Raw genomic sequence first — 102,865 nt, 5'->3', positions numbered from 1 at the left:
TACAGGATATACAACATGTACAGTACAGTATATACAACATGTACAGTACAGGATATGCAACATGTACAGTACAGTATATACAACATGTACAGTACAGGATATGCAACATGTACAGTGAAAGATATGCAACATGTACAGTACAGGATATGCAACATGTACAGTACAGGATATGCAACATGTACAGTACAGGATATGCAACATGTACAGTACAGTATATACAACATGTACAGTAAAGTAAATACAAAATGGTTGTATTTATTTGACAGTGTTAAGCATCCATTTGAATGACAGCCTGCAGAAACTTTTTCTATATCTGGTTGTTTTGGGGTACAGTGCTCTGTAGCGCCTACCAGAGGGGAGGAGTTGGAACAGGTTGTGACCAGGGTGTGATGGATCTGATATCGTATATGTATGTGCGTGAGTGTGCGTGCTTTTGTGTATTTTGTGCGGGTCTGTGTCGGGGGTGCGTGTACAGAGTTTCTCGGGGGATCTCATCGGTCTAGATGGAGCGGTGAGACAGAGGAGACAAGCGATGGAGGACAGCAGCAGCTCAGACTCTCAGACCCCAGACTATGACAAGATGGCAGGTAGAAAGACAACATGCCCACACACACACACACACACACACACACACACCGGTGGTCGCTCAGGTTGAAGCCCAGGACGGTGTATGCCTTGGCGAAAGTATTAAGGATGCCCTGGAGGTCTTTAGCACAGTGTGCCACAATGGCATCGTCCTCTGCATATTGGAACTCCAAGATGGTGGTGTGGCTGACTTTCCTCTTGGCCCTAAAACACCTAAGGTCGAAGAGCCTGCCATCTGTTCTGTACAGGATTGGGATCCTCTATGTAAGCTCTTGGCCAATGAGGTGGAGGAGTACGGCAGCAATAAAGATCTTGAACAGGGTGGGTGCGATGATGCAGCGCTGCTTGACCCCCGTCTCCACTGCGAAGGGCTCAGACTCAGAGCCGCCGTTACCAAGCACGGTGGCTGACATGCCGTCATGCAGAAGCCTCAGGATTCACATGTGCTTATCAGGGTGGCTGTGCCTTGATGGCGTGCTTCAGAGCCTGGCGGTCTACCGTATCAGAGGCCTTAGTTGGGTTTGGGTGGGTGTGTGTCCTGGTCGCTGCACCAGCACCTCCGCTGGTCGGTCGGGGCTCCTGTGTGTGTGTAATTTGCTAGCTGAATCACACACACACACATATATATGTACATATATACACACACATGCATACATATACATATAAATACATATATATCAACACAGATATACATATACATATACATATACATATACATACATACATACATACATACATACATACATACATACATACATACATACATACATACATACATACATACATACATACGTATGGGGAGGGGGGGACTGGGGGGAACAGCGTGATCCTCCCACGCGCTATGTCCCCCTGGTGAAACTCCTCACTGTCAGGTGAAAGAAGCGGCTGGCGACTCCACGTGTACTGGAGGAGGCATGTGGTAGCCTGCAGCCCTCCCCGGATCAGAAGAGGGGGTGGAGAGCAGCGAAGAGTGGGGTAATGGGCCAAATACAACTGGGGAAATAGTGACAATTAAAGGAGCAAAGTGGAAGAAAGGGAAATGGTGAGAAGTTTAACAGACAAGAGTTTAACACAGCTCTTTTCACCGGGTTGACGGGACATCTTGGAGGTTTGTCGGACATGCGGACAGTAACCGGGGGCAATGGGGGCCGTTGGGGAAACGCTGCGAACACTTGAACAGGTAACGATAAAGAATGAATGGATTAACACCTCCTTGCTCTTCTCCTCCTGGGCCTGTTCAGCGTTCTCAGTTCCTCCGTTCCTGGAAGTGCTGAAGCACGCCGATGGTCCGGAAGAACCCAAAGCCAACGCCCAACATGTGAGCCAGCCAGCTGACGCCAAACCGAGAGAAACGCGCTGCGGTACGCTGACCCGCTCCGGGCTGACTGACCAAATGTGATGTGTTTCCCCGGTCTCATCTTTCAAATCCCTTCTTTAAAAGCACATTTATGGACAAACCTTTTTATAAATGTCACTTTACTGGTCATCGCTCTCAAGCCCTCGTTATATTCAACTCTCCATTTCCATTTGATTCTGCATTCTATTTTCATATCTTACGTATAGAACACGAATTATTTTATTTGGTTGGGTTCTGCCTGCGTTTCTTTCTTTCGCTTCACTCGCTTGTTTTCATTCTGCTGTAAATTAAACAGTAGTGTCTGGTTTCATAGTGCCCAGAGGAGAGTGTAATGAGAGAGAGAGAGAGATGCTAAGGTTTCTGTGGTCTCTGCAGGGTCAGAGGTCATGGTCAACGACAGGACCCTCAAACCGATGTCGCTCAACACACTGCTGTGTGTCTACCTCTTCCTGTGAGACCACCCATTTTATCCGTCTATCTGTTCACTTTTAATTTCAGCTGGTTTTTCACCCATTTATTTGGTGCTTATTCATGCATGCGTGTGTGTGTGTGTGTGTGTGTGTGTGTGTGTGAGTGTGTGTGTGTCTGTGTGTCTGTCCTGCCCTCCAGTGTGTGTCTCCTGGTGTTGTCTTCCTGTTACATGGCCTTTAAGATCATCTCTCTGGAGCAGAGACTGACCACACTGGGCACCATGAGCGACTTCAACCAGCAAGAGTAAGATAACCACACCACCCTGATATGACTAGTAAATATCATAATATGACTAGTAAATATCATAATATGACTCATAATATCATAATATGATGAGTAAATATCACAATATGACTCATAATATCATAATATGACTAGTAAATATCATAATATGACTAGTAAATATCGCAATATGACTCATAATATCATAATATGATGAGTAAATATCACAATATGACTCATAATATCATAATATGATGAGTAAATATCACAATATGACTCATAATATCCTAATATGACTAGTAAATATCATAATATGACTCATAATATCATAATATGAGTAAATATCACAATATGACTCATAATATCATAATATGATGAGTAGATATCACAATATGACTCATAATATCATAATATGACTAGTAAATATCATAATATGACTCATAATATCATAATATGATGAGTAAATATCACAATATGACTCATAATATCATAATATGACTAGTAAATATCATAATATGACTCATAATATCATAATATGACTAGTAAATATCATAATATGACTCATAATATCATAATGACTAGTAAATATCATAATATGACTCATAATATCATAATATGATGAGTAAATATCACAATATGACTCATAATATCATAATATGACTAGTAGATATCATAATATGACTCATAATATCATAATATGACTAGTAAATATCATAATATGACTAGTAGATATCACAATATGACTCATAATATCATAATATGACTAGTAAATATCATAATATAACTAGTAAATATCATAATGGCTTGTAGATATCATATAACTAGTAAATATCACAATATGACCTGTAAATATCATAATTTGACTAGTGAATATCATATGGCTAGTCAGAATCAGAATCAATTTATTTGGCCATGTGTACACATACAAGGAATTTGACCCTGGTTCCTCCATTGCTCTCCATGTACTTAGACAGAATACACATACAGCTAAAACAAGGACAAAAAGTTAAACATAAACATTTAATTACTATGTAAAGATGTAGATGTACGTATATAAAAACAATATTATAAAAAAGGGTGGCGCAGTGGTTAGCGCAGCTGCCTCACAGCAAGAAGGTCCTGGGTTCGAGCCCTGGAGTAGTCCAACCTTGGGGGCCGTCCTCTGTGTGGAGTTTGCATGTTCTCCCCGTGTCTGCGTCGGTTTCCTCCGGGTGCCCTGGTTTCCTCCCACAGTCCAAAGACATGTAGGTCAGGTGAATCTGCCGTACTAAATTGTCCCTAGGTGTGAATATATGTGTGTATGTGTGTGTGTGTGTGTGTGTGTGGGCCTTGTGATGACCTGGCGGCCTGTCCAGGGTGTCTCCCCACCTGCCGCCCAATGACTGCCAGGATAGGGTCCAGCATCCCTGAGAGCAGGATAAGCGATTTGGATAATGGATGGATTATAAAAAACAAAAAAAATAAAAAATTGTAACAGGAAGACAACAGTGCAGTGGTGCAGCGTGCAAAGATGCTGGGATAAATATGTTAACAAGTTACTATATATACATGAGGTAAGGTGTTCACCTCCAAGTTGATAGGGCCACACCAGAGGGCCAGCTGATCAACCTCCTCCCGTCTATATGCAGACTCATCACCATCCTGGAAAAGGCCAATGATGGTTGTGTCACCCACAAACTTCAGGAGTTTAACAGACGGGTCATCTGAGGTGCAGTCATTTGTGTAGAAGAGAAGAGTAGAGGGGAGAGCACACATCCCTGGGGGGCGCCAGTGCTGATTGTCTGGGTGCTGGATGTGATTTTCCCCAGCCTCACCAGCTGCCTCCTGTCTGTCAGGGAGTTTTTAATCCACTGGCGGATGGGGGCTGGTACAGTGAGCTGGGTGAGTTTGGAGTGGAGGATATCTGGGACGATGGTGTTGAATGCTGAGCTGGTCTACGAATAGGATCCTTGCGTATGTCCCTGGGGAGTCAAGGTGTTGCATCATCCACTGAGTTGTTTGCCCAGTAGGCAAACTGCAGGGGGTCAAGCAGGGGGCCTGTGATGTCCTTCAGGTGGGTCAACACCAGTCTCTGGGAGGATTTCATGACCACAGACGTGAGGGCGATGGGCTAGAAAGTCGTTCAGTCCAGTGATGGGGGGTGTTTTGGGGACCGGGGTGATAGTGGAGTGTCACAAGCAGGAGGGCACTTCACACAGCTCCAGTGAACTGTTGAAGATCCGTGTGAAGATGGGGGAACCCTTGTCTGCACAGACTTTCAGACAGGAAGGTGACACGCCGTCTGGGCCTGGTGCCTTCCTGCTCTTCTGTCGCAGGAAGAGCTGACACAAATCCTCTTCACAGATACAAATACCATAGTTTGACTCGTAAATGTCAAAATATGACTAGTATTACTGGGTGTTACTGAGTGGTACTTATTAAAACAAATGAAATGAGTTGTAGTTCTTCGATTAAAACTACAGGAACCAGACCAGCTGACTGGATCTGTTGTTTGACCTGTCTCATTCAAACACTTGGTGAACTAGGTATTGATCACGGCAAACAGATGCTGAACAATAATGGTGAAAATTTTGAACACAATTGGAATTCTCAAATTAGACAAGATGATGGGATTTTTATCACAATATTTAGAAGATAACTTGTCACATTTAAAGGCTGTCTTCCGACTTGTTGGAGCCATATTGAAAGCTTTGAACTTAGATAAGAAAACCTGCAAGAGAGATATTTTGAGTTAGATTATAACATTTTGACTTATGAAATATTAATATGAAATGTGATAAAATTGTTGGCTTACCTGTGATAGTGTAGCCCAAAGGAGTTTGAGATTGGTCACTTACCTGATGACTGTGTATGACATATATGATGCTCCTCCTGGATTCTGCGTGACTAAGGCGCTGATAGGTAGCCTTTAAGTAGGTGATTGAAATGTTTGTTTGTGGGTTGGATTGAGGAGAGTAACAATTTTCTGACCACATTCCAGGTTATGAAAATATTTTGAATCCAGCGTTCGATCTTGCTTTATTTTCCTCTTGAAAAGTCACCCGGAGTTTGTAGCTTAATAAATTAAGTTGCAGTTGTTTTGAACAGCCTATAACTCAGTGCATGCCTTATTGAAAGTGTATGTCAGCAACTCCCTACCTTCACGAGCCAGTATCAAAAGATCGAAAACTCTTAGTATTTTTTAACTTTAATTGTAATTCTACTGATTGTTTTTGTTAAATTATGACTGGAGAATGTTTTTGTGTTTTTCAGGAGTGAGTATTTGCGACGGACCACTGATTCCAACACAGAGCTTTATTCTGAGCTCACCGTCAACCTGATGAAGCTGGAGAAGGTTGGTGTGTGTTAGCACCTGTCAGTCATGTCTGTCTGTTGCTAATCTAAAGTTAGGCCATAGTAATTTTCATTAAGTTTAATTTTACACAGAATGTGTCTTGCTAACAGCTAACTGTTCATATTGTCTGTATCAAATAAGAGCAAAACTCCAAATGGGAGAAATTTGGTTGTGCACAGACACGATAGCATGCAAAACCATGTACACACGGCGTGTGAAGCCACACTACGTTAGCTTGTGAAACCATGCACTTAGTTAACACATGTTAGCATGTGAAACCATGCATTAAGTTAGCATATGTTAGAATGTGAAACCATGCATTAAGTTAGCATATGTTAGCATGTGAAGCCATGCATTAAGTTAGCATATGTTAGAATGTGAAACCATGCATTAAGTTAGCATATGTTAGCATGTGAAGCCATGCATTAAGTTAGCATATGTTAGAATGTGAAACCATGCATTAAGTTAGCATATGTTAGCATGTGAAACCATGCATTAAGTTAGCATATGTTAGAATGTGAAATCATGTACCAAGTTAGCATGTGTTAGCGTGCGAAACCAGACACACTATGTGTGCAGCTATACCTGAACATCTACAGACAAGTTCCCCCAGAGCGGAGTGAAACCTAAGACCGGGAGAGTTTCTGTTAATCAAACATTTATAGTATGTGATATGCGGAGAGAGGTCAGGATGTCATCAGCAAAGAAAACAGTTCAGTTCCAGAGAGATCTGGAGAGCAATAACATTCCAGACAGACTCTCCACCAGAGTGATTTAAATTCAGCTAGCAGTGAATAAGGTCAGTGTCTTGCTTCTGGGAACTCGGGCAAAACACATGATTGCTGGGGGAACTAGTTAGACCCAGTTCATTATCACTATTTCCGAGCAAGGCTGAAATTTTGAGCTTTTACTGAGATCAACTTTGGTGTGGAATAAAGTATATGGCTCAAAATCCCAGAAAAACAGCATTCCCAACCAGCAACCTCGCATCAGTGAGTTGCATTTTACATGTTAGACAAAAAAAAGAAAATTCGAATCTGTTTTTCAGATCTGTGTATCCAGAGATGACAGCTTTGCATTCTGATGAGCAAATATTACTGCCTAGTCCATTGCACTGTACAGTTGATATCACAAAACTGGCAAAAAGCAACTGGTTGTTGTACAAAACCTGGAAATGCATGAAAATAGCAACACACTCCAATAATTTGCTCTTGCGCTAGTTTTTCATCCATATCACTCTACATGTAGACAGTATATTATACATATTACCACATGTAGACAGTACACTATGCACATAGTGTACACGTGCACTGTGCACACAGAGAGATTATCCCTAATGTAATATTTATCTCTTGCAGGTGCAGAGGAATCTTCAGAGACTTCTAGATGAAGCTGGATGAACATTGAGGCTTGTTCTCTAGCCGTACTGGTTGTGCTGGTTGTACTGGATGCTTTAAACTGGGACACCTCTGTAACGTGTGCTACTGGTGTGAATGAGACTAAAATGGTTTTACTCGCGAACAAAACTATGTAAATGATGTCTGTGGCATGTAGATTAGACAATTCTACTGGGCCACCGTCAGTTGGCTGGTAGATTATCTGCAGTTCTGAATCAGGTCCAGATTGTGTCTTCATGACTTTATTGGTGATAGTTTATGCAACTATGGATACCGAGGTGTCGAGAACTGTGAATATTTGCATTTAAAAGATCCCAATATGTTTCCTATCTATCTGTCTTTCTGTCTAGCTATCTATCTATCTGTGTGTGTGTGTGTGTGTGTGTGTGTGTGTGTGTGTGTGTGTGTGTGTGTGTGTGTGTGTGTGTGTGTGTGTGTGTGTGTGTGTGATGGCCTGGTGGCCTAGCGGCCTATCTAGGGTGTCCCCCCGCCTGCCGCCCAATGACTGCTGGGATAGGCTCCAGCATCCCTGAGAGCAGCTGAAGCGGTTCGGATAATGGATGGATGTTTGTGACGATACTGAATGATTCTCTGATGCCATGAATCGATCTTTCTTAAAATTCATATTTTGGGCTGTGAAATGTAGCCGTATGGCCATATAGCGTATATATGATCGCTCAGTTGGAGTGAAATGAAGAAAATGCACGCGACCCTTGCAGTATCCTCCAGATGGCATGTTGGAATAGAAGAGAACAAAGAGACTGGATCTGATTTCTTTCATGTAATGCTTTTTTTTTATTGTTGCCTGGTGATTTTTTTTTTTTTGAAAGATTTCAACTTTTCATGTTGTCAAGGCATGTAAAAAATGAAAAGAAATGCTAACATACAGCAGAGTCACAATATGTGGAACAGCAACAACCTGGAGTGGAAAATGAACGCTGAACACGTCATTGCAGAAGCTCAACAACGGCTTTACTTTCTTAGGCAGCTTGAAAAATACCGGATCAAACATCAGCTTCTCCTTCTGTTTTACTCAGCCGCTATCGAGTCCATCGTCACATCTTCTATGACAGCATGGTACGGCAGCACGGACAGTCAAACACGGGAAAAACTGCAGCGGATTGTCAACAAGGCATCCAAAATCATAGGCAACCCACTCCCCTCAGTGGAATCTCTACATACTAACCGGACTGTAAAGCGAGCAAAGAAGATCACCTCTGACCCCTCACATCCTGCTCATCCTCTCTGACCCCTCACATCCTGCTCATCATCTCTGACCCCTCACATCCTGCTCATCATCTCTGACCCCTCACATCCTGCTCATCATCTCTGACCCCTCACATCCTGCTCATCATCTCTGACCCCTCACATCCTGCTCATCATCTCTGACCCCTCACATACTGCTCATCATCTCTGACCCCTCACATCCTGCTCATCATCTCTGACCCCTCACATCCTGCTCATCATCTCTGACCCCTCACATACTGCTCATCATCTCTGACCCCTCACATCCTGCTCATCATCTCTGACCCCTCACATCCTGCTCATCATCTCTGACCCCTCACATCCTGCTCATCATCTCTGACCCCTCACATCCTGCTCATCATCTCTGAGCCCTCACATCCTGCTCATCATCTCTGACCCCTCACATCCTGCTCATCATCTCTGACCCCTCACATCCTGCTCATCATCTCTGACCCCTCACATCCTGCTCATCATCTCTGACCCCTCACATACTGCTCATCATCTCTGACCCCTCACATCCTGCTCATCATCTCTGACCCCTCACATACTGCTCATCATCTCTGACCCCTCACATCCTGCTCATCATCTCTGACCCCCCACATAATGCTCATCATCTCTGACCCCTCACATCCTGCTCACCACCTCTTCCAACTCCTTCCCTCAGGGAGGCGCTACAGGTCACCGTCCACTCAGACTAAACGCTTCACAAAGCCCCCCTCCCCCCAGCTATCAGGACTCTGAATTCCTCCTCACACACCCCTGGCATGCATGCTATCATTCACCTAATTGTTGTGTGTAATGTTTGTGTCTGCTATAGTGTGACTGTATTGTCCGTGATATGTGGCATGCCTGCTGTTGTCCACGGATGCATTGTGCTGCAGAGTTTAATGTGTACCGAAAACAAATTCCACCGGCCTTGGTCATGTGGCTAATAAACAATCTATCTAGATAGATAGATAGATAGATAGATAGATAGATAGATAGATAGATAGATAGATAGATAGATAGATAGATAGATAGATAGATAGATAGATAGATAGATAGATAGATAGATAGATAGATAGATAGATTTATTGATTAGCTAGCTAGCTAGCTAGCTATCTGATCAAATCGCCCAAGAATTGTGATCAAATTGAGTGGTGAGGTCCCTGGTAACTAAAACACGCGTACAAATCTTCAATCCAAATTTCTCTGACGCTTTTTCTTCCCAGCTCAGCTGATTCCAAGACTGAATGAGACACAGAACACGTGAACTGCTTCATATTTCAGTTCGCAGACTTTGGGGAAACATAAGAGACAGAAAACGGTTTTCAGTGTAGCAGTCCGGCTCATTACAGTACATCTGGTTTGTTTTCAATAAACCAGTAGAAAAACACATTATTTTTGTCATTCTACAGGTTACAACGAAATTCGTCCTCCACATTTAACCCGTCCTATTGTATAGGAGCAGTGGGCAGCCGCAGCACCTGGGGACCAACTCCAGTTCTTTCCATTGCCTTGCTCAGGGGCAAAGACAGGAGTGTTAACCCTAACATGCATGTCTTTTTGATGGTGGGAGGAAACCGCAGCACCCAGAGGAAACCCACCTCAGACACTGGGAGAAGATGCAAACTCCACACAGAAAGGACCTGGGATAGACCGGGGTTTGAACCCAGGACCTTCTTGTTGTGAGGCAACAGTGCTAACCGCTGGGCCACCATGACGTGACGTATAAGAATTAAAAAAATAATAAACCAGCACCACGAGACCTATGGTGAGCTGTATGTGAGGTTGGACACTAAGGAAGGAGAAAAGAACTTGTATTGATTGGCTAGACAGAGCAGAGAGACCGAGCTGGGACGGATGTGCAGCAGGTTAGGGCGACCGAGGACAGAGATGGAAACGTGCTGATGAGTGAAGAGAGTGTGTTGAGAAGGTGGAAGGAGTACTATGAGGGGCTGATGAATGAAGAAAACGAGAGAGAGAGAAGGTTGGATGATGTGGGGATGGTGAATCAGGAAGTGCGGCGGATTAGCAAGGAGGAAGTGAGGGCAGCTATGAAGAGGATGAAGAGTGGAAAGGCAGTTGGTCCTGATGACATACCTGTGGAGGCATGGAGGTGTTTAGGAGAGATGGCAGTGGGGTTTTCAACTAGATTGGAAAGTGAGAGGATGCCTGAGTGGAGAAGAAGCCTGCTGATGATGTGCAGAACTGCAGCAACTACAGAGGTATAAAGTTGATCAGCCACAGCATGAAGATGTGGGAAAGAGTAATAGAAGCTAGGCTAAGAGGAGAGGTGATGATCAGCGAGCTGCAGTATGGTTTCATGCCATGAGAGAGCATTGTGTGTTATGATGTCGCCGAGTCAGGCATTTTACTGTTTCCTAGTTTAGTCTCCCAGTTCAGTACTGTCACTTATTTTTGGTAGTCATGGTCTTCTGTAGGTTGAGTCAGTCAGCCTTTTGCCTCTATCATTGTCTATTGTCTTTCCTTTTTTTAAATTTCACCTGTCTTGTGTCAGTTCCTGCCCCTGGTTTTGTCCTCGGTCAGCCTTGTGTCCCACTCCTGTTCTACATTCCTTCATTAGCTCCACAGCTCATATACTGTCCTGGTTTCCCAGTTCCCCTGCCAGGTGGTTTTGTGCCTTGTTACGGCGCTCGTTAGCTGATGTTATACGTCTATACTGGGTTTGAAGTCTTTGGAGAGTGAGATGGTTTGGACATGTGTGGAGGAGAGATGCTGGGTATACTGGGAGAAGGATGCTGAATATGGAGCTGCCAGGGAAGAGGAAAAGAGGAAGGCCAAAGAGGAGGTTTATGGATGTGGTGAGGGAGGACATGCAGGTGGCTGGTGTGACAGAGGAAGATGCAGAGCACAGGAAGAGATGGAAAAGGATGATCCGCTGTGGCGCCCCCTAACGGGAGCACCCAGAAAAAAACCTGGCACCCCAAGGTTGCTGTGTCCAACCGGGTCACACCAGGTGCTGTGTCATTGGTAAATAGAGCAGAGAATTTTTTGACATTTCAGATTAATTGACTTGATTGGGACTGACCTTTTACTGATGTGTTTGCCGGTTCTGATGTATCTAGGACCCAATAAGCAGGTTTAAAGTCGCACATTGGAATGTGTTAATTATAAACTGCGGGGATGAAGGATATGTGTGACATTTTGCTTTAAAACGACCTTTTTCCGGTGTGCTAAGGTGTGTATTTGTCATGAAAGGTTTCATAAAGACACAGTAAAGCCGATATAATGGGAATTTCTAATTATATCCCATCTTCATTCAGATCGCTTGCACAGTAAATTTTGTGTCATGTCGGAAATCAGGAATGTTAACTGATACCAAAACCTGACAGTAGATTTCCCAGTGACACTGAACTGGATTTAAACCAACAGACTTTTACATCATTTCAGTTGAGATGAATAATGTATACTATACTAATATATATAGACTGCTAATGAGATTCATTAATTATTCTGTAACTATATTAATTGTACAAAGAGCTATGTATCGGTCTCTTGTCTAATGTAGTCATTTTATTCGCCTCATTGTAAAAATACTTTTTAACATATTTTTTTCTGTAATGTTGCTGAAATTTTTTTCCTCCGTTGTCGATGTCGATTCTTTGCTTTATAACGGTAAACTTTTTTTTCCAACGAGAAGCCATTACTCAATGCAGCAGAATAAACTGTCTAGTGTGTGACATCTCACAAGCCTTTTGTATTTCAGACAGTGTCAAACTCCACTTAACAGACCTGTATCTATACAGTATACAGTAAGAAAACCACACAACCTGACATCAGCCGCTTCTCTGGGGTTGGGTCGTGGTGGCAGCAAGCTAAGTAGGGCACTCCAGACGTCAACGCCCTCCAGCTCCTCCTGGGGGATCTCAAGGCGTTCCCAGGCCAGACTGGACATGTAGTCCCTCCAGCGAGTTCTGGGTCTACCCCGGGGTCTCCTCCCAGCTGGCCACACCCGGTAAACCTCCAAAGGAAGGCGCCCAGGAAGCATCCTAATCAGAGGCCTGAACCACCTCAACTGGCTTCTTTCAGTGTAAAGGAGCAGCGGATCTACTGCGAGCTCCCTCCGGATGTCCGAGCTCCTCACCCTATCTCTAAGGCTGAGCCCAGACACCCTACAGAGGAAACTCATGTCAGCCGCTTGTATCCATGATCCCACCCTTTCAGTCACTACCCAAAGCTCATGACCATAGGTGAGGGTTGGAAGGAAGACTGACTGGTAAACTGAGAGCTTTGCCTTCCGGCTCAGCTCCCTCTTCACCACAACGGTCCGGTACAACGTCCACATCATTACTGCTGATGCTGCACCAATCCACCTGTCAATCTCCCGCTCCATCCTACCCTCACTCGTGAACAAGACCCCGAGATACTTGAACTTCTTCACTTGAGGCAACAACTCACCCCAAAAAACAGCCCAAAAACTTCAAAGCCTTCACAAACCTCATGAAGACTTTAACTCAATACTAAATGTTGATGCCAACAGGGGGAATGCATTGGACCACTGATCTGATGTCAGACAGCTTCTTTTAACAACCACCGCAAATACAGCATTTGTTCCATTGTTTATATTCACACCATCTACTCACAATGCACCACAACTGGTCTCCAAGGAAACCCAACAGTCAACAAATATGACCTAGAAGCACCGGTGACTAAGATTCAACTTATTCATTCAGAACTCTGTGCAGAACTGATTCCATGGTCCTCCTTCAAGGAGAACCATGATTTTCCATGAAGTGTGGAAGTGAAACTAAAAGCTACAATGAGGGTCAAAGGGACAACTTTGACTTTAAACTGGGCACAGTAGAAACCAAAACTCTTGATTTGTGATATCAGACTCAATAAGGTGATTTCAAATGCAAGAACTTTTGAAATTCAACCTTGTGCCCTCGAACCCAAGAAGATGAAAATGTGTTATTTATGATGACAGAGGGATTATAAAATAACCACAAGCTGGTTTATATCTAAACCTACTACTACTACTACTACTACTACTACTATTACTTTTGGCTGCTCCCGTTAGGGGGCGCCACAGTGGGTCATCTGTTTCCATCTCTTCCTGTCCTCTGCATCTTCCTCTGTCAAACCAGCCACCTGCATGTCCTCCCTCACCACATCCATAAACCTCCTCTTTGGCCTTCCTCTTCTCCTCTTCCCTGGCAGCTCCATATTCAGCATCCTTCTCCCAGTATACCCAGCATCTCTCCTCCACACATGTCCAAACCATCTCAATCTTGTCTCTCTTGCTTTGTCTCCAAACCGTCCAACCTGAGCTGTCCCTCTAATATACTCGTTCCTAATCCTGTCCTCCTTCATCACTCCCAATGAAAATCTTAGCATCTTCAACTCTGCCACCTCCAGCTCCGCCTCCTTCAGTGCCACTGTCTCCATATAACATAGCTGGTCTCACTGCCATCTTGTAAACCTTCCCTTTGACTCTTGCTGGTACCCTTCTGTCACAAATCACTCCTGACACTCTTCTCTACCCACTCCACCCTGCCTACACTCTCTTCTTCACCTCTCTTCTGCACTCCCCATTACTTTGGACAATTGACCCCAAGTATTTAAACTCGTCCGCTTTGATCACCTCTACTCCTTGCATCCATTCATTCTGCTGTCCTCCCTCTCATTCACACATACATGTATTCTGTCTTACTCCTACTGACTTTCCTTCCTCTTCTTTCATTCCTCCTCTTCCTTCCTGTGTGGCGTTTGCATGTTCTCCCCGTGTCTGCGGTGGGTTTCCTCCGGGTGCTCCGGTTTCCTCCCACCATCAAAAAGACATGCACGTTAGGGCTAATACTCCTGTCTCTGCCCCTGAGCAAGGCAAAGGAAAGAAGAACTGGAGTTGGTTCCCGGGCGCTGCAGCTGCCCACTGCTCCTATACAATATCATGGTTTAATACAGCAAGCGCACTCATTGTGTCCAAAAAACAACATGTACAGTGACAAAATAAAGTGGCTTTCTTTCTTTCTAAAAATAAATAAATAGATAGACTAGTAAATAAATAAATCCAGTCCACCTTCTCGCTGCAGTTCCTCTATTGACCACGTGGTGGCGGTAGTGCTTGGTGTCTGAGATCCACTTCAGAACCGCGGACAGAGTAACAAGACGGCTGTAATTTGCTTGTTCACATAAACGAGACGTTGGCTGACCGACACATTGTATTCATTTACTTGTTGTTGTTGTTGTTGTTGTTGTTGTTTTCTTCATGCCATTATGTTTAATGATCACGCGGAGGGGACGGCTCTGGGGTACTATGAAGGGCGGATGTTCAGGAAGGCCTCCTGCATTAACTCCTCAACAGATTTCGGTTTCTGTCACATCTTTGTCGTCCCTGGTGAACAGGGGCCCTCTAAACTTTCCCGAATGTTCGTCAGCGCATCATCAGCAGTGACGCCATGTTTTCCGCGTCTCTGTCTGTCAATGCATTTACATGATATGGAGCTAAAAGGGGGGAAATGAGGTCCGTCCCTCCTGCTTTTTCTCCCTGTTAAAGGGTGGTGGTGTTGTTTTAGGGAGTTGTTCCTTATCCGATGAGAGGGTCTAAGGACGGGACGTTGTGCTGCCGTGAAGCCCGCTGAGGCACCTTTGTAATTTGTGATGTTGGGCTATACAAATAAAACTGACTTGACTTCACAAGGAGCTGATTTAATTGAAATGGAAAAATGGCGGCACGGTGGCGCAGTGGTTAGCGCGGGTCGCCTCACAGCAGGAAGGGTCCTGGGTTCGAGCCCCGGGGTAGTCCAACCTTGGGGGTCGTCCTCTGTGTGGAGTTTGCATGGGTGTCTGGGTGGGTTTCCTCCCACAGTCCAAAGACATGTGGGTCAGGTGACTAGGCCGTACTAAATTGTCCCTCGGTATGAAAGTGTGTGTTGGGGGGGGGGGTACTGTGTGATGGCCTGGCGGCCTGTCCAGGGTGTCTCCCCACCTGCCGCCCAATGACTGCTGGGATAGGCTCCAGCATCCCTGCGACCCCGATAAGCGGTTCAGATAACGGATGGAAAAATGGTCAACGATATTCCACGTCCCCTCTCCAGGACGGCTTACCATATGGTTTATTATATGTGTTGCTTGTCGAGGCACAGGGGCTCAGCTGTTATTTATGCGACTCTTCAAGCTTTCTAAACCTGAGTGGGGGAAAAGACATATCGTGTATGTTTGTATTGTGTCGAGGGAATGTATCTGTGAGAGGAGTCTGTGACTGCAGGAATCAAACATCTGACGGAGAAAGTGGCTGTTGTTCTTTATGCTAATGTTACTGCAGGCTGACCCCCCCACCCCCACCCCCACCCCCCTGCACCACCACCATGAATACTCCAGTATGACGGGGAGAGTGAGGCTCATAACAAACAAATGCCCTTGTATTATTCAAAAAGAACCCCCCCCACTCTCCCTCCCTCCCTCCCCTCCCTCCCTGTCTCTCTCTACATAGCCAAGAGTTGGCAAAAGTGATGTGTGCTCCCAGCTGATCTCAAATGGTGTATTGTTCTCTCTCTCTCTCTCTCTCTCTCTCTCTCTCTCTCTCTCTCTCTCTCTCTCTCTCTCTCTCTCTGGGGACATCACAGTGGGGTGGGAACACGGAGAAGAGGAAGAGGAGGAGGAAGACGGGACGGATTGGTGTCCATTACGCACCAATCTTTGGCACGCGTCCTGACGCATCCATCACACTAGCCGGGGACAGCAGCGGACCGGACTGCTGTTTGCGGTCTCCTTCTGCGTCATAATTTAAGGTCACCTGTCTTTAGTGTAGGATCCGTAAGTTGAATGGATGTTTGCATGTTAAAGGTTTTGGGCGTCATGCAGTAGTTTGGAGTCTGGGCTGGTGTCGGTTGGGTACAGGGTTTCTCTTTTGTCTGGTTTTTGGGAGTCGTGGGATCAGCCTCGTTGTTCCAGTCATTATTTATTTCTTCATCTGTCGGTGGACATGTCAGGCTCCCCGGGACAGAAAGCCGCCTCACAGGCTGGCAGCTCCGCTCAAAGCCGCTTCCAGGTGGACCTGGTCTCTGAGGCAGACAGACACACACCTGACCCACAACCTGCCGAGCCATCGACGGGACCAGCTGGGGTGAAAGCCTCTGCTGCATGGTCAGACGAGTCTAAAGGCCGGTTCCGGGTGGTTGGGTTTCTGGATCCAGGCGGGCTGGGGATCGCGGGGGACATCGGCCTCCCGCCAGATGTTTCCCATAATGGAGACACTGTGAGGAGCGACTCCGTCAGCCTCCATTCAACAGGAACCGGTCAGACCCACGTCTCCGACTCCCACTCCAACACATACTACATGAGAACCTTTGGACACAACACCATAGACGCTGTCCCGAACATCGACTTCTACCGGCAGACAGCGACGCCTTTCGGGGAGAAACTCACCCGACCCTCACTGTCAGAGCTTCATGATGAACTGGACAAGGTAAAATAATAACAACAACAACACAACAACAATTGTATCCCTTGTAATGCTCAGTGTCAATACAGTGCCCTTACCTTAGTTCTGTAGTCCTTTGCCCCCTGAACTGGATCCGATAAATTCACCCTGGTTACTAGTAGTGAATGGAGACCATAAGAGTTTAGAAGGACACAGTTTATCTGGAGGAAGAAATCTGCATTAGGCAGGGATAACGCAAATGTGTGTAGACAGGTTGCTATTACTAAAGGTGCGCTCTGCTAACAAGCTTCACACCAGTAGGGAGATGGGCACCTAGAATATCAGCAATCTGGAATACTATCGAATTCAAAAGAGAGCAATCAGATTAGGACGAGCCCTTTCACGCCGGCTCTTATGCCAACTTCGTGGAGCACCTCTTTAGTGAACGTCAAAACATTAAAGGCCCCTATCAATACACTCACAATAGCAAATCATATAAACACTGGCATAAGAAATAAAATTACAAAAGCCAGCGGGTAAAACAAAGACAAAAGAAATTAAACCCCCGTTACAGGCCTGATACAACTCCGATACACGACACTGATGTCCGCATTGTTCCAGTCCCTTGTAGTCGAATGGAACTGCAATGTTTCCTAGTAGCCAACAACCCCAGGCAGCAGTATTGCTGTGCCCCGGACCCGTCCCACACCCGACACTTTCATCCAGCCCACATACCGCATGGATCGATGGCACTAGGGCGGTCCGCTCCTGTTTGCCAGATCTGGGCCAGAACCAAGCCATCGCAGTGCCGCATGTGCCACATATTTGCCAAAGGTGGCCCATATTTGTTTTGTGATATTTGGGCCATATTCACCATTTACCACACGGGCCACTTCAGGGCCACATCCAGATCACATGTTGCCCAGAGCACCGCATCTTCGCCAAAAAAAGGCCCACATTTGATTTGGCATATTTGGGCCATATTTGCTGTTATACATGTGGGCCACTTCTGGCTCAAATCCATTTTGTCAGGGCCAGAAGAGGGCCATCAGTGCCGCATCGTTGCCTGAAGTGGCCCACATCCGGGTGCTGTCTGGGACGCTATTCGGTGGCGTCGCTACCATGTAAATTTACTCAGTGGAACCACGAGTGCTCCGGTTACTCGTGGTGCTATTGGAGCTGCTGGCTGAAAATATTTAACTCTCCAACGGACCAACGATAGCTCAGCTTTGGCGACCAAGTGTCCCATGAGGGCTAACTGTGTTAGCAAGGTGCCCGGGTGGCATAGCGGTCTATTCCGTTGCCTACCAACACGGGATCGCCGGGTCGAATCCCCGTGTTACCTCCGGCTTGGTCGAGCGTCCCTACAGCCACAATTGGCCGTGTCTGAGGGGTGGGAAGCCGGATTTGGGTATGTGTCCTGATCGCTGCACTAGCGCCCCCTCTGGTCAGTCGCGGCGCCCTCGGATCGGCAGAGAGGAGGTGGAGCAGCGAACGGGACGGCTCAAAAAGAGCGGGGTAATTTGCCAAATAGAAATTGGGGAGGGGGAAAAAAAAGCTCTGTTAGCAAGCAGAAAAAAACTACTGTGCCTTCGGCTGGCAAATACAGGACCAATTAGGGACTTTCAGTCACCTAACAAATGTTCTGTTCACACAAGAAGCCTGACCGTTGCCTTGCTACTCATATCCTAGTTGTTGAATTTCAAACGTCAACATAACCGTTTCCTCAGCTCGAGACTTCCGGTCTTCATGGCGGAGTGAGCGGTCGATCCTTTCGCAAGCTCCGAGACCTAATCTCCTCTTTACACCCAGAAAGACTACTTTTGCACAGAAAGACGTCGGTTTACATCAAGTGAGCGACACGGAGCCGGGTTCTCTTGTTGCGACCGAAAAAGACGACGGCTGTACCGGTGGCTAGCTAAGCTAACTAACTGGCTAAGCTAATGTAACCGGTTAGTTTCTTGCCCGGTGCGGGATTCGACACGGGGTGTACTGCACCACAAGGCGACATCGCTAACCGCTCGGCTAAAGGGTCAAAGCCGTTAGCTAGGGGCTAACGTGTCTTATTAGTAGTTTACAGTTGTCACTCTCCCCGGAAGCGCGCCCTCGCGCTTTGTTCTTCCCGCGCTCCGAAGAGACTCCTGAGGATCTGCGCACTTCCGGATCCCACCAATGTAACCGGTTATTTTCTTGCCCGGTGCGGGATTCGATACGGGGTGTCCTGCACCACAAGGCGACGTCACTAACCGCTCGACTAAAGGGTCAGACCCGTTAGCTAGGGGCTAACGTGTCTAATTAGTAGTTTACACTAGGCTAGCTGGCACAAACAAAGCGGCGTGGGACAAAAAAGAAGAAGCGGAAGTAGAAGAAGAAGAAGAAGAAGAAGAAGAGGAAGAGGAAGCAGAATCCCCCAACCTGACGGAGGAGGCTGCAACGGTCAAACTACAACAGAAAACGGTTTTGGACCCGGTGAAAGAACGAAGTGAAGGCGCCGAGGCCACCAAACACCGAAGGATAAGAGATTCGTCTTCCCCGGAGAACCGGGCGAATGATGTGGAGCAGTACACGGAAATGAACGACGGCGCTGTCACCGGGGCTGGAGACTAAAACCCCGGCCTACGCCCGGGCAGCGACGACGAAGAACGGTGGGGGATTCAGGGAGACGGACTCGCGACTCTGTGGAGCACCAGGCGACTTCTTTGTCCCCTGTTGTTTCACCCGTCTCAGTGTAAGGGGCAACACCTACACCGAGGCGCGCCACCCTCTCCCTCGGAAAAACAAGAGTGATAACCCGGCCAGGATGGTAAGGTTTTCGAACCGAAAGCATAAAACCTGCTAAGGCGAGGAAAAGAGCTAAAGAGATCAGCCGTCCGCCTTTAGTCCAGTGTTTCTCAACCGGGGGTCCGCGGACCCCTAGTGGTCCGTGGTGTAATTGCAAGGGGTCCGTGAAAATAAAATATCTTTAAAAAAAAGATCCTATGACATTTATAGAAATAGGATTATTTTACTCAAATGTGACTGAGACCTTTATCTACCTAAACTATAAAGGGTAACAGGACTTTTTTCTCTAATTACATCTGTTTCACAAGTGCAATTTATTGTATTTTAATAAGAGATCTCGCTCCCGTTTGCATTGTTAAAAGTTACTGCACAAAAATTCTGTTGTTACATATATCTGAAAGTTACTGAATACATATTCTGTTTTGTTACATATATCTGAAAGTTACTGCATAAGAATTCTGTTGTGTTAACTATATCTAAGTTACAACTGAAAGCTCTTATTTTTGCCCCCAAAGAGTGAATAAATGCTAGAATGCAATTTAAAATGCAGTTTCTACTGTTTCTATCAAATTGCTACCCCCCTCCCCCAAGATCAGGTGGAGGGGTCCTCAGGGTAGATCAAAAATACGCAGGGGGTCCAGGACCCCAAAAAGGTTGAGAACCACTGCTTTAGTCGAGCGGTTAGCGATGTCTCTTGCGGTGCGGGCGATACGGGTTCGCTTCCCGGCCGCGGCACTTCCTGTGGTTGCGTTGTCCCCCGAATTCGCTACAATATGAAAGAATGCGGACGGAAAGGCACGCTTCCTGAAAAAGCAGAGGGAACTCCTAGCTATGTGGTCGACAGACTATAAAGTCTTTATGAATTTAAACGGAACACCAGAAGAGGCCAAAGTGCGGGTCGTCAGAGGCATTGAGGAATTGGATAAATACCAGTGAGTCCAAAAGAACAACACAACAAGGTAATGAACACTGTTAAAGAGTGACTAAATAAACACACTCCATGCAACCAACCATGACAAGTTCTGAAAGAAGTCGTTCATCTCTGTCTGGAGATAATGATAATCAGCAAACAGCAAAGATTTGCAGAATATGATAAACTGGGATTGAGAACGTTTGAACATACTGAGCATAAATCACAAGATATGGAAAATGATATCGATCCGGAAAATAATTTCTTCAAAAATATCAACAACAGTTGCTGTTATTACACAGATGATCAGTTTTACACTAAGGTTAAATCATCATAAAATATCAATTTTCCACTTTAACAGCAGAAGCCTATATGCCATCTTCCAAAACATCAAAGAATATTTAAGTCAATTAAATAAACCGTTCAATATAATACTAGCTATATCAGACTTGGAGCTAAATGGCTGTGAATTGGCCTATATGAACAGGAAAAACAAAAATGGAGGGGGTGTGGCTTTGTATGTGGATAAAAGCTTCAATTATAAGGTCGTGGAAAGCATGACAACAGTGGTTGATGACGTGCTAGAACGCATTACAGTAGAAATCTGCATGGAAAAAAAGAAAAATGTAATTGTGAGCTGTATATACAGATCACCGGGGTCAAATATTGAAATATTTAAGGACTGGATAGAAGAATTGTATTCAAAATCATCACAAAAGAATATGTTCATATGTGGGGATTTCAATATAGGCTTCCATCCATCCATTATCTGAGCCGCTTATCCTGCTGTCAGGGTCGTGGGGATGCTGGAGCCTATCCCAGCAGTCATTGCGCGGCAGGTGGGAAGACACCCCGGACAGGCCGCTAGGCCATCACACCGGGCCAACATACACACACACATTCGTACCTAGGGACAATTTAGTACGGCCGATTCACCTGACCAACATGTCTTCGGAATGATGCAAACATTGGGCAGAATTTTAGGGAAATGTTCCATAGTTTCTTGGGGGCTAATAATTTTGACCTTAACTATATATATATATATATATCCCCCTCCATCTTGAAGAACATCCGTTAGCGATCACATGTTTTTAAAATTATATCCACTCTTTCGTAAAGCTTCTTGGTATTGGGGGGGGGGGGCTGTTTCACTGAAGATGGCTTCACTAGACGATATAGATGAGTCTCATATTTATGCTCACTGGGATATTTTTCAAGATAGAGGGCGGATGATTGCCTTGTGTATGTATTGCAGTATATTATTGGGCTTCATGTATGGCCCGTATGAACCATTTCTAATGTGTAATGAGATGTCAAGGAAGTCAGTTTGGTTTTTGTTAGCCTCAACTGAAATTTTTAGCCCATGGAACCTGTAAAGGCTGTCCGCTTTCACGTCTGTTGTTTGTGCTAGTCATTGAACCTTTAGCCATAATGCTGAAAACCTGGACACAGCTGCAGGGTGTACGCCAGGGAAATATTGCCCGGTCCCACAGCTTTTCCGTTTTTCATTCTTAGCAACGCCATGTCCTCTTCATTCCTTGGTGGTTAATCTGTCCTTCTTTATTCACATCATTCATTTGATGACTGAAATAATCTCGCCATCTCTGTAAAATTTCTTCATCTTTTGACAGTATTCTTCCATCTGCGTCCTTGATCAGTTTTTTTTTTCAACGTCTTTGTTTGCTCTCTCTATTTGGCATATACTATGTATATCCTCTCCTTCTACTATAGCTAAATATTAAAATATTAAAGATATTACAAATAATTACCATGTGGTTATAGTTGCCTAAGGGGATAAAAGCACTTCATAATAGTAATAGTAATGATAATAATAATAATAGGGCAGCACGGTGACGCAGAGGTTAGCGCAGTCGCCTCACAGCAAGAAGGTCCTGGGTTTGAACCCCAGGGTAGTCCAACCTTGGGGGTCATCCTCTGTGTGGAGTTTGCATGTTCTCCCCGTGTCTGCCTGCATGGATTTCCTCCGGGTGCTCCGGTTTCCTCCCACAGTCCAAAGACATGTAGGTCAGGTGAATCGGACTTACTAAATTGTCCCTAGGTGTGACTGTGTCAGCCCTGTGATGGACTGGCAGCCTGTCCAGGGTGTTTCCCCGCCTTCCGCCCTATGACTGCCGGGATAGGGTCCAGCATCCTGCGATCCTAATTAGGATAAGCGGCTCGGAAAGTGGATGGGTGGATGGTTAATAATGCTAAACTGTTCTGTTCTGGTGAAGCCCGAAAGATTAAAAACTACATCAGTTTATACAACTCTCTATTATAACAAACTTCTTTTTCTCTGCGATAAAGTCTGTTTCTTCTCTGAAGGTTTCATTTACTTATCCTCGGGTCTTTCCCACCATACAAAGTCTGCCTCTATAGGTTACGCCACAGCTGATGACTTTTCAACATCCACACACTCCGGATGTATTTTCACAGCCCAATGAAATTTAAATTCATTACATTCCCAACCCACCCACAGAATGGGCCTCATGACGTCACTGGGAGCATGACCTGCGGATCATACAAGCACACACGCTCACACACAACAATTGTTTTTCTATACTTGTGAGGACCCTCATTGGCCCCCACCCTCCAACCCCCGACTCACACACACACACACACAATGCTGTCTCACAACCCATCTTCCCTGTAATGACCTACTGTAGATTTCGTAAGTATGTAGGTCTTTACAGTAGCGACATGTTATTTGACTTTTCTGGTTTTTTAGCATTTGGATGTAAAATAACATCTTCAATATAATGTTTAAACGCAGTGTCGATACTGGTTTTCTTAGGCTTTCAGCCACATCACAATTTCTCTTATTAGCCAGCTAAATTTGAACATGTGGGATAATTAATTTGGTACTTACTTACATAAAACACACAGGACGTGACACAACCTTATCCAAGTAGAATGTCTATGAAGATCCAAGATTCAAGATTGAATTACAGAATGGATCCACTGAAGGAATTACCGCCATGTTTTCATGGTCTCCCTATTTTACTGCACAGTCAAATTCTTCTTAACCTGTAAGCTGTGGAAATGAGTGGCTGGGTTTTTACATGAGATGATGTGGAGGCTATCGTTGGTATTATTTTAAGCTTCATTAAAACTCATTTTATGCAGCTGCAGCTCTTCAAAAGAGGCGTCAAAGACCACACCCAAATTGCTGTGCCCCGGACCTGTCCCACACCCGACACTTCATCCGGCCCACATACCGTGTGGAATGATGGCACTTGGACGGTCCGCTCCTGTTTGCCAGATCTGGGTCAGAACCAAGCCATAGCAATGCCGCATGTGCCACATATTTGCCAAAGGTGGCCCATATGTGTTTTGTGATATTTGGGCCATATTCACCATTTACCACACGGGCCACTTCAGGGTCACATCCAGATCACATGTTGCCGAGAGCACCGCATCTTTGCCAAAAAAAGCCCACATTTGATTTGGCATATTTGGGCCAAAATTACTATTGTACATGTGGGCCACTTCTGGCTCACATTCATTTTGTCAGGGCCAAAAGAAGGCTGTTAGTGCCGCATCGTTGCCTGAAGTGGCCCACATCCGGATGCTATCTGGGCATCAGTCATTTCTTGCCATTAGTTTGTCAACATGAACAAATTGAGCTGCATGATTTTAACAGATCCAGACGTCAGTCAAGGAAACAATAATGCACCTAGCTGCACTTTGCCATGGCCCTCATCTCAGGACACAACACCTCAGTGTCACATGACATCATTCTAGTCCAGTGGTTCTCAATCAGGTCCTCAGGTACCACCAGTACTTCTGGTTTTCTAATCTACCAGGTAGTTCATTACATTCACCTGTTGTTCCAGTTATTCAGCCTTCAGTCAGGGAGGTTTTACACCTCAACAGCAGGTGAATGTAATGAATCAGGAACAATTTATTTGTCATTTCATCTTATGTACTGGTACGTACACAAAAGAAACGAAATTCCGTTTCCCCCAGCCCACTGCAGTGCAACACAAAAGACAAAAACACATACCCAAAAACCTCCAAAAACAATAGCACCAAAAACACAAAAACAGAGAGAACAAAGCAAAAACAGCCAACAACACAGTCCACCCAGTACAACACAGTCCAAAAACTCCACCGTCCAGAGAACGAACGCCAGCCAGGATGACTGTCGGAACTGCTGGTCTGCATGGGCTAGCAGTTAGCTTAGCCTGCTCCGCTTCCGCGTCCTGTCAGGCCGCCCTCAGTGTTTCCTCTTCAGGCGCAGCTCCAGGCATGGCCGTGGTCTTTGGGCCCATCGGATGTAGCAGACCAGGCTCCCTCAGCCGATCCAACGCTAGCTCTCCAGCCAGACACCTTCCGCATAACTCCGCCGCACTCTACACGATGACACAAAAGCATACGCAGACAAAAACACTGCACGGTCAACGCTAGGCAAGGCCGCCGCCAAACTGCCTCAGTGTGTCTCTTCCTGATGAAGTACTAACACAGAACAGTTTGAATAAGAACATTGACATAATATTTACGTAGGGGGATATTCAGAAGTAATTTAGTTGGAATTTAAATGGTACATTTAAAGCTGAAATCCACTCTCTTTTTTTTTCCTCCATTAATAAATTATGTTCTCCATGTGTATGATGGAGTCAGGCTCCGTAACGCTACCGGTCATATTTACTGTGGCTGGAGACCCTCTCCAGTCTCCGTATACCACTGTTGAGATGTTTTGACTGTACAACAGTGTTCCCATATAGTGTGATGTAGTTTGTAATACACCAGACTGTCTGTGTTAGCTTTGGTCCCAGGATTCATTTTTACAAGGGTGGGAACTGTTAACTGTTGAGCTGACGGCACACCAGCCACAATGGCTGCTACGCCTGGTTTGTAGTCCTGCTACACCTGGTTTGTAGTCTCAGGACATCAGAGTCAACAGGTCTGTTTCTCTCTGTCTCCTACATCCACTACATCACAACACTGTTCACCTGGAAGACTGACTGTCCAATACCACCACCGCATCACCTCCACCTTTCACATGGAGAAAATAAACTTTTTAATGGAGAAAATTCACAGATTGCAGCTTTAAACATGCATGTTCATGTCATTTACTGCATAAACAAGCCTCCACAGGCATCCCTGCTCACTCACTTCCTCTATTTCCTCGTCTGACTCATTTGCATTTCTTGACCCCGATTGTTCAACAGGAGCCATTTGAGGAGGGCTTGGCCAACGGGGAGGAACCCTTGGCCGCAGAGGAGGCAGCTGCCATGGCCGCCAAGGAGGCGAAAGGAGGGAGTGTGAAGTTTGGTTGGGTGAAAGGAGTGCTGGTCAGTGTGATGATGTGGATGGTTGATGCTGTTTGAAATCATTCTTGATGTCTATAAATTCAAAAGTTGACTTCCCAAATACAAAAGAAGTCTGTCCTTCCAGATTTTGTAATTTTGAATTCTAAAAATAATCACCCATATATGTATGTGTGTCTATTTGTTGGTGTGTGTGTGTGTGTGTGTGTGTTGCAGGTCCGCTGCATGCTGAATATTTGGGGAGTGATGCTGTTTATCAGGATGTCCTGGATCGTAGGACAGGCTGGCATTGGTTTGTACAGAACCACACACAACCAAGGACTATAAAGAACCTCATAGAACCATTGAAAACCAGACACAGGTCCCCACAGGGCCACATACTGATCTACAGAGACCCACAGACATCCAGTCACAACAACCTTCATCCACACCACTGAGCTGCAGCTTAATGGCTGGTTTAAGCTAGCCGGCTAATAGCGTTCTGTTCCACCTCACGTGCCTTCTGTTCTAACTTATTGTCACATGGCCGACATGTCTTATTGTGTGACAGGGTTGACAGACACCTGTAAACAGTTCGTTCCTCTTTATTTAGATGGCAGGACAAAAGGTTTTACAATTCCACTGTTACAATCCCACCAAACCTAGGCTACTTTAGAGCTTATGGTGTGGACCCGAGTCCACTTACGCCATTAGTTGTATTGTGTAAATTGTGTAAACACAACATCCATTGCACGTTTTCCGTCTTGGGAGAGAGATCCCTCCTCTGTTGCTCTCCCTGAGGTTTCTTCCTATTTTTTCTCCCTGTTAAAGGTTTTGGTAACACTTTAGTATGGGGAACATAAAAAAACTTAATTACTAGTGAATTAGTAATGATCAAGATGTCACTTTAGTATGGGGAACATATTCTAAGTAACAAAAACTTAATTTACAGTAATTTAACACTATGAACACTTGTAGTTTTGTGTGTTGTTATGTAAGAACAGACCATATTCATTAAGTGTTTGTAAGGGAGAATAACTCTTCTTGTGGTACTACCACCTTATAAAGGCCATACTAAGCAAAGCATATCGAGATGGTACTACTAATAAGCAATACTTCTGAGGTTATAGAGGGAAAACTCATAGTTAATGGCTTACTGGTTGTATAATAAGGCCATGCAGAATAAGGCATTAATGAGTACGTAATAATGACCAATTAAGAGCCAATATGTTGCTAATTTGCATGCTAATAAGCACCTAATTAATGGTGACTACGTTCCCCATACTAAAAAGTTTTTTTTTTTAGGGAGTCTTTCCTTATCCGATGTGAGGGTCTAAGGGCAGGATGTTGTGTTGTTGGAAAGCTCCCTGAGGCACATTTTTTATTTTTGTTTTTTTTTTGTCATAAGTATTTTTTATTCTTATTTTTTCCAAAACACCAGAGTTACAGTGCAAACAAAACAAAATCAAAAAAGAGAAGCAAGCTTGTATTGTGGCCATGATAGGCCACAATACCCCCCCCCACAACACCCCATATGATATACATCTTTTACATATTGCCATCTATTGTTCCGTACCGCTAATAAATGTGAGAAAGCGACCCCACATTTCAGTGAATTTAGATACGGAGTCTCTCACTGTAGCTATCATCAACTCATATGAGGCTGTAGCCATCATGAGTTCGATCCTGTCCTTATAGCACAGTGTGCTTGTATTTTTATATTTCCTTAATATACCCCTGGCTGCGTTAAGGAAGCCTGCAAGGGCTAACCTAAACTGTGCCTTTGTGAGTCCAGCTGGTAGAGCAGATTTGTCTCCAAGAAGGGATAGACATGGCGAGCTCGGCAAGGGCTGATCCAACCACTTCTCAATTGCCCCAACCACTCGTGTCCAAAATAGGGAAACCAGCAGACAGTACCACATGAGATGTACAAAAGTACCCATAGAACTTTTACATAAACTTTTGATTTGTGATATTGGGCTATGCAAATAAACTTGACTCGATTATATTGGGAGAAGGATGCTGAACATGGAGCTGCCAGGGAAGAGGAAACGAAGAAGGCCGAAGAGGAGGTTTATGGATGTGGTGAGGGAGGACATGCAGGTGGCTGGTGTGACAGAGGAAGATGCAGAGGACAGGAAGAGATGGAAACGAATGATCCATTGTGGTGACTCCTAATGGGAGCAGCCGGAAAGAGGAGAAGAGGAAGAGGAGTGGCTTTCCATTTAGCCTCCCGTTCTCGTTCTTGCCTAGCGACCTTAGTAAATAAAATCTGCATGTTCCTTATGTGTTGATGGCATAAAGCAAATAATGTAATCTGGACACGTCTATTGAGAGAAATGTTCTATCGCTCATCTAAGTGACGTCTTTAGTGTCAACCGGCTGCAGGTAGGCGGCACGGTGGCGCAGTGGTCGGCGCGGTCGCCTCACAGCAAGAAAGTCCTGGGTTCGAGTCCCGGGGTAGTCCAACCTTGGGGGTCGTCCCGGGTCGTCCTCTGTGTGGAGTTTGCATGTTCTCCCCGTGTCTGTGTGGGTTTCCTCCGGGGGCTCCGGTTTCCTCCCACAGTCCAAAGACATGTAGGTCAGGTGACTCGGCCGTACTATATTGTCCCTAGGTATGACTGTGTGTGTGTGTGTGTCGGTCCTGTGTGATGGCCTGGCAGCCTGTCCAGGGTGTCTACCCACCTGCCGCCCAGTGACTAATGGGATAGGCTCCAGCATCCCCGCGACCCTGAGAGCAGGATAAGTGGTTCGGATAATGGATGGGTGGGTGCAGGTATAAGTTGAATCAGTTCATCTGGACACAACACTTATCGAGAAAAACAGTTCGTAACTCATCTGAGTGACCTCTGAGACTGACCTTACCTGGATTATTGAGCATACATACAGACAGATAATGTAATGTGAAAAGAGACCCGGGGGGTGGGGGAAATAATTGTACCCGTGTTCAGAACAGCAAAACATACCAAGTGTGAAAACAGCTTTAACTCAACAATCCAAACTCGATGGTCCTGAACACCGTACCGTGACTGCAAACAGAGCTGAAACCTTTTATTCAAATCTGTGCTACACAATTGCTGCCGTGCTCTTTGTGATGTGCCGCAACTGACCCGTTCTGCTTAAAGTTGTTTTTTTCTGTCTGTAACAGGGCTGACAATTGCGATCATTCTGATGGCTACTGTGGTCACCACCATAACAGGCCTGTCTACCTCGGCCATAGCTACCAACGGCTTCGTACGCGGAGGTGAGATAACCGCTGTTAAGTTTGTATGGAAAGGCTTCAAGTTCCAGTTTAGATTTCTATTTTCCAAAAAAAAGTCTATACTTGAATTTTCTAGCTGATATACTTAAGACGTTGAGTAAACTCATCATGTTTTCATTACTTAGGACTTCAAACTTACAGGATTGCTTCCTTATCTACCATGAAGCCCCCCCCCTTTTTTTCTCCCTAATGGTACTTGGCCAATTACCCCGCTCTTCCGAGCCGTCCCGGTCTCTGCTCCACCCCCTCAGCCGATCCTGGGAGGGCTGCAGACTACCACATGCCTCCTCCCATACATGTGGGAGGTGCCCCGACTGACCAGGGGAGGCGCTAGTGCAGCGACCAGGACACATACCCACATCCGGCTTCCCACCCCCGCAGACACGGCCAATTGTGTCTGCAGGGACGGCCGACCAAGCCGGAGGCAACACGGGGATTCGAACCGACGAGCCCCGTGTTGCTAGGCAACGGAGTACTCCGCTACACTACCCGAACGCCTCGTTAGTTGTTGCTTTAAATACACCGGAGATAGAAAGTGTCAAGAAAAGCATGTGCCACCCTGATTTCCTGAGTACTGTAGCCTGAATAGTTTTGTCTCTTCTCGTGTGGGAGAGGAATGCAGTGACAGGGCACTATCGGTACCAACTGGACCCCCTTTGAATTCATGTGTCTATATTTGTGTATTTTGCAGCACGCTGACGCTTGAAATGTAATCATGTATCCCCCCTACATGTGTCGAGACTCATCAGTAAATGAGAAATAAAACAAAATATGAGGAAAAAAAGGGAAATGGCCTTCAGCCTGAGGACCCAGATTTGGGATGTTGACAAGCGTCTGCCCTGATTAAGTGAGACTTAAAACCCACACAAAGTCCAGGGGCTCTTTTTTGGAGATATCCTTGACCCCTGACCTTTCTGCAGCACAGGCCAAGCACAAAGCTATCAAAACAGTACTGAACCACGACATTTTTATGACTGACGTCTGTCTGTCGACCAGGAGGGGCTTACTACCTGATCTCCAGGAGCCTGGGTCCTGAGTTTGGAGGCTCCATAGGGCTCATCTTTGCGTTCGCCAACGCCGTGGCTGTGGCCATGTATGTAGTCGGCTTTGCAGAGACGGTCGTGGAGCTGCTCAATGTGAGACATGTTTTCTTCTTCAGTAAAGTTCAGCATGAAGATGTGTTCTCTCTCTCTCTCTCTCTCTCTCTCTCTCTCAAACTCTTATCTATCTATCTGTCCATCCATCTAAGTTTAGAGGAGTTATTTGGTGGGGTGTATCGATACAGATAGTAGTAGTAGATACAGGTATTGATCTGTGCTATAGAAATTGATGTGGTTGTAACAGGACGTGGACGCCCTGATGACGGATGAGCTTAATGACATCCGGATCGTCGGAACGCTGACTGTTATCCTGCTGCTGGGAATCTCGGTTGCGGGAATGGAGTGGGAGGCCAAGGTAAGACAAAGCAATCAGCACAGACGGTTTGTTATTTTGTCCAAATCCTTACCAAGTGACTCTGGACAGGACCAGACGTACCGTATGTCCCAACACAGTGTGACGCCGTCTTAACGGAGGAGGCATGTGGTAGTCTGCAGCCCTCCCCCGATCGGCAGAGGGGGTGAAGCAGCGACTGGGACGGCTCAGAAGAGTGGGATAATTGGCTGGATACAATTGGGGGGAATAGGGGGGGGGGGGTAAAAAAACAAAGGGAGGAGAAGGCAGGCTAGTAATGCGAGCCTAGCCTATTGCATTCAACGTTTGCGTAAGTTGTTTATAACTTACTCAGAACACTGCTTTGTCCCTTTTTGACCCGCCTGCTAAAACCCGTGATATTTCTTAGTAAGCTCACCCGAACACACCTGATCTGGGGGTCAACCCACAGGACCCGCAGGTTGTGGGTCGACCCGCGCATCACTAACTGTGGAGCTTCTCAGCATTCATTCTGTGTGATGGCATGCATCGCTCTTCTGGCAGACTGCATGGTGCCTCCCGGTGGCATTACAACAGACATACATGCATTGCTTTATCACTTATGGACAAACAGGACTCGAACTTTTCTCACAGTGTACAAACCTGTGTATGGATTTACAGTGCAATTTCTATCCCTTTAAAACATCGAGATACCCTTTAAAGCTGCTATGGTGTGGTTTTCCTGAAGCATAATGACAATAGTTACTGGGTGGTACCGATTAAAACAAAGTAAATGAGTCAGCAACCCCCTCGCATCCATCTATGCCGCCATTATGCAACCATCACAGTAAACTGGTTTCAACTGAAGGAGGGCGATCCATTTCTATTCGAATAAGTTTGTCTCGTTTTGACTTGTTGTTATTCACATCACGCAACACAAGAGGGCGGGATTGAAGTAGAACTACACAGTACCTTTAAATTTAACCAACTTTCTATCCCTCTGTGATTCAGGCTCAGATCGTGCTTCTGGTAATCCTGTTAGGAGCCATTGCCAACTACTTTATAGGAACATTTCTGCCCACGGAGAGTAAGGAGCCCAAGGGATTCTTCGGCTACAGCAGTGAGTCTGGTCCTTCATCACGGACGACTCATCATTCGCCCACCGAAAAAACACCCATCACTTAAACCAGGGGTGGGTAACCGGGGGCCACGGAGAGCCATGTGTATGCAGGTTTTCCTTCCAGCCGGACTCCACACCAGGTGACTTCACTGATACATTCCTCCTCTTCGGTTGAAGGGTTGCTAATCAGTGACCTCACCTGGTGCGGAGTCCGGCTGGAAGGAAAACCTGCATACGCATGGCTCTCCATGGCCCCTGGTTACCCACCCCTGACTTAAACCAAACCGTCTTGGAGGGAAAATGAAGAACCTCTCTAAATCCTGCCTTTTTTTTTAGCTTCTGTTGTTACAACTTCATTGTCTTCCATGAAGTTTAATGCAGTCAAAAGTGGGGTGGGGACAGGAATAGAAAAATACTCCAGTCATTTAGGAATACATCAATCTGTTTTCCAATATCCTCAACAACACCTTGTCACCATTCCCTTTCCTTGAACGCTGTATTTTTATCAAACCAGTGTTAGCTGCTGTACATTACATCCAAGCTGCTCTCTGTTGAGCTTAGTGAGGTGTCGATTGGTGGAACAAATAGTGTTGATTGATTATTAAGCGCTGACTGTTAAGTTGCTGCGTCAGTCATTATTTTTTCATGATTGATTATGAAAGCACTTTCATGTGAGCTTACTCTATTCCCATTTTTATCGCTGATAGTGGCCGATGCTTCCATGTCACAGTCAAACCTTTACAGCCAGGTGATGATGAAATAGATGTGAGACACTCTGGATAAAGTCGTGACATTCATACCATTCCCTGTGTCTTTGTGCTGCTCTCCCCCCTGTCATCTAGCGGCCATTTTCCTAGAGAACATAGGTCCGGACTTCAGGGGTGATGAGACCTTCTTCTCTATGTTCGCCATCTTTTTCCCAGCAGCCACTGGTATCCTGGCAGGAGCCAACATCTCTGGAGACCTCACTGTGAGAAATATCCCGTACAAGACCCTAAAGTTCTGGAAGTCAGTTGGGTATTAATTGATATGAACTGGGTGGCGCAGTGGTTAGCATGGTCACCTCACAGCAAGAAGGTCCCGGGTTCGAGCCCCGAGGTAGTCCAACCTTGGGGGTTGTTCCGGGTCATCCTCTGTGTGGAGTTTGCATGTGCTCCCCATGTCTGTGTGTGTTTCCTCCGGGTGCTCCAGTTTCATGTAGGTCAGGTGAATCAGCCAGACTAAATTGTCCCTAGGTATGAATGTGTGTGTGTGTGTGTCGGCCCTGTGTGATGGCCTGGTGGCCTGTCCAGGGTGTCTCCCCGCCTGCCGCCCAGTGACTGCTGGGATAGGCTCCAGCATCCCTGTGACCCCGACAGCAGGATATGCGGTTTGGATAATGGATGGATGGATGGATGAACTTCACTGAATCGAGAGTTAGTTACGGTGAACTGTGCTGGAGTGATGTGGATTTAATTAACTTGAATCTAACTGAGTTGAGTTGTTAATTGGTTAATCGAATATGATTTTAAGAGGAGACAAAGGAATCGGAGTTAGTTTAAGTGAGTTTAAATGGAGGTGAGCTGAAGTGAACTGAACTGCTGTAATTGGAAAATGAATCGGAGTGATGTGGATTGCATTGAGCTGAGCTGAGCTGTTGTACCCCCTCCTCAGGACCCCCAGTCAGCGATCCCTAAAGGAACTCTTCTGGCCATCCTCATCACAGGGCTGACCTATGTGGCTGTTGCCATTTCTACCGGTAAATATTCTCCTTAACGCTGCTTTCTCTTCTTTAGCTCATATAATGGACAGATGCACAGCATATAAGAATCCACCTTCTAACAGATGTTTGCAGAATCTCTTAAAGCTTTGCCTCCCTTAGTTGCTATTAATAAAGGTTTGATCAAGGTTCAAGGAGAGCTGTGCTAATATTATGTGGTTAATGGGGGGTGGCGTGGCTCAGGAGGTGGAGCGGGTCATCTAGTAATCAGAGGATCGCTGGTTTGATCCCTGGCTCCTGCAAAGAGCGTGCCGAGGTGTCCCTGAGTAAGACACTGAACCATTAACTGCTCCTGATGAGCGGGTTGGTGCCTTGCATGGCAGCCTCCACCCTCAGTGTGTGGATGGGTGAATGTGAGGCATCCACTGTAAAGCTCTTTGAGGGGTCGGTAGACTAGAAACGCGCTATAGAAATGCAGTCCGTTTAGCATTTTAGTTTAAACTTTGACGTAATGTCAACACGTTAAACAGATTAAATCCGAGCCATCTGGCCGCTGTTCCACCCCCTCTGCCGATCCGGGGAGGGCTGCAGACTACCACATGCCTCCTCCCATATATGTGGAGTCACCAGCCGCTTGTTTTCACCTGACAGTGAGGAGTTTCACCAGAGGGACGTAGCACATGGGAGGATCACGCTATTCCCCTCAGTTCCCCCTCCCCCCCGACCGACCGACCGACCAGAGGAGGCGCTAGTGCAGCGACCAGGACACGTGGTGGTCTATTCCGTTGCCTACCAACACGGGGGTCGCCAGTTCGAATCCTCGCGTTACTTCCGGCTTGGTCGGGCGTCCCTCCAGACACAATTGGCCGTGTCTGCGGGTGGGAAGCTGGATGTGGGTACGTGTCCTGGTCGCTGCACTAGCGCCTCCTCTGGTCGGTGTGGACACCTGTTTGGGGGGGAGGGGGAACTGGGGGGAATAGCGTGATCCTCCCATGTGCTACATCCCCCTGGTGAAACTCCTCAGTGTCAGGTGAAAAGAAGCAGCTGGTGACTCCACATGTATCGGAGGAGGCATGTGGTAGTCTGCAGCCCTCCCCGGATTGGCAGAGGGGGTGGAGCAGCAAGCGGGATGGCTCAGAAGAGTGGGGCAATTGGGGAGAAAAAGGGGGGGAACAGCAATGCACTTGGGGTTTTATGGCTCGACTCCTCTCACTCTGCACAGGTATGAAAATAAATCCTGATGTGTCAGAAGTCTCTGAATTCAATATACTAACGTAAGTGCAGATGTTTAAATAATGTACTTTCGTATAGTAGGGCACCCCACTGGCATACCACGTAAGGCCGAGTCCGTACCGCAGCGGCCTGGGTTCGAATCCGGCCCTTGCCCTTTAAGAAGCGGCACTGTGGCGCAGTGGTTAGTGCGGTTGCCTCACAGTAAGAAGGTCCTGGGTTCGAGCCCCGGGGTAGTCCAACCTTGGGGGTCGTCCCGGGTCGTCCTCTGTGTGGAGTTTGCATGTTCTCCCCGTGTCTGTGTGGGTTTCCTCCGGGGGCTCCGGTTTCCTCCCACAGTCCAAAGACATGTAGGTCAGGTGGATCGGATGTACTAAATTGTCCCTAGGTGTGTGTGTGTGTGTGTGTGTGAGTGTGTGTGTGTGAGTGTGTGTGTGTGTGTGTGTGTGTGTTGGCCCTGTGATTGACTGGCGGCTTGTCCAGGGTGTCTCCCCGCCTGCCGCCCAGTGACTGCTGAGAGCAGGATAAGTGGTTTGGATAATGGATGGATGGATAATGGATGGATGGATGGATGGATGGATGGATGGACTTAAGTATAGTAATGAAGTTCTTGTACTTGGTTGTCTTCGGTCTGCCCTCCCGGCAGGTGCCTGCATCGTGAGGGACGCCACCGGCGACCACAACGACACCGTCAGCGACACGGTGAACTGCACCGACGCCGCCTGCACGCTCGGCTACGACTTCTCTATCTGCAAGGAGGGAGGCTGTCAATATGGCCTCATGAATGACTTCCAGGTAAGAGGACCGCTGGACGGAGAACCCTGCCGGTAGACAGAGCAAGGTTCCCTGGCAGGCGAGTTTGTAGATGTGGGGAATTTTGTCGTGGTGTGACGGTCAACACATGCAGCACAGAAGACAAAGGCCATTTTTAAAGTAACTCAGAGTACCTAACATCTCGTCTGTTGGAGACTGTCTACATCCCTAATAACGTTAAGATATCCAGACACCTCAGTTGGGACGTAGGGGATGGGAGTTACAAAGAGGGCAGCAGGGCGGCACAGTGGTTAGAACGGTCGTCTCACAGCAAGAAGGTCCTGGGTTCGAGCCCCGGGGTAGTCCAACCTTGGGGGTCGTCCCAGGTCATCCTGTGTGTGGTGCTTGCATGTTCTCCCCGTGTCTGTGTGGGTTTCCTCCGGGGGCTCCGGTTCCCTCCCACAGTCCAAAGACATGTAGGTCAGGTGACTAGGCCATACGAAAGTGTCCCTAGGTGTGAGTGTGTGTGTGTGTGTGGGCCCTGTGTGATGGACTGGTGGCCTGTCCACGCCTGCCGCCCAATGGCTGCTGGGATAGGCTCCAGCCTTCCCACAACCCTGAGAGCAGGATAAGCAGTTTAGATGATGGATGGATGGAGGGATGGATGGATGGATGGATGGATGGATGGATGGATGGATGGATGGATGGATGGAGGGAGGGAGGGAGGGAGGGATGGATGGATGGAGGGATGGATGGAGGGATGGAGGGATGGATGGATGGATGGATGGATGGAGTTACAAAGAGAAAGCACTGACAATTACAGGGACTGCCTAGTGTTCATCTCGACAACACAATATTCAGATAGTCCTTCTGTCCTCATCTGTCTGTCTGTCACTTCAGCTCATTCTGCTGCCCCTCTAGCCATGGATGTGTCTAAACATAGCTGTGTGTGCGTGCGTGTGTGTGTGTGTGTGTGTGTGTGTGTGTGTGTCAGAGAGTGCTCCGTTAACAAAAGGCAGCAGAAATAATAGTGATTGTTATGTGTGTTTGTGTGTGTCGCAGAGCTCTCCATTTACAAAAGGCAGCAGAGATAATAATGACTGTTGTTGTTCGAATGTGTGTGTGTATGTGTGTGTATGTGTATATCTTGTATGTGCATGTGCGTGTGTATGTGTGTGTGTGTGTGTGTGTCACAGAGCTCTCCGTTAACAAAAGGCAGCAGAGATAATAGTGACTGTTGTTGGAAGTCACAAGGCTCTAGCTGGTTGAATGAGAGTATTGATAACAACCACACACACACACACACACACACACACACACACACACATGCTTGTGCACACACACACACACGTACAAGTCCTACACACAGCTACACACCCAGCTTGTGAGATTGATATTTCTGGTTAAGCAGGAAACTCCTGCACTGCTGTGTGTTGCTCTTCGATAACAGCGGGTTAAGATGTAATTACTAACACGGTGATGCTAATTAAATCAGCACTAACTCTTTCTGTACTGTCTTCTAGTCTGGCCTAAGAGAGCTTGGTTTCAGTTTTAAGTTTATTTGCCATAAATTAAAATTAAGTTTACACATATTCCCAGTATGAAACGCTTGCTTTGCTGGCTCAACACACAAGTTGAAAATAAAAGTTCTCATAAAAGTTCTGAGAGAAATCAAAGTGAAGAACAGGAAACAGTCAGCGCAGGCTTTGACTGTACTTTGTTGGACAGTGTGCCACAGTAGAGTCTGTATAACAGTAAGGTGACATATGCTGGGGTGTTGTAACGTCTCCGTGTAGTCACCTCGTCGTGGTGGAGAAGCTTGCGTGGTCCTGAGATTCCCGAGAGCAATGCCGTCTGGAGCGATGTTCCTGGTAGGGTCACCCATGGCGGTAAGGTCAAGGGGGAGATCCCTGACGAAGAGCAATCCAACCAAGAGCTCAACGGTGGAACAGGCAGAGGATGATGGCTGACTAGGGAAGCATCACAACGGCTGGGAAGGCTGAAGCAGAAATGGGCCCCCAGTCATCTTGGACTCCATGCCACTGGATCCTGACCCAGATCTGTCAAGGACCGCGTGGTGGCTGTCTGTGCACCAGTCTCCCCACATGAAACCAAGTCATGCACAGGCGTTCTCCATGAAGGGAATCCACCTTAACATCCTGGATTAAGTCCTATGGCAATCAGCAAATGGTGACGGGGGCAGGATTGTGAGATCTGGAAGCCCCTGGTAATGAGTCCGCACATCAGGCGGTGGGTGCTAGATTCAGTCGCTGGGCTCTTGGCACGAGGTAGAAAGAGCTCTTCGGTAGCTGCACCCACAACTGAGCAGCACTCTTTAGGATCCACTCTGCTCACCCCACCTGGGGAAGGGGCTGGAAAAGGCGCACTAAAAATAGCCCGACTCAAGCCTCCTGACTGGATTGCCGCGTCCAGAGGGATCACCACATGCGGTCAAAAACATAGAAACATGAACTTTGGAGCCTGGAATGTGCGCACGCCGCACACCGATGGATAGTGCAACCAGTGACGGACCAGAGAGGAGAACCGCAATAATCACTGCTGGCGCTTCCACCCAAGTGTAAAAAAAAAGGTAGGCCGCCCGGCGTAAAGTCCAAGTGAGCGAAAACTGAAAAATTCGTTTGCCGTGCGTAATCTGATGCGCAAAAGTGTGTCTCAATCATAGCGAATGATCGCCAAGAAATTGGTGAGGAGCTGGCAAAACAGCAGCCATACTGTCTGGTGTCATCTTATATGTCTTCTATGTTAGAAACTTGTGTCATGTCCTGATGGGCACCGACCAAATCAGGGCTGACATATTCCAAGAGTCTGGTCTTTCCAGATATGGCCCTTCATCTCTAGGGAGTTAGCATAGCAGCTACCACTTTGGTAGCTCTGATGGGCCTGCTCAGTTCTTTTAAACCTGCAGCATATTGCCGTTTTATGATAATATTGAACAGATTGTGCTCGTTTCACATGTCAAACCACAAGTGTAAACATTTTTTGATGGAGTTTCGTCGGGAGACTTCCCCAGGTCACCAGCATGTAACCCATGAGTTTAACATAATGAATTTGCAAATAAATGCCATTTTATAGGAATGCCAACACCTGAAGTCCCGCCGACCAGAGTAGTGACTGGTTCCTTCAAAATGGAAAAAAAAACCCAACTTGTTCCTCTTATTCAACTTTGGTAATAGGGTGGGCGTCCGAGTAGCGTAGCGGTCTATTCCGTTGCCTACCAACACGGGTTTCAATGGTTCGAATCCCCGTGTTACCTCCGGCTTGGTCAGGTGTCCCTGCAGACACAATTGGCCATATCTGCAGGTGGGAAGCCGATGTGGGTATGTGTCCTGGTCGCTGCACTAGCGCCTCCTCTGGTTGGTCGGGGCACCTGTTCAGGAGGGAGGGGGAACTGGGGGGAATAGCGCGGTCCTCCCACGTGCTACAGCCCCCTGGTGAAACTCCTCACTGTCAGGTGAAAAGAAGCGGTTGGCGACTCCACATGTGTCGGAGGAGGCATGTGGTAGTCTGCAGCCCTCCCCGGATTGGCAGAGGGGGTGGAGCAGTGACCGGGACAGCTCGGAAGAGTGGGGTAATTGGCCAAGTACAACTGGGGAGAAAAGGGGGGGAAACCCCCCCCCCCCAAAAAAAACTTTGGTAATAGGTTTAGCCAGACCCTACATCCGCATTTCCCAAGTCCTGAAATACCCCCCGTCCTGCAGATTTCCATTGTAACCCTGCATGGGTGGGCTTCCCTGTTCTTAATCAACCAGTCAGCACTAAATTATGTCAGATGTGGCACACTTGACATAATTGATTGCTATAATATGATTGAGTAACTACAAGGAAGCCTACTTGTGCAGGTTTAAAGTGAAAATCTGCAGCACCGGGGGTGGGGGGGGGGGGTACTTGAGGACTTGTATGGAAAAAACTGAAGTAGAGTCTGGCTAACGATGACTGTCCTCTAACAACACTGCTGGTTTGTCTGTCCAAGGTCCTACCCAACTAACAACTAAACCGCCTACTGCTGCTGGTATGTATAACCACTGTTTGTTAAGACTCACAACCTGCAACACTGTGAGTGCTCTCAGTTCGGTCTGTGTGTGGGTTTGTGTATGTGTATATGCAGGGGTGTAGCACAAAATTCTGGGCCCTATACATAAGCAGCCTCTGTGTGCCCCTTTCCTCTTTTGTCTCTCACGGATCATTCACATCATTGTAGCTATGATGCTGATAAATGTAGGATATTGCGTGTGTTACAGTACTAGCTAGCTAGCTAACGCCTACTGTGTTCAGGAAGTAGGAGTTAAGAGTTAGCTAGCTAGCTGCTACCTAGCTGTGGTAGGAGGAGTTAGCTAGCCACCTTTCTTTTAAAAGCTCCTAGCTCACCGTTCTTTTGGAAGAAATTAGGCAACAGTTGTTTTCCCTCATTTTGCCTTCTCTCCCTTTCCTTTTTTCCTTTTCTTTTCTGGAACCCAGATTTTGCTTTCTTTGGGAAAGACATGACTGTGTTTGTGCTTGTGCTTGTGCTTGTATTAGCAGTCAGTCACGACAGGACTAGATGAGCTGCAATGAGAGATGCTCGTGAGGGGTGGACTAAATCATTTTGCACCTTTTGTAAGGGGCGAGAGGGGCCTCAGAGAGCCTCCACTATTTTCTTTAAGTCCCTCAACCGATGTATTGAGCCAATTTTAACTGAAGTTATGACACTAATTAGTTAGAAATAAAAATTTGCTAACCAAAACAAACTTTTAATTCCGGGCTTCCCGAGGACCCCCCCCCCTTTCTGGGCCCCGATAGGTCCTTCCCCTTCCCCCCCCCCACTACAACGCTGCCGTGTATATGTATATGCAAGTAAGTGTGTGTGTTTATGTTTCTGTCTCTCAGGTCATGAGTCTGGTATCTGGATTCGGCCCTCTCATCACAGCAGGGATCTTCTCTGCAACGCTCTCCTCAGCTCTGGCGTCACTCGTTAGCGCTCCCAAAGTCTTTCAGGTCAGACATGGAATGTCTCCACTCTGTAGTTTATTCAAATAAAATACCTCATTCTACCATCAGGACAGATTGGAAGTTGGAGTGTCTTCGTCAGCACAAAATATGCTTCTAGATTTAGCACACTCGGTTAATACTATAAAGCACATCATTAATCCATCATGTCTATCAGCGAGTCAATTCATGAAGGAAAAGACGAACATAAATAAATGGATGAATTGATGATATTTGTCAGCCAGGCACTGTAGTAATACATTTTTAAATACATCTGCCTTCATGCTGCCACTGTCCATGAAAGCCAAAGCTTTCTGCTTGCTGTCAGTCTGCTACTGTTAACCATTATTTGTGCCTTGCTCAAGGGAGGAGTGATTGTCAAACCAGCCAATCTGGGGATTCAAACCAGCAGCTTTAAGTGATTGGACTGCTGTAGGTTTAACTTTCCTCGATGCTAAAATAATGAATGAATCAATAGTGGAAGACATGAACAGATGACAGAAGTAATCAAATGAAGGAATGCTGTCAAGTAGTGTTGAAATGATTTGTAGAGTAACTGATGCGTCAATTAACAGAAAATTAATTGATTATAGCTTCGGTAATTGATTAATCATTTTACTCATTTGTAAAGCAAAATTACCAAACATTTGCGGTTACAGATTTGCTGGTTTTACTCTTGATTAATATCATTATAAAACTAGCATTTTAGGTTTTTTGGCTGCTGGTCAGTTTTAAGACACACTGGGCTCTGAGACATGTGATGGTTGTGATGTCATTATTTTTGAGATTTTACAGATGAAATTACTGATCAGTTAATGGAAAAGTGAAAACTGAAAATAAACTGTCAAACGTAGGCTCTGTGTAAGGACAACATCTACCCGGGTCTGGGCGTGTTCGCAAAGGGTTATGGGAAAAACAACGAACCTCTCCGTGGCTACGTCCTGACCTTCTGCATCGGCCTCGCCTTCATCCTCATTGGTAGGCCGCTGTACGCTTCACTCCTGCTCCAGCCAATCACAAACCTTCCCAGCTGATAGTTCACGCTCCAACGTTACAAGCAGCCAAAAAGAGAAGCAATGGGCGTAAAACATCAAAATTAATATGATTATTGTGTTTGAATTGAAGAACTGGGGTGAATATCAAAACTGATCAACTTAACAAGTGTCCTGCGTGTCGTTTGTTTTCAAGGTGATCTGAACATCATCGCTCCCATCATCTCCAACTTCTTCCTGGCCTCCTACGCTCTCATCAACTTCTCCGTTTTCCACGCCTCCCTCGCCAACTCCCCAGGTACAGCTGCAGTACCGATACCGCTGCTGCGTTATCACAAGCTAAAGCTACAATCCTGAGGATTCTCGTTTTCATTTAATTTGCTGACACCAGCGATGAAGTTACGCCTCTTCGTCAAACTCAACACTATCTGCATCCCTCTTCCTCATATGGGCCCAGTGACGAAGATGTAAAACACTATGCGCCCTGTAACTTTCTGGGCAAAGTTCCACCCGACACGACCCGTTCAAACGAGCAACTACAAAAGCGTTCATGATTTGAGTATTTGTGGATTTAACTGTTGTCTTACATACACCAGAGATACATGTATCACGTGTATCAAACGTTTGCTTATGTGCAAATCTTCAGGATTGTAGCTTTAACCAGAATATTTCGACACAATGTAGAAGTCATTTCATTTGCAGAGTATACGTTTTGACGTATCACAAATCTGAATTGATGCATTGCGCTCACTGTCTGATTCATGACTGAATCAAACATAATATATATTTATAAAATATATAAAATTAATGTAAATTGTGAGAGTTGGATTTCTGTGTACCAGACCTACGTATGTGCCATTAACATGGTTCATAATCCCTCTGTTCTTTTTGTACAGCCAATAATAACACAAACACTCATTTGTTCGTTTTACACATTTCCACCCCTCACTGAAAAACACTTTAAACTAAATGAAGCCCCCATTAGGTGGATGTAACATTTCCTCTCTCAACCCATCACGCTGTATTCTGTGCTTTCACCACAGGGTGGCGCCCAAGTTTCACATACTTCAATAAGTGGGTTTCCCTTGCGGGGGCAGTGCTGTGCTGCGTGGTGATGTTTGTGATCAACTGGTGGGCGGCGCTGGTCACCCTGCTCATCGTCCTAGCACTCTACATCTACGTCCGCTACAAGAAACCTGGTGCAGAACCCATCTTAGTGAACCCATCTTAGTGAACCCATCTTAGTGAACCCCACCCTTATAAACAATACAGTGGCATAACAACCAAAAACAATGTTAGCTGTAGTTAATCCTCTCCTCACTCTCATCCTTTCTTTCATTCCAGATGTAAACTGGGGTTCATCGACACAGGCTCTGATCTACAACCAGGCACTGACCCACTGTCTGCACCTGACGGGAGTGGAGGACCATGTCAAGAACTTCAGGTGAGGTCGGCGGTTTGATTCCACCAAACAACAACAGCAGTTTGTTTTTTGGTTTTAGACAACAACAGCAGGACCACATCTCAACGGTACCACTTGCTTCATTACCCACCTAACCCTCTCCTCCTACCCTCTTTTATTCTGCGCCAGAACTGAGATCACGCAGCATTGCCTCGAGCGCACTCAAAACAATTGAGCTACTACCTCACCATATGAGCAACATCGTCTATCCACTCACCTCATCTTGAATATGGACTTCGTCTCACAACCCCCATCAGATGGTAATGTATTCGGACATAATCAGGGTGACCACATACGAAGTTTCCACCGCCTCATGCCAACAGACCCAGCAACAGAAACTAAAAAATTCCCCGCCACCTCTGTGCCTGCCCTCCGTAGTCCAAAAGCCTCCCAGGAAGTGAATGAGTCCAGCAAGCTCCAACTCAGTCTCTTCCATCGTCAGTATCCCGCTCAGTTCATCTCTTCACAGCATTCAATACTACTACAGTTCACCGAATGAGTCATCTGCATTTCCTTCATCAGCAAAGAGAGGACGGGGCAATTCAAGATCAGTTCGTCGCTGTTGTCACAGTTCTCCAACTCCTTCGCTTACGAAGATAACTTCAGCCCCACTACTCGTAGCTGGTCGCAGCGTCTCCACACTCCAGCGAGATCCCCGGCCACCAGCCTTCTCCAGAAATTTCCAACTGGACTGTAGCCACTCTTCAAAAAACACTAAAAGATAAATGAATTCCATTTCATTGATCAGTCAACAAAGTAAAACTTACCAACTCTCTCGTGTCAGTTTGTCATACCCACTGCTCCATCAACACCAGCTCTCTTCTGGGTGACATCATCACGCCCACCCCATCAACACACCGCAACATAAACGCTCCCGTTAAAGGGACAGGACAACCATGTCCTCCAGCTCAGACAGCTGAAAGATTCACACCAAAAGCAAAGACGGAGATCAGCCAGACCTAATAACACCAGGGCTTCGGCAACCACCTCTCATCAATACTTAACACAATCACTCACTTCAGATGGAGCATCCAACACTGGAATTCCAGGGCCCTCCACCTCCCATCAGGCTTTTCAGCACCAGCACCAGCACCCTACATCATCCAGGGCAAATGACACAGCACCTCCTGCCATCCAGCTTCAGCAATTACAACAGCCAGCCTTAGCAAGGGAACCCAGAGCCCCTTTCCGCCTACTTCCAGCTACTGCAACAGCCTGTTTCAGCTGGGGCTCCTGGTACCGGGACGCCAGCGCCCCCAGCTGCCCTCCTCCAGTACCCATATCAGCCTGCCTCAGCCAGGGCTCCTGGCACTGGGTTGCCAGTGCCCCCTGCTGCCCACTTCCAGCAACCACAGCAGCTTGCTTTAGCTGGGGCACCTGGCACCGGGTTCCCAGAACCTTCAGTCTTCCAACTTCACCCGTCCCTGCAGCTCATGTCATCTGGAGCCATTGGCACGGGGATGCTGTAACTACGGTGTTCCATTCCCACCAATGCCGAGCCACATCAAATCTGAACAAGAGCTTCAGCTTTCTATTGCTTGTTGTCAGCAGCCCCACCAGCACCCTTACCTCCAAAGCTAGCGTCATCTGCCCCATATGTCATCTTTCCTGTAACCAATGGCATAGATAAACAAAGCAGGCCCATCGTGCACCAAGGACTTTGCGCCGTGTGCAAGAACTTAACTCTAGAGCACACTGATCTATGACCAAACTGCTCTACATTAACTCTGTGTGTGTGTGTGTGTGTGTGTGTGTGTGTGTGTGTGTGTGTGTAGACCACAGTGTCTGGTGTTGACTGGATATCCAAACGCCCGTCCCGCACTCCTCCATCTGGTTCATTCATTCACCAAGAATGTCGGCCTCTTAGTCTGTGGACACATCAAGACTGTACGTAACACATACACACACACTTCATGGTGAAAAACAGTCGATAACTTAAGAAAAATTCGCCTTTGTCCTTGACTAGGAAGTCAGACTAAATGACATCAAACAGACCTGATTCAACTTGTAATTAACCAGTAAGTTCACTTCTCGACACAAACGACAGCGAAAAACTGGTCAAAAGTCAGCTGTAAAAGAGATGATAGTTAAATCAAGTTCTCCTTCATAAAATGAACCAAACTCTGATGAATCTCATTACATTTCCTCTGATTGTTGGTTTGTTATGATCTTGTTTGGGTCATGGCGGCTGTGTGGCTCCGTCAGCAGTGTCTGGCTTCTGTTCCAGGTGACTCGGAGGCCCAACTTTAAAGAGGTGTCCCAGGACCACGCCCGCTGTCAGCGCTGGCTCCATAAGAAACAGATCAAGGCCTTCTATGCTCCAGTCTTTTCGGACAACCTGAGACACGGTGCCCAGGTCCTCCTGCAGGTAGACCTGCTTCAGCTGCTGGTGTTACTGAAAGCTAAAGCTAACACACCCAGGCTGTCAGTCACCATGTTTCTGTCTATCATTATTCTCTCCAAAACGTTAAACTATACACAGTCCAACACACTATAACTAGTCCCACACACTAACTAGTCCTACACACTTTAACTAGTGATGTGTTCTTTAACTAGTTTTACGTGCTCTAACTTGTCCTACATACCCTGACTGGTCCTATGAACTTTAACTAGCCGGCCCGTGTGTTTTTAGATGTAGAAATTTGGGAAGTGATGAGCCAGTGAGTAATTTACTCTGTTTTAATCAGTACCACTCAGTAATCTCTGCTGATATTTACTAGTTATATAAGGATATTTACTATTCGTATTATATTTAATAGTCACATTATATGTCCATCCATCCATTATCCAAGCCGCTTATCCAAATTCGAGTCGCGGGATGCTGGCACCTATCCAGTCATATTAAATTTACTAGTCGTATGTTATCTACTTGTCATATTGCTATTAACTAGTCATATTATGATGTGTACAAGTCACTATGATATTTACTAGTCATATTGACATGGCCTCTTCAAAGTAACTGTGTGCAGGTTTTCAGCAAGATGTCGCAGACTTTGAACTTTGTTCTGTTGTTCCAGGCTATGGGTCTTGGTCGTCTGAAGCCAAACACACTGGTGATGGGCTTTAAAAACAACTGGAGTGATGGACAGATGAGAGACGTAGAGACCTACATCAACATCATACAGTAAGACTGAGCCCGTGCTTAATACACTGGCAGAGAGACAGACGGAAAGACAAACAGACAGAGAAGCAGAATCATCACATATACTCTCAGACTCACATAGGGTTAAAAATTCATAAGCCAGTGTCTTGATGCATGCTCAATAAGCCAGGTCAAGAAATCCCAGAAAGCAACCAAGACATGGTTGCTTTCAAACCCCAAAATATACTGCACCAGAAATTGGTCCAACCCAAGAATCGGGTCCCCCGGCACAAACAGAGCAATATAGTGTACGCTGTTAAGTACCAGGAGGACACAGAAGAGCTGTGCCGGATTTGGGTATGTGTCCTGATCACTGCACTTGCACCTCCTCTGGTCGGTCGGGATGCCTGTTCGGGGGGGACTGGGGGGAATAGCGCAGTCCTCCCACGTGCTACATCCCCCTGGCGAAACTCCTCACTGTCAAGTGAAAAGAGGCGGCTGGTGACGCCACATGTATCGGAGGAGGCATGTGGTAGTCTGCAGCCCTCCCCGGATCAGAAGAGGGGGTGAAGCAGCAACCGGGACGGCTTGGAAGAGTGGAGTAATTGGATGGATACAATTGGGGAGAAAAATCAAAACAAAAAAAAACTACTGTGAAGTCCGCTAGCTCGGCCAGAGAGCCCAGTGTATTCTCTTCCAGCCATATTGCCGTAAGGCGACACACACTACATTCCCTGTAGTCATGCTGGCTGCTCACCAGGGCTGGGAGCTCATTTGTCTTGTTAGCCAGTGAACTTACACTCCCCATGACAATAGATGGAAGGTAGGGTTTGAACCCTCTATTCCTCTCTCAACTCTCCCTTGCCTTCACACCGGCTCTTTTCCCCCCGGCGGCGTTTCCGTAGCTCAGCTGGTATGTCTATTGGTGGGGCTACTGTCCTCAGCTGATACGAGAGGAGTGTTTCTCTTGCATATACAGTTCAGTACAGTCCGTGACACATAACACTAAACTGTGACTGGCTAAATTGGCCAAAACTGTGAACAAACGTCTAAGACCAAGCTAAGATGAACCAGACCATGAAGGGGAGTAAGGAAATGTAGGGAGCTGCTGTAAGAGAGAGAGAGATAGGTGTATATAAGCCTTACTGGACAGTAGTGCTAGCCAGAGGCCCCTGCAGAATTTTACATTAACAGTACAGATAAGAATGACCCAGTGTGAACAATGCCCTTTCACCCTGTCAAGTCTCACGTGCGCATGCACACACATACATGCACGGGTGACTGATGGACACGCACTCACACAACAAACTACACACTTCAAGCAAAAGCCAAATGAATCTTAAATACCTTTTCAAAAGTCAGCTAAACTTGAATCAATTTATTAGCTGGTTTTAAGTAAATTAACGTTAAACAGAGAGAGAGGGAGAGAGAGAGGATGAGAGAGAAAGAGAGAGGGGTTATCATTAACCTCTCATAGACATTAAAAGTGTAGACTGGAATATAATGGTCCCTTCCTGTGTTCCAGTGACGCCTTTGACCTTCAGTACGGGGTGGTGATCCTCCGACTACAGGATGGACTGGATATCTCACACATCCAGGGACAAGGTGCATGTCTGTCTGTCTGTCTGTCTACCTGTCTGCCTGTATGTCTGTCAGTCTGTCTATCCATCTACATTTCTGTGTTTGTCGATCTTTTTTTTGTCCTTCTGACTGTCCCTCTAGATGAGCTGTTGTCATCCAGTGAGAAGCCAGCAGGGGGCGTTAAGGATGCTGTGGCGTCCAATAGCCTTATTAAAGACTCTGACTCGGACTCCTGTCCATCCAAAACCACCAGCAACCAGAGCAGCCCCCTCATAATGAGAGGTGAGAGAAAATAATCTGTCTATCTTGAACATCCAACAACATAATATTTATCTGCTATCGCTAACTGTAATTCAGTGAACAAACTAGCAGCATGGTCATCAAAATTGTACATGTACCATTTGCTACTTTATCACCACGGACACTGTAACACCAAATAAACAGGTTTACAGCCTAGCAGACAAAACGGTTTTGGTCTCCATAGCTAATTTCCCTGTTCATGACAACTGTACGGGGGTGAATTTTTACATAACTCACCTATTTAAGGCTTAAAGTTACGCACAACTGGGTGTCCGGGTAGTGTAGTGGTCTATTCCATTGCATACCAACACGAGGATCACCGGTTCGAATCCCCGTGTTGCCTCCGGCTTGGTCGGGCGTCCCTACAGACACAATTGGCCATGTCTGCGGGTGGGAAGCCAGATGTGGGCATGTGTCTTGGTCGCTGCACTAGCGCCTCCTCTGGTTGGTCGGGGCACCTGTTCAGGGGGGAGGGAGAACTGGGGGGGAATAGCGTGATCCTCCCATGTGCTGTCCCCCTGGTGAAACTGTCAGGTGAAAAGAGGAGGCTGGCGACTCCACATGTATGGGAGGAGGCATGTGGTAGTCTGCAGCCCTCCCCGGATCAGCAGAGGGGGTGGAGCAGTGACTGGGATGGCTCGGAAGAGTGGTGTAATTTGCCAAGTACAATTGGGGAGAAAAAGGGGGGGGGGAGTAATGCATAACTAAGGGCGTGGCCGCTTTGAGTGAAAGGTGGGTGGCGTCACGGGTGGCTAGCCGCTCAGCCAGACTTGTGAAACTTGTATCTCAGGTGATTGTCCGTGTAAAAGAATAGTTTTTCAGCAAATCTCATAGTTACACTAATATTGTTCATGTGAAGCAGCCCTTTCGAGTCGGTCTTGCTATAAATTTGGAATGCGACTTCGCACGGCAGAGCCAGGTACGGTCAGGTTGCAAGCAAGGTTGTGGGCGAGCATACTGCCCTCGGTTTCTCAGTCAGATCCACCCCTCGCTTCACCCCAACTCCAGCCTCTCTTCCAAATATGGTTACGTCTGGTTTCAACAAACCAAGATGGCGGCAGGAAAATGCCAAAATAAAGGATTCAAACCGGTAGTCCACAAACCACAGAAAGTTGAATCTGTTCACATGGACACGTTTATTGGGAGAAACGTTTCATCACTCATCTAAGTGACTTCTTCAGTCTCAGCTGACTGTCGATATCCCCACCCTTATAACAGCACAGTTGCATAACAACCGAGCCAACGATCGGTTTCATATGCAAATTGTCGTGACCATTAACTAGAGTTACCATGGCCCTGTGTACAGTTCACAGAGGATTGGGGAATAGTTGCAAACACAGCATTGTAAGATGGCAACTTGTACATCGGGGAAACCAAACAGACGCCGGCCAAGAGGATGAAACAACACAGGAGAGCTAACGCGTCAGACCAGGACTCCACAGTCTACACCCATCTACAGGCCAGTGGCCACTCCTTCAAGGATGAGGATGTGCACATCCTTGATAGGGAGGAACGCTGGTTTGAACGGGGAGTCAAAGAGGACATCTATGTGAAGAGGGAATGACCATCCCTAAACCAGGTGGGGGGGCTTAAGAGTACATCTGTCTCCATCTTACAATGCTGTGATTGCAACTATTGTTCCAATCCTCAGTGAATAGTACACAGGGCCATTATAACGCTAGTTAATGGTCACGACAATTTACATATAAAACGGATCATTGGTTCAGTCATTATGCAACTGTGTTGTTTATAAGGACGGGGATACCTGCAGTCAGTTTAGACTGAAGAAGCCTCTTTGACTCCCTGTTCAAACCATCATTCCTGCCCATCAAGGATGTGCACATCCTCATCCTTGACAGAGTGGCCACTGGCCTGTTGATGGATGTTGACCACAGAGTCCTGGCCTGACGAGGTAGCTCTTCTTTGGTGTGCCATCTGCTTCGCCAGCGTCTGTTTGGTTTCCCTGATGTACAATTCACGGCAATCATCCGGGCACTTAACAGCGTACACTATATTGCTGTGTTTGTATTAAAGATCCCATGGCACTTATCGCAAAGAGTAGGGGGTTCCCCGGTGTTGTGGCAAAATTCCCAGCCCGGCTCTCTCCATCTGGCCACCTAATCATCCCCCCATATAATTGGCTCAATGAGCCCTCCCTCTACGCTTCAAGCTGATGTGTGGTGAGCGTTCTGGTGCAAAATGGCTGCCGTGCATCACCCAGGTGGGGCTACACATTGGTGGTGATTGAAGTGAATTACCCCCTTCAATGTGAAGCGCTTTGGGTGTCTAGAAAAGCGCTGTATAAATCTAATGATGATGATGACGACGACGATGATTATTATTATGAGCATGCATCAAGATGGTAGTCCATAAACCAATGAGTGGCATAATGGTGTCTACATCCATTATTTCATACAGTCTATTGGCCTGCTACATATGAACCTAAACACGGCAAGAGCACCACTTAAAGCTTAACTGTAAACAACTGCCTTACACATGCAAAAACAATAACTTGTTGCCGTGGCCGTCTGTGAACACGTTGAAAGAAAACCACAATGCCCACATCGTCCATAATGCTGAGTTTTGTTAGCCAAAACAAGGATAAAGCTCTGTGACCTGGTTAAACTGGTTTTTGGAATATAATGGTGTATGATAGCTTGCATAGTGTCGCCGTCTTTGACATTGACTACATGGCGGCTGTTGGTGAGTTGGGGGAAAATCATTGTTGGTTTCAGAATCCATCCATCCATTATCTTAACTGCTTATCCTGCTCTCAGGGTCACGGGGATGCTGGAGCCTATCCCAGCAGGCCGGGAGATACCCTGGGCCTGAATCAGAAATACTTGATTCATCCCTGAGGGGAAATTGGGTCCTGTTACAGACATTCACGCTCTAGTGAAGAAAAACTAACAAGGTGACAAGAAAATAGAAATAAATAGAAATAAGAAAAACAGAAATAAATAGAAATAGAAGATAGAATAAGAAATAGAAATGAGAATAAAATATGTAAAAATATGTGCACCATGCTCCAGCATATAACACCCTATCTATACTGTATTACTGCAACATGAAACGAACAGATCCCAATCTCCTTTTAGACCATGTCGACAGTACAAAAAAAACATAAAAATACACTGGCCTTGTCCTTTAAAGGAGCTGTGTGTAATTTTACTATAACCTGACCTCTGGTGTTCAAAGATATGAATAACAACAACAAATCATATCGTTTGGATATATGTCCTAGTTTGGATATGTGTTTTCTTGTAGTTTGGATATGTGTTTTTGTCTTTGTGTTGCACTGCTGTGGGCTGGGGGAAACAATATTTCGTTAACCTCAGCCCACAGAAATGGCAAATAGTGTTTCTGACTCCTGATTCCTGAAATCAAAATACCCGACAAACTAATTCAAAATAAAGAGATATTCTGGGGAATTGGGGGGCAGCGAGTCATTGACTTTGTTTCAATCAGTACCACTCAGTGACCCGTACTGATACTGACTAGTTTCAATGTAATGTAATTTACCAGTCATATTATGATATGATATGATATGATATGATATGTGGTGAAGAGGGAGCCGAGCCGGAAGGCAAAGCTCGCAATTGACCAGTCAATCTTCGTTCCAACCCTCACCCATGGTCATGGGCTTTGGGCAGTGACCGAAAGGGTGAGATCGTGGATACAAGTGGCTGAAATGAGTTTCCTCCGTAGGGTGTCTGGGCTCAGCCTTAGAGATAGGGTGAGGAGCTCGCCCATCCGGAGGGAGCTCGGAGTAGAACCGCTGCTCCTTCGTGTCGAAAGGAGCCAGTTGAGGTGGTTCGGGCATCTGATTAGGATGCCTCCTGGGCGCCTTCCTTTGGAGGTTATCCGGGTACGACCAACTGAGGAGACCCCGGGGTAGACCCAGAACTGGCTGGAGGGACTACATGTCCAATCTGGCCTGGGAACACCTCGGGATCCCCCAGGAGGAGCTGGAGGGCGTTGCTGGGGAGAGGGACGTCTGGAGTGCCCTACTTAGCTTGCTGCCACCACGACCCTACCCCAGAGAAGCAGCTGATGATGAATGAATGAATGAATTATGATATTAATAGCCATATTACAATTACTAGTTATAATATATTTACTAGTCATATTATATTTAGTAGTCACAACATGACATTTACTGGTTTTGGTATATACTAGTCATAACAGGATGTTTACTAGTCATATTATGCTTCAGAAGAGCAGAAATATTATACATAGCTCCTTTAAAAAGATAGCCAAATCTGTTTCTTCCTCTAGAGACGAAGACCCCTCTGAGTCTAACTGACCAGCGGCTGCTGGAGACTAGCCAGCAGTTTAAGAAGCGGCAGGGCAAAGGAACCATCGACGTTTGGTGGCTGTTTGATGACGGAGGTGAGATTCAACCACTGTACTGTATGTTCCCTGCATTTACTAAACCAGTTCAAGAATCTACTACTACTACTTTTAGCTGCTCCCATTAGGACAATATAAAGCTCCAGCAGATATCCGCAGACGGTTGTGGAAATGAAAATGGATATCAGGGTACCAAACTAATATTGGGGTCTGCTCATTCTGAAATTTGTCAGTGATTTTGAGTAGTTTGTTACACAACTAGAGCTCTAGAACAAAACGCCTCTGAATGACAGCTGGTTACCACTGAAGTGTCTGGTTCTGATTCATATCAGCATCTTTCTTAAGGTAATTTGGCCTTCTAGTTTTGAACTACTTGTGAGAATAACTTAAGTCCCCCTCAAGTCATGTTGTAAGACATATAAAATGCTCTGCTTGATTTGATAATAAAAATAATATTATGATTATAAACTTTATTTAAAAAGCACCTTTCAAAACAGTTACAAAGCGCTTTAAACTAAAAACAGAACACATTTAAAATACAAGCGATTAAAATGAACTAAATCCATAAAAAAAATAAACGCACTAAGGGAGCAAAACACAAAATCAAAATTATTAACATGAAATTAAAACAAACAAAATCAGGTAAAATAAGCAGGCAGCTCATGTAAAATCAGGATGTGCTGTCCTTTAAAAAAGTGTTTGAAGAAGAGACTTAAAAGAAGACACTGATTGGACAGCCATATTTCCTCAGGCAAGTCGTTCCAGAACCTCGGGCCCCCGATGGCAAAGGCCCTGTTCCCTTTAGTTTTCAGCCTGGACTCTGGAAGAGACGGAAGATCCGAGGATCTCAAACTACGCAAAGGTTCATAAGGGATTAAAAGATGTAAAATATAATCTGGAGCCAGGTCATGAAGAGCCTTAAAGGTGGTTGTGCCTTAGTTCTGGTTAAAAGCCTGGCAGCTGAGTTCTGTACTGTCTGTAGTCCTTTCAAAGTTTTTTGATTAAGACCAGAGAAAAGGTCCGCGGTGGTGTAGCGGTCTAAGCATCGGCTTTGTGTCGATGCAGTTGCCCACTGGGGACGGGGGTTCGCGCCCCGGTCTCGTCAGACCCTACTATGGCCGGACTCGATGAAGCAGCAATAATTGGCAGCGCTGTCTTCGGAAGGGGGGCAGAGTCGGCTTGTGTTCGTCACATGAATGCATCTCTGTGTGTGTGAGGAAGAAGCAGTGGTTCGGCCTGGAGTCGCCTTGTCACGAAAGTGGAGAGGCGTCTCCTTCGAGACTGCCGGCCAGAGAGATGCAGTTGGTGAACGCATGCAGTACGAGGGTGGGTGTTTGAATTAAAATAGGGATCGATTGGCCACTAAATTGGGAGAAAAAGGGAAAAATCAGAAATAAATTTAGAAAAAAAAAGGGGGGGGAAGCCCAGAGAAAAGACTGTTGCAACAATCAGGGTGTGAGGAGGTAAAAGCATGTGCAGCAGTTTCTGCGTCTCTAACATTTAAAATCATTTTATTTTTGCTATATTCCTGAGGTGATAAAAATATGATTGGACCAGCTTATTATGTTGCTTGAAACATAAATTGCTATCAAACAAGACGCCAAGATTTCTTGCAACAGGCTTGATATGTTGCAACAGGTAACCACTAGATGACAGTATTGTTCTGTGATATAATGGGACCCCATAACAAGAATTTCTGCCTTATTAGAATTGAACTGAAGAAAATGTATCAGCATCCAGTTTTTTAAATCAATCAGACAATCCTGCAGAGAACTCAGCATGCTGAGGTCAGTGGGCTTGACAGGGAGGTGCAACTATATGTGTCTTCCACATAACAATGAAAAGAAATACCATGTCTATGGATGACCCACAAGGGAATCATACTGTAGTGAATTCAGGGGGCAGCTGGGAACCGCCGTAGCCAGGATGCAAACCTGGGTCTCCCGAACCATGGGCGACTACATTAACCAGTCGACTAAAGGGTCCGTCCGACCCCTTAGCCAAGGGCTAGTGAATATAGTTATCCGTGGTCATTACAATATAAAGGGAGAAAAAAATTGGTTCTAGAATTGACCCTTGAGGCACACCATACTTGATATGAGAAAACAACATGAAGTTTTTAACAGAGACACAAAACTTCCCATTTGACAAATATGATGAGAACCAGTCTAATGCAATACCAGATATGCCCACCCAGTGCCTCAGTCCCTCTAAAAGAATGCGATGATCAATTCGTCGAAGGCTGAACTTACGTCAAGCAACACAAGAATTGAGCACATGCCTGCATCAGCATTCATTAAAAGGTTGTTAGTGACTTTGAGAAGGGCTCTCTCCGTGCTGTGTTGATGACAGAAACCTGGCTAAAACTTTTCAAAGATACTATTGTTTTCCACAGCAGCAAAAAACTGCTTACAAACAATTTTTTCAAGAATCTTAGAAATAAAAGGTACTTTAGAAATCGGGTGATAATTATTTAGGAGGATAGTATCACGCCCAGGTTTCTTTAGGGCTGGGTGGACACAAGCAGTTTTAAAGTAATCTGGGACACAACCTGTAGACAGCCAGCTGTTCAAAATAGAAAGCAATTAGGGCCCAATACAATCCATTATTTCAAATAAAAACATAGTTGGAATTATTTCAAGAATGCTGGGGGATATTCTCATATGAGATACGATTTCTAGAAGTTCAGGCATAGTAATAGGGGGAAAATAGCTCAAAGTATCCAAGTGCAGGTGGTCAACATCTAAACAGGTAAGACTGGGGGTAATACTAAGCCTTATTGACTCCACCTTTCCAACAAAGTGCAATAAAAACTGCACAATCAGCATCACAATCAGCAGAGGCACAAGGAGATGTTGGGCTTACTAACTGAGTCTTAAATAGAAATCTGGGGTTGTGCTGATGGGCAGAAACAAGTCCAGAAAAGTAGCAAGTTTTTTTACTCTTTCACCATCCTATCATAAAGGAGTAAAACTTTCACTGCCACAAAGTGGACCTGGAAACCTGATTTCTTCCAACTACATTCTGCTTTTCTACATTTCCTTTTACAGCTTTGAATACTATCATTTAACCAGAGCTGTTTTCTAGTCTTTGAGGTAGATCTAGTCTTCAAAGGGGCTATGAAATCTGAGGTTGAGGAACACAGAGAATTAAAAAGAATTAACAAAATCATTGGTGTAGAGGAAGTCAGGAGACACACAGCCATGGGAATTAAACAGTGCACAGAATTTGATACTCATGAATATGTCAAGAGTGTGCTGGAGGTGAAGAGTGTGTTGGACAGTGTGATGAGTATGAAGCTGGAAATCGAAGGTGTGTTGATGAATGTTATCAGCACATATGCTCCGCAAGTTGGGTGTGAGATGGAAGAGAAAGAAGAATTCTGGAGTGAGTTGGATGAAGTGGTGGAGAGGATACCCAAGGAGGAGAGAGTGGTGATTGGAGCGGACTTCAGTGGGCATGTTGGTGAAGGGAACAGAGGTGATGAACAGGTGATGGGTAGGTATGGTGTCAAGGAGAGAAATGTGAAAGGACAGAAGGTGGTAGATTTTGTGAAAAGGATGGAAATGGCTGTGTGAATACATATTTCAAGAAGAGGGAGGAACACAGAGTGACGTACAAGAGTGGAGGAAAGTGCACACAGGTGGACTATATCTTATGTAGAAGGCGCCATCTAAAAGGGATTGGAGACTGCAAGGTGGTGACAGGGGAGAACGTAGCTAGGCAGCATTGGATGGTGGTCTGTAGGATGATCTTGGAGACCAAGAAGAGGACGAGAGTGAAGACACAGCCGAAGATCAAATGGTGGAAGTTGAAGAAGGAAGACTGTTGTGTGGAGTTAAGGGAGGAGTTAAGACAGGCACTGGGTGGTGGTGAAGAGTTACCGGATGGCTGGGCAACCACTGCAGAAATAGTGAGGGAGACAGCTAGGAAGGTACTTGGTGTGTCATCAGGACAGAGGAAGGAAGTCAAGGAGACTTGGTGGTGGGATGAGGAAGTACAGGAAAGTATACAGAGGAAGAGGTTGGCAAAGAGGAAGTGGGATAGTCAGAGAGATGAAGAAAGTAGATGAGTACAAGCAGATGCAGCGTAAAGCAAAGAGAGAGGTGGCAAAGGCAAAGGAAAGTTGTATGACAGGTTAGACACTAAGGAAGGAGAAAAGAACTTGTACCAATTGGCTGGACATAGGGACCGAGCTGGGAAGGATGTGCAGCAGATTAGGGCGATCAAGGACAGAGATGGAAATGTGCTGACAAGCGAGGAGAGTGTGTTGAGAAGGTGGAAGGAGTACTTTGAGAGACTGATGAATGAAGAAAATGAGAGAGAGAGAGAAAGTTGGATGATGTCGGGGTAGTGAATCGCCTGTTTTTGTGATAAATTTTCAAAACTGCTCTTGAAAATGGCTACTGCAAACCCGCGTTTTCTCTGGAAATTTGGCTTGGACGTTACGAGTTTTCCAAATAAACTGCACCCATTTCTCTCTGATTTTTGGATCCTTTGGTAATATGTGAAGGCTCGCTGTTTCTCCTTTTGTAAATTTGCAGCTGAAAACAAGACACGTCTCTGCCATCATTTTGAAAGCAGTGAAAGCTATAGCTGGCAAAATTACGATAAGTAGCTACACCACTCTCCTTGGCCCACATCGCTGAAGCGGGTGCACGTGACAATATGTAAAGCACTATCCCGTCCATTAACGGGATTGGTTTCTTAGGTTTGTGATGTAGGAAACCCCGCCTGTCTGAATCCGTTTTTTGAGACTGTCCTTGGCACACTGCAGTTTCAAAGCAGATGTGCTCAGCTATGGTGTTGACTGCTTATTTTGCTCCTCATATGTCTTGTAACATTATCAACACCACGTGTACGTGTTAACAAGGTTAAAAACTTTTTTACCAGAGGGGGTCTTTAAAGTTCATATTACTCATAAAAGACTGGATTTAACCTGAAGTCTCACTATGCAGTAAAACCAATGTAAAACCAATCATCTACTGGAAAACCAAAGGGAGTCATCCCACAAGAAGAGTTTGAAGACACAACAGGCTACGCCTTTCTACTGCAGGACTAAAAACTACAACCTTCTGCTAATCACAAAACTACCACCACCTCCATCAAACATACGTGAATCTTTCTGGAATGTTCCAGGCCTGACCCTGCTAATCCCGTACCTGTTGACCAATAAGAAGAAATGGGGCGACTGCAGGATTCGCGTCTTCATCGGAGGGAAGATCAACCGCATCGACCACGACCGCCGAGCGTGAGTTCACAACTTAACCACAGACTCCATGTAGAGATTCCTGCTCTTCCTGAACGCTGTAAATCTGGTGGAAATGTAGAACAAATGTCTGCCAAATCCCCGAAGGAGCCCAACTCACACCAACAATAGTCAAGTCAAATCAGTTCAATTTTATTTGTGTAGCTCAATATCACAAATTACAAATTTGTCTCAGGGGGGCTTTATAGCAACACAACATCCTGTCCTTAGGTCCTTGCATCGGATAATAGTGTGCATAGATGAGACGGGTTGATCTGAATATAAAACTGTTTTCCTTTGTTTTCCCTCTCAGGATGGCCACTCTGCTGAGCAGGTTCAGAATCGACTTCTCAGACATCAACGTCCTGGGAGACATCAACACCAAACCCAAGAAACACAAGTAGGAACTCTGATACAGTTCAGTTCAGCTCAGTTCAGGTCAGCTCAGTTCAGTTCAGCTTGGTTCAGTTCAGATAAGCCAAGGTCATTTTTAATCAATTCAGGTCAGCCTGGTTAAGTTCAGCTCAGATAAGCTCAATTCTGTTCAGCTAAGTTCAGTTGTTTAGTTCAGGTAAGTTCAGTCCTGTTGAGCTCAATTCTATTCCGTTCTATTTAGTTGAGTTCATCTCAGTTCACTTCAGCAGTTCTGATCAGTTCCGTTCAGTTCAGTTCAACCCAGTCAGGTTCCTCTCAGTTAAGTCTAGTACGGTTTATTTACACTCGTCTGTTTGGTTCGATAGTTCATAGACGACACATGAACAGATTATTGTCACGTCTCCATGTTGAGGCTGACTCTGTGTTAGTGGTGTACTGATCCATTTCCCGCCGGTGTTGCAGTAAACTGAGTTTTAAGGAGCTGATTGAGCCGTACCGGCTGAAGGAGGAGGATATGGAGCAGGAGGCGGCAGAGAGACTGAAGGCCCAGGAGCCCTGGAGGATCACTGACAACGAGTTGGAGCTCTACAAGACCAAGGTGTGACTCACAGCATGTTCAGACTGATACCAACAGTATCATGATATTAAAGAAATGAAATGAGCAAAGATCGAGGCATGAGGTGATATCGCTAACGACATAAAACATACAGGCCTGACTGTGGGTCTCAAAGTTTCACTTCCTTGGTTTCTATTCCTCCTTCCATTCACACACACACACCCCGTCTCATTTGTTAAGGTTGCTACGCACAAAAAAACTTGCGTAAACAGGGGTGAAATGTGTGTATGCATCTTTCACTGCATTTCTACACATCCTCTCACCCGCGTGTAGAGCTTACCCAGTTTTTCAGACATGGGACTCAGCAACGCCCGATGGTGAGATCCTGAAATAGAGTTGTAATGGAGGAGTTGGATGTGCCTTCCCAAAAAGAAACTCTTACCGTGGTGCTAAACCCAAAAAACATCTGCTTCAAAAACCACATCCGAGGATGTAGGGAAGCACTCGCCAGTTTGAAACAGGACGGGGAGGGTGCCTCATTTTCACCAGTTTATTTTGGCAGCAAAACATGCTAACGTTTCGGGCCTACTGCTCCAGCCCTTCGTCAGAGCATGCGCCGTCTGTGAACAGACCAGAAAAAGGATCTCGTCTCATCTTCAGCCGCTTCTCCGGGGTCGGGTCGCGGTGGCAGCAAGCTAAGCAGGGCACTCCAGACGCCCCTCTCCCCAGCAACGCCCTCCAGCTCCTCCTGGGGGATCCCAAGGCGTTCCCAGGCCAGATTGGACATGTGGTCCCTCCAGCTCCTCCTGGGGGATCCCAAGGCGTTCCCAGGCCAGATTGGACATGTGGTCCCTCCAGCGAGTTCTGGGTCTACCCCGGGGTCTCCTCCCAGTTGGCCGTGCCCGGTAAACCTCCAAAGGAAGGCGCCCAGGAGGCATCCTAATCAGATGCCCGAACCATATATGCGCGATTTCAGTTTTTACGAGTTGTTTTAGTACAGCGCACATTTCACCAAGTCCGTTTTACGCTTCAGCAGCAGTTTGCAGTGTGCAGCCGACACTGCGAGTTTGAGTTTCTTTGCTTTTTTGCTTGAGACGCCTCTACCGAGACCCCCAAAACACAGTGACGGTGCTCAACCTCAGCCATGAGCGCCTCCATCTCACACTCCGCAAAATTCACCTCCTTACTTAAAGCGGACATCTCCATCCTTCTCCCCAGTGACAGTCCAACACAGGCTTCTTAGAAACGTTAGCATGTCCCTGAGCTGTTTAGCATGGCCCGTGTATGGATGGTTGTGGGGCGACACATGGGAGCAGGACACGCAGTTCAAGTGCAGGTTGGTGTTCAAACCACACGACTGCGTACGAGTGTGCGCTGCGTGGTTTTATAGATCTGAACAGTTTTGTGTGTACGTGGATTCTGAGGTTTGTGCGTACACAACATTTTCAGATGGAAACGATGCTGAGTTTTGTAAACGAGGCCTCTGGGGACTTTACCAGATCCGCATGTCAGAGATGAGCCTCTGCTGCAAATCCTCCCGTCTCCCTCCCTCCACCTCCCCGTCCAAAACAGGCACACAAAACAAACTCAGCACTACATGCCTCCTTCTTCCTCTTCTGGCTGCTGTGATGAAGATGAAAAACACTGTGCACCCCGTCGTTTCTCCTGGCCAAGTCCCACCAGACACTACAGTCCATCCATCCATCCATTAGCCGAACCGCTTATCCTTACTCAGGTTCGCAGGGATGCCGGAGCCTATCCCAGCAGTCCTTGGGCGGCAGGCGGGGAGACACCCTGGACAGGCCGCCAGACCATCAGAGCTCCACACACACACACACACACACACACACCCACACACACATTCATGCCTAGGGACAGTTTAGTATGGCCGATTCACCTGACCTGGCCGCCTAGCCAATTACAAAAAACACAACTTGTATAGGGCGGCACAGTGGCGCAGTGGTTAGCGCGATCGCCTCACAGCCAGAAGGTCCTGAGTTCGAGTCCCGGGGTAGTCCGGCCTTGGGGGGTCGTCCCGGGTCGTCCTCTGTGTGGAGTTTGCATGTTCTCCCCGTGTCTGCGTGGGCAGTAAAAAGCTTCAAAAACAGTGTTTGTTCACACGTAAATCTTCAGGATTTGGTCAACTGACTTTATTCACTGTGACTTTCAGACCAAACGTCAGATCCGACTGAATGAGCTTCTTAAGGAGCACTCCAGCACCGCCAAGCTCATCGTCATGTAAGTGTCACGGGTTCAAATCCCTCCGTACCGAAACACGTGAGTCAGACTGCCTTCTGGAATAGACTACATACAGCTCTAGCCGTTCACATCCATCATCATCTGCCCGTCCGCCTGCTTGTCTGTCCATCCACAGCTACCTGTCTTTCCATCTATGCATCTGTCTCCATCTCTGTCATCCATCATTTATGTCTGTCTGTCTCTCTCCGTCCATTTCTGTCTACACAACTGTCATTCCCTCTGTGTATGTTTCCATCTATCATCCGTGCATTTTTCTTCTTTGCTTACTGTCTGTCTGTCTGTCTGTCTGTCTGTCTGTCTGTCTGTCTTTCGACTTAACTGTCGGTCCATCCATGCATGTGTCTCTCTGTTGTGCAGGAGCCTGCCGTTGGCCAGAAAGGGGACAGTGTCCAGTGCTCTTTACATGTGCTGGTTGGAAACGCTGTCTAAAGACCTGCCTCCTCTGCTGCTGGTCAGAGGCAACCATCAGAGTGTGCTGACCTTCTACTCCTAACACACACACACTAAAACACACACACACAGTAAACACACACAGTAAACACACACACGCACACTAAAACACACACAGTAAACACACATACACACTAAAAACACACACACACACTGAACACGGCGAGGGTGTGTGTGTGTGTGTGTGTGTGTTGGCTCCAACATGTAATGTCTGCAGAGGAAAGTGGTACATGGACAAACATGAGGCTTTGAGACAAGAGGACCAACTAAATGACGGCTTTATTTACACAAGAAGGAAAACCTGCCTGTGAAGTCTTTGGGTTAGAGGATCTGGTCTCCTCATGCAGGTGTCATCAGTGGACGTGGTTCTGCAGCCTGTTGCTATGACGACTGGATAAGGAAATGTTCCACAACATCCTGGATTTTCTTTTATGAACACCCGTCAAAGATTTTATTTAAAAGTGATCCAACTGTGGTAGAAATGGAGACGAGGGCGTCCGGGTAGCGTAGCCGTCTGTTCCGTTGCCTACCAATGCGGGTGTCGCCGGTTCGAATCCCCGTGTTATGTCCGGCTTGGTCGGGCGTCCCTACAGGCACAATTGGCCGTCTGCGGGTGGGAAGCCGGATGTGGGTATGTGTCCTGGTTGCTGCACTAGCGCCTCCTCTGGTCGGTCAGGGTGCCTGTTCGGGGGCTGGGGGGGGATAGTGTGATCCTCCCACGTGCTACCTTCCCCTGGCGAAACTCCTCACTGTCAGGTGAAAAGAAGTGGCTGGTGACTCCACATGTATCGTATAGGAGACGTGGTAGTCTGCAGCCCTACCCGGATCGGCAGAGGGGACGGTGCAGTGACCGGGACAGCTCGGAAGAGTGGGGTAATTGGCCAGATACAATGGGGGGGGAAGAGGGGAAAATCCCAAATAAAAAGGGGGGAAAAAAAGAAATGAGGATGAAAGCTGCAGAATTGAGACTTTGGAAAATGAGGAAACTTATGTGTAGTTTTCTAAAACTCACTGAAACTCGAGCAGGAAAAATGGCTGTATTTGACCCCAGTGTGTCGTCTTCCTGAATCACAAATTAATCCAAAGAGTCTCTTCTTAACAAGGCCGTCAGTTTACTTTTCTTTTTAATAAATGTATTTCTAATTTTTCCCCTCATCCCACCCGATTAACCCACTGGCATATGGCCGGAACTCTTGTCGAATAACTCCCCTGGCTCACGTTTCCACAGGAAGGACATAGTCGTAACACCAGCTTCCTTCAACCTCGTGTCGGCTGCTCTCGCTAGTTCACCCGCTGAAGCCTCCTCGCATGGATTGCATCACCTTCAGGCCGCGAAGGAGGCGTAGGGAGAATGCTTTCGGTTGCTTGGCTGCAGGCGCCCAGATGGGCCAGAGGGGTCGCTGGAGAACGACGAGTCCCCGAACACTACACCGATCCACACCCACTATCCCTCGGGTAAGGGTGGCCTATTGAAGGCCTCACCCCGTGGACGCCCTGGCCGGGACCGGTTACGGCGAGTCTGGGATACGAACCTCCCAGCCACATGGCGAGCGGACTGCAAGAACGGCGGTTTACTCCGCTCGGCCATCAGAGCGGCCTCAGTTTATTTTTCTTTTCTTTTTTTGTCTCAGCCCAGACAAGGTAGTCTTCCTATACTCAGTACACACCAGCCAGCCTGGGTGCAGAATGAACCTAGACCGTATTAAATCCATGAGGAGATCTTCTTCTCCTCTAATAAAACCGCAGGTCAATAACCGTCGTTCTTCTTCTGCGCTTCTAAACCCCAGAAGTGACGTGGAGGAGGATGAAAGCTGTTGGTTATGTGAACGTCAATGAATCAGGTTGTGTGTCTCAGTGACACGCCAGCTGTTCCTCTAAAGCCTGCAGCTGGATGTGGTCTGTGGTGAGTAAAACAAACAGGGGGAAAAGACCTTCTGTACCTGCCGACGCTACAGTAAAACCCAGGTGATTTACCCGATTATATTAGCGTGTTGCATCTCTGCTCTTCGCAGATGATGTGGTTTTGTTGGCTTCATCAGAACGCGGCCTCCAGCGCACACTGGGGCGGTTTGCAGCTGAGTGTGAAATGGCCGGGATGAGAGTCGGGATGAGAGTCGGCACCTGCGGCACCAAGTCTGAGGCCGTTGTTCTCTACCGGAAAACGGTGGATTGCTCCCTCCGGGTAGAGGATGAGTTGTTGCCTCAAGTGAAGGAGTTCAAGTATCTCGGGGTCTTGTTCACGAGTGAGGGTAGGATGGAGCGGGAGATTGACAGGTGAATTGGTGCAGCATCAGCAGTAATGCGGACGTTGTACCGGACCGTTGTGGTGAAGAGGGAGCTGAGCCGGAAGGCAAAGCTCTCAGTTTACCAGTCAGTCTTCCTTCCAACCCTCACCTATGGTCATGAGCTTTGGGTAGTGACCGAAAGAGTGAGATCGTGGATACAAGCGGCTGAAACGAGTTTCCTCCGTAGGGTGTCTGGGCTCAGCCTTAGAGATAGGGCGAGGAGCTCGGAGTAGAGCCGCTGCTCCTTCGCGTTGAGAGGAGCCAGTTGAGGTGGTTCGGGCATCTGATTAGGAGGCCTCCTGGGCGCCTTCCTTTGGAGAGAGACCCCGGGGTAGACCCAGAACTGGCTGGAGGAACTACATGTCCAATCTGGCCTGGCAGCGCCTTGGGATCCCCCAGGAGGAGCTGGAGGCCGCTGCAGGGGAGGGGGAGGTCTGGAGTGCCCTAGTTAGCTTGCTGCCACCGTGACCCGACCCCGGAGAAGCAGCTGAAGATGAGAAGAGATGAGATTTACCCGGTTATACTGACACGGATACCTCTTTCTATGAAGCCAGTTTTTATTAACATATTAACTGATGACATCCTCTTTTAAAAAACTGTTTGTCATGACTGTTCAGCAGCCGCCTGTGTGTGTTGTGTGTGTGTGTGTGTGTGTGTTTAGTGTGACCATAAGAACAAGTTAATATCCACCGTTTTGTCTGTCCTACATCCCTCGTCTTCTTCCAGAGCAGCTCGTACCCGCTCCACAGCGCCTGTGCTGCTTTTGGATGACGTGTTGTTAAAAGGGGGGGTTTCCCAATGCAGACACATCAACAGATATCTTGTAACAGTATTTTGTACATTCAATTAAAGAATTAACTAAAAAAAACGTTTGGACCAAATCAGTGTTTGCTGCTTCATTGCAGGTTCTGCTGGTTCTGCTGCCGTGTGTTCAAATCAGCCACGTCTCCAGCTCTATTTTGCTACTTTCTTTTATTTACCTTCTTTTGCTACTTTACTTTATTTTGCTACTTTATTTTATTTACTTTATTTTGCTACTGCAGGGGAATCCAATGGGGAAAATCTGAAAAGCTCAAAAGAGAGTTTTAACTGGTGGGTCTAGTAATCAAGGACAAACTTGCTTGCGTTTACTGGACAGGTTGGATCAGAATCCTGTTACTGGCCGAGTCTCTTTACACATACGTGAAATGTAGCCTAGTGGTTCCTAGTGTACTTGTTAGACTAATAAAGAATAATAAAACACAATGTGAAGCTATAAAACAGTAGATAAAAAGAGGAACAAATATATACATACATATACATATGCATATATGTGTATATATATATATATATCTGTGTCCATTCCATACTCTGTGAGTATATTCCAACCTATAAATTCATTAGTTTTATACATGACAACATTTATGGCTATTGGGCGGCCCGGTAGCGCAGTGGTTAGGGCGGTCGCCTCACAGCAAGAGGGTCCTGGGTTCGAGCCCTGGGGTACTCCGACCTCGGGGGTCGTCCTCTGTGTGGAGTTTGCATGTTTTCCCCGTGTCTGTGTGGGTTTCCTCCGGGGGCTCCGGTTTCCTCCCACAGTCCAAAGACATGTAGGTCAGGTGGATCGGCCATACTAAATTGTCCCTGTGTGTGTGTGTGTGTGTGTGTGTGTGTGTGTGTGTGTGTGTGTGTGTGTGTGTGTGTGTGTGTGTGTGTGTGTGTGTGGTGGTGGTGGGGCCTGTGATGGACTGGCGGCCTGTCCAGGGTGTCTTCTCGCCTGCCACCCAATGACTGCTGGGATAGGCTCCAGCATCCCCGCGACCCTGAGAGCAGGAAAAGCAGTTTGGATAATGGATGGATGGATGCAAGTCAAGTCCATTTTATTTGTGTAGCCCAATATCACAAATTACAAATTTGCCTCAGGGGGCTTTACAGCAACACAACTTCCTGTCCTTAGAGCCTCGCATCGGATAAGGAACAACTCCCTAAAAAAACCCTTTAACAGGGAGGAACATGAGGGAGAGCAACAGAGGAGGGATCTCTCTCCCAGGACACACAACGTGCAGTGGATGTTGTGTTTACACAATTTACACAATACAACATTGAAAGAGGATAACACAATTATAATGGAATTATAAAATGTATGAAGAATATGATGAGGAGGATAACAAGCAGTGTCCAGATGCCAGGACTCGAGCCACGTGAACAGCATCACTATGTAAAACATTTTTAAAAAATTTTCACATATCTTAGTGAGAGAAGGCTATAACATTAAAACAGGATAATAAATATAATATAGAAAATAACATATATAAAAAGGCAGACATACAACACAGCTAATGTGCAATTCAGTTAACATGTTAAAGGTGTGTGCGAATAGCGTCGGTGTTGACATTGTTGGTTCTTAACAAGCCACGTCTTGACATTACACGTATGTGAATAACGGGATTGGGGACTCGATGTTACACTGCTGGAAGGATCTGCATCAACTCACACTGGGTCTGGATTATAGAAGGGACAACGTCGTGAAGGGGATCACTCTGGGTATACAGAACAATTTTGGGTAGCCAGAGTTTGAGCTGTTACTTGTCTGTACGCTTATTTATCTTAATTTATGCTTTTATATGGGTTTTTTTTCTTATCTTCTGCCTGTAAAGCGCTTTGAATGGCTTCTGTGATGATGAGGTGCTATACAAATAAACTTGCCTTGCCTGTTTTCCTTCCCTTAAATCAGGGGTGTCAAACTCCAGGCCTCGAGGGCCGCAGTGTCTGCAGGTATTTGTTGCAACCGTGCACTACACCACCTGATTTAACTAATTAGCTCAGCTCCTGGATCAAGGAGGGAAAGGAACTAGTTTAATCAGGTGGTGTAGTGCATGGTTGCAACAAATACCTGCAGACACTGCGGCCCTCGAGGCCTGGAGTTTGACACCCCTGCCTTAAATGCAGCTTCCCCACCCGACTATACTTATTCCCATGTAGCTCGGGCAAATAAACAAGGTGGGGGTGTTGCTTTAATATATAAATCTATTTTCAATCTGACTTCTAGACTTGAATTTAAATTTCAGTCTTTTGAGTCTCTTATTCTTGGTCCATCTCCCTCAGCCATGAATAGACTCGGCTCAGTCCAAATTGTGATACTCTATCGCCTCCTGGCTGTTGCTCGTTATTTCTTGAAGAATTTGGAGAATCTGTCTCAGGCCTTGTTACTCACTCTGATGAGATTCTAATTCTAGGTGATTTCAATATTCATCTGAATAAGGCTGCTGATCCTCTAAGTAAAGCCTTTCTGGCACTAGTTGATACTTTTGGGTTCACTCAGTTTGTTCAAGAGTCGACTCATTGCAGTGGTAACACCCTTGATTTGGTTTTATCTAAAGCTGTTTCTGATCTGAATGTCTTGCCAACCACATCTGCTGTGTCAGATCATTTTCTCATCAAATGTGAAGCATTATTGGCCTGTCCAGTTAATGTCAGCACAGATGTAATTGCCGCTCGCCATATTGGTCCCTCCACTGTAGCTGCATTTGGCCAGCAGCTGCCTGAAGTCTTGGCTCCTTTCACTGTGGTAAATGACTATGTTGAAAATTTCACTAGTGACTTAAATGTGGCCCTCTCTAGTCTCCTCGATTCAGTTGCACCTCTCACTACCAGAGCTAGGCGACTAAAGAGGCCTACACTCTGGTTTAATGATGAGACACGTGCTCTTAGGTGGACCTGCAGGAGACTGGAACATAAATGGCGAAAATCAAAATTGGAAGCTTTTTACCTGTCGTGGCACGAGTGTTTATTGAAATACAAGCGTGCTTTATCTACTGCAAAAACATCGTATCTGTCACTTAATCAATATTAATAAACATAACCCCAGATTTCTCTTTGACACTGTATCTAAACTTACTAAAAAGCAGTCGTCTACTAGCTGCTCACCATTCACAGCCCATGAATTTCTAGATGTTTTCTGCAATAAGGTTGAGGAGATCTTAAACAAAATTAGTTCTTCGACTCCATCTACTCCTGCAGATCCTGTCTCACTAAATTCATATCTACACAATGAGGCACTGACAGTTCCAGTTATTACAGCTCTTGAGACTATCTCTCTTGATACTTTGACTAAGTTCGTGTCAGCTTCTAAATCAACTGCTTGCCTACTTGATCCCTTACCAGCAAAACTTTTTAAAGACCCCTGGCCTTTTCTTGGACCTACAATGCTAGACATCGTTAATTTATCTCTTACTACTGGCATTGTTCCCAGCAGTTTTAAGACAGCTGTGGTTAAACCTCTACTTAAAAAACCGCACCTTGATCCAGGGTCTCTTGATAACCATCGACCAGTCTCTAATCTTCCATTCTTCTCTAAAGTACTAGAGAGAGTTGTGTATCAACAACTTTTGACCCATATAAAAGAAAACCATCTATATGAACCTTTTCAGTCGGCTTTCAGGCCCTGTCACTCCACTGAAACTGCTCCGACCAGAGTGGTAAATGATATTTTACTGGCGATCGACTCTGATTCCACTTCTGTGCTTCTACTACTGGACCTCAGTGCAGCCTTTGACACCACTGATCACTGTATACTTTTAGATAGATTAAATTGTAATTTTGGTGTCTCTGGCTTAGTTCTCTCTTGGCTTAAGTCCTACTTATCTGGAAGAACACATTGTGTCTGCTATAATAATATTATATCAAAAATGTTTGATGTTAAATATGGTGTGCCTCAGGGCTCAGTTCTTGGCCCTCTACTTTTCTCTCTTTACATTACACCTCTTGGCCAAATTATACGCAGTTATGGAATACATTTCCGTTGCTATGCTGATGATACTCAGTTGTATGTGCCTATAAGTGCTAATGATCATACTCAAATGACTAACTTAGAGGCCTGCTTGGCTACTGTGAAAAACTGGATGTCACTTAACCTTCTGCTTTTAAATTCAGATAAAACTGAGATGCTGGTCATTGGCTCTGCTAGACACAGACACCAATTTGATCAAGTAACGATAACGATCGACAACTCTGTGGTTTCACAAAGTGTGACAGCCAAAAATCTTGGTGTTACGTTTGATCCCTGCCTTTCCTTTGATAAGCACATTAAAGAAATCACCAAGACTGCCTTTTTTCACTTACGTAACATAGCTAAAATTCGGTCTTTTCTCTCCATGGCTGATGCAGAGACTCTAATACATGCATTTGTTTCATCCAGACTTGATTACTATAATGTTGTGTTTTCAGGTCTGCCACATTCTCGTGCTAAAAGTCTTCAGATGGTTCAGAATGCTGCTGCTAGAATCCTAACTAAATCTAGGAAATTTGACCATATTACACCAATTCTTGCCTCCCTTCATTGGCTTCCTATCCATGTTAGATCAGAATACAAGGTGCTTCTGCAGACTTATAAAATCCTAAATGGGCTTGCCCCATCCTACCTGTCTGATCTCCTTAAACCTTACATGCCACCTCGAGCTCTTCGTTCTCAAAATACAGGGCTCCTGTGTGTACCCAAAGTTAAAAAGAAGCCAGCTGGTGGCAGCAGGGCCTTTTTCCTATCGGGCTCCATTGTTGTGGAATAACCTGCCTGCTGCCATCAGACAATCGGAGTCTGTTGAGTCCTTTAAATCCAGACTTAAAACTCATCTTTTTGCCTTAGCTTACAATTAGTTGCCTTTAAGTTGCGTGCTTCACAACCTGGACTGGATGGCGGGTTGGTTTTCTGTCTCAATGAATTTACCAACCACTCTTCTGCCCACGAGATTATCGAGTATAGATTACAGAGTATAGATTATGACTAATCGATGACTTAATTGATTATGGCTAATGACTATTGCAAACTGTTCTCTTCTCTAAAATCTCTTCTCTCTCTCTCTGAATGATGTCTTCTCCTTTCTCTTTTTCTGTGTTTGAATGGTGTCATGTGAGTCTCTCTTACATGCACGTGCAGTCGGTTCTCCTCCCAGGTCTCTGTGGTGATGGTGGTCGCCATTTGGATGCTGCCTGCCCTTCCTCTCCTCACATAAGTTTTTCTTTTTTTTACATGATGATGCTGGCCGCGTGGCTTGGGTCCTGGACTGCTCCGTTGGCATGTGGACACTGCTTGGCATCCTGTGCATCATGTTCTACCTTAATTTTATGTCCATTTTAATTCTGTTATCCTCCATGCTGTCCGTCTTGGGAGAGAGATCCCTCCTCTGTTGCTCTCCCTGAGCTTTCTTCCCATTTTTTCTCCCTGTTAAAGGGTTTTTTTAGGGAGTTGTTCCTTATCCGATGAGAGGGTCTAAGGACAGGATGTTGTGTTGCTGTTAAGCCCACTGAGGCAAATTTGTAATTTAAAATAAATAAATAAAATTGATTTGATTTGATTTGCCTTAAACGATGTAAATAATCATACTGCGGAGTTATTACGTGTCAGTAGGTGGCGGTAAAGCAACATTTCGGGTGCCAACCGCCAGTAAAAACCGACACGAAGAAGTCAGACGACGGGACGCACGTCACACGGAGCGCTGCGCGGGGAGGAGCGTTGCTAAAAGCGGGGGGTTCAGGGTCTCGGCTCTCGTTTTTGGTCTTGAACGCAGCTCGTTACGCAACAGCCAGCAGCCCGGAGACCGGAGACCGACACCGCAACGCAACCCGGACTAAACCCGTTGGCCGGACCGTAAACCAGGTTTGTCCCGCAACTGTTCCGAGTCTACTCGTTTTCAGGTCCCGTACGCATACAGGTTGTACCAGAAGCCAGGTGTGTCTGGTTGTTGTCGCTTATGAAGAAGCGATTACTGTAGTACTACTGTAGTACCTGACTATGAAGAAGCGATTACTGTAGTACTACTTCAATACCTTACTATGAAGAAGCGATTACTGTAGTACTACTGTAGTACCTTACTATGAAGAAGCGATTACTGTAGTACTACTGTAGTACCTTACTATGAAGAAGCGATTACTGTAGTACTACTGCAACACCTTACTATGAAGAAGCGATTACTGTAGTACTACTGCAACACCTTACTATGAAGAAGCGATTACTGTAGTACCTTACTATGAAGAAGCGATTACTGTAGTACTACTGTAGTACGTTACTATGAAGAAGCGATTACTGTAGTACTACTGTAGTACCTTACTATGAAGAAGCGATTACTGTAGTACTACTGTAGTACGTTACTATGAAGAAGCGATTACTGTAGTACTACTGTAGTACCTTACTATGAAGAAGCGATTACTGTAGTACTACTGCAACACCTTACTATGAAGAAGCGATTACTGTAGTACTACTGCAATACCTTACTATGAAGAAGCGATTACTGTACTACCTTACTATGAAGAAGCGATTACTGTAGTACTACTGTAGTACCTTACTATGAAGAAGCGATTACTGTAGTACTACTGTAGTACCTTACTATGAAGAAGCGATTACTGTAGTACTACTGCAACACCTTACTATGAAGAAGCGATTACTGTAGTACTACTGCAACACCTTACTATGAAGAAGCGATTACTGTACTACCTTACTATGAAGAAGCGATTACTGTAGTACTACTGTAGTACCTTACTATTCTAAGATGTTGCAACAAAATAGATAAGATATGTAGTGCTTCTTTGTATAAGGACAGGATTAGGAACGAGTATATTAGAGGGACCGCTCAGGTTGGACGGTTTGGAGACAAAGCAAGAGAGACATGATTGAGATGGTTTGGACATGTGTGGAGGAGAGATGCTGGGTATATTGGGAGAAGGATGCTGAATATGGAGCTGCCAGGGAAGAGGAGAAGAGGAAGGCCAAAGAGGAGGTTTATGGATGTGATGAGGGAGGACATGCAGGTGGCTGGTGTGACAGAGGAAGATGCAGAAGACAGGAAGAAATGGAAACGGATGATCTGCCGTGGCGCCCCCTAACGGGAGCAGCCAAAAGTAGTAGTAGTAGTTTGTATAAGACCACTTAAGTCAAATCTTAACTTTATTTCTTTAAAGTTCAATATCAATTCCCTTCGCTCAGCATCATACTTTGGACAGTAAAGTATAACATGTTCTAATGTTGCTTCTTGATCAGAAAATTCCCACCTTCCTGTAGTATGTTCCCCTATTTTAAATAATGTACTATTTAATCCATCCATCCATCCATTATCTTAACCGCTTATCCTGCTCTCAGGGTCGCGAGGATGCTGGAGCCTGTATGACCAAAATGGATGTTGGATGTTATTGTTTCCTCTCTCCAGGTTCTCCCTGTACCTCTCATACCTACTTTCCTTTGAATTTTGTCCAAACACCTTCCTGTTCTCTCATCTTCCCACTGCTTTTGCCACCTTTCTTTCAACTTATGCTTAATTGTGGTCTTCATTTCGCTTTTACTAAAGGGTACAGTGATGTCAATACAGTTTGTTTTTCTGGCTTCCTTTGCACATTTGTAAGCGATCTAATTTCCTTTGATTCCTTTAATGGGCTGGTATCCATACAAATGTACTGTGGCGAGTTTGTGTGGAGAATGAGAGGCAGAGATTTCTTTCGATCGCAACTCCTGTGTCCCATACACCGCACAGCCCCGGGAGTGCTGTTTAAATTAAACATACCGTCAGAACTGACGGGAAAGGAGGAGGCAAGAGGCAAAGATTTAGTTTGAATGGCACCTCCTGTGTCATACACCGCACGACCCCAGGAGTGCTCCTTTAGGCTGCCCCTCCCCAATGATTGCCGAACAATGGCTTCCCCTAACAAGGTCACTCTGGAACACATCAATCTTAGTCATCGTCCTTCAGTCAGTCAGTCCATAAAATGGTCGTCTACTCAGTCCCAGTCAAACATCCAAACAACAATACAACAATAATCAAAACATGAACACAAAAATAATAAAACAATGATCTGAACATGAATGTAACAATCCCATAATCCCTTGCAATTCCCCAGTGCATAGCCATCATCAGTCCAGTGACCGTCTTCCCCGGTCACTACATAGCTCCTACCTGAGGGTCAGTTATCCTTGATGACCCCATCACCCAAGACATAGTCCCTCACATGTCCAGGGGGCCGTCATTGGCAAACAGGCTGCCTGGAGGTCGCAGGAAGTGCAACTGGAGGAGAAGCACACTGATCAGTGCGTGGGGTGCTACTGTCACCCATGGCCCCAACAACAGGCGGAGCAAGGAGGCGGTATGAAGTGAGTCTGTCCTGCTGCAGCACCACTATGTGCCCCTGTTTGAGCATGTGCACCCGGTACACCACCTCAGACAGCCAGCTCATGACCTCTCCAGGTCCCCTTCCCGTGGCTGCGAAGCTTGGGGGAAATCTCCTTCTTGCGAACGGGACAATACACCCATACCTTGTCCCCTTGGGTGAAGGCCTGCCCAAGGCACTGGGTGTCATAGGCCCTCTTCTGCTATACCCCGGAGTTGACTTGGATCCGGCAGGTGTAGTCATGGACCACTTGCAGGTGATCCCTCAGTCTCCAGAGGTAGTCCATCTCTTTTTCCCTGACAATCTCAGACTCAGGCGGAGTCCCAAACACCAAGTCCACTGGTGTCCGGAGTTCCAGCCCAAACATTAGGGCAGCGGGCGTGCATTGGTTGGACTCCTGGACAGCAGTCTAGTAGGACCACAGGACCAAGGGCAGGTGGCAGTCACAGTCCCGCTGATGTTGGCTGGTGAGGATGGCAGGTTGAGTGGCCAGGGTATGGTTGAACCACTCCACCAGCCTGTCACTTTGAGGATGGAGCTGTGTCGTCCTCGTCTTATTCAGCCCCAGCCGCTGGCAGACCTCACTGAAGACCTGGGACTCAAAGTTCTGCTCCTGGCCGCCATGGAGCTCAGCGGGAACTCCAAAGCGGGTGAACATCTCTTCCACCGGCCTCTCTGCTGTTGTGGTGGCACTCTGATCTGGCACTGCATATGCCTCTGGCCCCTTTGTGAAGTAATCCGTAGCCACGAGGATGTAGTGGTTGCCAGAGACGGTGGCAGGGAAAGGCACAATGATGTCCACCCCTTCCCACTCCATTGGGGCTCCCACCAAGTAGTACTGCAGTGGGGCATGGGGGCACTGGGTTGGTCCCTTCTGGGTGGTGCAGGAGTTGCAGCAGTGTACGTGGAGCTCCATGTCTTGTCTACAGCCAGGCCAGTAGAACTGCCCCCGGAGGTGATGGAGGGTCTTGGCATTCCCGTAGTGCCCCATCCCCACCGAGCCATGTACAATCTGGAGAACCTGGGGATGGACCACACGGGGCACCAATAGCTGTAAGAGGCCACTCCCTCATCCGGCAGCATTCCAACTCTGGTACACTAACCCGTCGTGGAGCTCAAAGTTGCCAGCTACAAGTGGTAGGCCTTTACCTCTGGCCCCAGTGCTGACACCTCTTCCATTTTGGGCACCACCCTTTCTTCAGCCAGCTCCTCACCAGCGCCAGGGTCACATCTGCCTCCTGCTCCTGCCTTAGTTGCTGTGTGGTCACTGAGGACCACCTCTCCTCATTGTTGGCCGCCTGAACGTCTGCCACCATTAACATCACCTGGTCCTGTTCCTCTTGCCACTGGCAGTAGCAGCGCTCCAATGCCACATAGGGGTGCCGGGAGAGCACATCGGCGTTGCCATGATGTCTCCCCGCCCGATGTTGGATTTCAAAGTCATACCCTTAAAGGCTCTCGAGCCATTGGGCCACTTGACCCTCAGGGTCTTTAAAGTTCAAGAGCCAGGTAAGTGAGGCATGGTCGGTGTGGATGAGGAAGTGTCTGCTGTGCAAATACGGCAGGAAGTGTTGTAGTGCCAAAACCAAAGCCAGCAGCTTGCGTCAGGTGACACAGTAGTTCTTTTCTGCTCAACTCAGGGTGTGACTGACTCCGGCATACAGACCTTGGGTGAAATGAGAGAAACCATTACTCAAACAAGTCCGAATATGGCCACAGGAGGCAATTCCATCACTGCAGGACTGCTTTGAAAATACACAATGGGACATTTTTAAAATGGCAGCAACATATGACAATGTCATTGACTTGCAGGAATGCACTGAGTCTGTCATAGGCTATATTAACAATTTCAAGATGATGTGACTGATGTCAAAACTGTCAAGACGTGGGCCAACCAGAAATCCTGGTTGAATGGGGAGGTCCGTTCACTGCTGAGAACCCGATACGCCTCATTCAGATCTGGAGGCACTGCAGCATAGACTGGCCAAGAGAAATCAATGCGGGAGTATCAAGGAAGCGAAGCGGCTGTATGGACAAAAGCTCAACAGCCACTTCACTGATAGACATACGGCTCTTGTGGCAAGGTTTTCAAGCAATAACTGACTACAAGCCTCCACCCCGCAGGCATGCCATAAAGATCCCTCCCTACCAGACAAACTCAATGATTTTTTTTTTGTGCATGTTTTGAGGTAACCAACAACAGGTGGGCACAGGCACTTAATTTTAATCATAGCAGTACTAGTTGTAGCAGCAGTACCAGTACCAGTATTAGTAGTACATGTAGTACTGATGATAGTGTCACTAAAGCTAATGTTTGTATAACTTGAACTGGAGTTATTTTTGTCCAGGTAATTGTGATGACGACTCTCCAGCTCAGCGCAATGGAGGAGTTGGTGGAGAAGTTTCTGGATGTGGCGGCCAGAGGAGATGTGAGGCAGGTCTCCACCCTGCTCTCCCACTCCCCCTCCCTCATCAACCGGACCAGAACAAATGGCTGGACTGCCCTAATGCTGGCCGCTCGCAATGGACACTATCACGTAGTAGAAACACTGCTGTCTCATAGGTGTGTTACGTCAAAGAAAATATGAGAACAGATGAGAATTTAAGAAAAAATACTAAAACGGTGCATATTTTATGCTGCGTTCCAAACAACTCAGAAAATCAGAATAACCAACCTCTTGCTAGGAAAAATGGTATGGAATGGCATTCCATGTCTTGAGTTCCAACTTGTAAACTGGCAGAATTCAACATACCTAACTTCACTGATAGGTGATTATATGACGTCACATGAACATGACTGCCCAAGGGGGAGAAGTAGTCAAGTCAAGTCAAATTTATTTACAGAGCACATTTACAAACAACCCACATTGGCCAAAGTGCTGTACAGACCAGAGCAGGTAGCTAAACACAAATACCTCACCTCACCTAACCTATCCCGTAACCTCTCGAGAGGTCATTGGGGCACTGCTGTTGAATCCGCAACCAGTCCTCGCCATCTCTGTCTGTCCTCAACTGTCCTCTATAAGCTGGCAAAGTCAAGGCCTGTCCACTCTCTGATGTTACATAGCTATGGCTTCTTCTGTCTTCCTCGTCTTCGCCCGCCCCTCACTGTGCCTTGCAGGATGGTCTTGGCAAGGCCGGAACTTCTTGAGATGTGACCATACCATTTCAGTTTTCTCTTCTTGATGATTATCAACAAGTCACAAATGCAAGAAATACTTACTGACAACAAGGCACATAGATCATAGGCATGAATAAACAATACATGGACATAGGCACAAGCCAGAAATCAGCCACATCAGGAGGGTTCGAATGCTAGAATAAAAGTAAGTTTTGAGCTGGGACTTAAAAGAGTGGATGGAGGAGGAGGAGGCAGGCAGATCTGATATGGAAGGGAATGCTGTTCCAGTCTAGGGGCTGCAACTGCAAAGGTGCAGTCACCATGTTAGTACACCGTTCAATGTAAACAATCACTTTAAGATGACATTAAGCTATTACAATGCATTTTTGTGTCAAACCCAACATGACATAATAACAAAACTGGTTATGATTGTGAGGTGGAAATGTTTATCAGGGGTTAATCACAAAACCTTAGCGTGAACTTAGTTGGCAAGCAGAGCTGTTATAAGCTGACCAGACGTCCTTGATCCCTGGATATGTTTTAAAGATTTATTTTGTTTTTCCTAAAAATGAAACGTTTTGCTTGGTCCTCCTTGTTAAATCCTGGGTACAACGTTAAACTGCAACTATTGGGTCATCATCGACTAAACTGGCATCCTCACTTCAACCCTTGGGTTGTTGTGAGGAGGGTGTGTGGATACCCAGCAGGACTAAAAACAAAACCTGTCGAAGGGCAGATGAGTTCCTCTGTGAACCAACAGCCATCCATACCTGGAGAGGAGATAGGGACCACCAGGTACTCCCCTACTGAAATACAATTATGACTCAGCCAAACTCAATCACCATACCGGATCAGCTGAGGCCTGGAGAGCTGCGATGAATGGGGAATGGTGGAAGGGATTTGTTGAGGCATCAGCTGTGCTTCTGCATCCTCCATAGGTTACGGAACTGATGATGATGATGATTGTTCCTCAGACTGTGTATAAATACCGGTATCTTAATACATTGGGCATTTCTCAATATTACGTACTCTAAGTGGAAAAGCGCCACAGCTCTTGTTCTTGAGGAGTCCATGCTTGTCAAGTCAAGTCAAGTCAATTTTATTTGTATAGCCCAATATCACAAATTACAAATTTGCCTCAAGGGGCTTTACAGCAACTCTACAAACTCAAACACGAAGATCGTTCAAATTACAGTGTGAGATGAGGCCCAGTTGCTGAGGCATTTCGCCAAATTCTGTGACCCGTTTATTAAACATGTCTTGTGTGAAGTTAATTATGAGATTACCCTGGTATGTGTATATTGGAAAAGCTTTCTTACCATGTATGAAGTGGTAAAAAAAAAATTTTTTTAAAGCGTACGTCTACCTGTCAAATTATGTGTTTTATAGGCAACTGGAAATGTCAAAATAGTGATTTCACACACCTTTTTATTTTAGCACATGCTGTACTTGGTTAGAAAACTTAAGAGTTTAGCTTATCAAACTTATAGATGTTAATTAAGGTAAGGGGCATTATTTCATTAAAGGGTCACAGAATGACACATCACACATTTTAGAACACCAGTATTGTGCAATACCCAGAGCTAACAGGGTTTCCTAGCTCTGAACAAGTCAGAGTAAATTGTCAAATTAGAATTACTTTTCCAAAAAACGCCAAAATCTGAAATCTGCAATATTAATTTCATGATTTTTTTTCAGAAGTGAGTTTGGTGATAAAATAACAGGACTACAATAAAATAAAGCAATAAACCACAATGCTGTTTAAAATGTAAAAATATCAAGACGTCCTATGTTAAGCTCCACACTGGAGTACTTTGGGGTTGGAGGTTGGGAAATAAAGTGGGAACTTCCCACATCAAACTTTGTTTGGAACGCAGCATAGAAACAAATTTGACTTATTTTACTGTTAAGAACGGAGCACGTTGGTCATATGCTTTGAATTGTTGTTATTCAAACCACTGGACACTAGAGGGCAGCACTCTAGATACGCAGCATTTTAACCCTTCCTCTAATCCAGTGTTTCTCAACCCAGTCCTCAAGGAACCCCTATCCTGCAGATTTTCATTGTAACCCTGCATAGGTAGCCCTGCTTGTACTTACTCGACCAATCATCTCGCAGCACTTAATTATGCAAGGTGTGCAACATCTGACATAATTCATTGCTGATTGGTTGAATAACTACAAACAGGTACCTATTCAGGGTTGCAAAGAAAATATGCAGGATAGGGGGTCCTTGAGGACTGGGTTGAGAAACACTGCTCTAATCTATTCTCTCTTCTCCATCATCAAGCTGTGACAAGTTCTTGGTGAACAAGTCGTCCCAGACAGCTTATGATATCGCCAAGTTCTGGGGCCACCGACACGTTTCCAACCTCCTGGCCCAGGTAGACAACCAGTGTCAGCGCCTCCTGCCCACCTCTGATGCCGGCCAGCCGGAAAACTACTTCAGCAGAGAGACTCTGGACAGGCTGAGCGAGAAGAGGACCAACTCGGCATGGTTGGAGGACAAAAAAAGTAACCCAGATACCATTTACCTGCTTTTCTGCAACATCAACCCCATGCTCAGCACCCAGGAGGAGGCGGGACAAACGGTAGGTTCACGTCTCATTGGTCGATTCAGTGGTTGGTGGTATGTCTTGGTTAACGGACAGGTGTTCACCTGACATCTAATCACGAAATTCAAATGCTGGTTGATAGAAGATGACTTCATAAAATATCCCCTGACTCTGATTCCCACAGACTGAGACGAGGCTTTGTCGGTTTGGATATGAGGCGGTGAAAGACCTCTTGCAGAGACCGGGCAGTTTGCTTGTCTTCCTCGGCGTGGAGAAGAGGGAAAAGCCATGCTCCTCCTCCTATCTGACAGAGGAGAAGGTCGGGAAGCCTCCTGCCTGGTTCGCCATCAGCGCAGAAGAAGAGCCGGCTGAGCTTCTGAAACTCAGTGGGGAAACGAAAAGCTTCTTCCCTCAGCGAGCCAACAGGGATCTGCTGACACTCCCTGAGGATGAGGCTGGTCAGACACATTTCTCACATCTTGTTCATCCATCTTTCCATCCGTCCACTTTCCCAGTGGTTTTATTTTTTATCCCTGCCAGGTGCCTGAGAGGGGATTATGCATTTGGTCCGTGTCTGTGTATCTGTCCGTGGCTAATCTTGCAAACTACTGGACCTATCAGCCTATGGATAAGAAGACACGCTGGCCGCCGGCTGGCGGGTCTGACCCTTTAGTCGAGCGGTTAGCGATGCCTCCTGCGGTGCGGGCGATACGGGTTCGCGTCCCGGCCGCGGCAGTTCCTGTGGTTGCGTTGTCCCCCGAATTCCCTACAGTATGCTGAAGAACCTTTCGTGGGTGCGGTGATTCAAAGCCTTCGAAAACATTTGTTCCCTTGCTGTCGCCGCTCCCTCTCTTCATTCACTCTCCAGCTTGCTCGACCGACACTGCTCTCTGTCGCTGCCCGCTAAGTCAGCTGTGCGCATGCGTGACTCACATCTATGGATGATTGGGCAGCGAGAGTGACAAACCCACTAGAAATTGAATGAGTAGAATGGACATTCCTTGGGCGGCACGGTGGCGCAGTGGTTAGCACGGTCGCCTCACAGCAAGGAGGTCGTGGGTTCGAGCCCGGGGGTAGTCCAACCTTGGGGGTCGTCCCGGGTCATCTTCCGTGTGGAGTTTGCGTGTTCTCCCCGTGTCTGCGTGGGTTTCCTCCGGGTGCTCTGATTTCCTCCCACAGTCCAAAGACATGTAGGTCAGGTGAATCGGCCATACTAAATTGTCCCTAGGTGTGGGGGGGGGGTCCCCTGTGATGGCCTGGCGACCTGTCCAGGGGGTCGCCCCACCGGGTCCGGGCCATAGCAATTTTGGGTAACACTTTAGTATGGGGAACGTAGTGACCATTAATTAGGTGCTTATTAGCATGCAAATTAGCAACATATTGGCTCTTAATTGGTCATTATTACGTACTCATTAATGCCTTATTCTGCATGGCCTTATTATACAACCAGTAAGCCATTAACTATGAGTTTTCCCTCTATAACCTCAGAAGTGTTGCTTATTAGTAGTACCATCTCAATATGCTTTGCTTAGTATGGCCTTTATAAGGTGGTAGTACCACAAGAAGAGTTATTCTCCCTTACTAACACTTAATGAATATGCTCTGTTCTTACATAACAACACACAAAACTACAAGTGTTCATAGTGTTAAATTACTGTAAATTAAGTTTTTGTTACTTAGAATATGTTCCCCATACTAAAGTGACATCTTGATCATTACTAATTCACTAGTAATTAAGTTTTTTTATGTTCCCCATACTAAAGTGTTAGCCAATTTTGTTATCTGGGTTTAGTAAGTTGCATGTGTGTGACTTACAAAAGAGCATGTGCGGGTTACAAAATGCACAGGCACTTTATAAAAAAATAACATCCATGTCACCTTCCAGGCTCCATAATTATCATAACTAAAGTATATGAGATGTAAGAATCCTCCCTGCCTCCTCCACCAGGCATCGTGGCCCAGGCGCGGTCAGTGTTGGCCTGGCACAGCCGCTACAGTTTTTGTCCGACCTGTGGAAGCAGCACCAAGCCAGAGGAGGGAGGACACAAGAGAACCTGCCTTAATGCCGACTGCAGCAGCCTGCAGGGGGTTCACAACACCTGCTACCCACGTGTCGGTAAGATGGACTCCCCGCCCACTCTTTTTACACCACCTCCCATCCATCAGGCCTCTGTCACAGCAAAGACCTTAATGCTCAGTTCCCATTTTTTTTGCTTGAATCTTATTTTGGTCACCTTGTTCACATTCCCTTTTGAAAGTGAGTTGTCTCTGATATCGATGGGAACAGACATCCATCCTGAAACAACTGACATGCAGAAATAACGAATAATAAATGATGTTTTTGGCCCACAGTCAGTCATTTCAATATTTTCCGAGTCTGGTCAATTCAAACATGTGACGTCGGGTTTCAAGAGAGTCATCTCACCGAACACATCTAAAATCACTGACTATTAACTGTATCATCAGTTAACTTCTCCCTTTGCTGTTGCCTTGAGAATGTTGATGGAGAAGTACGTATAGAGGAGGCCAGAAGGAGTTACCTCGTGTCTTTGTGGATTTAGAGAAAGCATACGACAGGGTGTCGAGAGAGGAGGTGTGGTATTGTATGAGGAAGTCGGGAGTGGCAGAGAAGTATGTAGGAGTGGTGCAGGATATGTATGAGGGCAGTGTGACAGTGGTGAGGTGTATGGTAGGAATGACAGATGGGTTCAAGATGGAGGTGGGATTACATCAAGGATCTGCTCTGAGCCCTTTCTTGTTTGCAGTGGTGATGGACAGGTTGACGGACGAGATCAGGCAGGAGTCTCTGTGGACGATGATGTTTGCAGATGACATGATGTTCTATAGCGAGAGTAGGGAGCAGGTGGAGGAGAGCCTGGAGAGGTGGAGGTATGCACTGGAGAGAAGAGGAATGAAAGTCAGTAGGAGCAAGATGGAATGCCTATGTGTGAAGGAGAGGGAGGACAGTGGAATGGTGAGGATGCGAGGAGTGGAGGTGATGAAGGCGTATGAGTTTAAATACTTGGGGTCGACTGTCCAAAGCGTATGCACACTTTAGGAAGTTGCATCAGATTTACACTTTAAAGCCATGATTACGAGGGCAAACACACGAAAAATGTAAGTGAAAACACAACGCACACAACAACACCCACAAACATTATTACTAGGTACTTATGTGGAATATTGAGTGTAGCTGCTAGAAAAGCAATTACAAAGAAATGGCTTAAGCCAGACACCCCGTCTACAGAGGACTGGTACGACATCATTTTTTCTTTTATCTCAAATTGAAAAACACTCCATGTTCTATTTTTGTGTTCTATGATTAAAAAAAAAGTGAAAACAATCTCCACAAAGAGAGGCCAGTCTGGTTCCCAAGGGCAGCGGGACTCAAGCTTCAGCCTTGTCGCCGTGGACAGACGGTCTCTTGTCTTCAAGGAGATGAAATCTGAAAATCCCGTGAAAACCATGGTCACTTTTACAGATAACCTAGGTGGTCAGTACTGCTCGTGGAGAAGCAGCAAAAAGTAACAAGAAAGTAGGAAAACTTGGAAAGTCAAAGAGCAAAGCAGAGAGCGAGAGCAAAAGCATCTGCACCGTAGCTTCTGCACCGTAGCATCTGCACCGTAGCATCTGTACTGTAGCATCTGCACCGTAGCATCTGTACTGTAGCATCTGCACCGTAGCATCTGCACCGTAGCTTCTGCACCGTAGCATCTGTACTGTAGCATCTGCACCGTAGCATCTGTACTGTAGCATCTGCACCGTAGCATCTGCACCGTAGCATCTGCACCGTAGCATCTGTACTGTAGCATCTGCACCGTAGCATCTGTACTATAGCATCTGTACTGTAGCATCTGCACCGTAGCATCTGTACTATAGCATCTGTACTGTAGCATCTGCACCGTAGCATCTGCACCGTAGCATCTGTACTATAGCATCTGTACTGTAGCATCTGCACCGTAGCATCTGCACCGTAGCATGGGCGGGAGCAAGAACCAACACAACCAACACAGCAGCACCACCTTTCACATAGCTAAAATAATGTGAATAGGGGAAAATCATGGATTTCAGCTTTAACAGACCAGTGAATCACCTGACTCTGGTCCAAATCACCTGACTCTGGTCCAAATCACCGGACTCTGGTCCTACTGTGTAGAACCCACCTCCACCAGAACAATCAATTGATTGACAGCCTGGCAGGGTTGGAACGATGGCATTGCCGTTGCTCATGGAGAGCTCCTGTGGTGGCCTCCCCATGGTGGAGAATCAAACCAGAAGATTTTCTGTTGTTTCTGTGTCAGTGCTGCTTGTCTGTCTCTGTCTGTGAGCAGACCCCGTGGTCATCATGCTGGTAATTCACCCTGATGGAAACCAGTGTCTACTGGGAAGGAAGAAGATCTTCCCGGTCCACATGTTCTCCTGCCTGGCTGGATTCATAGAGCCAGGTAACGTTTAAAGAAACACACACACACACAGATTTATACATACATATATGTATAGAAACAGATTCATACACATTTATATGGTTCATCTTAAATACAGGGAACATCAACACACACACACACACCCACACACACACACACACACACACACACAAGCAGTTAAATTGTTGTCATTATGCATGCTCAATAATCCAGGTAAGAAAATCAAAGAAGGTTGAATCACTTCATGTGGACACAACATTTATTGACAGAAACGTTTCATCACTCATCTATTGCCCCTTTTCTACTCCATGGTACCGGCTCGACTCGACTCGACTCGACTCGACTCACAGAGTGTCGTTTTCCATTACCGTAACAGTACCCAGTGTACTGACTGTTACGGTAACGGAAAACGACACTCTGCGAGTCGAGTCGCTACTCAGTGTAGCTGGTCTGCGTTGATTTTGGTACCCGCTCCAGTTTTTTTGGAACCTCAACAAAAGTGGGACCAGGAAAGCGGCAACGGTTACCAAAATGCCGGAACTTTCCAGTAATGGAAAACGGAAAAGTCGAGTCAAGTTGAGTTGAGCCAGTACCATGTAGTGGAAAAGGGGCATACGTGACCTCTTCAGTCTCAACTGACTGCAGGTAACCCCACCCTTATAAACAATGCAGCGGCATGTCGACTGAAACCAACGACTAGTTTCATATGCAAATATGGGTGTGGGCACTAACTAGAGTTTCTAACTAGAGTTTCGATGGCCATGTGTACTATTGACAGAGGATTTGGGAATGTTTGCGATCACAGCATTGTCAGATGGTGACAGATGTACTCTCAGGCAAAGATGTGCACGTCCTCATCCTTGATGATGCACAACCTCGATAGGGAAGAACACTGGTTTGACGGGGACTCAAAGAGGCCGTCTATGTGAAGAGGGAACGACCATCCCTGAACCGAGGGGGGGGGCTAAGGGTACGTCTGTCACCAATGCTGTGATTGCAACAGTTATTAGTCAGTTACAACTGGTGCCGTGACCCGGATTAAAAAAAAGATAACGACAAAAAAATGTTTTATCAACAGTCACCACAGTCCCCGGATTCTCCCTGCCCACGGCACCATACACTTACTTGCTCACGGCCTGACCTCAGCGATCTGCAGCGGCTGATCCGAAGAATCCGGGTCACGGCACCAGCTAACGAATTTGGGGGGTCAGACCCTTTAGTCCAGTGTTTCTCAACCCAGTCCTCAAGGAACCCTTATCCTGCAGATTTTCATGGTAACCCTGCATAGGTAGCCCTGCTTGTACTTACTCGACCAATCATCTCGCAGCACTTAATTATGCAAGGTGTGCAACATCTGACAAAATTCATTGCTGATTGGTTGAATAACTACAAACAGGTACCTATTCAGGGTTGCAAAGAAAATATGCAGGATAGGGGGTCCTTGAGGACTGGGTTGAGAAACACTGCTTTAGTCGACTGGTTAACGTAGTCGCCCGTTGTGCAGGAGATCCGGGATCGCGTCCTGGCTTCGGCTGTTCCCGGCTGCCCCCCGAATTCGCTACATGAGCACAGATGATGTCAGGGGAGTGCTCCGCAGTGTCAATCCCAGGAAGTCCCCCACATCACAGATGCACCCAATCAGACGCAACAACCACTCTAGTGTTAAACCAGAGAGGCCATGTTATGAGCACTAGACTGATAAATCAGCCTTTCTCTCCAGGGGAGACGATAGAGGAAGCGGTGAGGAGGGAGGTGGAGGAGGAGAGCGGAGTGAAGGTGGGACCTGTCCAATATGTGTTCAGTCAGCCCTGGCCCATGCCCTCCAACCTGATGATCGGCTGTCTGGCCGTTGCCATGTCAACAGACATCAGAGTGGATGAGAACGAGATCGAGGAAGCTCGTTGGTTTACACGGCAACAGGTTAGTGTTCAGCTTTATGTTTGGGAAGCCATATTTACCGTTGTTGTTGGTGGTCTGCCCAGGGTGTCCCCCCCGCCTGCCGCCCAATGACTGCTGGGATAGACTCCAGCATCCCGCGACCCTGAGAGCAGGATAAGCGGCTTGGATAATGGATGGATGTTGTTGTTAATGACAACTTTGTGAAATCTTTCCAGACAAAGTTACATAGTGATTAATACTCATTTAGTGGTCCTGTTGTCTGTGTACCATGTGTATCAGTATGTACTGTGGTACTATGTTAGTACTGTTAGAGGTACTGTCAGTGTACCATGTGTATCAGTATGTACTGTGGTACTATGTTAGTACTGTTAGAGGTACTGTCAGTGTACCATGTGTATCAGTATGTACTGTGGTACTATGTTAGTCTGTTAGAGGTACTGTCAGTGTACCATGTGTATCAGTATGTACTTGTGGTACTAAGTTATTACTGTTAGAGGTACTGTCTATGTACCATGTGTATCAGTATGTACAGTGGTACTATGTTAGTACTATTAGAGGTACTGTTGTCTGTATACCATGTGTAGTAGTATGTACTGTGGTACTATGTTAGTCTGTTAGTGGTACTGTTGTCTGTGTACCATGTGTATTAGTATATACTGTGGTACTATGTTAGTCTGTTAGAGGTACTGTTGTCTGTGTACCATGTGTATTAGTATGTACTGTTAGTTTGTTATTGTGTTCATTCATGTTGTGAATGATTTCTGTGTGACAGGTAATTGACTCACTGTTCCAAGGAGCCAACCCAGCCTTCACCGTTCCTCCCAGACAGACCATTGCCCACCAGCTGGTCAGACATTGGATCGGCATGACCTCTAACCTTTAACCCCTCTACGCCCACAGCCGTGCCACTGAACAGGAGCTGGTCGGCTATCTGTCACACAGCGGAACATGCTAACAGTAGTTAGCTGCGACGTTAGCAACCTGTCAACAGTAAAGTGAAGAACAATGAAGTCTTAGCCTTGGGATTGATCGTTACAATTATTAAAGAAGATATACCAAAAATATTAATACCGCGAAAATGAAAATCAAGCTAGCATAATGTCACATTCACCAAATAAGATGCATATTAGCAGCTGATGAAACATTATTCATCTTCAGCCGCTTCTCCGGGGTCGGGTCGCGGTGGCAGCAAGCTAAGTAGGGCACTCCAGACGTCCCTCTCCCCAGAAACACCCTCCAGCTCCTCCTGGGGGATCCCAAGGCGTTCCCAGGCCAGATTGAACAAGTAGTCCCTCCAGCGAGTTCTGGGTCTACCCCGGGGTCTCCTCTCAGTTGGCCGTGCCTGGTAAACCTCCAAAGGAAGGCGCCCAGGAGGCATCCTAATCAGATGCCCGAACCACCTCAACTGGCTCCTTTCGATGAGAAGGAGCAGCGGCTCTACTCCGAGCTCCCTCCGGATATCCGAGCTCCTCACCCTATCTCTAAGGCTGAGCCCAGACACCCTACAGAGGAAACTAATTTCAGCCGCTTGTACCTGCGATCTCACCCTTTTGCTCACTACCCAAAGCTCTTACTTGGGTAGTGAAACATTATCAAGATGAACATTTTATTTTCTTTCTCAGTCTCTAATATTCCTCCCACTCACGCGCACTCAAGCTGGGCTTGGGCTAAATAAAATGTTGGTGAGATGATTGCTGCAATTATTTTGTAGTGATTTTATGACAGATTTTTACTTTACAGGTGAAGATTACATCACACAAAATTAAAAGCCTTAACTCACCAAGAACCCAACCATGACAGTGTGATCATAACATATCCACTGTAATTAGGCACAGTTGGAAAAACATCAGAGCAGGTAGCTCCATATTGAACCTCAGCTCTTCATAACCTTCTGTTACTCTGAGATGTGGTCACATAAGCTTACCATTGGCAGATATTGGGACTAAATCAAGAGGCTACTTTTCACTAGTTTCCAATCACTTACAGCATCTTTGAAGGTATGCCCATGATCCCCAAGGTCCTGATGGTAGGGTAAAATGTATAGCCGGGGTGAAACTAATGTCGAAATTAAATATTTCTACAGCCACTGCTGTGAAGAAATGCAGCACATGGCGCCATATTTGAACTCGAGGCTGTTAAAATATTGGATTTACTGTTGCACAGCTACGGCTTCACTCTGTCCTCCGTCCGTAAGGTCTTTGTAGCCAGCAAACACACCAGTTGTGGAGATGCTTGAACTCACCTCAGCCAGTGAATGGAGGCTGATCCAAAACAGAACCCTGCAGATGATATCACTCAGAGTAAGACTCAGAGAACTAGCCACCTAACATCACTGCCACAGAGCCCCTGCATTCTTCTGCCTTCCCTCTTGCCAATGGCCGTCTCCTCTTGCTCCAGCCAGCGGTATCCACATGGTTGAGGAAACTTTTATTTAGTGGCCTTATACCGAGATTACCAAGCCCTGTGACCTTTCAGACCCAAACCAATACTTGGACAAATGCGGTAAATGCAGCATACCAAACTATGAAGGCCTCAACTTGCCAATCAAACCCTGATAACTCAAACCAAAGCAGAAGCTATACGCGTTGCTCATCTGAAATTCAAAGAAAGTTGAACTGGTTCATCTAGACACAACGTTTATTGTCAGAAACATTTCATCATCATCTAAGTGGCATCTTCAGTCTAAACTGACTGCAGGTATCCCCACCCTGATAAACAAGGCAGTACAAACAGCAGGACGGAGGCAAATATCCTCAGTCACAGATATGATACCACTTGCCACTGTGCAGCTTACATTAGTACACAAAACAACACAAGCAAAAGTTGGTGTAATGAATCAAGCTGCAAAGTAAATCTCGTCTGTGTATTTAATCACGCCTTGTCTGCTCCATGCCTATCACGTGTTCTGCGCACGAACCTTAACCCTATACAATAAACAAGCTATGCCAATACTGCCACCTAGTGGCCCGGTGAGCACATCAGACGACGGGCAGAGGGGTAAGGGGGGGTTTGAATTATCAAGCAGAGCATTTTATATGTCTTGCAACGTGAACAGGGGAACTTTAACTTAAAAGATGCGCAACTGATAGGTGACCTGTTTCCTAAGGGGAAACAGATCTCGACGGGGAAACAGAGTTTGACACAACACCTGTTTAGACAGTCGGTTCAGGGTCACTCCGTAACTTTGAATATTTCTACGCTATGCTGCAGGTTTTACAGGCTTCAGCGTAGGCAGCAGGTTCTGCCGCTTCAAAAGCCCACAGCATAAATACCGATCAGAGACACGCGTGGAAGATTTTCTTTTTCTTGGAGATGTGAACTTTTCAAAACAGCAAATCTGAGAGGGATTCAAAACACGTCGTCTCCCTTGCCATGCTGTCCCTGGTCCAGAAGTGAAGTATCAAAAGTGCATGGCCGTAGCTTTTCTTGGTGTGGAAGCTAAGCTGTCGTCGTGACCTTTGACCCCTCTAATGGACACAAAACATTTTTCATTTCGTTTTTAACATGTGCCTGCACATTGTTTTTAATGACAGTAAAACTGAATTGAAATACGTGTTTCCTCCCCTCTCTGCTGGTATGACCAGCCGGTCCTGCAGGTTTGTTCGCTCCGTCCCGCCTTCCATGGGGCCGACATGAGGGACGGGGTAAGAGGACGTCAGCCTCCGTTCAACAAACTGACAAAACAACAACAACAACTTTGTAATATTGCCACCCCATCTCTCCATAGTGTAAACTACTAATAAGACCCGTTAGCTAACGGGTCTGACTCTTTAGCCGAGCGGTTAGTGATGTCGCCTTGTGGTGCGGTACACTTCGTATCGAATCCCGCACCGGGCAAGAAAATAACCGGTTACAACAGCGTCTAAATTTCCTGTAGCATGCAACGTTTTTCAGACACTGTAGTTAATTAAATGAATTCTTCGAAAGTATAATGAACATAGAATTACTAAAATTGATGCTGTGAAATGTTCAAATGAAAATGTTGGAAAGCATTTTACTGACCTTCCACAGAATTGCTGCTGCGTGCCTAGAACAGCGCCCTGGCCCTGCAACACATGAGCCACCCGCTGTCTGTATGTCACCTGTCTGTATGTCACCACAAAGAGCCATGGACATCGTTAGCTCTGATAACGACTCCAAAGAGGATAAATATCTGAGTCTCATCACCAGCCAGTCAGACTAGCTTGGTCTAGTCAGAAAGGCACGAACTGAGGAAGCCTCTTGGAGGAGAGGCGAAACGTCTTCACGGATATATACCAAGTCCAGTTGCACTCGATTCAACTCCTTTGGATAACTATTTCAGCATCTCTGATATATCCCCTGCACCACTGCACTTTATCACCTCTTATTTCACCTGTAGAAGTCAATCTTGTGTGTATATCTGAAGACTGTTGTGTTGTAGGGTTCTTATTCTATGTTAAGTACACTGAGAGAGCCACGAAACCGGAGTCGAATTCCACGTATGTGCAAACCTACATGGCCAGTAAACATGATTCTGATTCTGAACGTAGTATATCATCAATATGGTGTAATATATGGGCGTAGGTTGTTGATTACTCGACCATAACAAAACTGTGTGTGGTAGCGACGTACCTGTTGTGCACACACGCTTGCCTCAAATGTCCTGGTGTTCCTGTTTTTTTGTTGCCTTTCTTCTTTATTTTTTGTGTCAGCGATATCTACAAGTGCAAGAAGCTGCTGTAAACCAGTCAAATTCCTCATGTGGACACACACACACACACACACACACACACACACACACACACACACACACACACACACACACACACACACACACACACACACACAATCAGCTAAACCCGGAGGACATTTAAAAACTTTTCTTGTAACCTTTTTTCCACTTTCCTTTATTTGCTTTTTGTTTTTACTGGTCTTTTGTCCTTTCATCTTTTTAATCTTTTTGTTCTGAATGAAAATGTTCTTTTGGACCACTGTCCTTCCTGTTACGGCGTGCTGCCACCATGCATCGCAACGCCTGATGACCACCTCTGTTTTCAGTGTTGGGAGTTTTTCTCATGATTCTGTCTTGTGGCTGCAGATGTGGTCTGCCCGACCGAAGCTACTGAAACAGTCCCTCATTGTGATGATGGGGATCCATAATAATCCTCATAGCCCTGGTCCTGCACTGCCTTGTGGGTAGGTCCTGTCAGGGGCGAGTGTGGTTCCAGCGGTACCGATCAGCCGACCGTGCCACTCTCTGCAGGGCTTTTTGGTCTTGAGATGTACAATTCCCATAACAGGCGGTGATGCACCCTGCCAGAATGCTCTCCGTGGCACCAGAATGAAAGGTTTTCTGGATCTGTGGGGAGACACTGGACTTCTTCAGTTGCCTGAGGAGATAAAGACACTGCCTCACCTTTTTCTCAAAAGTGTCTGTGTGAAGTGAAGTGGCCATGTTCATAGGGAGAGGGGTGTAGGTCCTGTGTTGTGTCTTTCGGAAGTCCACAACAAGCTCCTTGGTTTTACTGACATTCAGGGAGAGGCTGTTGGCCTGGCACCACTTTGACGGGTCCTCCACCTTCTCCAGGTCGGCCGTCTCATCATTGCTGGAGATCAGGCCCACCACTACTGTGTCGTCAGCAAACTTAGCGATGGTGTTGGAGCTGCTTGTGGCAACTCCGTCATATGTGTACCGAGAGTACAGCGGGACTCGGGACAGGACCCTGTGGGGCTCCTGTGTGGCAGGTGAGAGAGGTGGAGGTGTAGCTACCTACCCTAGCCACCAGGGGTCTGCTGGTCAGAAAGTCAAGGACCCAGTTGCACAGGGAGGTGTTCAGGCCAAGTCCCTGAGCTTGGTGACCCGTGTGGGGGATACGCCTTCAGATGTAGAAGCTATAAAACAGATTTAAGAAGTCACTTTATCTGGTAATTTGCGATGGACCACTGTCAAAATTTTCGAGATTTTATTGATGAAATAGTTAATCAATGTCTTTAAAAAAAAGCAATAGATTAATAGATAATAAGAATAACCATTAGTTACAGCCCTATCAGTGAGACAAGAGCTCTTATGAAACTGAGCAGGTCGGCCTTCGATGAAGGAAACATGTCTCTGCAGAATGAATGGAGGAATGTTTGTAATCTCCTCAAGTGTAAAGGGCTGAATGTCATGTTTCAGTCCTTAAAACCAGTTTAAACCAGTACAGCCGCATTGACAACACGTGGGGGTGTATTGCACGGTTCCTCCAGAGAATGGACTTACTAGAAGTTCGGTCTGGATGTGGGATGTTCTGGGTGACCTGTGTTCCGCCTCTTGGTTCTTTTCATTTCTTTTTAAATTTTTGTCAATTTGAGGGGAAGCTGTCGGTCTGCAGACAAGCGACCGTCTCCTCGTTGTGTGTTGGTCTCGGTGGGACATTTTGGTGGACAGGCCGGTTAAACACGCCAGCTCAGGTCAAATAACAGAACGAGGAATACTTCACATACTGATGGTTCTACTGTATTACTGGTATTTATGGTATTACTGGTGTTTATAGTACTGGTTTACTATGCCCCCCCCCCGCGTCTGTGTGTGTGTGTGTGTGTGTGTGTGTGTGTGTGTGTGTGTGTGTGCTCTTGTTCTCCTATCTTTGGGAGGACCAATTTGAGTTTGGTTTTGTTTTGTTTTTTCAATGTAAAACATTTTGTCCGGTCCTCACTTCTTCTTCACTTTTTTCACCGGGTTCATTTCTGCAGTTCTCAACGAGAAAAACAAAATGCCGAAAACACACACACACGCACACGCACACGTACACGCACACGCACACGCACACACACACATGTCTCATGGTTTTAATGGTAGTGTCAGTCAACTGAGATACACATGTTCCAACCAAAACGGATGAAGGCTGAGTGATGACCAAGAGGGGAGGAGGGCTGGGCTGGTTTGTGCGAATCAGGACAGGCCCAGACCAGTCAGGCTGAATGCAGGCCACCGGTTTTCAGAAAATTGCAGCACAACAAGTAATAATTCTCTGGCACCTCTGAATTCCACAACACAACCTCTCATTTATCCCACAAACACCCGAGTGAGTGAACATGAAAACATTGACTGGTGTGTGTTCGGCCTGTGCTTGTGGACGTGTCTATGTGGGACGCACTGTGTGTCTTCTTACTGCAGTCGACTAGGAGACCATGAAGTCACTGCTCTCTCTGGAGGCTCACTATGACCTGGACAGATGGCCATGAGAGAGAGGAAGGAAACTTGACATCAACTTGCTGAAAAGATAACAGGAATAAGGTGGAGGGAAAGCCAGATCCTGCACTCGTGTTTTGGTGATGCCCTCTGGGCTTGTTGATCAAAAACAAGGGATGTGAGCTCTCTTCGGGGTCGGTGGTGGGAAGTTAGGCTCTTTGCTGTGGTGTGGCAGCAGTGTCATAACCAAAACATAGAGAAACAAATAACCAATCAATCAAACACACACACACACAAACACACATCAGCACACACACGCTTGCTTGCTGGTAGTCCATTGAGTCAGATGATGACATCCCTCCTCATTAATGGTGTGTTCTCTGATGACAGTAGAGTCCAATTCTTGATGCACAAGTGTTATTGCATGTTGGGCATATGAAGTCTGAGTTATTCGGGGCAGGTATGGTTGTGTATCTTCTCGGTCTTTTCTGTTGTTTTCTCACATTCCTCTCCATTTCCATCTGCTCTGTACCTCTGAGGCAGATCTCCCACCAGTTGGAACGGTTGATGGCAGCTTGCTCAAGTCTCAAGGGGCCGATGCACTTCTTCAGCGATGTTTTTGCTGGTTTTATATCGCTTCTTCTGACCACCTGTGGACCGGTGACCCAGATGAAGTTGTCCATACAGTACTTGACATGGCAGGCATTCTTGAGGCATCCTGATGACATGCCCAAGCCAGCGCAGCTAGTGTTCAGTGACCGTGGCTTCTATGCTGTTGCAGTTTGTCCTAGCAAGAATCTCAGCATGAGGAACACGTATGTGGAACCGCTCCAGCAACCTTAGGTGGCGGCTGAATGTGACCAAGACTTCACAGCTGTATAGGAGAGTTGTGATGCGGATGGCTTTGTAAACTGCAATTTTGGTGTGCAGGTGGAGGTGTTTGTTTTGGAAGACCTTGTGTTGGAGTTTGCCGAAGGCTAGAGAGGCTTGCTTGATTGTCTTATGGGTTTTGTGATCAGTGTTGCAGCCCCCAGGAAGGATGCTGCTCAAGTATTTGAAAGCTGGAGCAAATGAGTGTTTGGTGTTCTATAGTGAAGACAGGCATAGTGGATGGGCGGATGGACCTCCATTGGCATAATGCCTCTGACTTGGTCGTGTTGACTGATAGACCCAGCCTGCTAGGCATTTACAACTGCGGCAAGGATGGTTTGTAGGTCTTCTGATGTTTGAGCTACAAGAGCGCAGTCATCAGCGTACTGCAGCTCAAGGACCTGCACTACAGACAACTTGGTGGTTGCCTGGAACCTTCGGGTATTGAAGAGGTTTCCATCTAGCCTAAAGTTTATTGTCATCCCACTACTGTCTTCCAGATCTTTATGAAAAAGTATTGTGACACATAGGAGGCAAATGTTGAAGAGTACCGGTGCCAGCACACATCCCTGCCTCACTCCAGTGCATACATTAAAGGGCACTGATTCCTGTCCTCTTCTTGTCCTCCTATGGCCACCCATGCCACCAACCCATCATGGAACTGTGATAGAATGTTCACAAATTTGCTTTGAAAGCCAAGCTTTCTCAGGATTTTCCCAAATAGCTCTCGATTCAGTGTCAAAAGCTTTGAGGGAGTCGACAAAAGCCATGAAAAGGTCCTGATGTTGTTCGTGGCACTTTTCTTGTAGCTGTCTTACTGTGAAAATCATATCCACAATACTCCTGTTCTTCCTGAAACTGCACTGTGACTCTGGCAGCAGATGGTTTGTCAAGTGCATCATCATCCTGCATAGCATGACCTTTGCTAGGACCTTGCCTGCTACAGCTAGTAGGGATATGCCATGACTGTTGCCACAGATGGACTTGTCACCCCTGTTTTTGTACAGGGTGACCATTTTAACATCCCTCTATTGTTGAGGGATACTCTCCTGGTCCCAGACCTGCAGGATGTACTGATAGATCATTCTGGTGCACAAGTAGCCTCCTTGTTTTAGGAGTTCTGCTGAGATACCATCACTGCCAGGGGACTTATTGTTCTTGATGGAGTTGATGGCTGCAAGTACTTCTTGAAAAGTTGGTGAGTGGTCAAGGTCTGGGATGGGCGGACGAATTGGCAGCTCTTCCAGGATGGATTGGTCAGTTGGTGAGTGCTGGTTAAGTAGTGCTTCAAAATGTTCAGCCCATTTGCCAGGATCCGCTTTTGGTCTTTCGGGGTTGTCAGTTCGTCCGCTGATTTTAAGGGTGTGATAGAGCAGTTCCTAGTGCTGTATATAGTTTTAATAGATTTGTAGCAGTTGTGCATATCATTTCTGTCAGCATATGATTGAATCTCGTGAGCTTTGTTCATCCACCATGTATTTTGAAGAGTACACAAGGTTGTTGTACCTCCTTGCGTGCTGTTTGCCACTGCTGCCGGAAAATGGCAGATGCAAGTAATTTGAGAGTAGCCATGTGTGCCCTACACATGGTTTCCAACAAGGGGTGTAATGGTGTTCGAGTTCTTGTCGAACCAGTCCTGATGTTTTCTGGCTCTGTAGCCTATAGAGTCGATTGCAGCTTGATGTAGTAATGAGGTTAGGGAGGTCAATTTCTGATCCATGGAATTGTCAGAACTCAGAATGGCCTCAAACTCTAGTGCCATCCTGCCTACAGAGCGACGGAACTCATTCCGCGCTGGGGCTGACTTCAAGTTAGCACAGTTCAATGCATTTTTGTGGGTTTCTTGAGACGCTGTAGGGGGCGCACTTTGATATGAAGTTTGGTCATGATCAGGCGGTGATCAAGACATCACTAGTGTCAATATGTCTTGTTATGGTATAATCAATCAGGTGCCAGTGTTAAGATCGCGCGTGCATACACACACACACACACACACACACAAACACACACACACACACACACACACACACACACACACACACACACACACACACACACACACACACACACACACACACACACAACTCAATAATGTTAAATGCTTTCAACTTAATTGTATATACTCTGTCTCTGGTTCTCGTCAAAGAAGTTTGGTACTGTTGAAAGCAAAACCATGTAGATGACTTTCTGAGATTAACGTCTCCATCTTGGACTCTGAGCCACGTTGCAGTGACAAGCCGGGTTGTGTGGACACATGTCACAGAAGACAACGTCCACACGTTCAGCGTCACGTTCGCGCTAGAGCTCCCCTCACATTGGTAAGGGCTTTATAAAACAGATGTTCGAGACAGACATATGTGTGTGTAAAACCTCACCCCTGGGCCCTGGGTCATATGGATAAGCCAACAAATGGAAGAACAGGAGACAAAAGACGGCAAAAACACAGCAGCTTGTGTCCTGAATGATATTGGCGTTGACATTTTGGTGTTTGACGTTGTCAAATGGTTTGACACCCCCCCCCTCCTTCCCCCTCCATCCTTCCTACCACCCTCCTCCTTGAGGGCCTTTTCGGGAACAGCAGGTTATTCCGGCGCGGACGCCTGACAGAGGTTGCTGCTGCCGCCGCTGATGGATCTTCCGGTCGACCAATCAGGAGCACTGCAGACAATACGCTTCCTTTTTTGGCCATGCGGGCGGCACGCGCAGCCCACATAAATGCGGCGCAGGTGAGCGCAGGTGAGGCAGTGAAGCAACGCACCTGAGCCGCCGCCGCCGCAGCAGCAGTAGACGAAGCTCCGCCCCCAAACGCAGGTAAGCCGCTTTGTAGCGGACGGCAGGTGGTCTCCGGCGTGCCGCGGGAGGACACGCGTGGCTGCAGCGTGCAGACGCACTGGGTCATCAATGCAGAGTTTTGTTTGGCCTACCAGGAGCGGGGATTTTGTTGAGCCCTACTTTTGGCGCAGGGTGTTGAATTGTCATACTGAGATGTGTTATTTCGCTTCCCTGCCAGTTCAATATACTTGTGGCTTCAGGTTGAGACGCTTCTGTAAGCTCATTGGGAAGAGATGTGAGGATGTGAGGATGAGTAAACGCGACGTCAGCGTGGGGGGGAGAGGGGGGGTACATGTGACGGACAGCCGGGACTCTCTTGGTTCCTCTCTTTCTGTGTGAATCAGCTGAGATGGACGAGGACGTGGCCGCCCTGGTGGTGGATAACGGCTCCGGGATGTGCAAAGCTGGATTCGCCGGAGACGACGCGCCGCGCGCCGTCTTCCCCTCCATCGTCGGCCGCCCGAGACACCAGGTACGCACACCTGTGACGCACACCTGTACCTCCATTATCAGGGCTTGTTTTGTTTTGTTTAGCGCCCCGCTGTGGCGGAAGTGCCAGTCGCCTTTCTTCTTCTAATTTGGATCACCTATTAACAGCGTTTTTACATAATCCCCCTTAGTTAGATGCTTTTATGAAGTGATTTATCTTTTCTGCATTTTAACGAGTAATGACGGAACACAGAAATGGAACATGGGGTGTTTTTCCATTTGAGGTGAGAGGAAAAATACAAAAACCATACTTGACATGCAACATTTAAACCACAGGAGGACGTTTTGGGGGGGATTTCCACTTCTCTCAAATTTACTTTCCTCATGGAGAAAGCAATTCTTTCTTTCCATCACAGAAGCGTCGTTAATGACGTCATACCAGCCCTCTGTTAGATGGGCTTAAGCCGTTTCTTGGGAATTGCTCTTCTGGCAGCTGCACTCTGTTCCAGATCAGTAACTTGTGTTGATGTTTGTGGGTGTTGCATGTGACGGACCAAAGAGGGGTTCGTCCCAATTAACCGTAATCCTCGTCCCAAATAAAGTCACTGATCCTACATAAACCTTAGGCCTGAAGGTCTTTACTTTTGGACGGGGCCGAAACCAGTGGAAGTGATTGGCTTCCTGGGAGCAGCTGGAAGAGCTGAGTGGTGACACGGGTGAACAGCTGCGGTAGAATATCTACTGGGACTCCTCCAGCCGAACACTCTCCACGAGGGGGCGCTCGTTACCCTCCACTGAGACTCGCAATACTTCCTCTGGCATGGAACTGTTGGTTTCCCATTTCTGTTTTATGTTGGGGGTACTTGCTGTCTTAATCTCCTGAAGTCCCCTGTGTAGCCTAGAGATTATCTTAAGCCCTGGGTCCATCCTATAGGCACTAACAAAACTTTCAATAAATTATTTTCAGATGCCTTTTGACTCTCTAACATAGAACCGTTAATGTGATGGTGTACCTGAGGAAATCTATAAGACTCGCATTATTTAGCCCGTGTAGTCTTTTCAAAGTTGCTCAGCGTCCCCTGACTTAAAAAGAAAAGGTAGAGTATGAGGAGAGGCCCTGGATAGCCCGTCCTTTATAAATCTAATTTTTTTTGAGTTTCATTGTTGTGTTTTCTTATCTGTGAAGCGTACCAAATGCACCATATGAGAGAAGGCGACTGTCCTCCACCAAAAAAAAACACCGCCCCATAGGTCGTTTGTACAAGCAGCTTATTACGACCTATAGTTAAGTTTCAAGCTACTTCTTCTCGTCCCCCATAATTATAATATGTTGAAGTTTGATCAAGTCAACAGGTTTTTGCTGCTCCCACTTTTTTAGACTAGCTGCAAAAACGAGTAAAAAAAAAACAGACGTCAAATCTCCATCTTTCCACATGAAGGTGCAACGTGAGACAGGCTAATAGAAATACAGAGGTGGTGACCCGGCCCCTCAGTTGAGTGTGATGGCTGTTGACTTTACTGAAGCAGACCACACAACCAGTAGCCGGCTCCCGTGTCTGTACATGGACACATCTGACTCATTCACTCTGGTTTAATCAGCAGCTCTCAGTAAAACCTGATGACATTTACCAGCCATGTTGCATTACAATATAGATGATCCATTATCCAAACCACATATCCCGATCAGGGTCGCAGGACTGGTCACGTTTCTATGTCATAGCCACACTATGTTCAGTAGTAATGAGATTTACTAGTCACGAGGTGACTTCTCATATTAACATGATCGTTGCTGGTCACGGTCGTCTCACAGCGAGAAGGTTCTGGGTTCGAGCCCCGGCATAGTCCAGCCTTGGGGGTTGTCGTCTGTGTAGAGTTTGCATTTTCTCCCTGTGTCTGTGTGGGTTTCCTCCCACAGAATCCAAGGACATGTAGGTCAGGTGAATCGGCCATACTAAATTGCCCCTAGGAGAGTGTATGTGTGGTGACCTGTCCAGGGTGTCTGCCACCCGATGACTGCTGGGATAGGCTCCAGCATCCTCGCGACCCTGAGAGCAGAATAAGCGGTTCGGATAATGGATGGATGGTCACATTATAGCTACTTGTCACGTTGTCTCTATCAACCGTGATATGTGGGCGTGGGCGGCGCAGTGGTTAGCACTGTTGCCTCACAGCAAGAACGTCCTGGGTTCGAACCCCGGGGTTGTCCAACCTTGGGGGTCGTCCTCTGTGTGGAGTTTGCATGTTCTCTCCATGTCTGCGGTGGGGTTTCTCCGGGTGCTCCAGTTTCCTCCCACAGTCCAAAGGCATGCATGTTAGGGTTACTACTCCGGTCTGTGCCCCTGACCGAGGCACGGCAAGACGGACTGGAGTTGGTCCCCGGGTGCTGCACGGCAGCTGCTCCTAGCTACACAGCTAGGATGGTTAAATGCAGAGTGTAATTTCCCTATGGGGATCATTAAAGTATGTCAAAAATATTTACTACTCCTGTTCCAGACACGGTGTGTACTGTTGAGTTTCAGGAAAAGCAGAAATATTCATGTGACGGTGTAAGCTATGCTGATGTGTGTGTGTGTGTGCAGGGCGTGATGGTGGGAATGGGACAGAAGGACAGCTATGTGGGCGACGAGGCGCAGAGCAAGAGGGGCATCCTCACCCTGAAGTATCCCATCGAGCACGGCATCGTCACAAACTGGGACGACATGGAAAAGGTGGGTAACCTAAAGGTGTGTCGGTGCTGTGGTGCCAGCTGGGTTCAAAGCCTCGAGCTCCCAGCACACTTCAGTCCCCTGCAGCTGAGGCACATCAACAGCTTAAAATGAGGGAGCGGGAGGAGACGATCCTTTCTGGACCATGCAGACGGCACATTACAACGACCCCCTGGTCACTGCAACTCAACGAGGGCTGCACAGTTCCTCATAAATAATCAGCCGTCTGGATTTTATGTTCCCACAATTCCTCCTTGTGTACTTTACAATACCGATGTTTTTGTAATAGTTTTCAATGACTCAAATTCCCCATGGGTTCATCGACTGCTTCCGTTACACGTGAGCATCACAAGCTGTGAGTGCACAGCGTTGCAGCCATGTGGGCCAAAGGTGGAGAAGGGAGAAAGAAGCCAGACACGGAGCATTTTGGTGCCCAAGTGAGAAGGATTGACGGGCCCATGTTACACCGACTTACAAATGTACAATAAAGAAGTAGAATGATGGCGTCCGGGTAGCGTAGCGGTCTATTCCGTTGCCTACCAACACGGGGATCGCCGGTTTGAATCCCCGTGTTACCTCCGGCTTGGTCGGGCGTCCCTACAGACGCAATTGGCTGTCTGCGGGTGGGAAGCCGGATGTGGGTATGTGTCCTGGTCGCGATATTATGAACCCTACATAGCCCTCGCCAAAATCCCGTACCCTGTCCCAAATCTCGCGAACGGACGCCGGATTTCCGCTGCGTTGCTAAGGAAACAATCAACTATCAACTCGGTGCGAAGCAAAGCTAACGTTAGCTACCTTCAATTTTGGTCGCCAAAGTTAGTAAATTTCTCCCCCTAGTGGCAAAATAATAATTAAAATGGCAGTCTTATGTGCTCTCCTCTGTTCATGATCCTCATTGCTCATTGAAACTTGAGTAGTTTCGATGTCTGATACTTCATTACTTTTACCCAAGTAGCCTATAGCTTTTCAGCAGGCCTTCTTTATACAACACTGTGCACTATACACTATAGGCCTAGGCTAATAGTAGAAAATGTAAACTTTCTGGTAAATGAAGTGAAAGACATGACTAGGATGTTTGTCTTATGATTTAAGTGTTTGCCCTGAAAACGAAATTAAGCAGGAAGTCTAGATTATTTTTGGTTTTGATTAAAAATAATCAAAATATTAAGTTACATAACTTATGAATCGTCTAAAAAGTGAACCGTGGGGTTGAAATTATGATTGTGAGGGAAAGAATAGCCTTAAGTTGACTAACCTAACAATTTTAGGTTACAAGGTCTGCCTCTGCTCCTTGGATACGTTATTGGTATTATATTAATGTTGATTGTGGATAACTTAGACAGGTTAAATTGTGGGTGTACAGCGTTTCCTTGATGAGCGCTAACCCCATAACATATTTTCGCGTTGCTACGGTGGCGCACACGTGACAAAGCCAGAAACGGGATTTTGGCGAGGCCTATGTAGGGTTCATAATATCGCGTCCGGCGCTGCACTAGCGCCTCCTCTGGTCGGTTGGGTCACCTGTTGGGAGGGGACTGGGGGGAATAGCGTGATCCTCCCACATGCTATGTCCCCCTGGTGAAACTCCTCACTGTCGGGTGAAAAGAAGCGGCTGGTGACTCCACATGTATGGGAGGAGGCAGGTGGTAGTCTGTAGCCCTCCCCGGATTGGCAGAGGTGGTGGTGCAGCGACCGGGACGGCTTGGAAGAGTGGGGTAATTGGCCGGATACAATTGGGGAGAAAAGGGGGGGGGCGGGGGGGATGGAATGATACTTGACGAATAAGATCCATCAAGAGGCTTGCTCGTTAAGTTTTTTTTTTTTCTTCTTCATTCAAATAACGTCAAGGTGAAACCACTGACATATTTAAAAGACGGTTCACTGAACCGAATCAAGGCACTGTTGCCTTGTTTGGGGTTTTAGCTGACTAAATCTGCACCAGTGAAGCCACTTGTCGTATCCTGTGAACAAATGAATGTTGGCCTTCTCCTCTTCCTGTAGATCTGGCACCATACCTTCTACAATGAGCTGCGCGTGGCCCCTGAGGAGCACCCCGTCCTCCTAACGGAGGCACCCCTCAACCCCAAAGCCAACAGGGAAAAGATGACACAGGTGTGTACATGAATGCTTATCATACAATGACTCATGTTTGAAGTAACTTTCCTGGTTGGAAAATGGTGAACCTCAACACTTTAACCTACTTCCATAGAGACCTAGCTGTGTGGGAGAGGGAGGGGGTGTCGTGGCTGCTAGTCTTGGGGTAATTGTTTTTTGTTTTTTTTTATAAGTGGATCCTCTGTCCCTGTGGCTCTAGATCATGTTTGAGACCTTCAACTGCCCTGCCATGTACGTGGCCATCCAAGCCGTGCTGTCGCTCTACGCCTCTGGTCGCACAACCGGTGAGAGAATCGGGGTTCATCACGACTGACTGGTTAGAAAGGTTTCCTCAAACTAATGAACACCAGCACTGAAACATGAAAACCTCTCAACAACTGAGGCTAAACCTGGTCCAATCCCCCTTATGATGCTGGATAGGCTTGTCATTGTAAAATAATATAAGATACTTTTTGGCATACAAAGTGCAACTTATTTACTGTTTTGTTTTTTTTTATCATGAAGTAGCTCTAAAATTGATTATTTCCAACCGAGTATCTTGTTGCATATTTACATCATCTCCAGACTGGACGCTTAACATTGTGAAACGGATGCCACAGCAGCTGTTGAACAGTGCTAATGTTGGCTTGTCTGAGTCATGTTTTGGCTAACGGACAAGCCTGGAAAACGAGCTGAAATCAGAAACGAGTTGAATTTTATCAAGTCTGATTTGTTTGAGCAAGTTCAAGGTGATGGAGAACGTCTTACATTTCTGAAGGCACTTCATTGAAATCCTACCTGAATGAAACCACATGGGCAATAAATGCCAAGTGATGGAATAGGAGGGAGAGACAAAGAGAATAGTGGTGGGAACACAGGTGATGGGCAGGTATGGTGCCAAGGAGAGAAATGTGAAAGGACAGATTATGGTGGATTTTGCAAAAAGGATGGAAATGGCTGTGGTGAATACATATTTCAAGAAGAGGGAGGAACATGGGGTGATGAATAAGAGTGGAGGAAAGTGCACACAGGTGGACTATATCTTATGTAGAAGGCGCCATCTAAAAGGGATTGGAGACTGCAAGGTGGTGACAGAGACCGTAGCCAGGCAGCATCGGATGGTCTTCTGTAGGATGAGTTTGGAGACCAAGAAGAGGAAGAGAGTGAAGGAAGAGCCAAGGATCAAATGTGGAAGTTGAAGAAGGAAGACTGTTGTGTGGAGTTCAGGCAGGAGTTAAGACAGACACTGGGTGGTAGTGAAGAGTTGCCGGATGGCTGGGCAACCACTGCTGAAATGGTGAGGGAGACAGCTAGGAAGGTACTTGGTGTGTCATAAGGACGGAGGAAGACAAGGGGAGAACTTGGTGGTAGAATAAGGAAGTACAGCAAAGAGGAAGAGGTTGGCATAGAAGTGGGATAGTCGGAGAGATAAAGAAAGTAGAAGGGAGTACAAGGAGATGCAGCACAGAGAGGTGGAAAAGGTGTATGGTGCGTTGTATGAGAGGTTAGACGCTAAGCAAGGAGAAAAGGACTCTTATCGATTGGCCAGACAGAGGGACCGAGCTGGGAAGGATGTGCAGCAGGTTGGGGTGATCAAGGATAGAGATGGAAATGTACTGACAAGTGAGGGGAGTGTGTTGAGAAGGTGGAAGGAGAACTTTGAGGGGCTGATGAATGAAGAAAATGAGAGAGACAGAAAGTGAATCAAGAAGTGAGGGCAGCTATGAAGAGTGGAAAGGCAGTTGGTCCTGATGACATACCTGTGGAGGTGTTTAGGAGAGATGGCAGTGGAGTTTTTAACTAGATTGTGTTAAACAATCTTGGCATGTGAGAGGATGCCTGAGGAGTGGAGAAGAAGCATACTAGTACTGATTTTTCAAGAGTAAGGGCGATGTGCAGAACTGTAGCAACTACAGAGGTGTAAAGTTGATCAGCCACAGCATGAAGATGTGGGAAAGAGTAATAGAAGCTAGGTTAAGAGGAGAGGTGATGATTGGCGAGCAGCAGTATGGTTTCATGGTACTGCTTGGCATCCTGCACATCATATTCGTCATCAATTTTATAATTCTGTTGTCCTCTTTCAATGTTGTATTGTGTAAACACATCCATCGTACGTTGTCCGTCTTGGGAGAGAGATCCCTCCTGTTGCTTTCCCTGAGGTTCCTCCATATTTTTTTTTTCTCTTCCCGTTTTTTTTTTTTAGGGAGTTGTTCCTTATCCAATGCAAGGGTCTAAGGACAGGGTGTTGTGATGTTGTAAAGCCCCTTGAGGCAAATTTGTGATATTGGGCTATACAAATAAAAAATTGACTTGACTTCATGCCACAAAAGAGCACTACAGATGTGATGTTTGCTTG

The 102,865-nt window shown here is 46.4% G+C and overlaps 4 protein-coding genes across 7 annotated transcripts in view; all 4 read left to right on the top strand.

Annotated features, from left to right (window-relative positions):
• LOC130123901 (GRAM domain-containing protein 2B) overlaps positions 1-7,700 on the top strand; it is a 41,753-nt gene extending 34,053 nt beyond the window's left edge. For both annotated transcript variants that reach the window (XM_056293231.1, XM_056293239.1), the window contains 6 exons: positions 476-587; positions 1,827-1,946; positions 2,318-2,393; positions 2,552-2,656; positions 5,888-5,969; positions 7,328-7,700. In XM_056293231.1, the coding sequence (XP_056149206.1) occupies positions 476-587; positions 1,827-1,946; positions 2,318-2,393; positions 2,552-2,656; positions 5,888-5,969; positions 7,328-7,369 (537 nt within the window). In that variant the 3' untranslated portion in view covers positions 7,370-7,700. The remainder of the gene's footprint in view (positions 1-475; positions 588-1,826; positions 1,947-2,317; positions 2,394-2,551; positions 2,657-5,887; positions 5,970-7,327) is intronic.
• Positions 7,701-16,264: 8,564 nt separating this feature from the next.
• On the top strand, positions 16,265-61,097 carry LOC130120025 (solute carrier family 12 member 2-like). The gene is made up of 26 exons (XM_056288641.1): positions 16,265-17,021; positions 25,842-25,964; positions 26,157-26,232; positions 29,068-29,163; positions 30,178-30,317; positions 30,526-30,636; positions 31,603-31,711; positions 32,554-32,681; positions 33,365-33,449; positions 35,287-35,435; positions 40,278-40,385; positions 41,231-41,354; positions 41,565-41,666; positions 42,412-42,567; positions 42,713-42,812; positions 44,606-44,717; positions 45,058-45,198; positions 45,848-45,954; positions 47,438-47,517; positions 47,635-47,775; positions 52,072-52,185; positions 57,286-57,397; positions 57,708-57,794; positions 58,232-58,367; positions 60,496-60,563; positions 60,942-61,097. The coding sequence occupies exons 1-26, from the start codon at positions 16,539-16,541 to the stop codon at positions 61,075-61,077; spliced, it is 3,324 nt and encodes a 1,107-aa protein (XP_056144616.1). The 5' UTR covers positions 16,265-16,538; the 3' UTR covers positions 61,078-61,097.
• An 8,727-nt stretch (positions 61,098-69,824) lies between these two features.
• On the top strand, positions 69,825-86,080 carry nudt12 (nudix (nucleoside diphosphate linked moiety X)-type motif 12). Its single transcript, XM_056290291.1, has 8 exons — positions 69,825-69,950; positions 74,794-75,008; positions 77,857-78,157; positions 78,306-78,579; positions 80,070-80,237; positions 82,453-82,566; positions 84,266-84,465; positions 85,217-86,080. The coding sequence occupies exons 2-8, from the start codon at positions 74,803-74,805 to the stop codon at positions 85,325-85,327; spliced, it is 1,374 nt and encodes a 457-aa protein (XP_056146266.1). The 5' UTR covers positions 69,825-69,950; positions 74,794-74,802; the 3' UTR covers positions 85,328-86,080.
• Positions 86,081-95,615: 9,535 nt separating this feature from the next.
• The window catches only part of LOC130125370 (actin, cytoplasmic), an 11,158-nt gene continuing 3,908 nt past the window's right edge, over positions 95,616-102,865 (top strand). For 2 of the 3 annotated variants that reach the window (XM_056294947.1, XM_056294931.1), the window contains exons 1-4: positions 95,616-95,750; positions 98,287-98,415; positions 100,417-100,527; positions 100,730-100,814. In XM_056294947.1, the coding sequence (XP_056150922.1) occupies positions 95,628-95,750; positions 98,287-98,415; positions 100,417-100,527; positions 100,730-100,814 (448 nt within the window). In that variant the 5' untranslated portion in view covers positions 95,616-95,627. The remainder of the gene's footprint in view (positions 95,751-98,286; positions 98,416-100,416; positions 100,528-100,729; positions 100,815-102,865) is intronic. The other variant, XM_056294939.1, reaches the window with a different exon arrangement.

Source organism: Lampris incognitus, chromosome 1 (genome assembly GCF_029633865.1).
Source record: "Lampris incognitus isolate fLamInc1 chromosome 1, fLamInc1.hap2, whole genome shotgun sequence".
In the NCBI taxonomy this organism is placed as follows: Eukaryota; Metazoa; Chordata; class Actinopteri; order Lampriformes; family Lampridae; genus Lampris; species Lampris incognitus.
The sequence above is the reverse complement of the archived record's forward strand: the minus strand, read 5'-3'. Positions and strand labels throughout refer to the sequence as shown.

What these genes read in the sequence shown, in the direction of transcription:
- LOC130120025 (XM_056288641.1), top strand. Translation starts at nt 16,539, where the DNA reads ATGTCAGGCTCCCCGGGACAGAAAGCCGCCTCACAGGCTGGCAGCTCC. An exon ending in CGTCCGCTACAAGAAACCTG is followed by an intron (nt 42,568 to 42,712) that starts GTGCAGAACCCA and finishes CTTTCATTCCAG; the next exon opens with ATGTAAACTGGGGTTCATCG. An exon ending in GACCATGTCAAGAACTTCAG is followed by an intron (nt 42,813 to 44,605) that starts GTGAGGTCGGCG and finishes GTGTGTGTGTAG; the next exon opens with ACCACAGTGTCTGGTGTTGA.
- nudt12 (XM_056290291.1), top strand. Translation starts at nt 74,803, where the DNA reads ATGACGACTCTCCAGCTCAGCGCAATGGAGGAGTTGGTGGAGAAGTTT. An exon ending in GAAACACTGCTGTCTCATAG is followed by an intron (nt 75,009 to 77,856) that starts GTGTGTTACGTC and finishes TCCATCATCAAG; the next exon opens with CTGTGACAAGTTCTTGGTGA. An exon ending in CACCTGCTACCCACGTGTCG is followed by an intron (nt 80,238 to 82,452) that starts GTAAGATGGACT and finishes GTCTGTGAGCAG; the next exon opens with ACCCCGTGGTCATCATGCTG.